General features: G+C 39.4%; 2 protein-coding genes across 6 annotated transcripts; both read left to right on the forward strand.

The window, feature by feature from the left end:
• Positions 1-28,704: 28,704 nt before the first annotated feature.
• Positions 28,705-37,219, forward strand: STRAP (serine/threonine kinase receptor associated protein). Its single transcript, XM_048057276.2, has 10 exons — positions 28,705-28,930; positions 29,956-30,091; positions 30,860-30,941; positions 31,200-31,272; positions 31,834-31,930; positions 33,662-33,799; positions 34,369-34,505; positions 35,224-35,373; positions 35,879-35,944; positions 36,286-37,219. The coding sequence occupies exons 1-10, from the start codon at positions 28,819-28,821 to the stop codon at positions 36,345-36,347; spliced, it is 1,053 nt and encodes a 350-aa protein (XP_047913233.1). The 5' UTR covers positions 28,705-28,818; the 3' UTR covers positions 36,348-37,219.
• A 1,251-nt stretch (positions 37,220-38,470) lies between these two features.
• On the forward strand, positions 38,471-93,469 carry DERA (deoxyribose-phosphate aldolase). 5 transcript variants are annotated; one of them, XM_013172927.3, is made up of 9 exons: positions 38,548-38,707; positions 48,395-48,492; positions 51,585-51,732; positions 53,213-53,308; positions 54,784-54,918; positions 62,494-62,622; positions 85,484-85,596; positions 89,180-89,329; positions 91,060-93,469. In XM_013172927.3, exons 1-9 carry the CDS (start codon positions 38,677-38,679, stop codon positions 91,114-91,116), a joined length of 957 nt encoding a protein of 318 aa, XP_013028381.1. In that variant the 5' UTR covers positions 38,548-38,676; the 3' UTR covers positions 91,117-93,469. The 5 variants fall into 5 exon arrangements, with proteins under 5 accessions (XP_066855264.1, XP_066855277.1, XP_066855268.1 ...); XM_066999167.1 differs by lacking the exon at positions 54,784-54,918 and having other exon boundaries at positions 38,521-38,707; XM_066999174.1 differs by lacking the exons at positions 89,180-89,329; positions 91,060-93,469 and adding an exon at positions 86,609-89,173 and having other exon boundaries at positions 38,528-38,707.
• Positions 93,470-109,344: the final 15,875 nt, after the last annotated feature.

Consider the following 109,344-nt stretch of genomic DNA (forward strand, 5'->3'; position numbering starts at 1 on the left):
TCACAGGCATAGTCCTGGGAGTTAATGATGGAGAAGGCTATGATGTGATGGAAAGGCTGCCTATACAAAGGCAACCAGACTCAACAAGCTTTTTCTTTCCGGAGGACGGTGCCCATGAGAGAGTTTCACTTCTATACAGTTTTCAGATAAACACATGTAATGTTCAAATTCACAATTGCTTAAGTCTGTGAGAGATGTGGCAAATCTGCAGCTGCATTACTTCAAGCTGTAGTTCTGCCTTAAGACACCCCAAACCCTGTGATAATACCAGCATTTGAAGCACACATACTACTGAATCAAAGCAGACCTTCCGTGAGCTTATAACAAGTCAAGTCAGGGAAGGCTAATAATTAAAAAGGAGTCTAAATTGTGTCTTTATTGTGATAATTAGTCAGCCATTAGTGAATTTCATACCGAGGTAGTCACAACTGTTTGCTCAGGTATGCTGGGAAAGGGGAGAAGCTGTCTACCTTAGGAGGCTTTGTGCAACCCCTCTGCAGCATAAGGAGAAATGTGCTTGCAGGGCCTTTGTGCAGTCTGACACTGAGCAAGCAGTTTGATGGCTGCTGTTGGCTATGGAATAAAAATCTGTCTAGAAGAAGCAATCAACCCTGCAAAGCTCGTGAGATGGACTGCAGTGGCATCTTAACAGTTTACTAGCACACTATATGATACTATGAGACAAAGTCACAACATAAATACAACCAAACAGAAACATGCTTTAGAAAGGCAGTGTTCAATTACTCAGGTTAAATCATCCAAGCTCTATGCACACTACAGAAAGCACTGCAAAGCAACAGATGAAACATTGAGAGAAGAGAATATAAATGACATGTCAGTCAACACACATTTTAAATCAATTTTTGAATTCATATTATGGAAGCCAACAATAATTTTCTATTTCGGTTGCCTCATACATTTATCCCAAGGCCCACTCCTAATTTCACTGGCCTTTTTGTTTAGGATTTTGCCTCAAAGACCTTTGAACTCCTTATGAGATGTTTCTTCTTATTGGACACCTTTAAGTAAATTGGAGGAGTTGAGGACAGTGACTCCACAGTCACTAAAATATCCCAAACATTATAGGACATAGTGTGCATATTTCTAATAAGTGGGAAGCATCACATACAATTTACAGTAATATCACTGCTCCTGTATGCTGTTCTCCTCCCTTCTCCATGTCAAGAAATTTTAGGATTCAATTAATGTTAATTGCTTTTTATTATTATTATTATTTATTTATTTTTCACCACTATCTTCTTAAAATCTCTTAGGGTTCCTTACCTTGGAAGTTGACTGCAGATGTATGTATTCAGAAGCAAATATTTTCCCTTTTTACTAAACAAATAAGCAAAGGTATAGTATGTGTCTTTTTTATGTCCTTCCAGAGATTTGAAGGACCTTCTGCACTCCAAAATTGTCCTGCCTAGTAAACAGGGGATGAGAGTTTTCAGAGGACATACACCACATGCATCCTTTTCTGGGCAGAAACAATGCAAAGATGTGTTTATATCCCAAGGGTTTAAGAAAGCTCATATTGTTTGGCACCCTCTCTCTCCTACAGATGCAGCAGTGGGGATTTGGTCCCACTGGCTGTTACACACATCTGAGGAAACATTGAGCAGAAATGGCTAGGGCATGGAAAAAGCACTCAGGAAGTCTCCCGGCTGGAGGTCACTGCCTCTGGCCGGAGCTGGACTCTGGAAGGGTCTTTGAGGGCACCATCCTTCTAACTGCCATCCTGCCAACAACATACTCGTTTTTTTCAGCAGTAACTGCAGAAGTGGTGTCACAACAGAGAAGATACCCCTGCATGCTCCACCCCTGTGTCCCCTTGGGCATCAGGGTGCCTTCAGGCAGTGGATACTTTGCTTTGGAAGGGTGGCTATTTGCCAAATCCCAGTTCTCCCTCCACCCCCAAGAAGTGCCTGTCCCTCCTGCCCAGTCCTGTGCTCCAGCTGTAGTCTCTGAGCCCAGAAACCCAGCACTATCACTGAGACAGTCCACTGGCTTTGCTCAAACATGCCAAGGCCTCAGGACATGTTGGACGTCAGATGTGTTTTAGTCTGCCTGGAACTTTTTTTCAGTTTATGTAGCTGCAAGAGCAATTCTCTAGTGACCAGGTGGCTATTGCCTCATTCACTTAACTTTTTCTTAGCTCTAGAGCTGAGGAAAATCATATGGTATAATCATATAGTAACTCTATTTGGCCCGATCATCATTTCTATACAAATAATAGCAACGACCTGATAGCCTGTGTATTATGACATATTTATAACCCTGTTACAATATATAACCCTGGTACAAGAGAACAGCAGAAGCCTCAAAAGCAGGAACACAGGATGCAGCCCAGAGACAGACAGGCACAGGATGATGCTGGAGATATGAATGGGATAAACCATTCACTTGTGGTGAATGAACCAGGGTCAGAAACTGCCGCAGAATGGCTGAACACCTCCCTGGAGACAAGGACAGGCTGAGACCATGCCAGGACATGGGCAGAGTTGTGGGGAGCTGGATCTGGCCCTGCTGCAGCATCTTTGGGTCAGGGGCTGAGATGGGTCTTGGGCCATGGGCAGAGTGAGGAGCCCTGGGGAATTGGGGCAGGTACAGCAAGGTCTGGTGGTGTTCCCAGGGTCATGGGGACTCTGATGTCTTGCTGCAAGTCTGCTATCCACTTTGTCCAAAAGGAAGACTGGTGCCATCATCCACTGGTCTCAGAGAAGCAGCAGAAAGGAGTGTAACACGTGAAAATGAGGGGTAGGTTTGTGAGACTGTTATTTTGTATAATATTTTAAACTCTGTTCTCAATAGGACTAATTTTATATTGATTAGATAACTTGGATCGTGAATATTTGTGTATTGTAATGGTACAATAACTACTAACTCTGTATTGTATATTAGTGTTAAGAATTATATTAGACTAAAAATTCTTGATTTGTTTTCCCCTTTGTCAATAACAAGATTTTGCATGTAACATGATGTTAAAGCCATCTCTGTCAGTCCTGCCCTCTTTCGCTATTTTTCCTTTCATTTTTATTGAGACTTCCCAGCACTTGCTCACCCCTTTATAAGTAAGTGCACCCATCAACACCCAGCTGCACAGTGGCACACGGGCCAGAAGCATTTTTATCCTTTCCAGTGGCAGTAAGATGCTGGTCATTTGGCCCCTCTAGTGCAAGATGTCCAAAAAGAAAGAGTTTGGCTATTCAAAAACAAGAGACCACATCCTGGATAAACCCATCAATGGCATGTCATGAGCGTGAGGCCTGCAGAGCTGACCCTGTCCCCATGATGAAGCTGGTGTCCCAATCCTCTGCCAGGCAGCAGTGGAGGCTCTCCCTCTTGCCATGACCACATACATAAGGTGCATGGGGGTGCCAAGGGGAAGGGGTAACGGGGAGAATAGCCATACTTCCAGGCTGCAGCTGATAGACATGTCAGCAGAAGGGGTCCCATGTGGCAGCTTAGCATCGTGGTGCATCCCTTCCTCCTCACCCCACCAACATCCAAAGTGTGAGAAACCTGAGACGCCTTCCCTCATGGCCCTTCACAGGGGTGCTTTTCAATGAGCCGAAGAAAGAAATAGAGCTTACCCGCAATTATAATCAGCCTGTTTGTTTACAGAACCTTTTTTTTTTTTTTCCACATCTTTTGTGGTTTCAGTTTTGATACGGGTGAGATTTTCAAGGCAGGGACTTGTCCTCAGTTATGTATATATACAGTGCCTAGCACAACCAGGCCACTGTGCTGAGAAGAGACTCTGTATCCTCCCAAAATAGACAAAATAATAATAAAAATAATGCCAGCTCTTCCTTTCTACATTATCCTGTGTTAAAAGAATAAGCAATCATTTGGCCAAGAGAAGGATTTCTTCTTCCTCCGAGCCAGCAGAATTCACTGCTCCAAAAGGGCAGAGACACCCAGACTGTTGTTGAATTTAAAGAAGGGGGGTTGAATGGTGTTGATCAGGCTGTGCTTGTGCCTGGTGCAGCTGTATGGGAACAAAAGGAGAAACTGAGAATGACTGAAACTGTTAGAATACGATAGAGACAGATTTCTTAACCTCTAAAGCAAACACACCAAGTAGTGGGAACACACTCTTGATAAGAATATTTCTGGACTATAAGAAAAATAGGAAGAGAGGGAACTGAGTTAATCCAACAAACAAACAGTTGCTGAAAATAACTGAATAGATAATTTTGAAGACTCCCTGGGGGAAGCAAAAGAGCTTTTGGATTCACAACCACAGGACAGCAATACATGATAGAGATTTACCCAATGTACTGCTAGCTTACCTGGTCTACCAGAAACATATTTCAAGGATTTGTAATCCACAAAGTATTTTTGGATTTGTGAGATCTGAGGAAAAAAAAAAATGCAGCTTTATGATTTTTTTTCTTTGCACTTAAAACTTGGGGGGTGGTGTGTTTTTCTCGTGTGTGTGTGTTTTTTTGTTTTTCCAATAGAGGTGAAGTAAGTGAACCTTGGATGTCTGGAACATTCCTCCTTTTCAGTCTGAAAACAAAAATGAAGCCAACACAAATGAGATACTCGGTGGGACTTCCACCGTAAGACCCCAAAACTCTTTTGAAAGTAGAAAAGCTAAAAGATTTGTATCTCTAAACTTCTGTCCAAACAACCTCTTTGTCTTTATCATAGAGTGAAAGTTATTCCTAAATTGTTTTGATAACAGTTGTAAAAATTATTTCACTGCCTCCTTTTTTGGTATGCTCTCATGTTGTGTAAGCTGTAGGAAATGGCAACAATTTCATTTTAACAGTTCTCCTAAAGTTCCCTCAAAATAGAGGCCCCATGACAATTTAAAATGGTGTGGTATCTGCATTAAAAAAATAAACTGTCTTTTTAAGATGTATTATATGCATACCACAGTCAAATGGAATAAGGGTAAAAATAAAAATATCATTTCTTTTCTTTTTACATCAATATAGACCTTTATAGTCCTAAAGGAAAGTGCAAGTCCATCACGAGGGAGTGTGAGGGTTTTGTACCTGAAACCACAGGAGAGGCTGGTTTCACGCCTAGAGGATGAATGGCTAGTATTGCATTTCTTTGTTATTCTCTGCCTCCAAACTCTACTCTACCCTCCGGATAAAGTGAATCGTTACAGGGAAGAGAGTGACACCATGAAGACTTATTCAGCAGTAATTACAAGACACTCTGAAATCCCAAGATGAGAATTGTGATAAAACTGAATTTAAAGTCCACTGAAGCCAAAAGGATATTTTCAATTGATGGGACATTAGAGCAGGCAAAATACATTGCAAAATTACTACTGAACTTTACAGAGTAAGTGACTGTTGCAACAGATAAATCAAGATGCAGAAAGTACTATGAAACTAGAATTAATTATGCTTCCATGTGCCTTTGCTCTGCATTATTCCAAAGACAGATTCTCATTATCCTCATCTAAGTTATAGGCTGTTAAATTATCAGCATGAAGACTGAAACAATTCAAAACAAATCAGGAACAATGGATTGAGCTTTCCTGTCTGTGAGAACAGGGCAAATGGCAAAGGCTGTTTTTCAGTAATGGGTCGAACATAAAGTATATAACATCTGACAGCAGCCCCAATCAAATCACTATAGCACAGAGAGACAATACTCCCCAGTGTCGGGCTCTGTACTCTGAGAGCAATTTTCAATTAACTTTCCTCATTTATGAGGTGGATGCTGCCTCAGTTTTGAAGGAATCCAAAAGCTTAGCGATAAATGAAAAATGCTTGTGTGTGTTTCATCCTGCTCAGGAAGAGCAGGTAGAGACAGTTTGACAGGATTTTTTTTTTTCCCTTTGGTAGAGAGGCAGGCAGACATTATATTACCTAATCTTGAAGCCACTCTCCACTCACTTGCAATTGAACACACTTAATTGGTAAGCTTGTTGTAATGAACAGGCAGGGGATTTTATGCAATTCCCTGTTCAGTTCTCTGGAGAAGCTACTGGACAAGAAAGCTGAAGGCTTCAAAGAAAATGTTGTATTTGAGTGAACCTTCTCCATATGGGGGGAACTGCGGTTGGATGTTGGAGTGACCAGCACTGGCATATACTCAGATATGAGCTGAGTGGATTTTCCTCTTTTCAAACAGATGCAAACTTTTGCAGATCAAACTGTGGGTTGTTTCCTCCACACAGCAGTTTGCCTAGTGCAGTGACCCTACATGATGGACTCTCATGGATGAATCTGGGATTTGGTGGTCCTGATTCTTGTTTACCCTGCTTCAGCAACATAGATTAACCATTTCATTTACTTATATGCATATTTTATTTATTTATTTATACTTACTTGAAAGCCCCACAAAACTTCAAGACTTGGTGTAAAATAGGCTTTAATATAAATGAAAATCAGAAAATTACAGATTCAGAGAATAATTCAGTTTGGAAGGGACCTTTAAAGGTCATCCGGTCCAATCTTCTGCTCAAAGCAAAGTGAACATTGAAGTTAGATCAGGCTGCTCGGGGACTTGTACAGCTGAATTAGTGTCTCCAAGAAATGTAAATTCCACACTGTCCATGTCCCATTGTTAACCAACTTTATTGTGATTTTTTTCCCCTTTTATCTACTTTAAATTTTCCAAGTTCCAATCTGTGGTCATTGCTTCACATCCTTCCTTTGTGCACCTCTGAGCAAAGTCTGACCTCGTCTCCTCCATGTGTAGAATCATAGAATCATAGAATGGTTTAGGTTGGAAGAAACCTCAAAGATCATCTTGTTCCAGCCCTCCTACCACCTCCCACCAGACCAGGTTGCCCAAAGCCCCATCCAGCCTGGCCTTGAACACCTCCAGGGATGGGGCATCCACAGCTTCTCTGGGCAGCCTGTGCCAGTGCCTCACCACCCTTTATCCATATAAAAAGCTGGGATCAGGAGCATCTCCTTCTGTGTATCTTAGAGCCTTTCTTCTTCCGAGGAATACAACCAGCATTCCTAGAAGTTTACATTTAAAGAAAATACAAGTTTAAGCTCATTTGACAACTGTACATGGCATTATTTTCCATTTCCCTTCTTCTGTTTTCTTGTTTGTTTGTTTGTTTGTTTTTTCTTTTTTAACTAATTGGATTCTTGGGTAGTTATAGACAGCAAGATCTCCTGTAAGCTTTTTGTTCTTAGGGCTGAAGTTTTCTCAGATCCTGTTTATACATCTTATCACTCAGATAAGTTATCTTCATGACCTTTCACTGGACTCATTTCAGTTTGTCCATATTACTCTTTTACTCAGGGGCCAGACCAGACTCACTGCTCTAGATAATGGTTTCACAAGCACTATTGGAGAAGCACAATCATTTTCCTTGATCTGTAGCTATCTTCTTGTTACTACAGCCTAGTATGTGCTTAGTCTTCATTTCCCCAGTGTACACTGCTGATGCATGCTCAAACCTGGCTGTCTACGAGGATACCCAAGTCCTTTATTGCAGAGCTGTTCCGTGGTCTAGTCAGTCCCCAGCTTTGTCCCCTGCTCTAATGCCCTAGAGCTATCTCATGTTTTCACATTTTTTTCAAGCATTTGTACATTAAATTCAGTTGTTGTTTTTCATTCTGCATTTGATTTTAAGCTCCCCGGAGTGGGGTCAATCCGTGTTCATTGATTTAGTCTAGCCACTGCATAATCCTGCTTCTAGTGCTTTGAAGCATTTCTATTCTACAGAATAACAACAATAATATGGTAATGCCTGCAAAATCTGGGAGAAAGGAAAAGAAAATGAGAAAGTATTTGAAACATCCTTGTTAATAGTATATTATGATTATTATTTAAATGGTCTATTATTATTATAGTTATTCTATAATCTTAATAAAGAACCCAGCAGTGTAAGGAGCAAGTTCTCAAATAGAATGTATCCTAGTCTTTGGGAGCTAAAAGTATTCCTATCAGTGTAAGCTGTTTTGGATTTGGGTTTCACGGACTACTGTGGCCATTTATTTGTAACTCTTCCAGTTCTTCTGTTGCTTTTATTTTATTTCACATACTCATCTATGGCCTAGTTAACATACTGATGTAAAACAGAAATATGGTGAATTCCCTTACATATCCAACCTTTTTCTCCCTCATCCACAAGCTGCTCCTTAAGACTAGCAACATTAACTTGAGAGGCCTTCTTCTTGGCTATTCCCTCATCTCTCATCCTGTCCCAACAGCTTTATGATCTAAACGTTTATGATCCAAGACTTCTTTTGCAGTCCGTAAATAAATGAAATCCCTTTTCTTTTCAAATCACCAGATTTCAGAACTCTGCTGTGTATGAAATACGTCTTACCATACATCCCCATTCAAATGCACACAAGCTTATGTTAACAAGTTCGGGTTCATTGCAGGACTGCATAATTTTAGTGCAGTACTGTTAGTGTCTTTTTATAGAATAACAAAGAATTAATTTCATTTTATAGAAAAATCTTTATTCTCTGAATATGAATTATTATTATTGTTGTTGATGCCAGATATAGGAACAGAGTATTGCTCAAAGCATATTTATCCTACTGAAAAAATATTATTTTTTTTCTGAGTAACTTCAAACAGAATCAAGGTCTCTTCAGTAGTAGACCGATTTGTAAACAGGATTTTTTTTTTCTCCTATCAACATATTTTCATAACATTTTATTTTTATATTAGGAAGATTTCGTTTTTGCTATTAAATAATACTTTATTAGCTAGGAATTGAAGTAAAATGAGACAGAACTTGAACAATTGATGGCAAAATTGATAGATTTGACTGTGGAGCTCACAGTACATTGGAAATAAATAGCTCACTCTTGCCTATCACCATCTGTCAGAAAGTGATTTGCTATGTATTTCATCCTCATTGATATATTTCATTGAGTTTATTATGTTATATTGACCTTATCCTTGTTCCAGTCATCAATTTCTATCCTTATGATATTTAAGGATATTAAATCTTGAGAGATATTACAGCAGAGCTTTCTCTTCAGAGGATTTATTATTTTATACTAGAGGAATATGATTTTTAATGACCTGCATTTTAAATTTTTTCTCACTTGTATGTAGTTTTTACCACGTTGGACAAAAATGAGGTATGGGTCTCCTCCTGGGCCCCAGGAGGAGAGCAATAAACTCTTTATAGGAATCACAGCTAACTACTTATAACATAGTATTACAGTTTGTGTTAAATTGTGGAACTATGCCAAATAAATTGCACTTGATTTCTCATTAAGTTGACTGAATGTTAATATGCTTTATTTCACAATCTTGAGACTCATTCTTGTTTTATTTTTGTAGTTTTGTGTTTTGTTTTGTTTTGTTTTTCTTTTTTGCTTGTTTTGGTAGTTCTCATTTTGTTTTCCTTTGTTTTCCTTTGTTCTGTTTTGTTTTGTTTTGTTTTGTTTGGAGTCCTGTATTGATACTTGGAAATCGAAAATGTTGGCTCCCAGGTATATTTTTATAATTCACAAGGGGTAACTTAAAATTGCCTTTTATACCACTGAGTCATCTCTTGGACTCATATGAAGATCCTCTTTCTGCCAACAGCCAGCACTTCATTTGCCCAAGTGTTGCTCTAGCATCTTGTAGATTCCAGGCCCATGTTGCCACAGCTGCATGCATTACAACAGGAAGTTTATCATTAAGTTAGAGATATAAAACAGAGAAGAATTTATTTATCTTACAGAGTTATAAAGCCAGAAAGTATCAAGCTTTTCCAGTCTGCTCTTCATGGAACTTTATATGCATAGAAACAACATTTGTACTATCTGTCAGTATATATGTCACATTCGTTCTATCTGTCAGTATATAGGTGTTGATCACTAGATCTGTTTCTCAAAGAACACTTAAACCAAAGCTCACTCCGGACCACAGCCCAGACCACAGCACTCATAACACTGAGGATGAAGTAGTTAAAACTGTGAAGATTTAACAGAGTTAAAAACTTTCAAATTTTGCAATCGCATGATACATTTGGCTCCCACTCCATTTTGAAAAACTTACATTCAATACTTGGGTCCTACACCTAAGACAGGGAAAAAAAAAAGAAAAAAGAAAAAGTATCATAGTTACAATAGAACAGACAGTCCATTGTAGGCCCTGAACAAAACAAAACACAGCACTCTCCTATAACAACTGCAGTCATCATCTTCTACCAATTCCATAAGCACATGGCTTTTCTGAGGAACAAATTCATGTGCGTCCTTGACCTTACTCATTGCCACTCTTGGATCCATAATAGTTTCTGCTTATCAGTAGTTTCCTCTTATTACAGCCTAAACCCTGCCTCCCCAGACAGACCTTCAGCTCTCGCTCAGTTCAGCAGTCAAGCAGCTGGAGAGCAGGCAGACTAAGGATGGGCTGGGATGAGGGGATGGGGGCATCTTCCTGGGGCTTTAACAGTTGTATGGGTTAAAGTGGAAGCAGGGAAATAATGAGAAGGCATGATCATTTGACATTGGAGAAGAGCCTGTTTGTTTTTAATACACCAGAGAAATCACTGAAGCACAAAACAGCCATGTGAAAAGTACAAAGTTAGTTTGCAGAGCTGACCTTGGCAGAAAAGTAACAGCTGCCTGAGAAGATACCGTTTTTGCATCCAATGTTTGTGAGAGTGAAAACAAAAACAAAACAATGTTAGAAGAAATCTGACTTATTCCTTGTTATTTGCGATGACTTGAAGTAGACCCCTCTTGAAATAAATGTGTAAAGATATATCCTTATCAATTTTAGATTATTTTTTTCATGTTTTTGCAACAGAATTTATTATCCTCGACCATGTAGAGACTAGAACAGTCTCTAAAATAACACAATGAATCCAAACTAGAGATGCCTTACACCGTATTATTTAAATTGAGTTGTTTGGCCTAAAATGTTTCTGGAAAAAAGAAGAACCCCATCACAAGCATTAGAACTTCATTTAGATACATTCTAAAAACAAGTAAAAATACAGAAAAGATTTTCAAAGTAATAAAACACATCCTATATAGCTAAGATAGAGGTGTGTTCCTTTGGCTAGGCAAAAAAAAATCAAATTGATTTGCAATAAATGTAGATTAAAAATAAAATAAATTATATTTTGTTCTTACATAATACCTAACAGTATATAACCAAAATCATTTAATCACAGTTAAAGCTTAATGAAAGAGGCAATTCTGTCTCATTGTACAGTAGGAAATAGAAAGACAATTATTATATATATTAAATATTTATTATTAAATGTTGATTCCTACTATAAAAATAAATTAAAAGACCACATGCAAAATTCATATCTGGTCTGGTGCCTTTATTTCAGGTACATTCTATGACAAATTTTGGGGTTCTATTCTACTACTGATTCATAACATCCTTTGTGACTACATAGTATGACTATCAGCATGTATCACCACATTTCCTAGTTACTCCTCTTTCAACATAGGACAGCCATTCATCTTTACTTCCATCTTTATCACTTGAGATACAGTAAGAACTTAACCTAGTGCAGCAAAAGCCTGTGCCTCCCACGTACAGTGTGTGATCTGCCTGTCAGGGGCACTTGACACTGAATTCCAGTGAGATAACGTCGAAAGAGAAGCTTATGCACAACAGCGGTATTTTTAGTTTCTGAATAAAAAGCTGGAGGGTCACAGTGACCTTGAGGGGCTCTGTGGGGCTGGGGCACACTCGGCATGCCTTACCAGAGCAGCTTCTTACAGCTGCTGGATGGGGCACACTGAGACTAGGGCATAGGTCAGCAGTGCAAAACACTGAGATAGGAGGGCAGGCACTGCCTTTGCAGTTCCTTCCAGATGTATTTATTTTGCTATCATAATGCAGTATGGGGTGTTCCAAGAAACCCACGTTCTTAATTTAACCACAAAACAGAAACAGAATGGACATAGACTCCACCTGAAGTAAAGAAAACGTGCCAAACGGACAGGGATTTCTCTTTCTATATGTATGGAATTACTGAGAGACTAACAGCAAGTATGCCACATAAAACTGTCCAACAGTTGCCTAGAGTGTGCACACCAGATAAGAAAGGGGTGTAAATGTGCTGCAGTTCCCCTGACATCTAGTTGAGTCCATGAAGCCTTTCACAACTGATGACATCTGGGTTTGTATTGGCAGCAGGTAGTATAAGATGCTACCTTACAAAAAGATGCCCGCTTACAAATTACCAGAGGTAGTGAGTTTCTTTCTTATCATAAATTCTAAGTGGATAAATCATTTGTTATTGTTAATGTTATTTGTGTCATCACGGCTCCAAGAGAATAAAAATCCCATGACACTGAGATCATGGGAAAGATTGAAAATAACTTGCTTCACAAGTGAATCACAAAACTGGAATCTTTGAAATGTTTTTGAGGGTAGATTATTTTATATTTGAATTAAGGAAAGTTATCCCAGAAATAATATCTAGAAAAGAATTTTCAGCAAAGTTGCTAGTTGTAAACATAACAAATAATGCAGACTACCTGTGATATATTATATGAAAATATTTTTAGTTTTCCTTTAACTTCAAGCCCATAAGGTGCACTTGGGTTTATATTTATTTATTTTTCTCTCTGTGAGACCTAGTAACTTTATAAAAGTGGAGTTTGAGCTTCTTCAAGAACTGAAGTATCAAGTCAAAACATGGACTACTGAAAGTTTGAAAATTAATCTGCAACAATCAGTTACTTCACTGTTGCTAGCCAAAAAGGAGGATGAGTATGAAAGCAAGTACCATTGGAAGAAAAAGACGATCTTTGCTTTCTGTCCTGAATTATCATACAAATACCAACAGGAAGAGTTCTCTTATTAGTCTACTAGAAGACAGACCACTAAACACAAAATGATTTGTGGGGTTGGTTGTTGTTTCCTTGCATCTGTGGGTATGTATTTTTCTTAATACTTCCTTGTTTCTTTTCCTTCTTAGTATTAAAATAGAGCTACCTATAGGCTGTTGTATAATCAGGTGATCTTCAAGCTGTTACCTGATTCCTCGTATTGCATCACTACTTAGAACACAGATGATTGCTTATAAATGTAACATAAATTTAGTTTTCTGCAAGAGTCCCTTCACACAACTATAGGCACTCTTATTGCAAATGTAAATCTTGCATGAAATTTTTGCTTGAGCAACCTCACCATGAATCAGCAGCTGCAGGGGATTATCCCCATCTGGATACATGGATGGCAGAAGAGGCTATTTCTGAAGGGAGTTGAATACGTGACATAAATCTTTCTTCGTTGGTAAAGATTGACTTTATAAGTTGAATCTACACAGTTCTAGTGGAAAAATCTTTGTCAAGATAGGTCTGGAAGTGTATCTGAAATTGCTCAAATCTGAGGACTAGACAAACTGCTTTTCAATTAGCAGACTGTGAAGTGGAAGGCCAGGATGTCATTAGGATCCTAAAATGAGCACCATATTTTTTGTGCAAGTCACTTTTCATTGATTGTGGGTTTGTTCATTCTCAACTGAAAATAAATCTCCAGTAATCACATTTTTACAGTTCCACATATCTGATACAAAATATATGATTTTGTACCATAAAGATTCTGCTGAATGCAGGGAAGACAGGTAAAGTTGGAAAGGATATTAGAAGTGGTTTTATGGTTCAGGAGTGCTGAGTGTGTGATCTCCTTGAAGAGATTACTCTGTAGTGAACACCCTCTGTCAAAAATATCTTTCTTTAATCTTACTGTACTCTGTATTGGACTCTCTGACGCAATGTAAATTGCAATGTCCCACCAATATTAAAGATTAAAACTTAGTGATGGCTTTAAAGATTAGGATCTGACCCTCAACTTGGCAGACCAGAAGCTAACAAAGATCCATGCAGAACAATGTAGAATAGCTGCAGCTCTCAATCCCGCTGAAAACCAGACAGCTGCATTCTTCAGCAGCAGAAGCCCTGGTGTTGTCTTTACCTCTGGACAACCTCTGTAGCTAATGAGCTACTGTAGTCAGCATCTCTTCTGATAGGATGCAGGGAATTGGATCAAGTTTAAGGATGAGTTCTTGCCACGCTGCCTATGACCTAATGAATAGGCTGATGCTTCTGATCACATTAACATCTGGGTGGAAGGAAGAAAATATATACTAGCTACTTGGGCCAGCTCTGGGAGGCAGCTACTCTTATTTTGGCATGGCACACCAATGATCTGAAAAACTGGTTCGTCATTGAAACATTAATTCTTCTTGATACACTGTGGAATTTTTGATGATGAATTCTCCTGTGGAAAACTATATATCCAAGCAATTATGCTTGATATATGACTGACACCACTCCATTTTTTTCAGGTAGTATCATATTTATTGAAGCAAGTTTTTGTTCAATTTAGCAGAACAGGACTTGTTGCTACTTACTTACCTCATTACACTGTTGATAGGGAATGACTGACTCCCTATAGTAGTGAATGGCTAAATCGTACATTGTTCCTGTTTTACTTTGTAATGAAAACAGGTTTTCTGCATCTGATGGTCAGATACGCCATCAAAATACTGTCAAAAGACGGAATATTCATGTACAGTTTATATCTAGTACCACAAGAAAGCCTTGCCCTTTCTTTGTTAGCTTCTCTGTATTGTACTGATACCCAGTTAGTCTAGGAATAGGGATGTTCTAGGCCTTACTACTTCTTGACAATTATTTTTTTGTCTAAAAATACGAGTATGAAAAGTGCGTGATAAATGGGGAGGCTTCCAATACCCATTGTCATCCTGAGTATCCTACTACTTCCACAAAATCCGTGGTGATCTTATTTCTCTAAGAAAAACTCATAATTTCCATTGATAAACCAATGCTTCATCAGACATCAGAAGACATGCCTGGCTAGTTTTGCAAGTAGCCAGGTTTTTCAGCTCAAATCTCGTGAGAGGCTAATGTGTGTCTAAAACCAATTCACAGAAGTGGGAATCCCCTGTCACCCAGGACTGACACTCCTACTTGGCTGCTGTTGTCTGTTAAAACAGGTTAGATTGCCATCCCAGATGTCACTGCTGTGGTTGGATTACACAGTTAGCACAACAGGATAAAACACAAGGAGATTTACTTAAAGAAGTGGCACTAAGTAACCTAGATTTCAAAATAAAAATAATAATAATAAATGCAATAGAGACACTGTGTGTCTTCCGTCTCTTCTAACAATTGAAGGAGAAAACCTAGATAGAAATTGAAAATGCATGCCCTGGTTGTATAAACCTGTTATGACATCTTCAGTTGTCTTTTGGTCCTTGCATCAACTATGGATTCAACGACCATACCTCCTCTCCCTGGTGTGTTGCTTTGCAACTATTTCCACACGTATACATTCACAAGATGACTTTCTCAGACTTCTGGAAGAAAAGATCTCTAATTTCTACGCTAAAAGTTCTGTAGATGAGACGGTATATACTCTGATGGTGTCTTACTGCAACAGAAAAAAAAAAGTCTCAGGCATCTTCTTATGTCTTTAAAGCAGAATGATAAACCAGTAGGTTTGTTTTCTGCTTTTTAATGCACCATCTTTTCTTCAATTTACTAAGTCTTACATGGTGTTTAAGTCCACTTAATAATGATTGTGGAAAAAGAATGAAGTGCTCAATTTACTTTCTCTAAAATCACTGCACAAACCCTCACTGGCATGACTGGAAACAAGTCTGGTCTCATGTTAGTTATCACTAGAAATTGAAAGGCTTGATTTTTTTGATCACTCGGTTTAAGTTACATAACCATTCCCATACTTATTGGAAAACACTTGTATTTCTTTTGTAAATTGTTTAAAAATCTGGAATATCATACGTTTTCCAAATTATGTTAGATTATTTTAAGTCATGGGCTAGGAAACATTTAACTGCCAGGACTTGCTGCATGCTTTTTGGGAAGCAGTTAATGCACATGGAGTTTCTGTAGAGGGGATAATAGTGGAGAAATCTTCTTCAATTATGAACTGAATATATAATATAATTAATATAGTATAATATAATATAATATAATATAACATAACATAATATAATATAATATAATATAATATAATATAATATAATATAATATAATATAATATAATAATCTCTTCCTTTTGGTAGATGACTGCGTTTGTGATGAGACAACAAGCATCACTGCCTTCTCTCCACATGGAGTGGGTAGAAGAGCAGCAGAAGCAACAGCTGCAAGACACAACATCCCCTGCGGTCCCCTAGCAATGTCCTTGGTTCTGTTCCTCTGCCTTTACTTCTTCAATTGTCAGCTGAGACTGCCCACAAAGCACCTAGCTAGAATTATTTTTCTTACTTAGCAGACATATTGGAGAAGTGAACAAAAAATCACTAAATAAATGCCACCCAATGGAGTTCCATAGTAACAGTTCGAAGTCACAAGTAATGTCGTGTAATCACTACTAATTGCACGTTCTACTCAGTCCTCCTAGGCTGTGGTTGAATGAGCTTAATAAGCACAATTGTTTATTTCTTGAAGCTGATGGAGGATGTTTCTGATGGATTTTTGGAGGATGCTTTTGAACCCCTAGCTTACACATGCCTTTGTTCATTTCCAGTAGTCTAATTAAGATATACGGCAACACGTGAAATACAAAACAAATAGGAGAAAGCAAAGGACTTGACGTTAGACAAAATTTGCAGCATAACTTTTTATGTTTAACTCCCTTTGGGAGTGTGCATATGTTGATGGCTCAGGCAAAACTGTTTTACAAGCAGTGGAAAAAATGGCTAAGAAACACACTACCGGGAAAGACATTGAATGAACCCATTGAATTAACATTTCTGAATGATAATGCAGAAATGATGAAGTAGGTAAATATGATATTTGTTTTAAACAGTGCTTTGAGACTATTTTGTGTAGGAAAGTACCAACGGAACATCACAAATGGGAATAACAACATACCATTAGATTGCATGATGAGCTAATTTGCAATATAGAAGCTGACCTTACCCTTTAAAGGAGGATACACATCCACACCTGTAGTTTTAGCTATAGAGTTGTTCTTGCAGAGTATTAAATAAGAGGTCTGCAAACTTTTCTTCGGCAGTCTTAACGGTGGCTGCCAATGCTAGCCTCACCTCTCATTTCATTTTGCATTTATGTACCACAAAAGCATGTCCTACACCTGGGGAACTTCCACATTGACTTTCAGCAAAATATGGGTTGAAAATCACTTTCCTTGTCTTGCCTCATAATACTGTTAGAAAAATCTGCTGTTTGACCATAGAAAAAATCCCATTGCTGATTGATTCCTGGGTCTGTTTGGCTGATTATAATTCCCCAACCTACCCTTATGTGATTCACACCCATACATCTGCTCTAGCTTCAACATGTAATTGTTATTCCATACAGACAGGCTAGTATTTATTCGAACAAGGGTGCTCTTGTGTATTTCTCCTTTTTTAGCTTCGCTAAAAAAAAAAAAAAAAAAGTAAATTGGTCATAATAAATAGCATTGTACATGTGTGGGAATAAAAACTTATTTTATTATCCTCTGAAAGGCTGCAGCTGATTACTAAGACAAAATAAATAAAAGAAGTATGTTAAATGAAGTACTGTACATTTACATTAGAGACAGGGCATTATGGGGTTCTCTAGAATACTGTGGCTAAAGAAAAATATGGGGATTTCTGTTATTTTCCAACAGCCTTTTCCAGACTATAAAGCAAACATTTGCTCTCCTGCAGATCTGTTGCTACAGTGAAGAATTATAGGCCATGATACTGTGATGCTGCAAGTCTTTGACTCCTATGTTATCATTTTGTCCTGTGAGAAGCAGAAAAGTTGCTCATGGAATGAGCTAGTTGGTACTGCTTGGATTATCTTCATAAAAGAAACTGAAATGAATTTAAAAGCATTTGTTCTCCACCAGAGTCAGCGGATCTGGTTCTCAGGAGTTTCTGTGAACTGTTGTTCCATGTTTTTTTGGCTCGGGCATATGTTAAGACTTTGTGAGAGTTCAATGAACCCAGATATCTAAGCAAAAATATTTTATCTAAAGTTTCTGAAGATGGTTTAATAAAGCTAAAACTAGTTTCCTGGAAAATATTTTAAAAGTAATTTTAGACTCATATTAGCTTGTTTTATGAAAACAATCCTTATATAGACTTGAAAGTCTAGGGATGGCAGTTCGGGTTTTGGTTTAGGGAATTATACAAGTAGGGACATAGTTGTAAAAACTTTTGTAACTATGAACTTAATGCCAAGTTATGTGGTAACTGAAGGTGGAATTCAAGCTATTTTCAGTAATATCTGTTGAGATAAAAGTACAGCATTGTTTTTTGTTCCAGAAGTATAAAGTTTCTCACCAAAAAGAATTAATACATTAATTAATTTTATTCTTGATACTTACATGTTTTCTCTCACTGTTTTCCATACTACTTGTAGTCAGATCAAGAGCGTATGAAAGTGGTATGTTTGTTTTTATCTCCATATTCACATTACAGATCTGAATAAACATCCAGTAACTATGTTTTCTCTCACACTCATATCCCTTCAAGTACTTCAATTCTGGGTTTCTCAAATAGATTTGAACAAGCAGCTGGCACACCTAAGACCAAGCAACTCGTGATCACTTGCATATGAAGCCACAAAAGCAGTTTCTATGTGGATTCTTCTTCATTGTCTTCAAGTTCGGTGGTCAAAACCAGGTAAAGGGAATAAATAAATTTAGTTAGCAAAATATTTGTAAAACAATAGGGAAAACAATGTTCATCAAATCAGCTGTGGCTTCAGTGGATGAACTTATAAGAGGCAGAAGAGACAGGTAACAGAGAAAGCAGAGGCAGGTGTCAAAACCTGGATATAAGACACAAGGCAGAAGCTTGAAGGCCTTCAGGAGGTTAGGGTTATATCAGTTATCAAAACAAACAAAATATTCTGCTTCCAGACAGCCAATTCACACTCATCTACAGTCAGCAGTGCCTATAAGTGCTGGCGATCTGACAGATAGGATGGTGAACTGACAGTTGTTTAATGGAATATGTGGAAGAAATCTGTTTTTCAGTAGAATGAAATGAATGTATTAATGCATAATTTACTACTTTTCCATGTCTTACTACCCTACCACCAATGTACTTTAATTCTCACAAGGAGAAGAAAAGTTGTTCAGATGATAGGATTAATTGGTCCCTGGCCTCTTGAGTGATGCTGTCACACCACAGAGCATTCTGACACTTTTTTTTTCCTTTTTTTTTTTCCTTTCTTTTTTTAAGATGACAAACTAACTGATAGTAGCTTTTGGTCTTTCAAGTTGTCACAGACTTGATTAATGATCCACAGATGGAAATCTCTGTAGTTCTTGCCAACTGTAGTAACAGCACATTCCCAGGTGCAGGGCAGATTTTTAATGGAAAAATATTTTTGATTGGGTGATACACTGAGATGTTAGGGTAAGATAAGTTAAATTACTCATATTATTCCTGTGGGTTACCAGTTGTTAATCTCTAAATTCTGTTCCCATGTCTTAATTCACATGTGGTTATTTGTTCTGCACCTTGAATAGGCAAGATACTAGATGCATGTTACAGGTTATATTACTATATTCATGTGAACTACTTTTAGTGTTCTTTTATTATTCATGTAAAGATACTAGCTGAAGTCCTCAGATCTGCTGGTGTGATCAGGGGTTTTGTCTGTAATATGTTTGTAGCTATCACCCCTTGGGTGGTCAGAACGTTCAAGGGGGTTGCAGGAACTGTAGAGTGTTGTTACTGGTTCCATTTCATCTACATAAAATGACAAGCTCCTTCTAAGATATTTCTTCTTGGCAAATGACAAATGAGAAGTTTATCAGAAGGAAAATGAGAAGCTTCCCAGAAGCTTGTATTTGATGATATTCCCTCACTGCTGCTCTATACTCTAGTAAACCCCGCTCATCTAGTGCCCCATGTATCCCAGGGAATGGCTCTGTAAGATGCCTGAATATACTTCTCTCCCTTCAAATTTTACTCTCCCTTCAAAGATGGAGCAACCCAAGTCTGTAAACTCAAGTATAGCCTTACCAAAAATAAAAATAATAATAATAATAATAACAAAAAAATTAAAAATTGAAGTCAAGGATTTAGACATAAAAGCAGAGGAAAAATGACAAGTAGAACTAGAGAATATTACTGTAACTGCTGATACATAACTGGATACTTCTGTTTGCTTAGATACTCCTACAATGAACTTCTATGACATGCCTTGTTCAGAACCAAGTACTCAGTTTCCATAGAGTCCACGATCCTATACTTATTGCCTTGGAGTTAGACTTTGAGGTTTCTTCGAATGCCATTGATGGCTCTGAAGGTATCTAAATGTCTTGGTAACTTATGATTTCCTCCTGGTTCACGCTCAGTTAGCTGGTGGGCTTCTGACTGTATAAGCAAAGATGATGGTTTTACCTGGAATCAGTATGCATGGGTTTCTAAAGATTTATTTTTCTCTCAATTTTTATCCAGTGTTACAGCCAGCCACTTCTAGCCTAAATCTAAGTTTCTCTTCCATATAAAACTATTTCATCCAGATTAAATGTTATATGAAACCTGTGTCACATAGGCATCCACATATAATTAAGATTCTTGTTTTTAGCATCCTGGAGTGATTGCAGATGATCCATGCCTAGTACAGACTAGCTTGGACATGTCTGTGAGATAACTAACGCCTCCCTTCAACTCATCAAGCTGTTCCTGTGTCACCATCAAGAAACAAAAAGAAAGAAATAATAATTAGACTCTTTGGAGTCCTAGTCTGTATTTTGCATTGCATGGTTATATGACATGCAACACTAAACCTGAAATTCACACAGAAAGACAACTGGCAAATATCTTCACTGCACTAATGAATTTCCAAATACTTGCCTAAGCCTCAGAGGTAAAGTTCTATTCTAGAACTGTCATGGTACCTCCTTTCCTTTTGACTCACTCCACTGTTACATATTTTCAGTTCCTTGGAGTTATATTTTATACACCTCAAGACAATAATACTTGTTCCCCCAAATCTCAGTAAAACTGAAACCTTTGCAAATCTCCCTGGCATGTCTCACAGTTGTAAAAGCACTGCCATTTTCTTCCACCATCAATGCTATTAATTTCTTTCAAAGTTTGATCCTGGCAAGAAAACAAAACTCCACAACTGTAGTTACTCCAAGCATAATACCATGAGCCAAATGAATCCATGATCTAATACTGATGACACTGGTGGATTCAGTCCAGAGACAAATGTAGCTTTAAACTGTTTTGAAATGGGACATGTTTTTAAATCTCAGAACAGTAACAATAATTGTTTAAAATTTGTTTTTCTTTTATGCCTTTAGGGCAGAGATAAATGTATGAATTTGTTGTGCAAAGAAATTTTATCTAGTAAGTATTCTAAATAACATGAGCATATGTGACATATGAGTACTCTCTCTTATCCTTTTCTTACTATCATCCATCTTCAATTTCACCCATTTTTCTGGTGTATCCTAAAAGGAAAGAGAGACCAATACATAGTACTTTACTCTAAAACAAGCAAACAAACAAAACTGTTCTTTTTTTTTTTCAAAATTAATTTATTGTACAAGGAGTAGCAAAAAACCATCGCTGTGTTCTAGTTCTCTGCTGTGCACAACTTGTTCTGATAAATGAGAAAATGTCATGTTGCCTGGCAAAGAGGCTTACAGTCAAGTTACAAACTAAGCTTTATTTATCAGAGGTTACAGAATTTTGCTTCTTTGTCCTGTACCACTAATATTAATGTTATAACAACCAGACTGTGAGTGCTAACAAATGGGATCTAAAGAAAATCTGATTGTTCAAAAAGTGATTAGCAAAAGGTTATCAGTAAAGCCTGCCTGATGTTTAGCTTCTTTCTTTTCTAACTGTTGGATTCAGCAAAGCTTGTATCTCTGAAAAAAAAAAAAAAAAAAAGAATAAATACATACACTACAAGCGAACATAAATTTAATTCTGTACCTCCTGCCCTGTCAAGGTCTTGACAGCTACCAGGAATTATCAAAATAAATTTCACTGTGTTCTTTATGTTTGCTCTAGTTCTTGACATTGCTGGAAGCATTCATTGCACCAGCTTGGCATTATTGTAATGTAAGGAGGTCACTTAAAGAGTGTCACTGATCTACTCCCTGCCATGTCTGGTTGTGTGACTAAAGGAAGCAAGTGTATGACTCTGTTGAATGATCCAATTTGATAGTGAGTAATAGCCATCCTGCATCAGTCAGCACTGTGTGTCTGATATATAGATTCACTAATGCATAGAAAGCATAAGTTAGATGACATCTTGTGCATGAAGGTGAAGGACTTGTAAAATTTAGCAATGGAGCAGGATGTGCTTCTGAGAAATCAGGTCAATGCTTGAATATGAAGTATGTATAGGTGACACCTGCCAGCCCTTTCAGACACAGTGTTTTGCCTTAAACACGAAGACAATTTTGAAAGCTGCTCTAACTCATCTTCAAAGGCTGAGAGAAAATACATCTAGCGAAGGAATAAAAAATCATCATTCAAAGGAAATAGGAAATGAAATAAAATCACATAGGCTGAAGAGAAACTCCGGGGGTAACCTTGTCCAACCTTCTACTCAAAGCGGGGACAGCGTAGATCAGGTTGCTCAGAGACTTGTTCAGTCAAGTTTTGAGTTTCTCAAAAAATCTCTAGTTTCTCCAAAACTGGAGATTCCACCACCTCTCTGGACACTCCTACTCCCAGGATTGTAGGACTAAGGCTGTCTGCTATTATTGATTTTTACAGGTTGATGATTAAATTGTTTTATTTTCTTATAACAATAACTATAAATATCTTCTACTGTGAAGAATACATTCCAAGTGAAAACATCGAAGCAGCTTACAATTATAAATTAACTAAAGCTCATTCCTGAAAAAAAAATGTATTACTGCTTCTTTTAGCATGGTAAGCTCATAGAGAGGTATTACAGATGTGATGATACTTAGAAAATATGAATTTTGCTAAACTGTTTCCTGAAAAGTAAGTGAACTGCCAGACAATTTTAATTCTCTGTTAGAATAGCCTTTATAATCCAATACACTTTCATTGTGAATTGAAATACATGAGTTTTTTGTTGTTGTTGTTGCTGGTAGGTGTTTTTTTTTTTTTTCCAGAAGTAAATATTTATTTAGGTAGCCTGAATTATCAAGCAGTTCCAATATGAGATTTGGAAAGAGGTAGGAAAAGAATATTATGCTATTCCTAACTATTTTTCCTCCTTTCAAATTCAGTCATGCTTTGAACTGTCCAGAAAGCAAAGCTGGTGGCTGAGAAAGGAAATAGAAATGGCTTACTTCAGCCATAACCTATAACCCTGACACCCCTACCTTAGCTGTTTCACGTTATCTTGGTTACACTAACTCTGAGCATGGGAACAGATGTGTATATTTCTCTTCCTCTCCATTTCTCCTTCCCATCTGCCTTATTAACACTGCAAGATAATCTGTCCCCTTTCTTCGCACCGAGCCTTGTGTGAGCTGCTATAAGGCTGCTCATTGATCCTTATCCTTCTATATATGCACATCATATGCACTGGTTTACTGTAAAATTCTGTACTGTTAAATGAATTGACTGAACACAGTCGATCCCAGTGCAGGACTTTGGAACACATGCACACTATATCTTCTGCTTTAGGTGAGTTTCTTATGTTGATCTTTTCCAGGTTTCTTCAACTACATCTTTACTCCACGTCTTCCAGACTAAACCCCAAATATGTGTATAATTACTTTACATTACTTTCTTCTCTGAGGATTAACTTTAGCAACTCTGTATTTTGGGAACATTTGGCTAGTACTGAATTTGGGGAAGCATTTTTTTTCCTTGGATTTGTTTTTGTATTAATAATTACTTCAACTTTGATTTTGCAGTGGCTCAGCTTTTCAGTGAAAACACTGGCTATTTAAACTTTGTAATTTCTTTTTCTTATTGCTATCCTATCTATCTGCCCAGTACTGTCATCTTTCTCCTTTCAAAAGACAGAAGACCTGAAGACTAAGGATCAGAGAAGCTATTACATGAAAGATAACACCATTTTTAATATTCCTGATTGGCTTCATCACTCTGTTGTTGGTGCATGCTCTGAATGTCCCTGATCCCTGTCAGATGGAAAGGCTCCCTAGGGTTTAACTTGCATGCAGAAAAGGTTAGGAGCAAAATTCTTCTCAGAAGAGTAAATCCTTTTGATTTTCTAATGCTCAGGTGGTGAATAAAGAAATGACCTTACGTTTAACCTCACCTGTAAGAGACAGAAGGAAAAAAGGTACAAATCCCACTATGAGGCAATTGGACACTGAGCTATGTCTCTTATCTCCCCTTTCATCCAACTTCAGTGTGCTACATTTCTCCCACTAAAACACTTACATCTCAAGAGATCTCAAACATCTCTTTCTTGCTGCTCCCTCAAATTCCTCTTCACACTCTTCCAAATTTCTCTACAGCTCATTTCCCTGTCTAATCCCCTTTGCCTCTGTTCACACACACAAACCATACTGCCATGCACATCCAAAAAAGGGTTTGTGTGCTCCAGCCCTCATATTTCCAAGATCTATGTTAAAATATGTTCCACAAAATGACAAATAGTACAGTCACCTGCTGTGAAAGGTTGATCTAGAAAGTACTCTTTGACTTGATGCACACTTTTCTATTATTTGTGAAATATGATTACATTTTTCATCCAGTTACTTAGTGATAATTGACTGCTCAAAGCTGTCTCTTGCTTGTAATTAGTCCCCCAGTGAAAACACAGCCACATGCTCTGCAACTGCTCTCACATATCTGCATATCTCACAGCATCTGCAATGCATCATCCTTCAGCAAACAGCTATTATTATTTTTTTCTTTTTTTTTCCCCCCTAAATTAGCTGTACAAATTAGTAGGGTACATTTCTCCAAAGGAATACTTAACAGAGGTACAGAGCATCAACATGCATACACATTACACTGAACGTTTCAAATCTGCAAGTCATTAGTATAACTCAGATTCAAAGTTTCCTCACAAAGGGGCTGCACTGTTGCCGTCTCTTCTGGCGTCAGTAGATTTCCATTCATCTGTTGAGCCAATTCATTTCAGAGAAGCATCTAGTAAATTCTGTAGCGCTATGTCCACAAAGCTGATGTGCAAGCAAGCTGAAGTAACCATCATTAAGTCACCTCAGAGTAGAAGCTATCAGCTAGAGTTAACGTGCTAATAGATATGCAAGGAGCTCCACTTAGTGGCATGAGGAGGTATTTCCAACAATGTAGTCTAACACAAGAAGAAAGGAATCTTTGGAAATGTAAATACGTGTACTAAACACCCTCTACTTAATTCAATCTCTGCTTGATTTACTTTAATCACAGCACTAGAATCATGACCTTTCACTAGGATAGCTTTATTCATGTTCAGCAACAATTTCTGAGAAAATTCAATCACCGGCTGTGGAAAGATGTTGTTTAATCAAGCAGATACTCTGAATTAGAAATGGTAAGTAAAAGAGTCTCGCCCAGGTGCTTTGTAACTTGTGATTGGCATACTTGTTATTCTGCGCAGTAATGGGGCAAATTTCTCTGTATGATTACAAGGCCCTGATTACTTCCTGACAAGTTGGGGTTGACGAATATTTAACACTATAAGACACTTATTTGGATATGAAATGGATAAATAACAAACTTTGAATAAAAAGTTTTTAATGAAATTTCTTGCTTACTTTACTGGAGTCTGACATATAATCACCTTGGCTAAAACAAAACAAAACAAAAAACCAAAACAAAACTACTTTTATTTCCAACTTGCTAGGCTAAACTTGTAAATAGCTGCTTTTTCCACCTTTCCTGCTGTTTCCCACACTTTCTCTTGAAAAGTTTTACAGTTTCCAGCTTCTCTAACAATCTCTGTGTTAAAAGAAGCCTAGCCTGAGTGCACAGAATTAGTGTGTTTCTAAATCAAAGATTCTCAAAGTGTAGGGAATAAACATATTTAAATGAGGATATTACAAAGGAGCAGGGGTAATGCCAGAGGTGCAGCTAGAGCCAAAGGCTGTCAGGCTCCAGTCAAGGAAGGAAGACAACAGCTCTGAACACAAGCAGAGGAAGCACACCTGACAGAAGATACTGCATTACGACTCTCTCTACTCCTCAGCAAGAGCCCCTGACAGTGCTGTATCAGTTCAGCAGCTCCTTTTGCTCCTGCTCTGCATATATTTGGCCCTTCCCCTTCCCATCATTGCTTGTTTCTGTTTGAAATGCTTCCTCCTGAACACACTTCTCAGTCAATGTGCAGTGGCTCCATGGCAAAGTGTTTCTCCTTCCTCAACCCCAAACACGCTCCATGGTATTATTTCCCCTCCTGATGCTCAGTTTAAGAAATGTTGTGTTAGCAATTTCTCACTGGAGTTGGGCTAGAGATGCAGAATATGGAATATAGGAGGCAAAAAGTCTGAGACTGCTGCTAAACAAATTAGCTTGCTGAATTATGCAAGATACACCCTGAGTTAAGCCTCGGACAAGCTTCCGAGGCTTTCAGTGAGTATATTCTATCTTGGTATTAAAGATTTGACAAGAAAATATGTAGATGATTTTATTTTAAGCTTAACTTCCTTACGTCCTTAATCATGTTTCCCCAAAGTGCCCATGCTTTGCAGAATTACAACGTAAAAAGTGATATGCTTCTATATTACTGTGAAATCTTAACTCTAAAGGATAAGAGAGAATGAAATTTCTACAGTTGATATATGTAGAGTATTGCTCCTGTCCAGCCATGTGGCTGTACATTTACTATACATAGGAATCGATATATCCTCAGAGCATAAGGTAAAAATCAGTTTTAGGCTGCTGTGTTCCGGTTCAGCCCAGGGGAGCTGGTGGGTGGGAAATGAGGCCAGAGGTATGGTGGCTGGGGCCAAGGGGGAAGCGTCCAGCTCTCACTATGAATCATCAGGCACGTACCTGACCCTGGAACCAGACACAGGACCACTACATGCATATACTAAGCCCATTTCCCAGCAGATTTATAACTTTTATAAAACCGGGCACTAGCTGATAACACTCAATCAATACACAGGTTTCCACCCAGTAAAATAAATTTCCTTGGGACGAAATACAGCAGCAAAAAGTCTGCTGTGACCCCACGTTAGATGTCAAAGTCCCCTTTTAGGGTTCTGGCTTAGGGACACCCCTCATATTTATTACTAGATTGTTTATGTTCCTGAAGTGTATGAAGAACTTCCTTCATAACATTAACCAATTTAGTGTTTTCAGGAATGCATGTACAGTTTTGCTAGGGCTAGTAGATTTTACAGGTTTCATATCTCCATGTTTTTCTCCTTTTCTGACTTACATCTACTTTTCAGCAAATTGGAAATATTTTTGCCTTCGTCTGCTTGTTATAAATTTTTACAGCTCCCTAAGAAGGTGTCATATTGTTGCTTTGTGAAGGTGGAAAATTGCACTCCAAGTTACTAGAAGACGAAATCAATCAAAGCTATGAAATCACTAAAACTAAACTTTCCTAAACACAGCTCAACGTCCTCAATACTGAATTTTAAGTAGGTAACTTAAATGTAATGTTAAGCTTGTCTTTTTACCGACCCTTAGCTTTTTTATTTTTCCACTCAAAACCTTTATATCATCAGCTACCAGAACAGTGTTTTAGAACACAAACACAAGCAGCTTTGCTAACTAGGTGGTGGAATTTTACATTTACATTAGCCTTTGAAAAATGTTAAAGTAACAAATCTTTTGTTTAGTTCTGTTTAAAACATAAGCTTAGATAAGGGATCTCCACCTACCGTCTTTTCCCATAGTCTCTGACCTATTCCCATAAATGTACCTTTTGGTGAGAAATGGCCCTACTGAGGAACAGAGCAGTCCAGTTACAAAGAAAAAAGACATGGCAAGGAATAGGACAGATAGAGAACATACATGTGAAGTTTAGCATGCTAATATACCTCGACATTTTGGAAACTTCGCTGTATAATAAAATTGTATGGAAGTTCTGAAGTTTTAGTGACTTTAGTCAAAAATATTTAATCTCCACAGGTATTCCTAAGGATGGGATACAATACAGAAACTTCTTTGGTCACAATGAGTCTTATCAAGAGAAACACATTTTGGGAATTCCATTTAAATATGACTTTAAATGCTACTTTAAAATCTTTCAGAGATGCGCTGGAATGCCCCAGAACTATAAGCTGTAGCTCGAGATTGGCTAGATTCAGCTACAGGCCTGCATCATAGCACAGTGAAATGGTGATACCACTAAGAAGAAAACAACTGCGTATCTCTGAAATCTGGAGAAGGTTGGTGTGGTAGCCTGTTGCTGTAAGCAGTCTGGGTGACAAACGGGAACACCAGGTGGTCAGATACGGGAAAACGGTGCCTGTGCTTCACAAAGCAACAGTGGGTGAGTGCAGTCACCCCAAACTTTGGTTTGCACCTGCTTTTGGCAGGACTGGTTCGCTGTTGGTTTTGGAGCCTACCAGGAGCTGAGCAGCACCCCTGGGGACACCGAGAACCGCCTGGAAAGCGGCTGCGGGCACGTGTGGGGACACGCCACCTCGGGGTACCCCCGGTTTCAGCAGCCCCCATCCACCCCGCAGCATGCCCGCGGACGTCCCGGGCCTCCTCCTCCCACACCGGGGACGAGCCACGACCACCGCCACCAACGGCCCCAGCGGGCGCGGCGCCAGCCCCCAGGTCAACCGCTCCCCCTAGCGGCCCCCGCCGCCATTTCCGGCCCCACCGAGCTTCCGCGGCGTCATTTCCCTCGCCGCCGCCGCCGCCGCCAGCAGCAGCAGTACCGCGGCTGCCGCTCCGTGGCCGGCCCGAGGGGACCCGCGCCCCGCCGCCTCTCCCCCCCCCCCCACCGCGGTTTCTCCGCCGCCTGCACCCTCCCCGCTGCTGCCGCCTCTTCCTCCTCCTCCTCCTCCTCCTCCTCCTCAGCCGCCCGCTGCGGGCCCGCCGCCATGGCCATGAGGCAGACCCCGCTGACGTGCTCCGGGCACACGCGGCCCGTGGTGGACCTGGCCTTCAGCGGCGTCACCCCCTACGGATACTTCCTCATCAGCGCCTGCAAGGGTGAGCGAGGGCGGCGGGGACGGAGCCCCCCGGGGAGGGACGGAGTCCCCCGGGCACGCTGCTCGGCCCTGGGGTGTGAGGGACCGCTGCCCCGCTGCTCGCAGGCCCCGCCCGGCCCCGCCGCCTCTCTGCGAGGGGGAGAAGGGGAGGAGGGGGGCGAGGCGAGCGGCCTGTCGGGGGTTCGGCTGTAAACGTAGCCTGCGGGGTGCCTGAGCCCCCCTTCGTTCGGTTGTGGAGGGTGGGGAGGGAAGGACAGGAAAGACTCGAAAATACCGGTCTGAAACCGCATATTTCTACTACATGTGTGCCTATTCTGCAGCCTTTAAAGTCTGCTCCTTTTCAGCCAAGGCAGCTGCCTTCCTGGAAACAGAGCAGTGATGTCCACCTCCTTTCCCATGAGAACTCTCTTCTGCTCGTTTACGAGAGGCATTTTCACTTCCTATGTGTAGATGTTAATCTTCTGGATGTATTCATGTGTTTAAAAGGACATTCCTCTCCGCCTTGGAATGCTTCATAGTCATCTTTATTGATTCACATGCGAATAATATTTTGATAGCCTCCTGGAAAAAATAATCACAAGAAAGGTTTTACAAGCCTATTTTATTTTTGCAACATTTCTGGATACATTTTAAATGCCTCTGGTTAGAAACAAAATACTACTTTTTGCATACTATTTGTCTGAAAATATTGTTCCAAAATCAAAGGAACCGCTCTGCCTGATGAAAGCTTGGGCAGCCCTACCCATCACCCTTCTACTGTAGAAACAAAACTAAAAGAAAACTGGTATCTCATCTGGAATAGTATTCCAATATCCATACAGTTTTAGGTACATGCAGGAGGTGCAGCTGTATACTTAAGTTCTTCAGCTAAACCATTTCACAAAGAATAGTTTTGTAAGGTAAGTGTGCTGCCAGTAAGGGAGGCCAGTCCATTGGCAATTTCATTCTTTCATGCAAGGGAATCTTTTCTTAAAACAGCTTCATTTTTTATCATGTTACCTGAATAATGGTTTTGTTTTTGTGAAGATGGTAAGCCTATGCTACGTCAGGGTGACACAGGAGACTGGATTGGCACATTTCTAGGCCATAAAGGTGCTGTTTGGGGTGCTACTTTGAACAAGGATGCCACAAAAGCAGCTACAGCAGCAGCAGATTTTACAGCGTAAGTGCTTAACTGCTTTTAAAGTCTGTATTTTGATTTTAGGCAATAGCACATTTTTGTGACGTATAGCTGTAGTAAGTTACTGATTCATTTGTTGTTTTTTATTAAACTATTAGCTTACTTATGGGTAGCTAAATTAAAACCAAGAATTTTAGCTGCTTGCAAGCAGCTATAGCTAATTCTGTCATGCTGAACAACTATGATTGCTTCTTGACAAATATGCTTAATTACTGTACTGTTTTGCTAGACTAACATTTCTGTTCAATTCTAAACTTTATCACTGTAGTTATGCCAGAAAGTGTTGAGTGATTTTTGTGTCTACTAGTTAAGCACTTTTTTTTTTCAAGAACACTTGCAAAAACACTAGTGAATTCTTTCTTTTTTTTTTCTTTGTTTGAACTGTTTGCAGTCTATATCAATATATTTGACAGGTTGAATCTGGTTAATAGAGGCCAATCTATAAAAGTTGCTGAGAACTGCATTTGTTTGTCTTAAAATAAAACGCTAGTTACTCTGCATTCACCTGAAGAAGGTGGTGAAGGAAAATGGTGGTATAGTACAAAAAAAAAAGCTTTAGTAATAACATATGAGGTATACTTACTGACTGTATAGTAATTGATCAGAATGTAGTGTTTATTATTTAAAAAAAAAAAAGTAACAATAGCATCAGGAAAGATTAGGTAGGGTAGGAAAAACAGGGTAATTTGACTGTCCAAGCTGACTTATCCTGGTGCTACTGAAATGTAAATGTTTTCTCTTGTCATTTAGCAAAGTATGGGATGCTGTGTCAGGAGACGAACTAATCACATTGGCTCACAAACACATAGTCAAAAGCGTGGATTTTACACAGGTATGAAAAACTTTTATGGCTTACTCACAAGAGAGGTAAGCTCTTGGGTATGTTTTGGTATTAGTTACATTTCTTCTTTTTACATGTGTATTTTAACAGGCAAATAATCCAGCATGCAGCTTCTAGTTTGTAAGATCAAAGCTTAAATTTAATAAATGTTTTAAACACTGAGAGAAAGAACAGTTATTTTAAGACTCGTGAATGAAGGCTGGTATTTCAATTCAAAATAGAGTTGACACTATATAACTTCTATTTCAGGATAGCAATTATCTGTTAACAGGTGGACAAGATAAATTGTTGCGCATCTATGATTTGAGCAAGCCAGAAGCAGGTAAGTCTTCATTTAGAACCTTTTTTTTAATTAAACACAAGTTCTGAAATTCACAGAAGCACAAAAGACAAAGTCGAGGGTTGTTTTACAAACATGGTGTCTTTTAACACCTTGACTTACTAAAATAACCTGTTATCTTTAAATTTATCCTTTTACAAGTGAAGCAGAGGTTAGTGTTTCATGTTTCAGTGCAACACAGACTTATTGGGAGTAGGTAATTAAATTCAGTCCTCTGAAAGTAAAAAAAAAAAAAGTCTCCATGTGTTTAAAACAGTGTTTAAATTCATATCAACACTGACCTACTGAAGATTGACAAAAAGCTAGATAGCACTGGTGTTAAACTAGGGAAGCTTTTTAAGTTTAGACAATCAGTCTAAACTTAACCAATTTGTGTTTTTTCTGTTCCTGGAATAAGACCTGTAAATAAAGTCAGAGGTGTTTGAAGTAATTTTACAGTTTCCGGTAAACAGAAGCCTGTGTAGATTATTGGAGCTCCTAAAGTGCTGCATGGTGTCATTTTTGGTTCTTACATGTATTAAAATACTTTTATTTTATTTTAAGAACCTGATGTTGTCAGCGGGCATACTTCTGGCATTAAAAAGGCTTTATGGAGCAGTGATGACAAACAGATTCTTTCAGCTGACGATAAAACTGTTCGGTAAGAAAAAATAACTTTGAGTTTTTGAAGAAGCTCATTTATTATCATAAGGTCTGTCAGGATCATTATGCCTTCTGGTAAAGGATATCAGTAACACAGGTTATTTGATCCCAGGTTGCATGCCTAATGAAATGCTTATATGCTGTTGGAGACATAATTATCAAAATAATTCTGATTTACCCCATGAACATGTCCTCACTGATAGTAAGAGGTGGTCTTTGACAACTGAATAGTAGATTGAATTTGTCTTTCATAATCCTAGAAAATACTCGTTTATAGATGGGGTCTTGTGAACACATGCTGAGGTATTGCTGCCTTTTCTTCCATAACCAAGCCTTGAAAGATTCACAAGGTGTGTACTAGCCAGGGTCTGGGATAAAAGACTGGGAAGCCTATTTGGAATCAGTGCTCTGTTGATAGACAGATAGATAGCACAGCAGAGAATGAAAGCTACTGATAAGTTGTGAAGGCTTTTGTGTCTTTAAGATGGCTCCCCGGTCATGGTTAAATGTTTTGTTTCCTTTATGCCAGATTGGTAGATGTATGGAAACCTAGACAAACCTGGCTGCGGTGGTGAGGAAATGATAAAGACCCTTCCTCAAACTTTGCTGTCTAGATGGGAGATATGCCTTGCTGCTTTTTCAGCTTTCTAGTTAATGTGACCAGTGTCATCTCATGCCTAGTTGTCTTATCATTCTTATAGCTATCACATAGAGAAATAGTCTGGCTTTGTGGAAAGAAGGGGGGGGGGGTTGAAGTCACAGATACAGTCTAACTGTAGTCTCCTTATTGGCTCCAGTGCTTTTCAGTTTTCATACCATAGAATAGTTTGGGTTGGAAGGGACCTCAAAGATCATCCAACCCCCCTAGACTACCCACTAGACCAGGTTGCTCATGGCCTCATCCAACCTGGCCTTGAACACCTCCAGGGATGGGGCATCCACGGCTTCTCCAGGCAGTCTGTGCCAGTGCTTCACCACCCTCTGAGTGAAGAATTTTCTCCTAACCTCTAATCTAAATCTCACCCCTTTTGGTTTCAAATCATTCCCTCTCGTCCTGTCATTTTCTGTCTGAGCAAAAAGCTGCTCTCCATCTTTTTTTATAAGCCCCCTGCCTTGCTCGTGTTCAAGATAGGCAAGCATCTGGTCTGGTCTTTTTTTTTTTCTGGATTTCAGAAATAGAAATACGGAGGTCACTCAATTTATGAATTTTCTTATATGTCGCAATTTAATTTGGTTTCTGTTTAGATAGCTCTGGCATGCCTAGGTAAAATTTTAGATTATATTAAATGAGTCTGTTATTTGGGTAAACTGCTATTAGTACCTCTCTGTGTTCTGAGTTAAAAAGGCAGAATGGAATATTCAGTCCTTACTTCTAGAAAGCTGTATTTTTCAGGAGATGTATAATAACGTTTTCAGTCTCTTAAGAGAACCCTTGAGTGGTCGAATGATATGTGGACCATTTACTGTTGCATGAAGTTTCAATAGTAGTAGTATTTTAATGCAACCATGCCTTAATTCCCACCTATGTAAAGCTACGCAAAGCAAAGATAAGAATGCCACTGAAAATCCAAAGTGCCTGTGGAATCAAACCACAGGCTTTCTTTATTAGGTGTGTTTTGTTGTTGTTTTTTTTGTTTTTAAACCACAGCTTGCCACAGATGGGGATAAAAGCTGTTTGATTTGCTGAAGTAATCTGAGAGTCTGCCTTGTGTTTTTGTTTCCTGTTAAGCCTCTGGGACCGGAGTACTATGACTGAAGTGAAGGCACTAAATGTTGCAATGTCAGTGAGCAGCATGGAGTATGTTCCAGAAGGACAGATACTTGTGATAACCTATGGGAAGACTATTGCTTTTCATAGTGCAGAAACGTGAGTCCAAAACACAGAATTTTCACAGGTTGAGTAATGGGTTTGATTGTGGGTCAAACTAGTACAGGGCCAAAATATGAAAGTGGCAGAACTGATATGAGTGGATATCTTTGCTTGCCATCTTGTCAAAAGAAGTGTGAAAGCTATCCTTTTCTAAAATAGCGTTCCCTAACTGCCTGTGAGATGCTAGGATGCAAAGATTCGGTGCCATTTTCATCATTCAAACTAACTGTAGTTGTCATTAGATAAGAGTTTCATCCAGGCTTCAGTTTAGTGTGCTTTTCAGGGAACTAGTTATTTATACAACCTCTGTGATGTCTTAAGAAAGCGTGTTACATTCTTAAGCATATTTCAGTAAGTAGTTCTGAATCTGTGAGCCTTCTGTTCTACTTATTCTAGTTGTTTCTATGAACTAGTTGTTTCTTAACTTGGTGGACTTGACTTGCAGGTACTAAAACTTGTTTGGAAACTGTGTGGGTGTCTTCTGTTTTTCTTAAAAGCAGTTGTGATTTGTAGAATCAGTTTCTTTGCTTTCAGGACCTTTTTTTAAAACAAAAATTCTCCCTCAGTCTAGAGCAGATTAAATCATTTGAAGCACCTGCTACAATCAATTCTGCATCACTTCACCCAGAGAAAGAATGTTTGGTTGCAGGCGGTGAAGATTTTAAGCTCTATAAATACGACTATAACACAGGAGAAGAATTAGGTATGTTTGCCTTCTATAATAGAAAAATGAGTTCTGATGTAAGTATTAGATTAATGACGGTGGCTAATAGATGAGACTGTTATATGAGGTCTTAGCATAGCTTGCTGTGCAAGACAATGAAAAGGTTTGTAGTCAGTTAAGTTTTTTTTTTTCCTCAGTACATCTAACATAACATCTAATGTTATCGTTCTAGATCTAATTAAAACCTTCATTAAACAGCTCTTTGTACCTATTGGAAAAAAAAGTTGAGTCATTCCATACTGCTGTATGTTAACTTAAATGTCTTACTACGGCATTCGTTATGTCAAAAGAGTCACAGGTACTTGGTTGTGTGAAAAATGTAATATGTTTGTGTTCTTCTTAGTGTTGGCCAAATACAGGTTTTTAAGTGTATTTTTAACTTTGTTAATCCTATCCTCATATAAAATCAGATGTATGCACAGTGAGTGGTTGAAGGAACAGGGTTGTGTACTCTATGCTACTGGCTTGCTTTGTACTTTTGTCTTGAATTTGAATTAAGCACCTGTTTTCTTGTGTTTAGTATAACATTAATATTCTCTAAATTAGAAGTCACGGGGATACCAGTTATTCTAAACTTTGTTTTGCATCAGAATAAAATACTGGGAAAGTGCCCCTATCAATACTTCTGTTTTCTTCTGATCAGTCTTTACCAGTTAACTTCTACTGTTGACTGATACTTGAAATTATGGTCTTCCAGAATCTTACAAAGGACACTTCGGTCCAATTCACTGTGTGAGATTTAGTCCTGATGGAGAGTTATATGCCAGTGGTTCAGAGGATGGTACGCTAAGGCTGTGGCAGACAACAGTAGGGAAAACCTATGGTCTTTGGAAGTGTGTAGTTCCTGGTAAGTGTGTGTGTTTTTGTGGTAAAACTTAGCTGTTTCATACTCAGTTCTTAGGTAATACCTAGCAGTAATATCACAAGTGGTATACAACATCTGAATTTTGTACAGTATCTGTACATCTGAGGCGTCTTCGTAGCCCCTCAAGTTGGTTGGATTTAAGGTTTTGCTTTTGTAGCTGTCGTTTAATCAATTAATTTCAAATCTGTAAGCTTGGTGAATATAGACCCTTTGTGTCTAATTAAGCAAATGGTCTCATATTTTGATGTTAAAGAACAAGAGATATGAAGTACTTTTCTAAATACTTAAGGATAAAAGAATCTCTAGAAGGGAGTGTATATAATAGGCTTATTTTATATTGCACTTTGATTCTCTAGAAAACTGCAAGCAATAACAATTCATGGAATTGCTTACCAAGCTCTTTCTCCTCAACACTACAGTGGATATTTTTTTTTTATTTCTGTGGGTCGGGGAAGTGAAGGTATTAACTTTTTTCTCCTCTCTGCAGAAGAGGAGAATGCAGAAGCAGCAAAAGCAAGGACCACTCTTCCAGGAACTGCAGAGGAGGAAATAGGTAATGCACTGAACTGCCAAGTTCCACTCAGCTATGTGTTAAAAGATGAGTCAAGATGGTAGAGTTCTATAGGATGGGAAAGTTAGTTTTTTCCAAGTACCTTCTGTCACTTTTCACTCCTTTCAGAAGGTATTTAAGTGCATTTTTCTGAAAATGACTGTAAGTGTCAGGCTGGTGACTAGAGCTGTGTCAGCCTGCAGACTGAACAGATATGGTAGAATAACTGAATCAGGTTAAATGGGAAAACAAACCCAACTGGTCTTTAAAACAGGTGCTGCAGTATTTCTTTGGTTTATATCAGTAAGGTGAAATTAAATAATACCCTCTTTGTTTCATTGCAGAAGAAGTTGCCTCTGAAAACTCAGATACGGTGTACAGCTCAACTCCTGAAGTTAAGGCGTGATTATCTCAACCGTTTTGCAACATATGGACATACAAGACTAAATCAAGTGAGCAGTGAACAGCAGCCTTCCAGAGTGCGCTCTCTACATAAGGCAAAGATGGGCAGTAATTGATGAGAATGCGGTGGAAGTGGCTAGGTGTTGTCTGTAAGAGAACTGAGTATCCAAAAAAAAGAAGACAAGTAGTAGAGTTTTGCTGTCTTTTTAGCATAACTGCCTACTGTCTTTTGAAAGAAGTGTGCAAACCAAGATCCAGTCTCTCTAATTTCAATTAGACTCATTGTAGTGTGTTTTCTTTATTATGGAGAAGAAATATAATGGCTTTTACCTTTTTTTTCTTGAAATTTGAAAGATTTGGCTTTAGTTGAAAAGAAGGGGGATTAATATACTAAAAGTGTTTGGTTGGGTTTTTGTTTCATTGTACACTGCTTCTGAATGTTTAACTGTTTTCAGTTGTCTGAATAAAATGCCTCTCAAAACTCCTATCTTACTCTTTAGCCTTGGGTTCATGGAACAGAAAAGCAGCCAAGTTAATTGTGTAATCCTTTCTAGCATCTGTTTTTTGTACTATACAGAGGGAAAGTAATAAGAATGTTTTAGTGTTTGGTACAGAGAGTGGCAAGTTCTTGACGTGTAAGCCTTGTGTCATTTTATTCTTTGAAGTTTGAATGTAAAAGTGAGTCTCTAAAATCAAAAGCATTGAAAACTACTAAACTAAACGTGCTGCCTGAAACTACTTGGTTGTACACAGTAATTTCAGAGGTTGACTATGAATCTGTATAAAGCTTGGGTTTAGTCCTCTAAACTGGATTTAAAAAGTTATTCTCTCCAGGTCAAAATCATATTTTCTTCATTAAAGAAAATATTGCCATTCTTCCACTTGTCACTTCCTTTAATGTTACACCGAAAGGTTTACAAAACGTGCTCTGTGTGGAAAGGAGAAATGTTATGTAGGTACATTTGGGTGGGTTCTTGTTTTTACTATTCTTCGGGATTTTTGTCCAAAGGAGTAACAGTAATGCTAGAAGAAATGTTAAAAGAAAATTGAAGCTTAACATTTGAAAACTTGTATATAAATTGGAACAGTGGTAATTCTATATAGAGAAAATACTCTTTCAGAGTGAGGGCAGTCAAACACTGTGAAGGTTGTAGAGGCTCCCTTCTTGAAGACACTGAAAACCCAACTGGTTTTGGCCCTGCTGAAGCTTTGTGTGCTCGTGCAGGGGCCTACAATTCAGTAAGTCTCCAGAGGTCCCTTCCAGCCCCAACTCTGCTGTGGTAGAGGTGGAAACAGTAATACGGAGGATAATAAAGAATGATAAAATGAGTCTTGGTTTCGTAGTAAATTATGGTATAATTAAAGGTGTGTTAGTTCAGTGGCAACTCCAAAGATAATTTTGAAATATTTATTGAAATTTCATCTTAAAAATGAGTACTCCTGTGCTTTACAGCTAATAGTCTGATTTAGTCATCTCTAATTCTTTTAAGGCTTATGATGATTCCAAGTCTCATGATTCAACCCAGAAGCTTACTTTACCAGTTGAAAAGTGCATTTAAAACAAGGAGCTCTTTATCCCTGCTGTAGTGAAACTTCTTATAGAGTGGTCTTTGTGCTGTGTTTCAAGTAGGCTGTTCAGCACTTCAGAGGGAACTCTGGAGTAGCATTCTCAAATCCAAGAGCTGTGACCCTTCGTGGCTTTACAAGATGCTGTTGTAGTTCATGGTTTCTTTGCTAGCAGTGAAATGAGTAGGGCTAAAGTTGCAAGATGTCTCAATATTGACAGTGCTTTATACTTCTTTTTCCTGCCTTTGCATTGTTGCAACTGTAGGGGAAAAACATGAAACAAAGCCACTGACAACGCCACGAGTTTTTAGATTTTCATTTGGCCTGCTGTTAATAGAAAGCTTTACGAAGTTAAGTTTATATAGAGCATGTTCTGTAAGTGTTGGAGGAATATGAACTTCCCTTTGAACTCGGAGGAAAGTGAAGCTGGCCGGACTCGTTGTGGGGGCTGCCGGACCGGTGTGCGGATAACACAAAGCAAAGGGGAGGTGGTCTCGGTGCCACGGCTGGGGGCTTGCCTAGGAAAGGGTGGGCTTCGTGCCGGTGCCCCGGGTACCGGGGGCAGCGTGGCGGCATCTGCCTGCACCTCTTAAAAAATGGGGGGCAGTCACGCTTTTAATCTCTGCTCCCCGGGCTCACCGCCTCGCTAGGGGCAGTGCCAAGCGCGGCCCGGAGGCGCTCGCCCGGTGTCCCCGCCGCTTCCTGCCGGTGCGGGGCGGGACCGGGGAGGCCTCAGGCGGGCTGGAAAGGCGCCGGTAGCGCGGGGGATGGCGGCCAGAAACCCGGGCACCAAGCTGGGTAAGGGGCCGGGCCTGCGGGGAGGGCCAGGGAGAGACAACGCGGAGCGGGGCGGGGGGGGCAGCCTGGCGGCCCGGCCTCGGGCTTCCTCAACGGGAGTCTCCCCTGCAGGCTGCGGGCTCCGTGGGGCTGCCTCCCGTCCCGGCTGCCTCCCTCCGTACGTCGGGGGCTGCGGGGGGCAGTGCCGGGGCTCCCCCTGCTCCCCTCAGCGGGAAGCGCGGCCCCGTGGTGGAGGAGCGTGGAGCAGCTGGGCTGCTCGCCTGGTGCCAGTCAGGCTTTTCGAGCACACTTGTTTCAAATGTACGAGTTTCAAGCGTACGAAAAGGTGGTCGTGGTTACCCTCACGCAGCGCCCTGCCTGCCTGCCTGGAGGGGCTCAGGGCAGAGCAAAGCTCACAGGATGCATGGACATGGCATGCAGTTGAGCTGGGTCCCCTCCTGTGCCCCTTCCAGGCTCTGACTGAGTGAAACCTTTGTTGTTGTGCTTCCTTCTCTCTTCCTCTCCCCCAAGAGTTCCAAAGCACTTTTGATTAATTCAGTTTTGATTTGAAACCTGGGACTTTGCCTTTCCATATTTGTTACTTGCTCTCTGGAGACTGATCAGGTTTTTCCTGATATTTGCAGGTGATCTTCGGTCCAGAAAGGTGGCAGTACCCCCAGATAAGGCAGAGATCCTCCAATAAAGGCTTTCCTTGCCACTCCCCGGCTGGAACTTGTATTCTGCTAACTGCTGAATACATCTCCTTGGGAAAGGAGAATTGGCCATGGCTCTCTGACTTGTCCACACAGCCACACCTAATTGCAGTGGTGGAATGAGTTGAGGTGACTGGCCCCTTTACGGCCCACCTGGAGGGGTATGATAGCTTGGTCAGTGGCAGGAGATGTAAATTAAGTGGAGGAGATACAGGGTTGTTTCATGGAAGTGGAGGAACAGGAGGTCTCAAGTCAGCGTGAGCAGAGTGCAGGAGGCCATGCAGCACAGGGTCATGTGGTTGTACTCCTCTCTCTGGCACAAGGGCAGGCGTTTTTACAGAGTTAATACGCAGTTTGAATGATTAACCTGTGGACAAATTGAAGTTAACTCTGTTTTCATTCTCTGCAATGACTGATGTGCAGCTCCTAAAAGTGAGCTGTCATGTTGCTCTCTGATGTGCTTATCCTTGGGCTGCTTAAGTTTCTTTCAAGCATAACTGTCTGAATGTTATCTTTTTTGCTGACACAAATGTGTTAATAATGCAGTGGCAAACCTTCTGTCTCTGTTACAAAAAAAAAAGTCAGCATGAAATTTTGCACATGCGCTCCAGCTATTGTAAACTAGGCATGTGTTGTACTTCTTACAGTAAATTTAGTCTTACAGTTAATTACCTGCATGTGCAGGAACTGCATAAACTTGAATCTGAAGTCAGTTCAGTTTTATTAAACAGTTGTCATCCAACAGACAGGAGTAGTCATAAGGAAGGCAATGCTGCCAAGTATAAAATTACTGGTAGAGACAGGTGACCTCATTAACTTTTGGCTGGATCTTGCTGTACAACCATAGTGAAAGGAAAAGAAAAACTACTCAGTGTACAACTGACCAACAAAGCATAGTCTTTAGTTTATGCACCCACTAAAATAATCTTTGAATTTTTTAACTCTTTTTTTTTTTTTTAATCTTTCCACCTATTTTCTGTAATTTTCTGTTCCTGTAACTCCACTGCCCAAGAGATAGGGTTAACTTGTGTGCAAGATTATTAAGGGAGAACACAGTGGGATGGATGTCTTTAGGGCTGTACCACATGGCCTATTCTAACTGCAGCTGATTCACCTGGAAAGGCCACTGCCCCCCCCCCGTTTATCCACAGGTACTTGTTGCCATCCCCTCCCAGTGATTTCTTTAAATCAGCTGTGGTCAAAATGACCCAGGTTGGAGGTGCAGGGCGTACCCTGCAGTGGCTGTTTCTAACTGCTTGCTGGCTTATGCTGGCACTTTAAGGGAGAAAATCTCCCTGCCATTCAGTCTCCAAGTAAATACACATCTGAAATACTTTAGTGCTATTATCTTAAGTAAATTGCTGTATCATATTTTAAGTGCTGTACCTTCACTGGTAACAGTAGTCAAAAGGGGTATGTTAAGCCCTTGCCTTTATCTTTCATGGTTGCTAGCTATGCACATTGCTTCTGTGACTTTACATGTTAGCTTTTGAAGGTTTTGCCTGCTTGCAACAGCAGCTTTAACAGTAATTCAAATGATTTGCTCCATATCTCGCAGAGCTTTCTGTAACATTATAGGTGTTTGCTAATAAGGACACCGAGTGGTAAAATATCTTTTACTTAAAAAATACTTTATTTCATTTGAATCCTTTTCTATGCTTCTATTATTTCTTTGTTCAATATGTAATGTCATTATTTATGAAGTGTGTTTCGGATGCCACCATTAGAGAGCATCTTATTTATTCATGAATGGCAAACTAAACTGTTCTTAAATCATTGCATATAATGCTTCCCCGTGTGATTTTTTTCCAGTAAAATAAATACATTTTTGTAAAAACCCTTAATTAATCCTTTCTTTCTTATCGCTGTTCCTCAGTAGAAGAAGTAGGAGTTTACTTGTTAAAAAGAACAGGTACATCTGAAGCAGATAAAGACACAGATTTGAATGAACCAGTCAGAGGGTCACTAGTGTAATGTACTGGCACTTCTGATATATTTTCAGTGAGACAATCATATAAAGAAGGTGGATAAGAAATTTTATAAGTTTGTCATTCCACAGGGACTGTCTGCAGAAGCATTCTTTTATACTCAGGTACATCGTGATGACTATGAGGGCTGAAAGGAATCTGCCTCTCCTGCTCTGCTCTTAAGGGCACTTGAGTATAATGGACCAGGTGCTTTGTACTTTATCACTTTTCAGAAAAGCATCAGATGCAACTTTTAATGCCACTTCAGAACAAAGTAGTGAGAAACGTAAATGAGCATTTGCTTTGTAGTGTAAGCTAAGTAGTATACGCCTTTGGTTTAACTGCAGGGATGCAGGCATTTGCCACATGGTTTTTCTGTTCCCTGCAGATGTAATTTTGATGCAGCAGCTTCAGAAGTCATGGAGAAAGATAGACAGATGTCCTGTAACCTTGGGTAGAGGCAGAAAATGACAACTAGGATGTTTAAAGCTCAGCAGATAATGCATCTTCTGCATCCTGAACTTGCGCCTAGGTACAAATCTTTCTTCAGGCAGCTCAGTAGGGAGGTTGGATGGGGGAATGGCCTGAACAATGACCCAAGGTCATGTGGCAGATCAACAGCAGAATTGATTGCCAGTTGAAAAAACTACAGTTTAACAATTTATTGTATTATAAGGGGTGAGTCATGCTTGACCAACCTAATTGCCTTCTGTAGTAAAATGACTGGTTATGTTGACAAGGGGAGAGCAGTAGATGTCATTTATTTCAACTTTATCAAGGCTTTTGATGCTATCTCTTGCAAAATTATTGTATCCAAGTTGGGGCATTTGGGAAGGTAGATACCTGAATGGGTAAAAACCTGTTTGGATGGTTCAGTTGAGAAGAGTATGACCAATTGACCATTACCTGCTTTGAGGCTGGTACTAGGTAGAGTGATACAGAGGTTTCGCCTGGTGCCCATCTTGTTTAACCTTTTTTTCAGTAACCTAGAGGTGGTGATAGACTTGCTGCTCATAAAGTTTGTAGACATCACTAAATTGACAAACTGGCACAAGTTCAGCAGAGGGCTACCAAGACAGCTGGGGCCTGGAGCACTTGCCCTGTGAGGAGAGACTGAGAGAGCTGGGCTGAGTTAGACTGGTGAGGAGGTGGCTTCAGGGATACTAACAGCAGCCTGCTCATCCCTGCTGCGAGGGCATCAAGAAAGCAGAGCCAGGCTCTTCTTGGCTTGCGTGATGAGATGAAGTAAGACAACAGACTTGTCCTGAGGCAGAGAAGTTCAGACTGAATATGAAGAAAAACTTCACGCGGGACAGTCAGGCAGTGGGGCAGGTTGCCCAGAGGCTGTGCAGTCTCCATCCTCGGGGGCTCTCAAAATGCAGCTGGATAAAGTCCTGAGAAACATGGTCTGAGCTCAGATTTGGCCCTGCTGTGAGCAGGAGGTTGCATGAAAGACTGGATGATAGAGACCATCCAGCCCAAATCATTCTCTGATTATTTTTTGGTGTGTGTGTGTATATATATATATATATCCTTTGAGTAATGAATAATTAATTACACTTGTTTTGCCCAGTCTGTTCTTGGACTATTAAAAAAAAAATCCATCCATGTTGCTCAGTCTCTCTAGATGAAGGGCCAGAAATATATTTGTTACGTTTAAATTGATATTTTTAATTATAGTTGGTATTTCTGAGCCATTTACATATGAGAACTAGCCTGTTGGTAAGTGGCATTTAGATAATGAAGCATTGCATCCCTTTTCAAGACCACGTAATTCTGTTCTAATATATTAATAGCTGGTTTTAGCCTGTACAGTGGTTCTGTTCCTTCAGTGTTTCCTCTCTAACACCTTTTGAATCTGCTAGAGAACTGTAATTTGAAAGAAAGATAGATGTCTCAGAAATAACTAAGTCACTGGGCAGAATGACCAAACTAGTCTCTCTGAGGAAAAGGCAGGCACAGCTCAGCAATTACGTGGCTTCTCATTACAACTTTTTTTTTTTTTTTGGCTTTATCCAAGTAACAATGTCCTGTCTTACTCCATAGTCGTAAGGACCATAACAGGACAGCTGGGCTGCTGGGGTAAGGAGAGGTCTCCATAGGCAGGGTGGAAGCAGACGACTGAGATCTGCAGGAAAGCAAGCTCCTGCTGTTCTGCAGCTCGTGGGGCAGCCAGCCTTCTGAGAAAAGAAAGGCTCATAAGCAGTTTTCAAAGTGTTTTGGAGGATGCTGTGAGCCATTTCATCTGATCCATAGCCAAGATGATGTGACCTTACCAATGTGGTGAGCCAGTAGAGCTTATTTCTAGTTCAGAGCTCATGCCTTGGTGTCCTCCTTTGTGTACCTGAATGCTGATGACTTGCAGGCTGAACTTCTCCCATATAAGAAGGACCCATCTGAGAATAAAATAGGTCTCTGGCAAGAGTTTCTATGGGAAAGTGATTGCAGCTTCTATGTCAAAGAAGCTGAGTAACCCCCAAGCTCTAAACAGCTTACTTGGTAACGAAACTGTTGTATAGCGTAACCTGATCCTGGATTTTTTTCTCTCTCTTCAGTGTTTTTCTTAGACTTTGCATGGCCAGCTGGATTCAGCCCATGTTCAACTGAATACCTCATTTCTCCACTGAAGGTTCAGGACACAGTTTCATATAAGCTTCTCCAGAAATAATAGCTTTCATCACTTCCCTTACCCATTTTATCATGTGTTTATGGTAAGAGCAGGAGCACACATGCTGTTTCTGGCACAGAAAAGGAAATAAACAGTTGGGGGGGCAGCTTCTTTTGGGGACAGCGCTGCTTTGAAATGCTTGTGAAACTACAGCCTCAGGCATTCTTTAGCTTTCTGTTTCGCCATCTGAAGGGTAACAGCTACACATTTTCCAAAGTTTCTGAAAAGCTTAGTCTTTTTTTTCATGAGGAATGTGTTAGGTATCTTAGATATTTATGTAATTATACTAATGAAGTGGTTTTATTTATTGTTTTCTGAGGAAATGCTTGGTATTTTTGGAGTCGTGTTCTTCAAAGGGAGGAGATGAATTTCCTGTTAAGATGTTGAATATGATTTTTTCAAATGTCTTCAGAGGAAAAAGTAAACTTGAAGAGTGATTACAGAATATTGGCTAATTAGCTATAGTGTAACTGCTTTAATTACTTTCATCCCTGAAGCCACATTACTGTGCAGATGACTAACAGATGACTTAAAAAAAAAAAAAAAAAAAAAAAAAAGACGTGTTCACACTGCAAGGTTAATGAGCCTAATTAAATATAGTTTTCCTTAGCCAGATACTAAATCATAAAGCTTGGGGGAGTGGAGGAGGGGCAGAATCCAAAGGCGGTCAGTTCTATTTCAAATACTGGTTTTATTCTGATTTTTTCTTAATTGAAAAAAAAAAAAAAAGCTGGCATTGTAAGTGATTTTTCTGAATAGAGACACCTCTATTTAAAATCTAGTGAGGTCTCACACGGCAAACTTTGAAAGTCTATTTAGAGACAATTACACTGAGACATACTTGTTTTCAGTTGCCCACTGCTTTAATTAATGGAGAAGTGGGCTTGAATAAAAGATCTGTGTCAGATAGGAGTCTCCATCTGCTGCTGGATATTACCAGAACCTTTGTCCTTCTTTGCCGTGCATTCTTTTTATTGCAGCATTTTTATTTCTCTTTGTAAGTTGCCTAATGTTTTGCATGGAGTTCTGATATTCTTTTTTTAAGTGTTTTTTTTTTTTTTAAGCTATGCACAGTTCAATATCCCACATTCAAAAAAGACTTAGAGATCCAGATTCTGTGGTCTTTCAAGGAAACAAAAATCTCAGACACAAAAATTAGATTGGGTTGCCATGCGTCAGCTACCTTCATGACTGGTCTTGAGATATTAAAAACAGAAGGTAAAATGTATTGCATGGTGAGACTGAAGGGTTTAAGCCAGTGCCTTTCATTGTACTGCAAAGAACCAAGAGTGCATATTGCTAATGAGCTGGCATATCATATGGTGACTTTCTCATGTGATTTACCACTCTGAGGAGACCAGGTAAAACTAAATTTTATATATAGGGCCTTTTGGTTCTGAACAGAGTGGTTTTATTTTGTTGTTGTTGTGTTTTTTTGTGTTTTTTTTTTTCTTTTAAATGGACCATAAGAATAAGCATGTCATCTTTCAGGTACCCATTCCTTCAAAAGCAGCAATGGGTGAATATGAGTTAACAAATTACTGGCTTATTTCACTTCCACTATTCCTCCACCTCTTTTCTCACATTGATTGTGAATTACTTAAACATTACTTCTCCCACCACCACCCAAACAGCATTACCCTCGATTATTTCCTTTAACCTGATCTAATGTGCAGGGCTCCATTTCCTACACAGATTGCTCAGACCTTCTGAGAAGCTATGCCCAAAGGTCAGGTAGGGCCAGATATAGTAATGGTATGTCTCTAGAAGTCCAGCACAAGATGTATCAGATTAAATCCTCTCCAAATAATAAGCAACAAAGCGTTAACCTCTTCATGGAGGCAATTGCTGTTCTGTCACTTAAATTCGGGTTTATGCCCCAATAGCCAAGAGGTTGAAAATTTTCCATATCTAACGAAGTGGATGCTGTCTTCATATTCTTCCAAACTCTGTAGAAGGCAGCTTTTATAAGGTCCAATATCTTGGCTGTCTTCTGTAAGGTAGGAACAATGGGTTAGAGTAGATTAACTGAAGCTTCTGGATCTTTATTAGAGAGTTAGAAGCTGAGTTCTTCACCTAAACTGGCTTCTTTGACTTTATCAGATTTTCCAAAGGAGCTGAAAGATCACCGTATACCCAGTAGAGTTCAAAAGTTACCATGACAAATTGGATTATGATTAAATGATTCCACCTGAACACTTGGCACACAGTAGAAGAATCACTACACAGAGTTTGTGTTTCCTTTAATTGTCTATGTATTCATTTATATTTTCCAATGGGCTTTGGCAAGTATCACCTATGGTGGCCCCATGGGAAGAGATTTATGTTCTCTGCTGATCACCTGGGAGACTTGACCTTAAAGCAACTGCAGAAGACGTAGCTTATATTTCAGCTGTCTATGTTTATGTGGTTTACATTTATTGACATTCAAAAAGAAGGAAAGATCTAGCCGTAAGTATTGTAGCTATAGATTTTCTTGGCTGCATTCTACGTGCCAGATGAGCTGCTTGCATTTGAGACAATGAATTAGCCTGTGGCTTTTCAAACAGAGAGAATTAATGAGGGTTTGTTGTTACAGAGGTTTGCAACTTCGCTAGCTCCTCCTTTTTCACCATACAATGACTCTGATACTAGAAATCCTAAAATTCCTTCTTTAGTTTACTTCCTCTGGTCACCATTTTGAACCTGCCTGCAGGTATGGCTTATATTATTACTTGTAGGTGGTAATAGAAAAGCAGTCGTGAGGTGGCTTATAGAACAAGGCTTAGTTCAATTGTTTCATGCCTTTGTCCTGCATTTCCACTGAGTCATCTCTACCGTAAATTGGTTTCTCCAGTGTTTTCTGTAAGTCCCATTAGGAAAACAAGCTTGTATTTACACATATTTTGGCTGGTGTATTAGTCCTGCACTTTTATATGTTACTAAAACTAAAAAATAGGAAGAAAAAACTCAGGACAAGATTTCTGTTTGAAATTAATGATTTTGATTATCTGCTTTTTTTTTTTAAATGCAAGCTTAATACAGCAAGAAAGAATACTCCCAGAGATGAGAAGCACTTAATAAATTAATTGATTGATTAATAATTAATTGATTAACCAGAATTATTATCTCTTAATATCTGTACAGGTGTCCATATACAGTCCTTAACTGATGATGGTAATCGATGATTGCCACTGATGGGGGTGATTTGTTGATGGTTAGTGGTTGATGATCATTAATATTGTCTTCAGAGTATATTCATAGTTTTGTTATATGAATAATATTTAGAAGAATTAATTATGTTTTGGAATACGAGAGATTTTAAAGATGTTCCATTTTCCTTTACCTGTATCCTTCTATGAGCAGGAGGATTTGAGTTTGTTTATTAACATTCAAATTTGCACCTCTAGTTTATCATACTAAGCAGAAATTTCAAGATGCAAGGGCCTGAACTATCAATTCTCCATTATCAGTTACCCTTCATTAAGAGGTAACCATTTTTTAGTGCTTCTGGTTTTGGACAGTTTCATTATTATGTAAATGTTGAGCATCCACTTTTCTGTGACTTGGTTATTGCTTATGGATTCTGAAACTCATTGAAATTGTGAGCCAGACTGTCTGCTGTGGGCATCTGAAGAAATTCACAGACGGAAGATGGGGAAACAAGTCCCCTGGGGTGCTTGGCAAGGTGAGCACTTCTGAGGCAGGCATACATCTCAGCAGCTTCCAGGCAGATAGATGTGCTGCCCAGGAATTCACTGCATTTGGAGACTTGCAGCTAGCCAGCTCCTAGTAGCAAATTCAGTGAAAGTAGCTCTAGACAAAAACAACCTAAATGCATTATTACACAGAGGTCTGTCCAGAGGTTTTGGTGCCAGGTGGGATAGAGATCCTGTAACCAAAGGTACACACGCACACACGCGCGCACACACACACACACACACACACACAATGCCGTTGGATCCTGGTTGCAGGCAAAGGATTGAATAAATGTTACCGTACTCTAGAATCAAGAAGTAAATCAGCAAGCAATGGTAGAAGGCTGTTTGGTGCGTTTTTGTCTACTACATGTGTAATAAACTTCACAGTTCAGGACTGGAAACATAGCATCTCTCACCAGCTTTAAGTTAATTATTTTTTAATGGCAAAGAAAACATGCTGTGTGAAACATCCAGTTCACAGATAATCCCCTGACTGAAGTTAATAGTAGTATGATGTTTTGGACGGTGAGAAGTGTGCAAGCCCTTTAAAGGATATTAAAGCACAACGTGCTCTTCAGAGGACCCAAACAAAGCTACAACTTTCATCCAAATTCCCACACGGTACATTAAATAACACAGAAATAGATGAGAGACTTCTTTTTTTTTTCCTCCTACCCCAGAACTTGGCTGGATCTCAAAAGTGTATGTGAATCAACCTGCAGTTGTAAGGCATGCAGAACAAATTCAGAAATGGAGAACTGTGAAAGGTAATTGGCAAGTAAGTACTCTTTTTATGCATTCTGTTCCTGTATTTTTAAAGCAGTCACTCTCCCTCTCTAGGCTGCAATATTGAATTTTGCTCAAGATGCATGTAAACTTAAAAGATGTGCTTGTCCATGTCTTATTTTAATAATTTGTATTTGATGATGATGGGATGGAATAAGGTGACGCATTTATCCAAACAAGTTAAAAACCTTATAACTCATGAGTGGCAAAACCGCAAATGAATTTCAGTCATCTTTATTCATGAGTGGATTAAATTGTATATTACTATCCCACCACATTTATTCTGTTTCCTAGACAGACTTCTTTGTGCACAGCCTTCTTATTTTTTAATTTTAAAGCTGTAAGATATGGTCGTGGTCCCTGTCAAGTTTGACCTACCTGGATGATTGTTGTTTACTTAAACATGCCCAACATGTGTGATTTCTTTGCTTAACTACTTCTTGCCTAAAACTCAAAAATCCTAGCTAGCTATGGGATGTGGGGGGGGGGGGGGCGGTGGAAGGCAGGGAGAGAGAAGAAAAGATGCCACGTACATTACGGGGGCTGACTTCTCAACTGCTGAGATATGGTAAACAATCAGTTATTGTCCATCTTACTATAAAATACATTCATGCACGTAAGTGACTTGTAAAGCCAGTGGTGCAAATTAACTTTTCTACAAGGCTGTCTTATATTCATTGAACACACGTTTAGAGGGGCTTGGCAGTTACCGTCAACCTCTGCTGCCCTGCTGGCAGAAATGACAGATACTGACCTGGTGCATATTTTGGCTTCTTCAATTCATAGATGCGAATCAAAATGCAAAGCTGTCAGTTCAGCAAGGTAAGCAAATGCTGCCAAGCAGAGCAAGTAAGGCATGGCCACGTGCTGGCTTCTGCCGCCTCAGCGACAGCTCTGGCAGGCAGAGTTGGATGCAGGAATGCCGTAAGCACTTTGGCAGTGTTCAGCCAAAGGCAGGGGCTGAGAAATGCCATGGAGTAGACCCAGAGCTCCCAGCGAGCTCTCAGTTGTGGGGTTGTAACTAGTGTCCAAAGGACAAGCTGATTCCAGGTTCACCAAACAACTGTGCTGCAAGCAGATTCTTCCCCTCTGTACACTGAACACATTGCTTACTTGTGACAGTGACTCATAAACTGGGAGCAGGAGGAAGAAGGCAAACAAGGAGAAATCTTAATAATGCCACTCATCAGAACAAAGCAAGAATCACTTAATTATACCTATTTTTTCAAGAAAAAATCCTCAAAATAGTTGGCATTCTGAGCTTAGTGTGTCAGGCAGCCATTCTGGGTTGGCCGAAACTACCTTCAGGATGATCACAAATCTCGTAGACCATGGTTCAGTGACAATTTGAGGTAGCTGCGTAAGATCCTACTATAAATTGCTAGCAAGTAACTTCCTGCCTGCTAGATGAACCTGGAAGCCTGTGGTTTGAACATTATGAGTAAGTAAAAAGATGGACGTAAGCTGATAAAAATTGGAGATTAGCTCAGCATTTCCTGAGTTTCCTACTTGATACTAAACTTAGCAATTCAGTGTCTCTGGGTTTGGACATTATACTATCAGTGAGAAGATCCTGAAGGTATTCTGTAACCTTGGCTATCTTCAGATACTGCATTTTAAAATACACGTTTTAAAAATCCCTTTAAAAAATGAAGTTCGTACCAGTTCATGGAACTCCCTTGCTACACCTGTCTTGATGACTTTATGATTTATGTCATGATAGATGAGACAAAAAATCCTTTGAATGAAGGATAAAAGCATCCGAGTAAGAGATATATTAAACCATTTAAAGTGAAAAACATTTCTAAAGTATTATAGGGTGAAAGTAGAAATCAATTAGAAACAAGAAGTCAAGCTTAGACTAACACAGGCCAGTAATAGTTCATTACTCAGTCCAGTAACCCCAAAGCAGCTTTTGGCGTAATACTTAGTACAAGTTTAGGAAGGAGACTCCCATTAGCAAAGTGGCACAGGTCTGTAGGCTGGCCTGCCTCTTAAGATTTGCGGAGTAATACCTTCATGCAGAAGCAAGAAGTTTTGCTGCAGATATTGACAAATCATGTCATAGAGCAGAATAGTCAGGGAGGCATTGCCCGTGATATTGCTGTATAGATTTTGCTACTCCAACCTCTCCCCTTGTTGAACAAGTGCCAACCAAAAGATCTCTACTTTTAGTGAAGCCATTACTGTAAATGAGAATTTACTGGAAGACCTTTAACAAATACTTCAAAATAATGTTTCAAGTTCAATTTTTGTTCAACAACAAAGCTTGAAAATTTTTTGGTTGTGCTTTTGTTCAGTGCTCTGATCAATAAGTCTTTTAAAGTTCTGTAGCATTTTCAACTAAATGCTGCTTTAGCCCTGTAATTTAGCTCTTATGCTGTGCGGGTTGGTTTTTTTTTTGTTTGTTTGTTTTTTTTACCAAATAATTACAATTTATTTTTCTTTATCTCAGATTCACATAACAGAAAGTGGAAACATCTGTAGTATAGATCCTGTTTTAAGAAGCATGGGTTCTTACCTCCCATTGCTTCCATGTTTCACTCTTACAGCAGAACAGACATAAAAATGTGCAAGTGTACAAATTGCCGACATGTACACTCATCTGGTTATTTGTGTGTGCAAACCTGTGCTCCTTTTTAAGCATATGTATAATTTACTATGCATACCAGCTTTAAAGATACAGGCATACTGCATAGCGTGGAACATACCGAAACGGTAAGGTTGTTCACGTAGGTGATGGTTTTATCCTTGTTTTGGAGAATTAAATTTGAAACTACATGTTTTTTGTCCAGTTAAAAATGTTGTCTGATTCTTAGAGTCCTGTTAGGTAGTTAGTTTTTGCACCAAAAAAGCAGACTTTTGATTCCAAATCCTTTCTGTACTATTAGATATTGCTTAAGACATGCAAATTTCTGCCATCCCTGTCATAAACCATTCTTTGCACATTCTCCATATTATATGCCATACGTTTCCTGATTCTTAGAGTGAGAGCTAGGCTTTGGATTTCTGGATACTTTAAGTCAGTTTGGCTTTGGAAGCATAAACTGAGATACTGTATTCCTTCCTTCACTTTCTTTGCAGGCTGCTTGGCTGCTGAAAGCTGTCACATGTATAGACCTTACCACTCTTTCAGGTGATGATACTCCTTCAAATGTTCACAGAATGTGTTTTAAAGCTAAGCATCCCATCAGAGAGGATCTGCTGAAAGCCATGGATATGCATGATAAAGGTATGATCATTTTTGTTCTGTTTGAACAAAATTCAAATTGTTTGAACAAAATAGAAAAATTGTCTATTTCCTCAATATTTTTTCAGTTTTCAGTAAAGCATGGAGTCAGGGAAACACGGTAAGTTATGGTACGTAATGAGGAAATTTGATTTTGAAGCTGTAAGTGGTATAACTTCAGTGTATGTGTTTTAATAACAGTGCATTAAGGTGTAACTAATTGAGTATTCCATTAATCTGCTGCTGTCTGTTCTAAACTGGAGAAGGGGGGATGTTCATGTGACTTTGGATTTCACACTTAGATGATGTTGCTCTGTGTTACTACCAAGTCTGCAAGTCTGCTACTCTGCCTGTTGGAAAAGATGCATTCCACACTTGTAAGAATATTATTTCTCCCTCAGAAAGTATTATCTGTTATCCACTTGTTTGAGTAATTATGATAGGAGACATCTTTGCAGCCCAATCTGCTTTAAGGAATCAGTCCTTTAGTGAGTGTCTGTGGTTGTGTGTGTATCATGTATACACACACTTACGAAGTTCCCAGCTAAGTCAACACAGTTGAAAGGAAAGAAGACAGCCCTTACAAACTAGTGGTAAAACTTTCACTGACATTACTCAAGCAGGCTCTATCGGAAGTTCAAATGTTACACCCAAGACTGAACCCAATACAAATTCAGAGCAAATTAAGACTCAATATAAAACCTCTTTAAATCTGAGCAGCGCTTCTCAATTTTTCCACATACAATCACTGGTGTGTCAGTGAATGCCGTTTGACTTTTGTCCTGCTATGGTGGCCTTATGATGATCTAACAAAAACAACAAACTTGGTGACATGTATGGCATGCTGCTACTATTGAAATATTTCAGTTGTTTTATGTGGGCATTTGTCCACCAACTGGAGTCATATGATACAAAACCAAAGGGGGAGATCAGATGTCTGGTTTCAAGCCATACATTTGAAATATCAAAGATAGTCTTTCTTTCTAGATTTATGGACTCTTCAGATGGCTGAAATATTAAATACGAGACCAATTATCTGAGACTTTGAGAGAATAGCTTTTTAACTAGAAATGCAGTAGAACTGCATTAACATGAAGACTGCTCAGTTGCTGCTGGGCTCAGTCTGGCTCTACAGGTAAGAACAGAGCTTGGCAGCAGTTTCTCTCACAGTATCCTACTGACTGAGAGTGTCTTTACTGTATGGCATTAAACAGTGAATCTATCAATAAAAATCTTGTAGCTTGAACTCCTGCTAATGCAAACTTATTCCCAGGGTCAGGTGAAGAAACATGAGTGTGGTAACAATATGCAGAATCACCTGAACTGCTCGAACAATAATACATATATCCCCAGTGTAGATGCTTAAGGTCCTTGTGAAAATACAAAAGTGGGAGGTGTAAACAATGCACATGTGCTTGTTATATGGATTGCACTAGAGAAGGTGGAAATGCACGTATGAAGAAGTGAACTGTGTCTCTTGCAGGTATTACTGTTGCAGCAGTTTGTGTATATCCTGCAAGGGTCGCTGATGCTGTTAATTCCTTAAAGGCTGCTGGTTGCAACATACCAGTAGCTTCAGGTAAGTTTTATTTTAAAATAAAAAATTAAATCTTTCTATGCTATAAAAAATGTAGAAAAATCTGGAAGTTTGGACTTGCTTTTCCTTCAGAGAGTAAGGTAAAAAGGTAGCAGGTGGAAGGAAAGGAACGGAGAGAAGGCTTTGCTTCTGGCAGTTGTTATCTTTTGTTTTGTTTCAACTTCAAGGGTATCAGGAATGCCAAGTCTTTTTTGCTGGAAGTTTGTCAGAGAGGTCCTTAAGATACAGAATCATAGTATCACAGAATGGTTTGGGTTGGAAGGGACCTTAAAGATCATCTGGTTCCAACCTCCCTGTCATGGGCAGGGACACCACCCACTAGACCAGGTTGTTCAGAGCCCCAACCAACCTGGTCTTGAACTTCCAGGGATGTGGCATCCACAGCTTCTCTGGGCAGCCTGTTCCCCTCACCTGAATAAAATAAATTGAGATAGTGTGCTGGACAAAGAATCAGTAGGCAATAATTAACTGTTAATAATAATAGAACTACAGTAATCATTTTGGCAGTTCTAATACAAGTCTTTGGTTGTATGATTTGTTTTGTTTTCCCCATCAGTTTTTTGGTTTTTAAGTGTAATCCTACAAGCTGAATTCAGTGAAGCTGTGTGAAGAGGCAAGGGTTATTGCTTGCTGAGCAGCCTGCAGGTTCAGGACTTGTACTCACAAATCTAATAGCACCAGTTCTTCTTCAGTCACCACATGAGAGACAAGTCCTGAATCTACAATAAGCAAGAAATAAGATCACAGAATTACGCATGTGGGAAGGGAGCTCTGGGTGTCATCTAGTCCAGCCTCCCACTCAAAGCAGGGGTTAACTTTGAAGTTTATCAGGTGCTTATGTCCATGTTTTCTGTGCTTTCTTTTCATTTTTTCATTGTGTAGGGAAAAATAAATACTACATGTATTTATATGTCAGAGAATCTCTGACAGCCATTATTTTTTGCATTCCCAAAGTTACTTTAGCTTTTGTACTTAAACATCATAAAGGAAATCCTAAGTAGGCCACGTTAAAAAGTTTTTAGCATATTGTGATTTAACCGTTAAATGTATTACTGGGAGTTAACCTGAAATGCTTCTTATAAACATTGGAGAGAATTTGAAAAGTATGTATTGCTTCATGTATGAGTTCTCTCCTTGTTTGTTCAATTCTGCTGGAGGCCATAGATACTATGCTTGCGTAGGCCATTTTGGAAGAATTTAAGGCGTGTGAAAGAGACCTTTTTTCAAGAAGTGGTTGTAGTATCTTGCTGGACATTGGTTCTTGAGGGAAGAAATAATGCTTATTGTATATGGAGACAGTAAGATGAGCTGCCTTTAGATTTTTGAATTGTGATAGGGATTTAAAATTAAAAAAAAAAAAAGCTTTCAAATTCTTTGTTGCATTCTTTAGTGCAAATTTTATGTTCAATTTATGAAACAAATTTTCTTCCCCCTGCCTGCATCTCCCTCCTTGCTAGTGGCTGCTGGGTTTCCATCTGGACAAACTCCTCTAGAAACCAAACTGGCTGAAATAAAGCTAGCTGTGCAATATGGTGCCAGAGAGATCGACATCGTCATTAGCAGGAGCCTGGTGCTGAGTGGCCAATGGGAAAGTAAGTCTCCTTAGACAAGGAACCTAAACTTGTACACGTCCACGTGTGTGAGCTCTTTCTTTGTCTCTTCGTCCAGTTTCCATGTCAGTCCTTGAATAATTTGGTCCCTCTCCAAAGAGTAGCTGATAATCCAGGTCACTGAACAAAATAAAAACAGCATAAGTAAGTTATGACAAACGGTCAGATTTTTTGAAAAGAATGCTGTTACAAGTTTTGTCAAGTTGGATATTCAGAATGACTTTGTGTTTTGAAAATTCAGGTCCATTGCTTCTATGCCTTTGAGGATTGTGCATATAGGAATAAAAAATAGCAAGTAAAATGGAAAAAAAGTGAATGCTATAGTTTTTGAACTGTTTTATTAACCCCCCCCCCAAAGGGCTGAGAGTCTAAATATCTTGTTAAATATACATATTTCAATATTTGACCAAAAATATGTATTTTAGTTGTTTTCCCTGGAAGTTGAGGGTACATATTGACTGTTCATGTTATTTTTGATGTTCCTGTTCTGTAGACTACAACTAATAAGTTAGAACAATAATACTGAAGAAGGTTTTTGCTCTAATTGCGTCCTTAATGTACTGTGAATGGTTTGCCTTAAGTGCTGACAATGCTTCTACAACTAATCTCAGTGTGAAGGTAAACACATCATTGTCTTGGAATGAATTTTCCATTTAGTTGTATAATACAGTACTGTAATAGCCTGTGTGATGGGAAGACTCCAAAGGTTTGGTTAAGGAAATGCAGTCATCATGGTAACAGATCTTTTCTGATTTTGGTCTTCTTTCAATTAGCAGTTAGAATTGAACAAAAAAAGCAGATTTCTGCATCTGTGTCTTCAAAATTGGTTTCCACTCTCTCTAACATTTTGACCTCTTTTGTATTTATCATCTCTATCCCTTTGCCCATAAATACATGTAGCTTTACGAATGTTTGGCTTCTTGAGGACAGGCATTGTCACAGTCATTAGTTTCTTTCAGAGTGGCTATTTTAAATTCAGATACAGCCTCAGAAACTGCTGGAAGATGGAGACTAGGTGACTGAGCAGTTTTAAATAAGACAAAATGATGGTTCAAATTCTGTGTCAGCTAGCAGCAAGGTTGTATGCACATCTTCCTGTGCTGTGCTATGCCTTGTAGTGATCCATACTTCCAGTTACAAAGCATGTTGCCCCTCCAGGAGATGCCCTCCAGTGGGGACACTTACAGGGTAGGTACAAAATGATTCCAGTCAATGATCTTTGACCAAGACTGAAAAAAGACCAGCAGACTGGACTTGAACATCAATTTGAATTTGTGTCTGACAAAGTCTGCCAGCAATTGTCTTACAGTAATTCTGACATAACTGTGGTCACCATACTTCAGACTTTGAGGTACTAACTGCTGTTAAGTGCAAGTTACACAGAGCAGAGGTCAGAAAGTTAGTGCATGCAGTCAGTTGCAAATGCAGGCTCTAGACTGTGTAGTCCAGGATTATAAGAACTCAGAGGAGAATTACAGGGCTAGATTCAGAGAGAAAGTTTGTATCACTGATTGAAATGGACTAGATATATGTTGTTAGTTTTTTCTGGATGGTAAACAAATTGGTTTTGGTAATTATAAATTACTAGGGAGGAATACGCAGACATAAGAATGATGGACCCAGTATAAAGCTACCAGTTTACTAAATAAGTAAATTAGAGTTGACTTTTGATTTGGTGTGTATATTCTTTTATCCATAGATGAAGTCATGACAAGCTTGAAAGCCATCCATTTTTTTGGCAATGGTTAGTTTACTTTTCTTTTACTGAGAGCAGAATTGAAATTATTTCCAAATGTTTTCTGAAAGTTTGTTTATGAACATGAATCTGTGTATGGCACTTACTTACATTGTCTTGAAAAAGCTACCTCAGGAACAGAATGTATTTGCCAGATAATGAAGGGGAAAAATTCTAATATTTAATGTGCCTATCCAAAAAATTATTCCAGTTGGAGCTCTGATTTTTTTGGGGGGGGAGAGGGGAGGAATTCATTATTCTTTCTGTCTAGCTTTCATAGAATCACAGAATGGTTTGGGTAGGAAGGGACCTTAAAGATCATCTCATTCCAGCCCTCCTGCCATGGGCAGGGACACCTCCCAGTAGACCAGTTTGCCGAAAGCCCCGTCCAGCCTGGCCTTGAACACTTCTGGGGATGGGCAGCCACAGCCTTTCTGTGCAACCTGTGCCAGTGCCTCACCACCCTCCAAGTGAAGAATTTACTTTCAGCAGGTATATGTTACTTGTGTGAACATGCAGCTTTCCAGCTCTATCTAATGGTTAGGTATGATACGCTATAAAGTACATTTCGTGAAGTTAGAAGAAGGGATGAAGAAATCTCTTTTAGGCTGGATCCATTTAGTATGTAAAATTGAAAAAGAATGTCTAGTGCACTAGCAATGACTGCGTTCAAGGTACTTCATAAACTCTAGCTGCCTTGCAGTTATGGCAAAATGCTTGCTTATACTTAAAACACTAGTTAGTATATTGTTATGGTTATTTTCTCATGTTGTCATTCTTTGAAACTTCAGGTACTATTGACAAAAATATTCACCTGGTAGAGTGCTTTATCTTACTGTTCATATATTTCGAGTTGCTGTTCTAATCTGTGCCATAATTGGGGTAGCCATGATAAAATAGTGTTGCTTTGTGATTTGTTTCAAAAGCTTGTGTGGCTATTAAATATTTTAGTGTACATTCAATTATATCAACTTTTTTTAAAGCAGTTCTTATTATTATTGGGGCTCTTTATGACATTCAGGACACATTTTGTAGGTCTGTTCTTTATGAGGTAGTTGTTAAGAGGTTTTTAATGGTGCTGAACATGTAAACAGCTTTACTGGGCAGCTAATTTAGGTTGGAAAATAACCTTAAATGAGATTTAAGTTTATGACCTTATATGTATATACCTTTTACAAGCTATTAGCTTGTAGAGCAATAATATTTTACAATAGTTTACTCAACCATTGTCTTGTATCACTCGACAAAGTATGAATTCTGATTAAAAATCAGAATTTAGATAGTGTCTTTAAGCACAGGATGTGGAGGCTGTATGTAAAGCGTGATGAAGTTGACCAACAAATTACTGAAAGAAACTGGATATGAGCTCCATACATATGTTGGAATTGCTGTACTTTCTGAAGCTGTCTGAGTTGCCCCAATGTTACTTCTAGTTCCACAGTTTTTAGCAAACAACTGGACATACCACAAGTGTCAGTGGCTTCCAAATTCTTGCTAACCATTGATAACGGTTTATATTTGCTCTGTGTCAATCAAAGTTTCGTACAAAAATGGAACAAAAGAAGTATACTTTAAGAAGTTTTAGCATGGCTGCATCCATGACATAGATAGATATAACCTCTTTCTGAAGGTTGCCTTTCAATCCTTACTAATAACTATTCAATCATGAGTTCAGAGGCTTTGTTCAGGAATTGGGGACACCTTCTGTGCTGTATACTCTATAAACTGCACAGAGAAAATACACTAAAATACACTGCCTGATCCAGAGGCTTGGAAAGGATTGCACATGTTGTTCTGAAATACTATAGTTGGATTTACTGTTTTCTAGATTTGTAAGCTGATTTGGGACCTCAAAGTCTTTGCGTAATTTCTTTCTTACATTGTCAGCAGCAGCTCAGACTCTTGAAGCCAAATCCTGTTTTCAGTTTCATGTGAATCACTGGAGCCTGGAGTTGCACATATGTGGCTGAGAGCAGAACTGATAGAGTCGTGTTGTGCTGATAGCCTTGCGCTTGTCATTTTGTTAACAAACCTGCCATTAATGTGCAAGACAGAAGGGATTCCAGCTCATTTTCCAGTTTCCTAACATGATTACCTTGATCTTTGGTCTAACAGAAATTGAAACATCTTCCCTTCTTATCTCAGTTTCTACCGTTAACATCAGTCAATGTGACTGACTAGTTGAAAACAACAAATAAGATGAATTAAAAAGAAAAAAAAAGTGCTTTTATTACCACATTTTTGGAGAAGAGCTGTTTCATAAAAATTTAAGCTGTTTTTTTCTTCCTTTAACATTTTCATGTTCTGTGTAGAAGATACGGATTATTCCCTTTATTATGTGATTCTAGAACGAATGTATTAGACCAAAGCAAAAGACCATATAGATAATCTGGGGCAGATTATAACCAGCATTAATTGGTAAGGGTACTTGCTTGAAAGACATGAAGAGAGAGGCACATTTTCTCTGGTGTACTTAATAGCTGCTAAATATCAATAGAATGCTTTTACTTAATAGTTGGAAATACAGGAAAACTCACACCAAAAAAAAAAAAAAAGAAAGAAAGCACCTTCCAACTGTTTTCTTCTCTAACAGCAGAATTAAAACCACAGCTATGAAATTATTTTTTCTTTCCTATCAAGTCTGGTTTTTTTTAAATCTAAATTGTATAAATTCATATAATAAAAGCAGATTTAAAGTTCATAAAAACAGTAAGGTATGTTAAATAAATGGGTGCAAAAGAGAAATATTTTTGTCACGTGTTTTAACTGCTAAATCAGTGAAGGTATTACACACTGCATCAGTGATCATCTGACCCTAAATATTACCCATATAAGTTGGCTTCCTTTGTGTGTGGTTTTATTTTGTTTTGGTTTTGGTTTGATTTCTGTGTGTGTGTGTGTGTGTGTGTGTGTTTGGTTTTGGGTTTTTTTTTGGTGGTTTTGTTTTTCCTGGTTAAGACTTGGACTTCATTTAATATGGATGGTGTTAATGCCATATTCAAGATACTACACGGTATTGGCCATTTGGTTTGAGAGCTCTTGATTATTCTTTTCCACTGTTTTTAACAGTCAGAGGAAGAATCACTTGCAACCTTTTGATGATGGTCTTAGCTCACAGTTGAATATATATGCGTGCGTGGTTTTATGTGATAGGGATTTATCCTAAAAGCTTTCTGACACTACTACAGACACTACTGACACTACAGAGCAGCTCCATCTGCTGTGCCAGCTACTACTGGTGTTCTGCACAGGTCAGAGATATTCCAAGAACCAGTGTCCAGTGCTTCTCCTGCTACTGATGAGCTTGAAGGAACTGAGTAGTTACGTGGTTTGTTTTTGGCAGCCTTGACTGTCCTAGAGGCAGCCCAGGACTTCTTGAAACACTGAGTGCGTATTCAAGTGTGGTTAACTCCAACCACACTTCAGATGTTTGACAGGAAATTTCAGGATGATCAAGTTATCAGTCTTTTGATTTAAATCTGACTGAGTACTTAAACTTTTTATTTTTGAAAAGAGTATGAGTTTTTGCACTTGTTCGGTATCAAAGCAGTCACTCTTTGACCTGGGACTAGGGTTCTCAGTCTGCTTAATTTTCTCTGTCCCAGAGGTAGTTGCATTTCTATTTGTGCTTTTACAGTAAGGCTGAGAATGTCCTGTGAGTGCCAGATATTGTTTGCAATAATTGGTCTGTGAATAGAGAACAGTATTTATTACCTATACACCTGCCCCATTAAAACATGCCTGCTGTTCCACCACCTCATCTAACCTGATAGACACAGATGATTGAAGATCCTCAGTTGTTCCCATCTGTGGGTTGATGCATGCTGTCAGATAGTGAGAGTCTTCAAATGATCTTGGCACTAATTGCATATAAAAGTACCTTCCAACAATAGGGAGAGTTTAGTAGCTGCAGTACTAACTTCAGTGAAAAGCAGTTAGGGGGATATAATTCCTTTTCATGGAATCCAACCTAAATGTACATTTTGTTGATTTTGTTTTGACATTTTTTGGCAGTGTATCTTAAAGGTAGAGAAAACTTGAGTCTTTTCTTGTTGTTACCATAACTAGAACATGAAAGCTGCTTTTTCTGGCTTTCCGAAGGCTTTGGGAAAGTCATTCCACAAAAAGAGACTGCATTTGGATCTAACGTGAGCAGTGTAATCAAATGCACAAGAAAATAGCACAGGTTCTTTTTATTTCCTTTTTGAGGCTTGATTTGATGTAGAAGGTTTCTGGAGTATCATCAATTGATCAATAAAACATGTTAGACTGCATGCTAGTACTGATTAATTCACACCTTTGGTACACAGTGAGAAACAAGGTGAAACCTGGTGTCTATAAAGGGACTTGCTAAGTGCATTAGCCAGTTGTCTACTAATGTGTGTAGCGTGTCTCAGCGGACCACCGCAGTGATCCCAGCCCTGGCTGCCTGGTGTGCCAGCAGCATCAATAGCATTTTGCAGCATTGCGGGTGGAGGGGAGGTCCAGCCATGCAGCAGGATGGCGAATCCTCCTGTATGTCTACAGGTCCTGCTTGAGGACTGAGGGGAAAGGAAAGTCAGTATTGCTGAAAAAAATTGGTCCTGGACATTTTTTAGCAAGACGGATTTGTTAAAAGCCATGTTTTTACCTTCTATAAATTAACTTTTCGATTTTGTGTGTTTGAAGATTTAAGTACAGTTTGTTTAAAGCACTCTCTTACGAAGGATCCTGTTTGCTTATTTTATATCTTTTTTTTTTTTTTTCCTAATTCAGATTCTGGAAATGTTGACTGTACACTGTAAGAGCTGCTTCTTCCCACCACTAACACTAATCATCTCCAAGTGGTCAGCTTGTAGCAGTTACATTTCAATTACTTCTAGCTCCTTTAATCTTCCTGTGTTTACAGTTTTGTGGGGAGCACAGCTGAATTTTGGTAATAAGGGTGGTAGGGTTTTCCTGTGCTCCCCACATTGCATTTCCTGACCAGGTGTGCGAGTTCTAGCCTTTTTCAAAAAATGCAGTAAGTCCATGTCCTCGGTCACCCCCGGGCAGTGCAGTGACCTGAGCTGGTTTGTGAGCACCAAGCTGTGCAGAGTCGCTGATCTATGAAGGTGCTGTCTCAGGCCTCGGGCTCTCCTCACCAGGGGTGCTAGCAGCCTGTGTTGATTAGGCTGCATATTTTCAGGAAACTCATATTTTCAAGAAGCTTCTGTGGGATTCGGATACCTAAACACAGGCACCTAGCTCGCTGACAGACTGCCCCATGATACTGGGAGGTACAACAGGACCTAATGCAGATGTGGTGCCTCCAGGAGCAGCTGCTGGAAGCCAGGGGGATAGGTCAGGCACCTCAAGTGGCACCGAGGTCCCTAATGAGACAACTCAGTCACACCTTTGTTGCCTTGTAGGCTGAGCCCTTTGGTATAGATGGCTGAAGGGGACAGGGAGCGTGGTGTCACGATGTGTACAGGAAAGCATAACTGTCCCTGAGTACTGATTCAGTTTAGTACCAAATTTATTGCTGAAAAAGCTGTTTTAAAATCAATCTTGAATATTACAGCATTTTTTTTTCTCTCCTGATGTATTCATGAGTGTTTGGCATACTGTGCACATTCCTAGTTTTGAGAGAAACGACATTAATAGCTATTAAGTTAAGTCTGAAACTGTGTGGCATTGTTAATTACCTCCAGTCATGTAATTTATTGAACTTACAAAACTTAAGTTCTTGAGTGCTATGACTAATTATAAGATTGGAAATTAATCCAGAAGTGGAAATTACAGCCGTACTTGAAAATGTCTCTCAGCCAACTTTGATCATTTTCAAATGCTTTTATCCACAGGTCTCTATGAGGAGATCCGCCAGTGCCGTGAGGCCTGTGGAGAAGCTCACATGAAAACAATCCTAGCGACGGGTGAACTGGGGTCCCTTGCTAATGTCTACAAAGCCAGCATGATAGCTATGATGGCAGGTAAATATATGTGTGTTCTTCTTTTTAAGCTAAGAATGTCTTTGCTATATTATTCATGAAGCCTAAAAAATTCTAGTCGTGAAAGTTTAGTTTTGCCTGTAGTCGGCAAAAACTATTATGCAGCAATTACTGAAGTTGCAGGTGTAGTAATGAAGTATCACTTGTTTTGTATAACCTACAAAAATGGCATGAAGTGATAAATAACACTTAAAACTGCTAAACGACAAGATTTGTAGGAAAATAATGTTGTCAAATGTCTGATCCGTGGGGTGTTTAATAAGGGCACATACATTTGAGGTAGATTTTCCAGGTAGTGTTGGTGAGCATACAGATGTAGGGCGGTAGGCAGGTGGCTTGTGAACCTATTTTAAATGCAGTGGGAATTTCTGTGGGAAGATTGCACTGAAAACTCGCCTTCTGGTTTGTGATCACTTCTAACTACCTCTGTGATAGTGTGATTTGGGTACCCAGCTATGCTGGAAACGCAGCAAGGGGAAGAACGCCACGTGCTACAGCAGGTGTGGGAATGTGCTAGGTTATAACCGGACCACTCAAGATTGGGACACTCACTACTGACAATTAATTGGTGTTCAGTCTTACCTGTCTTTGAAAACTAAATTACATCTGTCTTGATGTTTAGGAGCATGCCAGTCTGTTATCTTGAACCTTTCAGCTAAGAAACACATTCCTATGAGCAAGATGGAGTTTCTAGGGGCTGTATATATGTTGTAGGTATTACTATTTTGCATAGGTGTAGCCATTGCAGACTCTGAATGTAAGAAAGCACCCATTTGAGCCTAGATTTACAGCAGTGTATTCCTCTGCAACTTTGGACCAGTGCTGTTCCAATTTCTCCCTAGTTTAAACAAGATTTCAGGGCTGTGGTTTAATACAGTCTTTAAGATGCAAAATGTTCTTTGGACATCATTCTGGACACCTGCTTCTTCCACCATATTTGAAAGAGGGTACCTCATGAATATTGACAGAGAGAAATGCAAAGAAGTACTAAGAACCACTGAGTTAGTCCATCTTCTAACTAAATTTTCCCTCTTTTTTGCACTGATTTTTTTTTCCTACTGTAAGCTCTTCAGACCTAGGATTTATTCTTATTTTAGAGCAAGAAAAGTCATCTGAGTGTTTTTCCAGTATTTAAATAAATATTCAAGTTGCTGCTGACCTCACTGCCTCCTTCCACAACACTGTGCTTATCTACTTCAAATGGAATGGGAGGCATTTTATACTGCTATGTCAATTAGTATCCTTAGGTACAGTATTATGCTAGCAAATACTGCTTTTAATTAGAAGAGGTATAGGAAATACATTTCCTGTCACTTAAACTGATATACTAATAATTATCATCACATTTTTGTAACATACAGTACTGATGAATTCAGGTTGTAAAGCATTAGAATGTTTTCAGATTTTTTGCTGGTGTAATTTTTCTGAAATACAGCAGATGGCCCTGTTGTTAATGATTTTCCTTGCATAGTTATTCATTTTATAAGATACTTATCTGTATAGCATTTGCAGTAGTTTTCTTGTTTCAGTCTCTTGCTTTTTCTTTGTAAGTGTAAAAATAAAAATGTATTTTTGTTCTACACACATGTATTGAAGGCCAGATTTTCAGATTCTGACTTGTCAGAAATGCTGAGAAACTCAAATTCCAGATGAAGTTTGTTTGATATGCATATGTGTAATATTTTGGGGAGAAAGTAATTTGGCATGGTAGGTTTAGGTTCTAGCTTTAGCGTCCATTTATTTTTATAGCTGCTGTTATGATCTAAAGGAAAGAAAGAAAGAAAGGAAAAATGCAGCTGATCTAGTGGATATGGCAGGTCCTGGGAACTTTCATTTGAATGTAAAAAAGAACACCTCTGATAACCCTGAAGCTAATTATTAATTTTATGTGGAAAAATTAGTTATGTAGTATATTGGATTCAAATGCAAAACTTACTTTAGAAGTTCTTGCTACCTCTGGCCACTTGTTACTGTACTTGCCCCCAAATCTGCTGCTCCTTCAGCTATGGTGTTAGAAGTGCTCGTCATGCTGCGCAGTAAACTGAGTTATCGAAGTAATACTGATGCAAATTACTTCAGAAAGGGGTAACTAGTTTTGTTTTTTTGTTTGTTTGTTTTTCCAATTGCCACCCCCTCAACAATTTGGTTTACTGCCCTGCCTTGCATGCAGTTGTATCTGTGCAGCTGAGGACATGGCTTGTAATCCTTAAGCTGTTTTCACTGTACAGCACATAATGCAAGTCTATCACGTAGGGAGCACAAAATCCTAGCTGTACTGATATTTACATTACTGTTGCTGGGCATGCACACTCTCACCTAGGTTCAGAAGCACTGATCTGTGTTGCAACATGTATTAAAATACATATTTTTTTTTCCCATCTGTCTCATTTGCGAGACTCAGAAGGCTGGGGACAGGAAAGTGTCACAGTGCTGATTTAGCACTAGCTCCATGGTTAAAAAGCTTCCCTGGGATGTCTGACACCTGGGCACTCCGTGGTTGTTCTCACACACAAAGGTGAATTTTACAGTGTATTTGCCATTAAGGTTTTCAGTCCCTCCTGATAAAGTTGCTCTGCTTTGCACAAAGCAATTAACTGAGCAGGGAATGCAATGCAGATGTCTCCTCTCCCGAGTCACTTTTCAAAATTTGTATACAGGCTTCCTTATGCTGGCTTAAGGAATGATGGGTGTGTGCTGGGAAGAACAGCATGTTATATTTAGTATGATTCAGCTAGCAAGTGGGGGTTCAGCCACTGGAGGAGAAGCCAGCTGCACAGATGATTCTGTAACTGACTTGAAAAGGTATGGCAAAAGGTAAAAGGTCAGCCCCTCCACTGGGGTTTTTAAGATAATGCTGGGATTTTAAGATAACACTAAGGGCCATGCTCATGCTGGGGCAGTGTGCCTGCACACATCTGTACTCGGAAGTGCTAGCATAGGCCACATCTGTAGCTGTACTCTGAAGCACAGTCCTTGCAGGACTTGGTGGAAGCCATTCACTGCACCCCAGTGAGAGCCTGAGCCCAGCAAGACATGCAGATCCCAGCAGTGCACTGATGGCAGGGGTCAGCTGTAGAAAACATGCTTTGTACAACATGCCTGTGTACAAGTTGCTAATGCTTGAACCTGCCAGAACTTTGGGGGAAAAAGGTGTGGCTTCACAGCGAATGCAATAATAACCTGCCTCAATTTGAAGCAAATATAATCATTTGCCTCTATTAGGCTCCTCCTGTGTCTGAAACCTTATCTCTGAAGTACCATGTCTACTTTTTCTTCCTTCTCTAGCGCAGTGCATAGGGAGAAGGACATCAGAATGGAAACAGACACCCAGTTCTCTTAAATTCTTTTAACCAACCCTTTACCGACTTGACTGGCATGCTAAAAATTCTTCTGGAATATTTAAGTATCTATTTCTGAGTGCTGTGCTGGAAGAGGCTGACAGCTCTCTAAGGACAGTGAGTCAGCTGGCAAGAATAATTCTTGCAGTGCTAAGGAGGAGAGAATGGAGAAGGTAAGGACTGCGCATCAGTGGCTCTGTGTGACTACCAAAGGAGCACATTTCAGAAAGCTGACTGAGATCAATTCTCAGCAATGAATCAGGGATTTTTTTGGTCATTGTGTGTAATGTCCACTGCCACTTTTTGAGCTTCTTGAGTTGTTGATGGTGAGTCTGAGTTCATGAGCTTCCCAAGGGTAACTCACTGCATCTTCGATTCTGCCAGAAAGTTTCCAGACACTGAGCAGAGCAAACTAATCAGTGGTTTTCAATGTCTTGTGTACACTTGTGTGAGTCAGGTCCATTTCTACAGAAAACAATCAAATCTGCATCTTTGGAGCCTCTTGGAAGAAACTGTTCTGAGCAACACAAATGGGAGTGCCTGGCTCCCCAGTACTAGTGGTATCTACACCATGTTTCTTCACCTTGGTGCCTTTAAAAAAGAAAAAAGAGAGAAAAGAAAAAAAAAAAAAAAAACAGGGCTTGTACGCAGTTTTATTATTGCAGAGAGGCCTTTTTTTTTTATTTTTGGAAACAAACATAGACTGCCAAAGAAGTCAGACAAGGAGGGGGAAGATTATAAGATGGCAGTGGGAAGGGAAAGGTTCAATAAAGATGTGGATGACTTAATTGCATATTTCAGTTATATATAAGGTTTGTATTTTGGAAAATCATGTTTTAACCAAATTACCTAATTACAAAAACTTAATTGTTCTATATAAGAATTTGTATTAATTAAGATACACAAATGGAGGAGAGGTGGAAGAAGTAACTAAGTAAATATACTTCACATTAAAAGTGAAAACTTCCTCTGTTGTTTTTAGCTGTCAAAGCTGGTCTCCACAGTACATCTCCCTTTACCTCATTCTTTGGGAAGCTGAGGGAGATAAAACAGTGACATATGAAAGATATTTGTTTTCATTATAAATCACTAAACAAGTACCTAGGTAAAGATCAGGAGGGAGTGATGTATGCTCTTCTGCAGCTCTCCTAAACATACGGGTGTCAAATAATTTTTTGTAGGTCATTAAGCAGTTAGTCAAATAAGTGGAGATACTAAGTCTTATAAAAATTGAATTTAGAAAGGGAATGAATTAGTGCTAAAACAAAGTAATGTCTAGAGTTGCTAGCACAAAGAAGCCTGTAAAAAGTATCAAAAGATGGTCAAGGCAACCTTCTTTAGAAGAAGAAAATTAAAACACATGGAATCTGCCCACAGAAATTTGTAGATGTTTTGATACTGTTAATTCCAAAGTGAGCAGGAAATAATAGAGCTAAACAGTGAAGAAACAATGTGCTTTGCAGTTCTTAGGAGAACCCGTTATCAGTTCTGCCAGTCTTCAACCTACCTTATTGCAGTGGTTCCAGTTAATACACACTCATTTTCATAAATCATTTTCAGAAATAGGCTGGCCTTGCTTAGATCCAGGGAGAGACTGGCTGAGGGCTGTCAAACTCAATCTTTGTCTCTAAAAGCAGAGAGTAGTGGCAAAAGGGTTCCCCCTAAGAAAAGTCAGGACACGGGAGTACTGCTTGAAGAGGTTTCCTCAAAAATCTTGAAGACCAGAACGTCCCACTGCACAAAAGGCTAGTTCTGATTTAAGAAAAGATATAACACTTTAATGATTAAAGGGAGAGTCCAAGAAATGTGCTGTGGAACATCACAGAATAATGCCTAGCTACACAAAGCTTTTAGCCCAGCTCTAAATAAGGTATTTATACTGTAGTTAATATTGCTGCAGACACATTTTTAGCATGAATAATGTGAACGCAAATTCTGAGGTACCAATAACTGTTGCTATTTTGAACACTATCTTGCAAAGATTTGTTTGGAGACAGGTTAGATGGTATGGCTTTAAACATGCTAGCAGCCTTCTAAGTGTTAGGAATGCATTTCCTGCTGCTGGATGTGGACCGTCATGGTCCAAAGCAAAGGTTCTACCAAGCAAATGTTTCATGAGAAATAAAAAAGAGAGGAGACCAAACTAGCAAAATTTGATTGAAAAGCTAGGCATGCTTCGTGCAGATGCTACTAATGTAGGAAACAAGACTACTGAATAAGTAATAATACTTAGCACTTTACATCTTCAAAGTACATACAGACATTAGCAGAGTAAATCTCACAATAGCTCTGTAAAGTATGAGACAAAGATCATAACAGACAAGTCAAAAGTCAAGCTGTGATCAGTTGTGAGTTCCTGGCTTTAAATCCCATGCTCATACCAAAAGTTGAGGGTCCTTTTCAGTAGCATTTGAGCTGCATTATGCTTAAAGACAAGTTAGATTTAATTATGTGTCCACAGCTTCAGCTGTAATTTGATACTAACAAGGTAGTTATTAGAGCCCAGAGCAAATGAAAGGCAAAGCAGGGCAGGAGGCTGGGCAGCAGATAGGAAACAAGATTCCAGTCTGTCTCATTTTATACATCCGAAACACAACCAACTGTATTGAGTTTGCTGTGTATTTGTAAAAGGCACACTTTGGCCTGTAAAGGGACAGTTGGAAATGAGGAGTAATGAGTGGCTGTCATGTTCTAGAAGCAGACCAGGTTAAAACTGTCAATTCCTTTCTACAGAAGTGAACTGGCTTTGAGTGCTTTCCAGGGTGACTGATGGTGTTTAGATTTACTGGTGTAGGGCCGGGGGCAAACTATAAGTCCTTACTCTTCTGAATATATGGGAAGAGGACTGATTGTCTGACCGGTGCCTAAGGCTTTTTTACTCACAGTCTGGTGGTGATTCCTCTCTCCCTCCAACGAAGCAGGACTCAGAGTGAGTCCAAGGTGCAAAATGGATTACTTGCTGTTCTGGCTTGGCTGGAAGGAAAAGGTAGATGTTGAAATGCAATGTGTTCTTGCATTGACTGCTCGTCTTCAGAGAACAAAGCACAGTGCAGAGAAAGTTTTTCCACCTGCCTTATCAAATGGTAGAGAATAATCCCAATTTGCTTTGTGATCTTCTGGCGGTACAGATTAGATCTAGCATGGACATGAGCACATTTCTGAATTTCTTTCAATTTACTGAGTGTATAATACGATGTTTGCGTTGGCTGTCTTCTGACTGAACACATGCAAACAGTACCTCGTTTGTCCAAAGATCTGCCCATTCCTTCAGAATTTTTAGATAAATTTGAACTTGCAGAATTGGAACTGCTTCAGCACGTTGCGTTGTGAAGATGCAGTGTTGCAGGTACATTTAGGAGTATAGCCTTGGTTTCTGCCTTGGAATATAGAAATGGTCGCAGTATGGCTGCTGTAAGAGACTCATTGGGACAGTAATTAACACTAAGGTTGTTGATAACTTTACCGTCTGCTTGCTGCAGCAGATGTCTCACATTCTGCATAGTCTGCAGTCGTTCTGCATGTTCACAGCTCTGGTTAACATCACCAAAAGTTCAGTGCAAGGAACGAGCATAAAACATGCTGTGGAGAAAACAAGATACAGAGCAGTGCAGAGTAACACAGTCTGCCTCAAAAGTTTGAATGCTGATATGGAATAAAAAAGGTTTTGGATTAGCAGTTAGATCAAAAGATGTTCTTGGCAATAAGGAAAGTCTTTAAATATAACCTGTATAAAAGAGATCTGTACAGGAACAAGTGACTCGATTTATTCTAGTACAGAGTGGGGAGAAAAGAGAAGAAGAAAAAAGCCTGTAGTATAAAAATGCAGATAGCTGCATGTTCAGAAAGGCAGTACAAGGATGCTCCCTTAAACGATGTAATTGCCTACAAGCTTAACAGTGATAGTGCAGCTAATCACTAGAAATAATGTAGGCGTGATAGATAAGCTTGGAGTTGAAAAGTTCTAACAATGCAATCACAATATCCTCAGGTCTGGATTACTGATGAGGATCCACACAAAGAGTAGTAACACAAAAACAGTATTGGTCTTGCATAAAGCAGATCTGGAAGGAATGCAAAATGAGACTTAAAAATCTGTCTGGAACTCAATTATGTATGTATAGGGAATCAGAAATGAAGGAATGTGAAGGAATGGTTAAGAAACACTTGGGTGGGCTCTAATGGAAAATCTTCTCAGTAAAGTCGAAAGAGCAGCAGAATACTGTATGGGTAAGTAGAGGATAGAAGTAATATGCAAGAGGAACAGAAATGTTGAAGTACATAGGATCTTTGAGGGGACAAGAGTTGTGGTGCATCCAGTAAAGCCTCATTTGTTTGTGGTTTAAGGTAGAAACCCAGATATGCATGCAATGCCACGTTTTGTTATGCATTTACTTATGTGCTTACTGAACCATGTGCTTGTCTATACAGCCATACCTGGGGGAGATGGTTGTGTGGGGTTGTTCATATTTGCCATACCAGGATGCCTGGTGACTCGGTTTGCTAATTTTGTGAAAGGCCTATTCTATTAATGGTGTTCTGTAATCAGAAATACCAATATAAAGCCTCTATTCAAGTCAAAGAAGACATACCGATGCAAAAACAGTTGACATCCTGCTCTTTATATACCTGTTTGTTTGATTTTGTGTTATCCACAATGCTACTTTACTTTCCCGCCACCCATTCCCCACTTACAAAGAGAAACTGTGCTATTTCCAATCACCTCTCAACAGAATAATACAGTTAGGTTAGGAAACCAGAAGATGGGTAGGATTGTTTGAAATAGCAGAATGATTCCTAACTTGCCATCACCTTTGACAACTCAGTTAACTTCTCTGTTTTTTCCATGCATAAAATCGACATTGAGCATTTCGTAGGACCTCTGTGACGTCTAGTAAATTATGATAGAAGCAGAAACATATTCCTCTCATTAGAAGGCAGAATTTTTCCTTTGTTTGTGCATGAACATGGAATACCCTTGGTCACAACTGAAATTGGGAAGTTTGAGCAAGAGAAATTTTGGAAATTTTCTGGAGAGAGCTTCTGACTATCAGAGCCAATCCTGGGAGTTACAGTGGAGGCAGGAGCTGGCACAGCTTGCCATGGTACTTGAGGGTGATGGTACCGTGCACTGCACAACTGACTGGCACTGGTATCAGCAGGGAGGTCACCTCCCTTCAGATGTTTTCACAGCACTCCACACAAAACGTTCTTCTAAATGGAGGAGGGTTGCCATGCCTCCTGTATGTCTGTTTTATTAATGCTTTGGTGCTCTCCCTTCACTGAGCAAAGTGGAACGAGCAACATGCCCCTGCAAGAAAGTGTAGGGGAGGAGTCTGGTATCTCCCCAGGACTTGTCACTGGATCTCAGAGAAGACAGAGACAGCGGGATCAGTGAGGATCATATAAAAAGTTGTGCTTTCTTCAACACAGGTCTTCAAAGCATTGACAGGTGCTGTGGGCTTCCACTGCCCTGTGGTGTATTTTAAGGGTTTGAACCCTAGTCTGCACAGATTTCTGCTACTTGACTTGTAAGAAAGTGGCTATTCTTTGTGCTTCAACCTCTGAAACTGGTGTGAAATAGGTTACAGTGAGTAGGCGTGTACTGCCAGTATGACATACTGCTGGGAGGGGTCAGCCTTCTTTTAACAAACTATGCTAAATGCCTCAATAGTGTTTTTCTTTTGCTGATAGTCTTTGCAGAGCATGTTAATTAAGGAATATCTAAATGGTATACTTTCAATTTACAGCAACTGATGCAGAGAGGTGAGAAAGCACCCCTGTTGCATTAATTTTCCCCATGAATGAAACCTTGTTTCTATGTTAAATAATTTGTTAGAATTTGAGATAAAACTTTTGAAGTTTCATATCGCTTCAGACTCAGAAATCATTGCACAGTGAATAGTTCTAGTCAAACATGCCATCAAAATAACACGGCTTCATAGCAAAAAACTTTGCATCTCTGAAGCTCCGGTATTGAAGGTAATGGTTTGAGAGAATGTAATTTTAAAACATGGAAATATTATGTAAAATCAATAGATGTACAGGGTACTATTTATTTCTCTGATATTTCAGCCTGTTTTTTTATTGTGTTAGGAGCAGGTGTTAAATTCTACTAAACAAGTGAAAAATAGAAATAAATATTTAATTTACCGTATCTATCAATTATACAAAATTGTCTTATGAAATATTAAAGTATCTTTTAAGAGATTGCAAGTAGGAACACCAGTTAGAATATTCAGTCCCTTAACAGCAACTTAATATAGATGTGGAAATAAACTCAGCATGCTTTTACAGTTATAGGTCCTGTGATTTTTGTGTTGCTTTTAAGGTGGCATGGCTTTGTGATCAGGCCTGTGTGATCTGAAATTATTTTGAAGCATATGCCCATCATAGCAGAATGTGAAATTAGACTTCTAAACAGAAAGATGTTGAACGGAAAAATACACCGGGAATATGTGATCTTGAACATCAAGAGGCCATTTTGAAACTCTCTAGATACTCATTTGAACAAACCTATTTACTCATAAGGAGCAGGAATGCAGTGAAAAACAAAGCAGCATACCAAGAGGTGGACACAAAACACAAGTGAGTTCCTTACTGAGATATTAAAATGAGACAAAAATTAGTCATATGAAACAAATTAGTCCTAAGGAGATTATGGATATTTTCCTTACCAATAAAGTGGATCTTAAAAATACTGAGATCAGTACAAAGATACGAACTAACTTTTAACAGATCACATTTTAATAGTGCTGACACTGTATTTCCAGGTGTTACTTCATTAAGTTCAGAGGAACAGGCTGAATACCCAAGCTAACTGCTGTGTTGCATGTCACTACAAACGCGTTCCTTACTGAGCTAAACAGGATTGATTATTCAATTGCAAATATTTAAGCTTATATTTAACAGCTTCTATTCCTTATAAGTTTTTAACTGGAATTCAGAAGGTCATCTTAGTAGAGTTTCTTGATCTTTTTTCAAAGGAAAATGTTTCTATCAGAATATGATAATAGTATATAGCAATATTCTTCAGGAATGTGCTTATTTCAGTGGTGTTTGGAAAGATCGCTTCATGGCTTTTCCCAGTTTGCCCCAGTGTTTGCTTGCAGTATTTTTGGTGAGTTGTGAAGGGACCTGGACTTCCTTGGTAGGTACTTTGATTATTTAGTCTGTCTCCCAGGCTTTCTATGCTCCTTTGATTTGTGTTACCAAAGTGCAAACCGTGTACTTTCTTTGACACGATACTTTGGAATTTCAACCTCTGGGAAACACTTCTGGTTTGTTTATTTAGTTTGTATTCCTTTTTTGAAATGTTAGTTTTTAATTTTATCATCTCTCATATAAGTCAGTTTCTAGTTTTTGACCATGCCTATTTTGTTACCCAACCGCAGAAGCTTTCCAGAGCTTCCTGTAAAAGCCCTGCTTTTGAGAGAAATTTTCAAAGACAAAGACGATAGTAAAGTCCATAGCCTTCATGGCAAGTCAACAGGGATCTGACATCTGATTGTCTGTTGCACCTTTGATGTTTCTCCCCCTCTAGCATTTGTGCTATAGAGTGACTTCCCTGCAGTGTACAACTGCAGCTGATTTCTCAAGTTGAGTTCTCAGTAAATCTGAAATGTAGAAAAACTTCCTCCTTGACTATGCCTGGGCGTTTTTATAAACAAAAAGTCTTCCGTCACCTTTGCAGCTACACTGCCAATCCAATTTCCAACTTATCAGTCTATCCCAAACATTGCAGAGGTAAAATTTTGTCGTTTATCAAGATTTGTTAATTCATCTCTAAAGGACCAGAAAGGAAACAAATGACAATGTTCCATATTCCATGCAGCACATTAGACTTAAATTATGCAAAACAAAATTATGAATCATGCATCTTCAAAAGCCTTCTTCCCACTGGTCCTGGAAAATGGACATGTAGAGAGCTCAAAGAAAATGCAAAGCCTTACACATAAATGGAGCTTTGAAATGAACCCAAGCCCCACGATGAGAAAGCAGCTTGGTGGGGTGTGATGGAAGGGGGTGCCACGTTGCTTGTGATCTCTAGTCCCCAGCAAGAGGAGAGGGGCAGCATTTTCGTGTGATGCTCTGGTAACAAGACACCATGCACAGGCTGTTGATAGGTAACTGGTTATATTCCTGTTGTAATCAGGTACTGTTTGCAGCTTCTCTGGCTGTAACCAGATTTAGCTTCAGAGCAGTTTGCTCAGTTACAGTTGTAGCGCAGTTGCAGCCTCAAGGCAGGCTCCCCAGGGACCTTCAGCTGGATGGACTCTGTGCTGTTGTAGCTATGCCATTTCCAGTGATTTCCAGTGCCTGGGATAGAATTACAGCTCACTTAGCTGTAAACTAACTGTCTCCAGAGTGTACTGCAGAAATACTGGTTTGCTGCTTAAAAGTAAAACCAAAAATCTTGGTAAAATAAACATAGCTACTCCATGCTTTTGAACTACTAGATGAGTTCATTTGCAGAGAGTTGCTCCTATTAGGAAGTAAGAACTGAATGCACGAGAGAAACCTAGGAAGGAAGCAAAGTATTTTTCTGCTGAAATGTTCAAGAGAGGCTTTTGTTTGTTTGTTTGTTTGTCGTTTTTTTTTAAGTGTCTGTGTGTGTGTGTTGGGTACAGAGAAATCTTGAGGGATGACGGGGTTCCTGTGCCTTTTGTACACTATTTTTGCAGTGAAACACAGGAACATGCAGAGCACTTAGCAATGTATGTATAGAAATGCTACAGATTTTCATTATAAAGAATTATTAATTACTAACACTGCAGCATTTCCCTACTTGGCAATAATTCAGCAAACAGTTGTGCCAATTGAGGTTATTGTCTAAGGTCTGTTTCATGAAAGACAGAAATAAGAGAGGAGCTGAGACTGCGCGAGAGAAGGTTTTAAATGGTGGAAGGCAAAGGGAAGGTAAGACTAGAATCTGTTCAAGTTGGAAGGAGGCAGCTAATACAGCATTTGAGGCATCAGTGATGCGTTCTGTATTATTCATAGCTGTGACTGATACGGCTTGTAGGTTTTCTACGTTTTCATTTGCTAAATTAGGTGGGACATCACATAAAGACTAAAGTAGTCAGTGAAACGTAGAAAGGTTTAGATCATCATGATTATACAGAGCTTGCAGACGCCTTTCCACAAAATGTGAGTTGCTACAGCACTGATTTTTATGTTAATTTACTTGTGAATAATTTAAAAAGACCTGTTTATTTTTTAATAAAAAGGAAAGATATAAATTGACTGAGCGATCCTAATGTTACTTACAGCTGCCATTGAGCAGATGTTAGGGATTCTGAGTGGTTTGCTAGACCAAAATAAGTTTTATGAATAAACAAACAATTTCTTTTTACTACCAACTCTTTCAGACTGATTCTGTCCCAAATTCACAATAAATGGCTTTTAAAAGTCTCCTCATAAATAATTATCTTTCTTGTGCAACGTTCTTGTAGGCACTTGGATTTTAATTACGATGACGAACTGTTTTAATAAGTTGTTAAATAATTTTATCTTTTTAGGGCTGAATCCATATTCCATTTTTCTTTGACTTCATTGGTTCCTGGGAATTTAATCCTTTTAATTCTTGATAATTTACTTGATATTGCACTTTCCATGTCCCTTTATAAATTCACATTGGAGAAGCAAACAGCATGCAGCAGCAGCATCTTCTTCTGATCTCTACACGCACGGACCCACCTGAGCTTGCTGGTTAAAAACAGCCTCCTGTTACTAGTAGCTGTTTTTTTAACTCAGTCATTTTGATCACAGGAAGCTTGAAAAGATATGTAGTTAAATGGAGACAATCGATCTCTGCTTTGGGCTAATGTCTGGGTGCCTTAAAGCACAAGAAGATGGCTAGCAAAGAGGATATTGTGGTTAGCTGATGGACAAGATACATGCAGCACTGCTGTGCTGAGCTTCAGACCAGTGCTTTTCAATGTAAATATATAAATATACGTATATCTGATTTGATGCAGAGAAATGCTGAGCACACATAATTCCTTGTGACTTCAGTTGTGATTCAGTAACTTGAAAAGTAGCTGATTTATGGAACTATGTACATCTCTACACAGATGATGGGGAGAAGAGCCAAGTGGCAGGTTGTTAAACGTCCTGAATTTTAGTGTCATAGCATGGTCCAGATTTACTTAATTAAAAGCACCTGCTATTAAAAAAAAAGTACAGATCATGTTTAAACTTTTGTAGTTTTCTTTTAGATTAAGTATGGAAACAAAAAACATGGTAGCATGTCTCATGATCCCACTCTTGACAGAATAATTTGAGTCCCTGCAAAAAACATTAATACCAATTTATATATCGTTAGAAGTCATAATTGAAAGCATTGATCCTGCAAGGCTTTGAGTTTACTGGGTTAGAGTCTACCAAGTCAAATATCTTGTTTCTTTGGGGTTCAGCCTTGGGTAGCTTTGTTTGCTGTTATCTTCTGTGTGATCTAAACTGAGCGTGCTTAGGACCAAGTTCATATGGGGAGGGGAGACAGTACATTTTTGTAAGTGTGGATGAAGAAGCCATTGGTATCAAAGTAAGGCTGTAAAATATTTCCATGCAAAGATACGAACTTTAGGCAGATTTTATTTATTTTTTTCTGTAAGAAAGACATTAAATGTCATGTCTCAATGAATAGTGACATTTAATAACTCTCCAATAATACCTGTGAGTATACGTACATCTAGCACAAAGAGAATTTGATACATGATTTCTTTCATTCCCAGTTTTTCAGTAAGAGGGATGAAATGACAATATACAAAATGATAATGTATTTTTAGTGTAGGTTTTGGAAAAATAAGTAAAACATATAGCATGTGGAGTTGAAGATTAAAATATCTTCTTTTTGACAGTGGACTAACCAAATGCACATTTCTGTATCAGTTCCAATTATTTTTAACCAAAAAACAGTCAGTTATTTAACCAGATTTTTGGTACTTTTGGTTTGAGATGCTCACTGTATTTGCAGTCTCTGACCAGATCAGGACACAGACGGTTGAAAAGGGGAGGGAGAAAAACAATGCTCCAGCATGTTAAATACCTTTTTATAAGTTGCTGCCTATTTCTGATGGTTCTTAAGGGTTCTTTGGATTTTCTTCATTTTTTTAAAAGTAGCTCTCAGTAGATCCTTATGCCAAAAAAGTCTGACAGTTTATCACCAACATGCCTTCACAAAGCATCGGTTTGAAATAAAATTGTAATTTTGCAATATAAGCATCATTAATAATACAGCTGAGGGAGGAGGTGGGGTGGGGAGAGACTTGTTAAAAAGAAAAAAAAAAAAAAAAACAAAAAAAAAACAGAAGCTTGTATTTCTTTCCCCCAACAGAGAGGTGCTTCCTGCTCAGAGTGTGGCTGCACAGTCAGTTTTGTTGTTGTTTGTTATGGTGGCAAGCTTTTTGATATTCAGGCCACCCTGAATACCAAAACTGACAGCCCTCCTGACAGTGGTGAAAACATCTGTTAGCAACTGGAAACTCTCCCCCCACGCTGTGGCCTACACATACGGGTTTTTGCAGTTTTGCCAGATAACCAAATTATCAACGTGGGAAAAGAAGAACGAAGCACTCTGAGGGGTAGCAACCTCCTTATATTAAATGTAATATTATAAAAATAATAGTAATTGAGAAAGAAATAATAGCTGGCAACACTTGCCATTTTAACAATTCTGCCTTGAAATACACTACATTATTGGTAACTAAGTCCTTCCAGGGTGTTCCTCTTTTGATATTTGTTGCATCAGAAGAACAACACCTGCTGTGGTGGCAGTCTACATGTTCATAAACTTATGGTATTGAAGACTTTCAAGTGTCATAAAAACTAAGCCAAGTGGATAACATTTTCCTAGTAATCACGATTACTGAAAGGGGAAGCTTGCTATTTAAGCCTGTAAGTAACCTATTCTATATCATTTCTTAAAGCCAGGAGGAAACAAAGACATTACAAACTGGAGACTGGTGAGACCCAGCACTTCGTGTTTTTCACGCAAATCCAAAGGGAGGACATTGGCCCCAAAATGCTCTTGGGAAGTTCCTTTGATACTGGAAATCTCCCCGGTGCAGAAAAAGCTCTACAGAAGCCTCCACCTGTGCTAGCTGCCTCCTTATGTATGGGAGACAGTATGGATGAGCAGCTGATGCTGGCAGTTTGTCCTCTGCATGACAAATAGGTGGCTGAACTGGAGAATTGAATGCTGGACAGATTCTGACTGTGACATTAAGACATGACTTTTAAATCTCAAAAATCAATTGCGCCTTCTGCTAGGTTAGAGTCGGAACAGAATCTTAAACTGCTTTTATCATGAAGTGTTGAAAAACACTCAAAATGACATTGAAGTGTCGTGATTTTGGCTCTATTATGTATTTTTTTTTAAATCTTTAAAATTCATAGCACCTTCTAATCTTGATAAAGTAGACTAATTTTCCAGTTGCTTTGTTCAGTATGGAGTATCTCCAAGTGGAATTTAAGAAGCTCTTTTTCAATTTGAGTAATTTTGTTACAAGCTAATAGACAATATGTAAGCATACCTGACTTTTAATGTTAACATATTTGTTTCAGAGTTGCTATCAACATTAAAAAGCACAAAGCTATATCTGGTTGCTAAAATATGGTATGCGATATGCCATGTAGTGCTGTGATTCCAAACAGTCATGCATATTTATTATTTACTTCCAAGTCGTAGTGCTATTACTGGTAGATATGTCAGGGCTTTAGCCACAATTTTTATTATGTCATGTACTAGACAACATTGTGAGAGACTAAGTTGTATTGATCCAAAGCCAGGAATGCCAGCAGGGAAAAAGCCTGACCTAGAACATTACTGTTTTAATTATATCACAATTTAGGATAGTTTAATGTTGTTTAGATTATTTTAAGTGTGAACAAGTAAATGATGCAATACAATTCAGTGTTTGTATAGGAAGCTTAATGGGTGAGATTTTCAAATCAAATCTAGCTTCTCCCACAACATTTTTTTTTTCGACTCAGCTCAGTACAAGCACATGGCTGGGTGTTGAAAACCTGAGTGCCTGCATCTCATCTGAAAAGAGAGGCCAACCTTTATGCGGCTTTGTCATGGAACAGCAACTTGTTTTAGCAGCAACCAGTGTGTCACGGGTAAAGTGATGAGAATGAATGCATTGGTTCCTTCTCAAACACCCATCGTACCTGTAGCTGCTGAATGTGTGATACTAACACTCTGCCAGAGCAGGGAAAGGTCACCTTCCCCCTCATAGCCCCTGGCTACGTCAATGTCCTCGTACAGAGACAATGTGTTATTTTATAACCTTTAGCTTTTTTATGCAGTTTATGACTTTTGGATGTTAGGGTGAGCTGCAGAATTCAGCCATCGCTATCTTTGCAGCAAAGAATGGGAATGAGGTGTCGAAAGATGTGACTGCCTTTTTTGTAGGTCACCTCTGCGTAACGGTGAAGATGATGGTGGCAATGAGAGGGAGCGAGTCTGCTGCTCTGTGGTCTCCTGCGCTGCAGTGCACTTCCACTAGATTTTATGCAGTGCTGTGCCTACCCTCATCAGTAACACCATCCTTTTGCCAGCTTTGCAGTGTAGTTTGTGAGTGATTTTATTTTGGGGATTTTTTGGGGGGTGGGAGGTTGTTTGTGGTTCTTTGGCTCTTCAGGTATTTTGGTGTTTTGTGTCTTGCTCAAAACCAGAGGCAAGTGGCAAACCACACCGTTGTCTGTAAAGGATAAAAGCATTATGGCCGGATAAGCTGAGAGGAAAGGTATATTTTTTCTCAGTGGTAATTGCAAAGCTACCATTAGGTGTTGGGATGTATTGATTTATTTATTCTTTCTACCTTTAGCTCGTCACGTGTCGTTAGGCAAACTGCTTAACCAATTTCAGTATTGCCATCTGCAAAACAAAATAAGGTTAATATAGGTCATTACTGTAAAGCCCTGGAGTGTAATGCACGGTACACATTTTTGAATAAGTATAAATGAAAATCTCAGTAAAGGAGCATGAAATTTAACAAGCAGAAAACAACATAGGGATTCCTTAAGCTTCCATGTGGTCCCAGTAGTTGCTCTTGGGAAAATGTCCTGCTGCTGCTTCTTTGGAGAGGACAAGGAATGACTGATGCACAACTGACTGTACTAATCCTGCACCCATGCCATATCCCAGCCTGGAAATATGGTAGGAGACTGGGAGCATCTTTTTCATATGTTTTAGTGTGGTTTGAAGCCAAAGCCAAGAGCCACCATTGACAAGAATCCCAGCTGTGGCCTTTGAGATTGGAGCATGTCACATGTCAGTTACTTATTTTTCTCTTTCACTGTGTACAATAGGAATTGGATTGGAAGAAATGTTCTAAAAACAACAAAAGGCAATACTATATAGCACAGTGACAGAAGGTGGTGTGGATCTTTCTTTTGAACCTTCTCAAGAAATGCATTTTAAATGAACACACAAGAAACTGATATTAATTAAGTAATAGTATCCTATGGAGACCTGTGGTAGGCACTGTAATAGTGCATTAGCAAGCTATGCATAATTCAGCAATGCTGAATTCTTTCAGAGATCATCTACAGGGAATTTTGTATAAGTATGGACTTAATAATTTGTCCCTTTGTGTGCGTGCGTAAGTGTTCCTAAGGGCATCATTTGGCCTGCAGATCGCCTATTACCAGAGATGGTGTACAAGAAAGGAAGCATCCATTTCTAGTCTTGAAAACCAAGCTGAGATGATAGGATGGGTCATGAGAAAGGTTGTCGTATTTGTAAACAGACATTAAACATGGAGCCCCATGATGTGATTCTTTTTCTTCCTCATACAGGTACTTTTCAGAAAAGAATTGGAAAAAAGAAAAAGTTCACAAAATACCAAGTTATAAGCCAGCAATTTCAAAAATGGTAGCTTAGACACCAGCATATGAAAACATGCATAAGTACCTAAATAAGTGGTCTGGCAGTGTAGCCATGTGTGATGGAGTTCAAGCTACCCAGTGAGCTCCTGCTCAAGTGAGTTGTCGCAGCTGTGTATTCTCTTCTCCTCAATAGCAAAGTTAAGCTAGCAGGAAATGTCTTTTATCTTGCAACTGGAGTTGTAGGACATGTAGGGGGACTATTATGATGCCTCAGCTAACAAGAATTAGCTACTTCATTAGCCTTTTGTATCTTGCCCTGCCTCTCATTTTCAGTGAGTTGATAACCTGGTAGCCCCTAGTTGGGGTAACCACGTGTGAATCTTAAGACTCTTTTAGGTATTCATAAAAATAAAAAGATGGCTTGCTCATGCAACTTTATGCATATTTGATAATATGTATTATTTTATCGTTGCTACTTTGTCAGTACAAACAGCAGGGGCTTACGCAGGTCCCCTCAACAGCATGACTCTCTGCCACTACTCCTAGAAGTCTTGTGGGCATGTGTTCACCCTGTGCTGCCATATATTGTTATATCTGAGTTGCAGGAACCAAGATACATTTCTGCTCGTTTCAAGTACGTACAAGGTAGTATGGCATAATTGTCCCTCTGCAAGCGCCTGTCTCTGAACTATTGTTTAGAACTGCCAGACGTATCTTTGCTCTTCATTAAGAGTAAGGCAACAACACAGAGTCTGTAGTTATCAGGAGATAATCATTCCCCAAGGGCATTTGAAGCACTTCGCAACCAAAAGGTTGTGATTACTCTACGATTGCTATACTGCTTATTATTGCTTATTGCTTAATTATGGAACCATAATTCATTTCCTGGATGCTCTAATCTAAATAACATTCTCTGGTTCTCGTGCTGTGTTTCATTTTTAGGTGGACTGGGAAGCTTTGTGGTGTTTTGAGATGACAGAGGGAATAGCAATGGGATAGGCCAGTCGTGCCTGCTCTATTCTGGCCTTCAGGAGACCAGGACGTTCAATTCCTGCCCTGCCAAATGCTTGCTGAGAGGCCTTGGGCAAGTCACTCTTTTCTGTATGCCTCAGCACTACAGTCAGGTACAACAGTAAATAGGGCCCTATGAGTATCTAGGATAGATAAATTTAATGGGCTTCATCTTAATCTTTAGGCGTGGATTCACACAACAAGCTATGAAGGCACAGCTTTTAATTTAGCATGTGCAAATTCAGCTGGCTTGTTTTACATGGCCTTTGGTCGAGGGCAGTGGCTGAAGTGTGTGTGTAGGGTGAGAGAGTGAAGGAAGAGGGTTTTAATATCTTAAAAAAATACTCTAGCTGATGTCACAAGGCATGTTACCGCAACCCAAGTGGCCTGGCTCTTGACCGTGCAGAGAACTTGGTTTCTCTGTACAGATTGGCAGTGCTCACATTTCTTCTGGTTTATACAGATTTCTGTCTCCAATTACACGAAAGCAATGTTTGCTGGGCCTTGGTGCTGTAAAGCATCCTACGCAGGTGGGTTACTGGGTTTGCAGCAAGCCAAGCGGAAACAGGCATCTAATGCTGCTGTGTTTCAAAGGGCTTTGATGTCTGAACGCCTTAGTGATTCAATGAGTCGTGCCTGACTCACTGCCTTGAAAGGTAATGCGTTATTGTGGTCGCACACTGGAAAAGAGTAAAAAGTGTGGCCTTTTCCAGGCTTACTGGTCTACAAGTCTACACTGATAAACTCATTTTGTAAGTTTGACTTAATTTTTCGCTGAATGAGGTAACCTACCCTAAGGAAGGGGAAAGTGGCCCAGGACATATTTTAATGTCAGCCTTGATATTTGCATGTACACATTGATAGGAAGATGAGAGGATGCATGATAAATTTTGGTTTCTAAATCATCACCTAAATTTCCAGATGATACTTCTGCTGAACTTCATTCCTTAGACTTGTTTTTGAAAACATGAGTAAAAAATAGAATTGATGAAATGCTTTTTATTATTACAAGGCTGGCATAAATTCTACTTAATGAGCTGCTTTTTATGGCAGTGGTTGATTTGTAAATCCCCCTTTTCATTACTGAAATCTACACACTAATAATATGTTACATTGTGGTGCTCTCTGCTAGAGTGCATCTTCGGAGTTCTGTGAGAGGCTGCCTGGAGTCCTGCAAGGAAGCTCTTGTATCATAAATAGAATTTGTTCATGAAATAAAAATGTATTGTTTTCATTGTTAGAGGATGCTACTAAATTGGCTGTATGTTTGTCTAATAATCACATCTAAAGCTGATTATTCTGGTAATAGCCTTAAGATATTATTTAAAAATAAATATATAAATGCACTACTTTTGTACTAATACTAGTTTTTAATCTCTTCTTGTTTCCATGAAGTCTGAATGAGATTTTCAAAATTGAATAATAATTTGATCCGTTAATCTTTTGAAGCTAGTAATTTTATTTTTCCCTCTTTGCAGTCTCTGAGGCTTGCAAATGAATAGAGCTTCATTACTGGAGTCTGCATTTAATAACCATTATCCATTATCTTGTAATTAAGACTCCCTGTAACGAATCATGAGGACAATGCAAAAATACATAGTACATTTCTTTAATGAACTGGAAAATGTTCATCTTGTTCTATTTAGTAATGAGTTGCTGAATAGTCGTTAAATCCACTGGAGAATAGAGCTAGATGGATTTTGAAGACTATCTTGAGTTTGTGGTTAATCTATTAGAATTAAAATTTCATCTTCTATTTTTATCAACAGCTGATTAGAAGTCATTCTGTTTGACCAAATTGATTAGAAGACCATATACAAGGGCAGCTGTTGTTTAATGAAAGTTTTTAATGAAACTGTACCATAGAGACTTGTAATTATAAGACTTATAAAAGCTTTGACTTACCTTATACTAGAAAAAATGAAAAGTATTGCACTGAAGGACTTTAAGTGCTACATTTTAAAAGGGAAATTAAAAATATAATTTGGCATTGTTAAAGTTTCACTTCCACTATTATTTGTTTTAACATGACTATCAGATGTCCATACTGTCTCTCTGAAAGGGAGTAGCTCTGAAATATATAACTCAACTATCTCTCAAATGTGCTCAGTTCTTTGTAAAGCTCAATCAACTCTTAATTGCCTCTTTTTCAAACTGCAACTTTGCTGGAGTTAGAACTTGTTTCCTGAGTAGTTGCTTCTGTTTAGAATGGGAAATGTCGTGCAACTTAAAGACCAATGCCTAGGCAGGAAGCCTACAGAGAGAGCCGTGGTCTTAGAGGAGACAATGTTAGTGATACAGTTCAATTATGTTTAAACTACAGGACACTGAAGCATGCCTGGCTTTGTCTCAACTTCCCAACAGGCTAAAATCTAGCCGTGTGCAAGCTCTCTGGAGCATGCCGCAGCACACCGTCAAAAACGTAGTCTAGGCAACTCCTTACTTGCATCCAGTAGTGAAAGTTCCCTTTCTTACTCTAGGGGATGTCACAGAGGCATCATCATTCAAATAAGAGACAAAGTGGACCCTAAGCCAAATCTGAAGTGGAAGCAGATGCAGTTCCAATTGACTTAAGTGGATGATGCACTACTACGCTGTGTTTGAATTAGCCCTCTTCTCCTCCCAATTACTTTTGATAATTAATGATCCCACAGTACACCTTTTCTAAGAAGTAGGTTCCCAGGGGTGAAGTATGCCCTAATGCAATTAAAGAAGTTTTGTCATTGTATTGTATCAGTGCAGGATCAGACACTGCAAGGCATTTTTGTTGTTGTTGTTCTTAGTTACTTAGCTTTTCGTAATACTGTGCTCCTGGATTCATTTTAAGCCAAACCGGAACAGCAAGAATGTACAAGAACACTTCACAAGTATTCAGGAAAGACAGTGAGGAATATTGTATAGAAGTGAGAAAACATAAAAATTAAGCCAAGGCTAACTCTCCTTCTTTAAATGAGAATTTTTGACCTTGTTACGGTATTATATCAGACAATGGCTTTAAGTATAGTAATTTGCAATGTTACAATCGTAAAATGCATAAGAAAGGACTTTTCCCCCTATTTACAGTATTACACATCTGGTTTCATAAACACACATGGGATTTCTTTCCTTCCACTTTAAACTGCTGCAGGAGATATGATACTAGACTGTCAAATATGAGACTAAATGGATGCAAACTGAAATTAAAAATCTGATGAAAATTGTTTTTATTCAGAAAGATCTTTGTGTAAGTATTAAAATGTTGATTTATACGCAACATTTGTTTAGAGGAAATCATTTGCTTTATTGTGGTTAATCTGATATCTTTCTTTTTTGTGTGTGTAGCAGATGTAACACATGTATATATTGAATGTGCATACAGGAACATATAATATATTGGATAGTCCTGAAGAGATTGTTAGTGCGATAGCTAGAGCAAAGAATTAAAAGCTGAGGTGTTCATTTAGACCCTGGGAAGTCTGAGTAGCTCAGAAACCGGATGGGTAACTCACCTTCCTGTTCCAGCCTCAGCTGGTGCAAGGTTAATATCAACACCACAGGGACGTGTAAAGGGATGCTTCATAATTACTGTGAAGGATGAGGACATCCTTGGAGGGCATGAACTACATATGTGCACAGTGTCTTATTCTAAAACTATCACAAAGCTTTTTACTTCCTTTAAGGTTCTGATTTTATAAAGACATCTACAGGAAAGGAAGTGGAAAATGCAACCCTTCCAGTCGGAGTAGTCATGATGCGAGCCATTAAAGAATTCTACTGGCAAACCGGCAGCAAGGTAAATTCTTGTGGCCTTTCTAAAGATAGACCAAACAGGTTTACTCAGAAGGAAATAAGACTGGAACATCTTCAAAATGCAGAATATATAAATCTGCATATGTTATCTTCAATGGCTATAGAGCAGTAGGTAATGGGCAGTCGGACTTCTCTGTTGTATTCCTCTTTCCATTTGCTAATAATTAAAAAAAAAAAAAATCCCAAACCAAAAGACACCTTTGCCTTTCCTCCCTTGATTAACTGTCAGTTAATTCCCTAAAAGCTCACGCAGTCTTGATACATCCTGTGTTGCATTTGGTTTTGAGTTTTGTTTCACCATTTAAGATATTTAAATCGTCATCTCAATAAATCTCAAGCTGGCAGTGATTGGCATGCTCCTGTAAACTTCATTGGAGCTATACAAATGTATAGCCTCTGAGAGTCCATCCAATGTACACAGCTCTATTTTCTGACTTTGTTCTGGCAGCCCAAAGAGTAAATTCTGATCTTTTCTTTTCTTGGAAGCCAGAGAGGCTTTCCAAAGCAACAAGAAGGCAGATCCATTTGGATCCTGTTGTCTGAGGTGGAGGGAGAGCAGGACAGCAGCTGAGAGAGCGTTACACCATTTATCCCTCAGGTCACTGTCAAAGGAAGTCAGTGGCAGTGAGGAGCAGGGAGAAAAGGGGAGGTTCTCCAGGAAGACTTAAGCCAGTTCTTGCCTCCCGTATCCTCAGACAAGTGAGGTCCCCAGTTAGAGCTGGTGCAGATGTTCAGCAGTAGGCTTTGTCATCACCTGAGGCCTCGGGGAAGGAGACTGTATCTTTAGCTAAGACCCTCTCCCCACTTCTGGGTCACTTTCTGTCCTCTCTAGCTTACCCTTCTGTCCCTTCTGCAGATGGCGTTTCGAGGTGTGATGTTAGGACATGGGATGACCAGTGGGATAGAGAGATAGCTCTGAGATAGCTTCAGGGGCTGTTGGATCTTGAGGAACCAGGTGACAGCAGGATAGATGTGTGTCCCTCTCCTCTCTGTAGCTGTCTAGATGAGGCCAGCTTGGATCCTTGGGCTGTCTTCACCCCTACCTTCCCCAGTCTGCATCTCTCTCTGCCATGCAACAACTCCAGCATCTCGGATAGTCTTGCTTCTTCAGGAGCATCATTGCTGCCAACCTGAGGCAGATCCCTTGGGCCAGGTGACTCGCCTCGGCACAGGTACTGCTTACAGGAGCTGTGGTTGGCTCTGCCGCATCTGCAGAGCTTTGTACATATAATAATTGGATATAAATATTGAATTCACCTTTTGCTTTTAAAGGATGTATTCGTGGTATAAAATGTGTTATTAAGAATGAGTGCTTATGTCTGCATATGTCAGAGAATTAGATGTAAACCGACTTCATGTGCTTTATTAACTGAAGACAATATTATCAGTGACAAGAGATTTCTAAATGGTATCTTTAACAAACTAATTTTGCTGCTGTAGGGATGCTTTCTAGCAAGGCGTTGACTGGGAAAAACAGGTTAATACAGAAATTAAATTTCTTCGAGGAAAGGAACAAGTTGCAGAGTAACATTTATTGAATGATAAGCTGCGGTGGTGATATGAAAAGTGTGCAATATAATGGGAAATAATCTTTTCCTGTCATTATTGAAGGACATACATAAATTGGTTTTTCTGTAGGGAAAACCCCCAATCCAGAAAAACTTATTACTTTTAATAATATAAGGTGAAGAGAAAATTCTTGAGGAGATGAACTTATTAAGCAAAATAATGAAATACTGTGAAACAGCAGGGAAGTGGTAGCTGGACTTTATACCACTCTTGACTTAAATAACCCCCCTTCCTTTTTGTGTTTTTATGGCAGTCGGTTGCCCCATTTGGAAAGATGGTAAATGGGGGGAGAAGACAGGCTTTTCTTTGTCAGCTTTTTTTTTTTTTTTTTTTTTTTTCAAAAAAAAGAGCTTTCAGAATTTGCTAAAAGGGAAAGGAATTTTGCTTGGTGTTTTTAATTGCCTTATTAACTGTATTTTACTTGTTTTTCCCACAGATTACCTCAAAGAGCTGTAACATTTCTAGGAAGAAGTCTAAATTTGAATTTGATTAGGATTTCTCTTCCTGAGGGAAAACACAGTCCCGCTATTTTAATTTATTGTCTAGAAGATGTTTTTCCAGTTGCTGTGGTTTAAATTCCTTTTGGAAATCTAATGTTAACAGATGTATGCATACATTTATGCATACATGCATCCATCCACAAAAACACAGTCTTTGTGTTTTGGATTTATCAAGCCTTTCCTGTTATAGTTCTTTATAATCATATTGGAAATATGCTGTTATCACAATGCTTCAGTGTTAGAGAAGGATTTATTCTATGTTTGTTTGTTTGTCCTGAAATCGCTATAAAAATTGCCAAACGTATTTAAAATGACAGATACTTTTCGATTCTACTGTCATATCTATAAGGTACAAAGAAGTCGTCAATGCATTGAGGTTTTAGGAATGTATATACAGTAATCAGAACAATAATTCTTACAGAAGGAGGCTAAAGTGAAGGACTACCCAAGGTAAAGATGTGAGGCAGAGGGAAATGTAGAAAGCATCACTATGTGCTACTGTATATATTCAGATTTTCTTCTTTAATGAAGAAACGCTTTTTTCCAATTCTTATTTTTCATGAATGTAAAAGAAACTGCTGCTTGCCAACATTTGAGCTAATGCAAGCAACAAAATTTTTGACCAGGCTTTTGGTAACTGTGCATCACAAGCTCTGTCTTAGAATGAGGTGTGTGTAGATGGCACATAACCAAGATTGGCATTAGGGGTGCACATCTGGTCACCTCAGTGTTGGTTCATGGGATCATGGATTTCAAGGCATGCTTTACCTTAAAGATAGGTTTTTCATACATGGCAGTTCACCTGACCAAATATGACACTTCTCTCATCGAGTGTCTGAAAGCTTAGCCATTGTGTGGTGGGAGAGGAGTTTTGCAGTTCCTGTAAAACAATTTCAGTTTCTGGTAAAGACAGATGTAATTTAATTGAAATTTGGAAAATTTTAGTGAAAAAGCTCCAAATAAGTTTGAATTTACAGCCCAATCACGTGTAGCTGTGGCACACAGGCTTTTTATAAAGTACAGCTCTCTCTCATTGCTCTCCACACAGGTCAGCTGCATCACATGCCTGATTTCAGCATCGTTGGTGTTACATTACTGCATGTATATTTGGTGTTATTTATTTGGAATTAGATTGCAACACAGGCAGTAGGTGATATGCAGATATCCCTGGTTCTGCCTACATTCCTTGTCCTAGTATGTGCTATGGGCAAAGTTGTCTCAAACCCAGCTCCTGAGAAAGTGTAGAGGTGTCAAAAGTATTACTCCCTCCCTTGCTTCCCCTCAGGGCAAAAATTCTGTCTTTCACAGTGAGGACTGAGGCCTGATGGCTCTCAGCACTAGTCCAGACCTAACGCTGTTTGCAGTCAGATACTTACCGAACAGGATGTGCTATATACACCACAGGCACATTTAGACTGCAGGTGTACAAATGCTGATTGCTCTTCTGGGGCTGTGATGAATGAAAATGTATATTACATTTCTTTTTTCTTTATAAAGGTTGGATTTAAACCTGCTGGGGGTATTCGGACGGCAAAAGAAGCTATTACTTGGCTTATGCTGGTGAAGGATGAACTGGGAGTGGAGTGGCTAAAGCCAGAGCTCTTTCGCCTGGGTGCTAGTAGTTTGTTGGAAGATATTGAGAAACAGGTTAGTTGTTAACAATTTTCAGACTGTTGAAGAGAAAGTGTTATCTTTCTAAACATGCTGGCTTACTGTTTTTCCAGAATATGCTTTTTGATGCTGTTTAGAAGATAACAGAACATACATCTAATGCATTATTAATGACAAGTTCACTTCCAGCCCAGTATTGGTTTAAATTTGGCCTGTCATTGCCGGCCCCTGGGAATCTGGTATCCGGGCAGCTGACAAATCTGGGCCAGTCTCACAATGCAGTAGGCGAAGGGGCTCAGTTTGTACACATATAGAGTCTTTTGCGAATACATGGTAGTGCACTCCCCTGCACTCCTGTCTGTTGCCAGTTCAGCTGGCTCTCAGAATACTGTACAGACCCTTTGTGTCACTGTCACAACTGTTCACAGTGTATTTCTGTGCTGTGGAGAAAGTCACGTCTCATTCTGCATATGGTACTGCTGATAGAGAAGTTCTAACATATTGATTATTTCCTGGGGAAGAAAAAGCAATTGTTTCCTACAAAACCTCATTTTTGTAATTGCTTTTATTTTTGTTCAGGCAGATCACTGTGTTTCCTGGCAGACAAATAGTGTAGTTCCCAGCAGTTCAGTGACAATGTGTAGTTCCCAGTAGGCAGAAAGTTTCTGACCTATCTGCCCTGTGACCTGCCTCACTGTAGTAGGGGATCTGCCCCAAAGAATACAATGTAGTTGAAATGACATAGCTTCATAGGAAGGACTAAACCACTAGGGCTGCTGAACTTCACTCTCATGCTATTTAAGCCCAGGAGATGAGGTGACAATAGCTCTAACCAGGAAAATGGTTTGGGAGCCCTTGTGCTGTTGCTGCTGGTGGGAGAACAGAGCTGTGTAAAGAGGTTGAAGGAGAAAAAACATAAGTCCCCTGCCCATCTTTTCTAGCAACTGAAATACTGACATGTCTTAAGAAAAATATAACAGCTGAAGGATGCTGGGTGAATATTTGTGAGACTTTTGAAACCCCCAGGTTCCCTCTTGCAATGAGGATAATACTGGCTTGCTTCACTGCCAGACTGTCTCTGCCTCTCACTTGACCTAAAATCATGTCCCTGGTTATGACAAAGCAGCGTGAGCTTTTGTGTTGCCACTGCCATCGCTGCTGGGTCTTACAAGACAGCCAGTGTATGTGACACAGCTTGTTCTGATTTCTTAAGGGTGGCATCCTTTTGTCTGCCAGGGTTTGCACGAAGACCCCAATCATGACCAAAGCTCTGCTATACTCTGCCATCTAAAAACATGTATCATAAAATGTGCCATTCATTATATCCACTAAAAGAAATACATACAAAAGCAAAACACAGAAAATGGAGAAACCTCCTGCCCTAAGGTAGTATAGTAAAGAGAATGAAATGAACCATATAAAAGCATAAACAATTTTGAATACTTTGAATATTAGAAATAATACTAAAATCATCAAAATCAGATTACAATGAGAGTAAAGCATCATCTTCTACTTGTCTGTTTTTGAAAGCTTATTTAATAACAGGAGTTTTTACTTTTTTTTTCCAAGCAAGGCAGCAAGAACCCTTAGTTCGGATCCTATAAACATGTATATGAAGGTATACTACATCATATTTTATGAACACGCACACACACAAACAAATATCCGTCATCTTCATCTGACATGCCTTTAATTTATTACTTCCATGGCACTTGGAAATTTATACTCATATGTAATTTCATCATGAATTTTCTTTCTTCTTGCAGATTTTCCACCATGTGACTGGCTCTTATGCACTTCAGCATGACCTGGCAATGGCTTAAATGCAAAGTCAACTCCGGATTATTTTTTAAAAGAGGTCTTTAAAAAAAACAGCATTCAGAAGTCTTCTGACAAGCGAGTGCGTTTGATAGAATTAAAGGCCTAATTCTCCCTTCTTCATATTTTATAGTATTTAAAAATATGCTCAAGTCTGCTGGTTGTACTTGATCCAAAAGTAGAAATAATGGTAATTCAGAAACAGTTAAATAGTTAATACTTACAGATTTGCAAAGTTAATCTTGCAAAGTCTTCCTCAGACCAGCCTGAAAAGCTTATTAATGGCAACACTGAAATACTATGAGAAAGATTTAGGTGGCCTGGTAACACTTCGGAGTCTCAGAATATGAAATATCTAACGAATGTTTCAGATGGCTAATTAAGAGCTACAGATCTTGGAACAGCTTTCCATTCACCTCTGACTAAATCTTCTGCACAGATATGTGGCACTATTAATTGTTATGTTGATTCAATTTCAAGCATTGTAACCTGAGAAAATGAAACTTGGTTATTTCTTTCTTTTATAAAATCTTGGTAGCAAAAATCTTTTTCCTTTATTTTTTATTCTTTTCCCCCAAACCTGGGCACAGACATCCATATTTAGACCCTTGAATAAAGGTGGCTTGATTTCTAGAACAGCTGAGTATCCACAGTTGCTCCTGAAGTTAATGGGAGCTCTGGGTGATCAGAACAACTGAAAATCAAGCAGCCTCTATATAGGTGCCTAACTATGCATTCAGGGGCCTATTTTTAGGCATTTCACTCTTAAAATTTTTAGTCTAACTTGCTTAGAAGCTCCCATGCCTGTCTCCTGTCATTTTTAAACACATTCATGCAAATCTTTGCATTTTAATGTAGGGGGGTTTGACTGTCAGTTTGCAGGTGTCACTGGTATGCTGTCTGAACTTCAACTTTGCCATTCTGAAAGCATTTCTTTAATTTAAAAGAATTGTGGCCTATACAGGGTTTACAACTTTAATGAAAGAATACTTTTCTCAGAGCATATTAAGAGTAATGCCTAAATTATCAACACCTTTTGAATATCAGACTGGAGCTAGTAGATTCATTACTTCAGAGCTGCATTCTACTCACTAACCAGAGTTGTACTAAAAACTTAATTATCTTATCATCATGACTAGTCTCACTGACTTAAGTAGGTCTCATCAGGGAAGTAAGAGGAGGAGGATTTTGCTGTAAATCAAGCTACGAGGTACATTTATTACAAAGAGATCTTGACTTCATAAAGATAATAACTCAGTTATTTATCTGGTTAAACCACCTGAGTCGCTACTGCTCTATAAAACACATTGGACAGATAGGAAAACTGAGCAGGAAAAAAGAACAGAGAAGCAACATATACAGAAATCATAATCCTATATGCCGTGCTTAGTACTAAAAATAGGCCTTCATTTCCCAGTAAGTAGTTCACCCAAGGCTCTCAAGCTTTTTCTGGTTTAGGTCTCAACACAGCAAATTAGGGCTCAGTAGACTGAGCTGTGGCTGTTTTCACATTTGTTTTCATGGAAAGTTGCCTTCTTTTGCCACAGGATTTGCCTTCTGATCTCCCCAAAAGTTTCTTGAAGGAAAAAGTCCAGTGCCTGTTGGCATGTTTAGAGTAAAATTCTGCTGCTGAACTTCCAGGAATATGGAGTCTGTTGTACGACGTCACCTCCCATCAGCTGCCTGCCAGACTGGCCCTCTGCCATGCCCTCCCAGCCACGTCACAGGGCTTTTGCTGCTGTTTAGTTCCAGTCATGTCAACGTTTAGACTGTACTTCAATGCCTCTCTCGTAGAAAGAGTCACCTCACTTGCAAAGTTCACTTTTTTTTGTTGGTTGTCTTTTAGACATTGTGATCACACAAGCTATTCTGTAGAGATGATTTAGTTTCTAGAGGAAGGACTCTAATGTTTCTTAAAATTGAGAAAGGTCCAAGCATGCCTCCTAATTAATGTGAGTACTTCTGGAAACATCCTCACTGTTTTCATGGGACCTATGAGTTGATTAACAAAATTGATAGGAGAATTTGTATTTCTGTTGATGCGCCCCTTCGGCTACCTTTCCCTCTCTGTTTTGATGTACACATGGACTGTTGCTGTTGGTTTGCTTTGGTGGGAAGAGGTTCCCTCTGCACATGGAGAGGTTTGGCTTTCTGAAAGTCCGATGTTTGCTTCCTTTTTTGTTACAAACACAACAATTTGAAATACTGTGCAGCTTCAAGCCATCCAGTGTTTTGGAAGAAGCTGGATTCCTAGTAGAGTTGTCTAAGCATCATTTATGTTGAAACCAGTGATTTATTTTTGGGGTGGGGGTAGCAGAATCTGTAAGCATATTCCAATAAAGACAATTCTGGTTTGGGGTGGGGTTTTTTTGCTTGCTTGTTTGTTTGTTTCTTGTTTTTGTTTTGCTGAGGAATAAGCAGATTTCTCAGCATTACAGAGTCCAGCAGCACAGGTCCAAGGTCCACCCAGGAGGCAGAGGCAGGGCTGGAGACCGGCACTCCTGCAACGTACCTGACACCCGTGCTGATCTGAGCATGGCTCCTGAGCCCATGGGTGTGCGGGTGGGGAGAGGCTGGGCAGGGCCATGGGACTGTTGGTGCTCATTCTAGTGCTGGCCCCATGAGAGAGCTAGAGATGCATTTAGAGCTCACGTCAGAGACTGGCAGCAGGACGTATGCCTGCACCCATGGGGATCTGGAAGTGCTCTCCGTGTGGTCTTCTGGGCTCGTGCTTGCAATGCTGCCCTTCGCCCTGACCAGCACTTCCACTGCTGTCTCTTCTGTCTTTCACATTGTGGCTGCCTGTTTGCTGCTATTTATTTCCCTTTGTCAGAGAAGAATTGAGACTTTATCTGGACTACTGCAGCTGGTTGTATCTGCTGCACAAAGCATGTGGAAGGTGATGGGGACCTGAAATCAGTAACCAAGGAGGGGGCAGTGCACCATGGCTGAATAGACTTCGAGAAAAATTCAGATTTAGCACTCTGCTTCAGGCCATTAGAAAAGGAACAGGCAATTATGCACTCACATCTAAATATATTTCAGAGTATAACATATGTTTGATGCGAGTCAGTCTAGTATACTAATTATTTTTATAACATTTATTCATTTAGGTTTTAAATAGCTTCATTTTGTTAACTACTTCACAAAGAAGAGAATAAATTCAAGAAAAAAGTCAAGTAGAAACTGCAAATCTAGAATATTCTGCATAAACTTATTTACGAGAAGAGGGAATTGGGAGAAAGGGTAAGCTTTTTTTCTTGTTTGTAGGAAACAAAGATATTAAATAGTAATTATATGTGAAGCATGCATATCAGCTGGGGCAAGTAATACTTTGATATCTTTATTTCATTGGTAGTATAAGTTCATTCTTTCATTTCCTTTCTGAAGCAGAGAACATACATTATATACTTTAGCACATGCTACTGAGACAGAAAAAGCTGATCTACTTTTAATTTTTTTTTGCTCAGTTGGAACTTTGGCTCCCTGCCTCCTCTGGGGGGAAAAAAAAAATAGAAACAGCAACTTTTATCCAAGTCTTGGTGTGCTTTTGCTGAAATTACCAGTGCTGACATCTGGATGATATATAAAGTGTGCAGTAGGAGTAGAGGGAGGGAATTGCTTTTAATTAGATGCAACCTACCCAGGAGAAAACGACAGGGAAATGTCCATCTGGTCAGTTCTTATTTAATAGGGCAACCAAGGATAAAAGTATTTATAATATGCAAAGACATCATAACTCAAATTACCAGTTGACCATTTTTATTAGAATCCTAGAGAGCTTGAACTGTAAGTTGAGGGGTGGTAAGACTTAGAAAGAAAGAAAAGAAAGAAAAAGAAAGAAAGGAATGAAAGAAAGAAAAGAAAAGAAAGGAAGGAAAGAAAGAAAAAGGAAGCAAAGAAAGAAAGAAGAAAAAGAAAAGAAAGAAAGAAAGAAGCATCAAAAAAGGTTACAGTCCTTGCACATCTTTAAAGGGAAGAGTAAGTAAGGGATGGGTGACCATCAGGCTCCATCCAGCTATATTGTGGAGACACTTCGTATGTTCTGTACAGGTTACAGCTCCTTCACTTTCTGTGAGGACCTACAATAACAACATAGCAACAGAAAGTGTGACACAGTTATTTTAATATCCTTTAATAAAATTTAACATTGATACAAGGAGTGCCCACAAGATGCTCTAACCATTGCTATTGTGTCTAGTAATTTTAAGTGGCTCTGGTTTGAGCACTAGGGACATCTTGTGGATTGCTAATTCTGGGAAATTGCAGAAAATGTGGTCTTCTGGAAGCAGAGCTTTCTTGAAGCATAACAGTTTCAGATCTCCCAGTTCATAGGGAACATTTGAAAACACTGAACTGAAAAACATCAGTTTGGAACTACTTCCTTAGACAAAATGAAAACAAAGGACTTTTAATGGATGTCAACAAACCAAGTAAGTGATACTGAAATTTATTACGCTTGTTTTTGTAAGTCTTGCTTTCTCTGTGGGACGACTAGACAAAGGAACTTTTTAGGCTCTGCTAGTAGAGGTAAGTGTCATTTCTCTACAGTACGGTGTTGTATAAAGCCAAACCCCCAAATGAATGATGATTTTCCCAGAATCTTGGGAAAGCTTGATAAGCTCATTTTTCCATTTCACTTAATAGCATGAGATCTGTTTGTATGCAAAGACTTACATGAGTTATCTCCTATTTACTAGTTGTAACCATCAAACAAACAAGCAAACCAAAAAACTAGGTTACTTCCCATGTCTCCGCGAAGGTCAGGGCCAAGGCTAGGTTGGTGATCCCACAGTTTACGGCTTCCTGTTGCTGTCGCAGCCCAGAGAGCAGATGCGCTGCAGGAGGTGTCTGACAAGGCGCACTGCTGTGCCTGCTGGCTGGACAAGCCAGCCTAAGGTCTTGCTGACCAGCCTAAGGTCTTGCTGACCAAGAAGATGCCCCAAGGGTTACCAGCCTGGCTGCAGGACTGGGAGGTGCTAAATTTGTCTGTAGCAATTACTGGTCCATCGAGAATATTTTTTTGCCCCTAATGCTCAGAGCTAAGCAACCAGCTTCTGAGGAGAAGCCGGAGAATGTATATTCTCCATCATTTAATTTAATCACACTTAAGTTGATTAAGGATGTTACCTTCATTTCCAAGGGAAATGAAACATTTGGTGTCACATCACAGCTCTGGCTAAAGGCTGCCACATCTCAGTATTGGCTGCTTTCTGCAGTGTTCAGCAGTCTTGGGCTTTCTTCAAAGCACAGGCATCATCTGAGGCAGAGTGGGGTTTCTTGCTCTCATGTACTGAAAGGCCTGAGCAAAACTAGAACAAAGAGTGACTATCTGGGCTCTGAACAAGAAAGGCTTTGTGTTCTAGTTAGCACAAATCTGTCCAATTCCAAAAAACATGAATGCCATCGCCCCATCTGGTAGTGACTGTAACAAGGCCTCTGGGAGGGCAGTGACAGCAAGATGTAGACAAAGGGAAAACGGGTGAAAAGAGAAGTCACAAGAAGTATGAGAGATCGTTGCTACCACTGTTACTGCTTCACGGAAGCATAATCTTTTGTGATCTCTTTGGAACAGGAGGTAAATAATAAAACACAAGGGAGGGAAAAAAATAAATGTAGTGTATGAGTGCATGTTAAAACAGATGTCAGATTAAAAATAACTGAAAAGGAAATTCTACTGTAGGGGAAAAACTGCTTTTTCCTTCAACATTTTATATTCCACCTTCATTAGGCGGAAAGTGAAAGAGCTGTAAAGGAAAAGGGGAACTTTTGTTGTTTCCCTCTGAACATAAAGAGAAGCCTAATGCGAGCGCAGGGGGGATGTTTGGTGGTACGCAGTGCTTGAGCAATTCTCAGGGTGAAGCCCAGAAGCAGCAGGGATGTTACACAGATGCACTGCATGTGCTGAGCTCTGGGACTTAGAGCTTTAAATCTGCAGTGCTGCATATCCAGGTAGTTTCTTCCTCTTCATCCTCCTTTGAGTCCCTTCAGGGTTGGCAAGTCCTCTAATGTTTTAAAAAAACAAACCTTACAATCTGGTAGGATCACATTATCCAGTAATGCCCCTCTAACTATAGATCTAGGCACCAGGGACTTTGTTTTAGTTTCTTCAACCCTTTTAAACAAGCTGTTTCAGGGTTTGATGACAGCAGAGCAGGGAACATCTACACAAACGTTTTTCCCCATGTGGCTGCCAGACCACACTGGTCCTTGCAGATGGCAAGTATCCATGAAAATACAAGTGCCACCCTGTAAAACACTGCCATACCAAGTCTCCTCTGCTAATGGTGCTTCGTAAGGGCTCCTTGAAGTTTGTGGTCTGAAAATTGACCTGGCCTACACCTGTATGAAGCTCAAGAAGCTTTAAATAAACACCTTGAAGATGTGCTGAACTTGGACTGGGAGCCACTATATTTTTTGGTGTGCTAGCATGGGTATTTTCTCTTGTTCAGATTTGCTAATGAAACGAGGATAATCTTTAGACGGTTTGCTCCTTTATTCCTTAGCGTGGGATGGAGGTTTAAAACGGGGGGAAAAAAAAAAAAAGAAAGAAAAAAAAAAAAAAAAGCCCTGCAAGCTATGACTAATGCCTCAACTTGCAAGAAGAGTCTCTTGACTATTCAGAAATGACAGATATCTTTGGCTACCATTTCAATATGAGTCTCCAACATACTTGAACAATTCAATGGCATCCAGAGAGGGCATATTCCTACAGTGTTTGAGAAAAATATCATTACTTTTCCCTACCGTTATCTTGTACAAATTCCCACAACTCCTATTTCTTTCAGACACTTAAGCTAATGGGGAGGCAGCTGAGACAGAAGTAGAGGGCATCCTAAAAGGTATCCCCAGCAGACTGAAGGCAGAGCTGTTTTCCCAATTTCCAAAATTTTTATTGGGCTTGTCCTGAAAATGCCAGGGAAGGTCCCAAAACAGATCCCCCGTGATGAGAAACGCTGATGAGCAGGAGCAGCTCGTCCTTACAGAGACCTGACCTGAAACAACTCCCCCCCAGCCTGTTGGGGTTTAACAGGTACGTTAACAATGCATGGGAGTCCTCTGCTAAATGTCTTGTGTTGGACTGCAATCAAATCAGGTTGTATTAGTGAGTTGTAGAAAGCATTCAGAGAGGATTGCCAGGTTTCTCAGGCTGCTCACTGGACACGTGTCACCTCTGCCCACAGCCTCAGTGAGACTGTCTCTGTGAGACACCTGGAGAAACGTCCCCAGTAGCAGTGACTTCCCCCAAGCAGGCCTTGGACGATGGCGCTGGGGCCTCCAGGAGGTTTCACCTGTGCTCTTTCTGCTGATCTCATGCAATTCATTGCCCACCCCTGTGACTCACTGAAAACGCATTACCTTCTGCTCAGAGTAATAAACGAATGAACAAAAGTCATTTCACCTACAAGAAAATATCCCTCCACTCTTAAATGAACATGTGTTTTCCAAGTTGCCTCCTCCAGGGCAGATTTCTTTGTTAAGCGCTAATTCTGTTTCATTTTCCTGAGCGTCTCTGCCATTTTCTCCATTAGAGGGCTGTAGAGCAGTGTGTTACAAGTGCTTTAGAACACAAGCAGATTTAAACCTGTATACGTACTTTGGGCCTAATTTCCTGCTGTACTGCTCTCCTGAACTCTTTGGGGTGTAAAACTGGTGCAACACAGAGAACAAAAATGTATGGCTCCTTAGAATACCTCAGTGCTCTGGGTTTTGCTGACAACATTCAGAAACTCAGAGATGCTAAGGCAGATTTTTAGACATGCATGTGACAGGTGAGGCAGATAAGTAAGTTAATTGCTGCTAGGATGTTTGAACATGCTGCAATTGGTCAATAGGCTATGTTTCCAGAAAAGGGTGGTGAAGTGCATGAGCAAAACACAAGCAGAGCTTTGAATCCTCAGAAACTACATGTATTATAGGCAGAGGCTACGCTAAGAATCATAAACATTATTTTCTCCATTATGCTCCAGTTGTGACATTGGCAAGCTAGTTGTATGGACTGCAATTTTCTAGGTAGATTATCTTCCTCAGCTGAGCTTTCTTCTAAAAAAAAAAAAAAAAAAAGAATGAAAAAACGAAGCTGAATAAAAAAGTGGAGTGGGTTGGGGGTTTGCAGCCCGCACCTAGAAATTTTGATGATTTCACACTGTTAAATTCCCATGCTTCAGAACGTGAACCATGGCAAAGGGGAGAAGGGCTCCTGTCCTCACCACCTGCCTTCTGCTGCATTTGTAGAGTATGTGGTGCTAACAGGAGCAATGCAGTGTGGAAGCAGCAAAACTCAAATGGCAGCCAAAAGCTAAACTAGAGGGAGAGAAAGACATTGGCACAGTAAGTCAGGTGCAGGTTAGAGCTAATGGGAAATAAAGGAAACAGTGAGTGCAAGTGTAAGCAGGGAAAGCAGAAGGAAAGACGTGGGGGGAAGATGCCTTGGAAGATGAGAAATGAGAAGTGGCAGCTGAACGAGAGCGAGGTGATCCGGGCAAGATGAGGGAGTGTGAGCCCATCATGATGCCTTGTCAGGAAAGGAGCAATACTGAGACCAAAAGAAAATGGTTCACAGACCTAATCTCCTGTCTGTGAATTTCGTTTTAGGAATGGCTGGAAAAGCAACAGACAGACCAAAGAACAATGTTGTCACTGAAAACAGCATTTACAGAGGTTGAGATACAGTGGCATGGGCAACCTTTGTGCTAGTGTTTTGTAACGTTGAAATGCTTTGTCTTTGAAAACTTAACATTTCTTCCATGTTGCATGTTGTGTGTTATGTAAATTTAATTCATCTGAGCAATTAACTCATTGAGGCAGGGATTGATTTTTTTGTTCTGTTTTTGCACATCACTTGCTGCAATATTGTGGTTTGTGACTAGTACCCTTACATGTCACACGATTGCAAATAGGAAATAGTACGCCGATGGAGGTAAATGTGAACTCTAACAGTGGAGGAGAACGGTTTGATACAAAACATCGGGATTATATCAGGTGCACCATGCAAAAATAACAAGCAGAAAATTTTGAGTGAGTACCAATGAATCTTTCTGTAAGTAGTTAGGCAAGGCTGTTGGGCAGCCCACCAAGGAAACAGCAGAAGCCCCTCGGCTGGGACCTGGCTGAATAGGAGACAACTACGTTCAGAAGGTGCAAGCCTGTACAGGGATGCAGGCAGAGTGGATGTTCTAATGGGTCCACTCTGTCTCTAACTTCTGAGATTCTGCGCAGCGTTCCCCAAAAGCCAGCATGAAGGAGCATGTCAAAAGATGCAATACATATTCATGGATATTTCTCGAGCTGAGAACTATGAAGAGAAATCAAGTAGTTCTCATCCATGAGCTGAAATTGAGAGTACACTCTAATCCAAAAGGATACCAGCTCACAGAGTGGTGAATGAAAATCTTATAAAGCTCTGCATCACTCCATAAATAATTTTCAAACAAGAAGCTTTTTGTTTCTGTGATGGCAATACTAAAAAGAATGGCATATAGCCATGAAAAAAGGCTGAAACAGTCTGCACCCTGTACTGATGATAGTTTTAATCACTATCAGAGTTACACGCACAATTATCAGTCATTTATTAAAAACGCAAATGATCATTGCAGAGGTTTAGATTAATGCAGGCTGAAGCCTGGTGTTGTGCCAATGGTGCTCCACGTGATGGGCAGACCACAGAATAAACATTCTAGCATGTCAGTGTGCTATAAATCCTACAAATGAAAGAAATTAAAAAGCCAGGAGCAATTTTGAAAATGATTTATGATTGGAGGTGCACTTAGGAATGCTTTTATTGTCATAGGAACATCTCCTTTCACATCCTTAAGGTGACAGAACCACTCTGCTTTGCTCCAAGTTTCTTGGGACAGCCTGTGACTGCGCGAGGTGTGGAGGCGAGCACCGGGGAAATGCACTGAGTGCTGGTGCGTATACGTGCACTTAGTAGTGTGCAGCTGGTTTTGAGGATTAGCTTTGCACAGCCCGAGGGTGACAGAACAGCAAATTGGTTCTGACATTTTAAGTATGCGAAAAGATACCAGTTGTGTTTTTTTTTTTTTCCTTCTTTTACAGCTATACCATAACCATGCTCCGAAGTGCACATATAAACATTTTATAACATAGATTTAGAATAACACTTGAAAAATAACCTGAAAACTAGTTCTTAAGCAAAAGGTATTCTTATCAAAATAGCAGTCTCTTGCAAGTCAACCCTTTGCTCCATATGCAAAAGATGCAGTACTTAGTGTATTTCTAGTATAAACATTACTAAAAATTTTATTAAAATATTATTTTAGTATTAACACAGATACACTATCTTAAACAAAAAGTGACTTCACTATAACTGAGAGGCAAAAGATGGTGGTTTGCAGGCACAGTACTCAGCTGCCTATGCAAAGAATGGCAGTGGTATTGTGAGTGAGAGAGGCAAGCTACGAATCAGCAGCTGAAACCTCGTCGGTCCCACTGCATCCCCACCTCCATCAGGGTCTGTGCTGCCTCCTCCCTGCCAGATGCCACAAGTGGACCAAAAGTGCGGGGCACAACATGTGGGGACATGGGGTGCCTCCTCACCCTCTGGGGACACATCACTGTGGATTTGAGGGGAAGGCGATGGGGTTAAAGCTTTGAGGGATTACTTATAGAAGGCCTTTCTTGAATTTCTCAGTGTTTAATTTTGTAAGAATCTTTCATTGTAGTTTCTCTATTGTGTTGCTGATATGGACCCTGGATATATAGTTCACTGATTGCCAGTTAATTACATGTCATTAATGAATCAATAAACTGCTTTGATCCTGATTTACTTTAAACCATATGAATTGAGCAGCTTTTCCCTGCAACAACACTGATCTTTCTCTGTCCATTTCTAAGAAATAAACCAATGAAGTTGTAAAGCCAGAATGAGGGTATCTGTTTGAATGCATTGTTGCATTTTGATTGATTTGATGCATCTTCCATCACACTGAATAAAAGGGGCAGAATGAGATAAAATGGAGCTAGACACTAAGAGGGAAGTTCCTTATGGCACTGGAAATGAAGTGTAGAGCTCAGTGTTTTCCAGGGTAGCAGTAATCTGGATGGGGAGAAGACCAATGAGCTCTTGCAGCACAGGGAGAGAGCACTGCAAATTGTACAAATTGTGCTAAGGGAACTAGAGTTGTTGCAAATTGACTGAGCACAAAGAAGTCTTTAAGCCATTCAGGCTTCCTCCCTGTGAAGTCTGAGATAAGCCACTGCAGCTTGTAACTCAGTAGCATCCACACCCCTGTGCAGACCAGGTGTTAGTTTGTTCTGTGATTATAGTCTGCTCTTGATCTCTCTTCCAGTTTTACTGACAGGGCTGCCGAGCAGTGGCTGCTCTGACAGCAGTGGGCACCTGCGGATCCCTATTTAATAAGAACTAACCTGAGCAAAATTCTCCATCTGCATAGTAGCCTTATGTTCCTCCTTTTTTTTTTTTTTTAATTTGCATTGATTTAGAAATGCTAAATCATAATTTCAACAAGACAGATGCTGCTAGAAATGGAAGATGCATAAAGAGTGATCTAATCACTGTGTTATATTTAAAACAAGACTGTGTCCCCTGAAGGACATTTGAGCATGCATGAGCTCCACCATAAGTTCTCCACACTAAATGGAGGGGCACATCTGAAATGGTGGCCTTGGAGCCAGCCACGTACCTCAATGAATTTAGGGACTGCAATCCCACTGCACAGCCCTACGTGCCCGTAGTTTGGTATTGCGGATCTGGAATGTGAGCTGCTTGTGTGCAAAGTATCTGTGTGTTTGTAGTGGGTCTGCTGGTGCCCTCGTGAAGTCTGCATCAAATCTCCCAATGGACCAAACTCCGTTCTTGAAGAGAGATCTCACTTTTGCAGTTTGTAAGGATATATGCCTTGTCTCCTGGGGCCTTTTCCTCTCTTTCTCTCACCATCCCCATCAACACTACAGCATGACAAAGGGATGCCATCAGGCACAGTTATTAATACATAATAGAAGTGCCAAGTGTGATCGTCTGTGAATGTTCCAGTGTAATGCAGATTTAGAGATTTCATTGTAAAGTCATTTTAGACTCTGAACTAATGGGTAGTTTGGCAACAGCCTCTAAGTATGAAATCATTATTAATTCCTTTAGTACCATAATAACATTGATTTAGATGAACTCTTATAACATAGAAATTGTATAGTATTTAGCTGTAATTAACGTCCCCTAATTAGGAAGTGTTGCCAAGTAGTTTTCTCTGCTGGCTCTGTTGTACTTAAGTGCAGCTGGATGAAAATTAACCACAAAGGGAACAGCTTGTGTTTTATGTGAAGTTTGCATTTGATTGATTAAAAAAATATTCCTTGGTACTTTATTTTATTATCAAAAAGAGTACACTGGATTATCAGTGTTACAGAGAGCCACAAAGTCCACACACCATAAATTACATATATGTTTGTATAGTATGTAAACCCAACGACTTAGCTACACATTCAGAAATTCACAGATCCATTTTGTCTCTAAACCACATGTAACTACAGTAAAAATGAATTGATTTTAATGTGGTTGTCATTAATAAAGTCTGCAGAAATTTTAGTAGGATTAACATAATTTAATGTCCACTCAGAGGAGAGAGTCATGTACTGCAAGCTGAGAGCATTTGTTGATGTGAAAAATGCTGACATTTTTGGAAATTCAAATTATAAATGAAATACTGCTGTCAGTTTATTGTGCAACTTCGTAGCATATGGTGCTTCTGCTGGTGGGTGTTATTTCAAAGTTTGCAAATCACACTATGAGAGTGTCCCTCTGGTGAGCTTTTGCAACGCTTAGCAACTGTGAATCAAAAGTGACAGTACAGAGGAAGAGGGACTAAAAAAAAAATTGCCTCTAAGTAGGTAGAACAAAGTACATGGTAAGTCAATACATTTTTACGGGGGGGGACGGGGGGGTGTGAAGAGGCCAACATGCTAAAGCTAAAAGAGATCCAGTGCCTTCATCCTTGCAGAATAATGCGCAAAGTCTTCTAAATTGTTAAAATAAAAAGATGGTTTCTCTCTCCTGGTCTTTTTTGACTTTGGTATGACAAGAGAATTAAAACAACTGGCAGTATAGTGGTTCACTTTCAAAATTAGGAAAGTTGCTTCAAGACATAATGCAACCTCCTCCAGATGTCTCTCTCACTGGAAAAAGTTTTTACCACCACAAAATAGCATTAGCCTTTTGAAAAGCATTGTCCACCCAAGCATGTTTACACAGAGGAAAAGATTTTTTGTATTAGCCCAGCAGTGTAGGTTACATGAGAGAATTCCAAGTAGTCTGATATAAAACACACCCCAATAAAGTAAATTAAAAAAACTAAAATGCTACAACACCCTGCACCATTGTTTTCAAGACTCTGGCACCCAATGACCCTTTCAACATGTAAATACACTATCGAGAAGTGAATATAAATTTGGAATTGTGACTTGATCTGACCATAGTTTGTGCTCGTTGTTTTGCTTCAGGTAGTGATTTTTGGTACTAGGATGGAACCGCGGATGTGTGGTACAGACCTCATCTATTTGCCAATCAAGCTGGCTGAGAATAGAAAGTGATGGAGCTGTCAGTAGCAGTTCAACCATAAGCAATTCTAAACTAAGCAATTTGGAAATTTAAATAGTTATAATGACCAAGATTTTCTACGTTGGCCCTTAATTACTGGAATGTCAATTCAGCTCAAAATTGCCTTTCCCAGGTAATGATAATTCTTAGAAAAGTCTTTGCTTATACACCCACCCATGGCACTCATTAAGTCAAGCTTCTTCCTTTTGTCTGAGAAGCTGTCAATTTTATGTGACATCACCAATCATCTGCCATCTAAAAAATCTCTAGGCTGTCTTGCTGAAGGCAGGCTGACTCTTTTTCAGCTGCAGTGTGCTCCATGGCAGCACAGCCTGCTGTTAAAAGCAAAGAGTGTAATGAGTTTTCCGGTCTTGGCCCTGCCAAATGGTGATCCACTCAAACTTGAATGTTGGAAACTTGGTTGAAATCTGGTGTCCATGAAATAGCAGTACAAGTTTTACATGTGAAGGGAAAGTCTACTACCCAGCCCTTCACAGCACTCAACATTAAAGAGAAGGCTGATATCCCCTCCATCACTTCTTCTGGAGAGGAAAAGGAGAGGAAAGTTGCTGGATTCACTATGTCAGGGGGTTCCGTCTGAGATGAGCATAAGGGATAGAGATGGGTGGAATGAACTTGTGTGTGAACATATTCCTATGCTTTTCATGCATTATATTTCTTATATTTTGTTTGCATCTGCTGTTGCCAATTCGGAATGATTGCATTGCAACTCTCCATGTCAACCTATGCTGGTAAGATATCCCTGGTTGTTTTCTTTTTAACAGAAAGAAATGAAAAAGAGGCAAAACCATCTCCATGATCAGAATGTGCATATCAGCCATCCATTGTTCCTGTAACCCATGTTAATATTACTAAGTCACATAGAAGACCAACAGCACTCTGCAGATGTAGGTACAGAACAAGTATGCTTTGGTCCCCTCTTCCAGTCCACCTGGAGCAGGTTTTGCCTTCAGCCCTCATGAGTAATACTGAATTAAAGGAAAATCAAGAAAGAATAAGAATACTACAGTCATATCTGCTGACAAAAGTCTGTCACAGATAGAGGGAACTCGGATGCCGTGCATATACGTTCAGGCTATTTCAATTTGGTTTTATATTACAAAAAAAAAAAAAAAAAAGGAGATGGATGTCACTATTGCTTTGAGAAGTTTTCAATTTATTTTCGTTTATTAAAAACCAAGCATAAGGGAAGACTTTTTCCATGCTGCCTTCTTGACCGTGACTCCCTCCCTCGCTCCCTCGCATCCCAGGCCCTACACAATGAATGTGCCATTCCCCCCATCTGGAACAGCTGGCCGAAATCATGTTCTTGCAGTCAAACTGTTTCTTACTAGTTTAGATGTAACTTGCTCACTCTCTCTCCCCTCTCCTGATTCTTGGCATGCACACAATGAAATAGTAGGGGCCTTAGGCACTTAGAAAGAAAAAAAAAAAAACTCAATAAATCCCCTTAAGGGCCCATTTTAATTCTGCTTATGCTCTTGATGTGCAAGTTCTTACCGTGCTATCCCCCTAGAAGCAGTTTATTTCTGTCTGTCAGCGCTGCCAAAGTGACAAAATCCCCTTTCCCACCCACCATGTAATTGCTCTGTTGTTGCCCTTCCCACACATGCCTGTAGAAAGAAAGCTCTTGCTTTATTTGTACTGCTGAAGTGAATAGCATCTCTTCCCTCCCTCCCTCCATGTGGCTTTCAAGTAGTCACACTATCATTAGTTATTTCTATTCTGGAGGAGCTCCCCATTTGAGAAGTGAGCGTATTTGATATGAAACAGAACAAGGACCCAGTCCTACAGTCCTCATGTGCCCCCTGATCCTGTAACTGGCCTGAGGAATTACGGGCTTGCAAGGAACGCAGAAGCAAGCATTGCAAGTAAAGATCAAAATTAATGGATGTTCGGAGGAGGGTCATAAAACAAGAGAATCGGAAGACCTGGCTGCATTTTTAATTGAATTTTTTTTTCTTGTAAGATTTTTGGGGCAGAGTAACTCTATTTGTTCTGCCCCAGCACAGAGCTGTGTTGTTAATTTTAGTCGATGACAGAAAAATTATCAATTACACTACACTTATTTTTACTTTGCTGGTGGTTCTCTCTTTCTCCTTTAAACTTCCATTGTTGACAGAAGACAAAACCTGTTCTGGAATTATTGTTTTTCCAATACACCTGGGATTATTTATCCATTTATTTTAAAGGCACACAATAGATTGATTTGCACACCTTATTCTAGGTGCTGGGTGTATGATTACAAAAAGACCACATTGCTGCTCCTAAATAAATTGTCAGAAATGATTTGTTCAACTTGCCTAAGGAAACTGACCCCTATTTCTTGTTGAAACTTCAAAATTCACTGAAATTCACTGTTACATGGAAAAAAAAAAAGAAAAAAAAAAGAAAAAAAAATGCAGTTTCAGAACCACTCACCTCTAACATAAACAATACACAATAAATTTATTTCTTAATACAATTTTATTTCTTAATACAAAATGTAGTAACATAGCCTCAGCTAGAATGCTTTTTTGTTGTTGTTGTTGTTATAGACATACTAAGTTTTTCACATTGTTTTGCTCTCCTCCATGATTTGGCAATCTAGGATTGGTAAATAGCCATAGTTACACTGTTAAATAATAGGAGAGTATGACTGTAATATATTTTGCAGCCAGCATCCTATTGTACGCAGCTTCACATTTTTGCAATGTGACAAATCTCTTTGTGAAAAAAAAAAGTCCATAACAATGGTCTAAATCCCACATTTGCTCTTCCTCCGAGCACCGGTGGTTGTCAAAACCTGTTGCCCTTCAGTAGGGGAGCCTTTTAGACATATTCCAGTGCTGGCTCCATGCAGACAAAATGCATTAGAGGCCAGTCAAATACCACATCTAAACAATGGCACAAACTTGCTTATGCCCACTTCATCTGTGAGCAGTCCTGAAAACCACACACGGGTCAGCTGCCCTCCTATGAGCTGCGGAGCACTACCAGGCACATAAAACATCAAGGGCTGATAGAAATTAATCTATATTACTTCCCTAGTGTGTATTTAGGATATCAGAGGGGGTGTTATCAAAGACAGTGCAAAAACCTAAGTTAGGAAAAACCAGGCAGAATCTAATTGTAGCAGGAGCATAATGAGCTAACCTTAAAGCCATCCCTCTCTCTATGTCCAGACCTCTCTGTGCTGCTGTGTCTCCCCAGCTCTCCCCCTCACTCCTAGTTACTTTACCTTAAAGCCTACTTTTATTTAAATTTCTGTTTACTTAGAATTAATAAATTAATTTTTGAAGCAGCCAAAACATACCTTTGAAGGAACTGTACTGCAGTACCCTTCATTTCCTGACTAAGCCAAAGAAACATGTGCCATGAGTGCTACCAACAATGATGTTCTTCTGATGGTGTGTCCATGCTGGATACTGGCTGTGCAGGTCTATGTTTGGTCCCCACTCCTTCACTCTGATTTTTTATCCCTGGCAGGACTTTATCTCTCCAGCTGAGGTATTATCAGGTTTTCATAGCTGTGTCTGACTGGCTTTGAATCCAACCCTCAGAAGGGTGCAATTTCACCTTGCAAAACCCACATGCCTGCGTGAGCTCGGCACTGTGGTGTTAGCAGTGTTACAGCACTTAACTAAGATCCAGTATATCCAGGTGCAAGTTTTTTCTCTACCTTGGGGGGGCTCAGATCAACATGTCCTACCCTAACCACCAGGCTATGGCCCAGTGCTGACACCACATGTGTACAGGTATGCTCATGTGCCCTAGCACAGCCCAGTGTGAGGGTGGGCAGCCTTCCACTAGAGTCCTCTTCTGAAAAGCCAAAGAGCTTTGGTACTAATTGGGATGGAGAGAGAGGAGAAGGAGTGTGCATAAGCAAAAGGACTGTGGCTCTTTGGATTATTTAGAGCGTTCCTTTGAGAGGGAGAACCTTTGGTCGCAGCGCATGCTCCTAGAACTAAATGTATTTACATTGCATGGATTTTACAGGGGCAAAATACAGAAAGAGCTGTGACTGGAACTCAGGATACCCTTTTTCAAGATAAATCCCCTAACTACAAGACTGGCTATGGCACAAATCATTGCTGATTCTCTTCTGCATAGTGGCACAGTTCCTGCAGGAAGGCTGGAAAATGCAACTGGGCAAAGAGGGCACACATATGGAAATGGCAGAAAGGGATTCGGGTGGGGGAGGTAATCAGCTCAGGACTCCCACTTTCTGGCCGAGCGCCGTAACACTGAACCACTATACAAGAGCAGAAAAGCTCCCATTTAAGACAGAACTAAAATGAAAGCAGAGGATTACATCACTTTTTACCCAATCTGGCTGTTATTTGCAAAATTTTCAGACTCCTCTGGGAGAGCAAATGTATGAATATGTTGTTTGAAGATCTTGATTAGGCTTAGGCAGAATCAGGCTTAGGCAACAAGCTGGTCAGCTTGTTTCAAGACTAGGACGCTTCTGTGTGTGCACAAAAATGGAGTGTGAGGTTTTTGGAAAGCCTGCAAGGAGTAAACTGCCTATAAAAGGTTGAGTCAAAAGCTGGGGTCCAAATAAAAGATGCTTTGTAGGACTGCAGTTTAGTTTATACTTGGCTATATTTCATGGAAGTACCACTGAGGTACCCCAGTCCTTCTCTTTTCCCCTTTA

This window comes from Anser cygnoides, chromosome 1 (genome assembly GCF_040182565.1).
Source record: "Anser cygnoides isolate HZ-2024a breed goose chromosome 1, Taihu_goose_T2T_genome, whole genome shotgun sequence".
NCBI lineage: Eukaryota > Metazoa > Chordata > Aves > Anseriformes > Anatidae > Anser > Anser cygnoides.

Bases quoted from the DNA above. Each gene is read 5' to 3' on its own strand.
- STRAP (XM_048057276.2), top strand. From the start codon at position 28,819: ATGGCCATGAGGCAGACCCCGCTGACGTGCTCCGGGCACACGCGGCCC. The intron at 28,931-29,955 runs GTGAGCGAGGGC...GTTTTTGTGAAG, and splicing joins CCTCATCAGCGCCTGCAAGG to ATGGTAAGCCTATGCTACGT. The intron at 35,945-36,285 runs GTAATGCACTGA...GTTTCATTGCAG, and splicing joins AACTGCAGAGGAGGAAATAG to AAGAAGTTGCCTCTGAAAAC.
- DERA (XM_013172927.3), top strand. From the start codon at position 38,677: ATGGCGGCCAGAAACCCGGGCACCAAGCTGG. The intron at 48,493-51,584 runs GTAAGTACTCTT...CTTTCTTTGCAG, and splicing joins CTGTGAAAGGTAATTGGCAA to GCTGCTTGGCTGCTGAAAGC. The intron at 53,309-54,783 runs GTAAGTTTTATT...CCTCCTTGCTAG, and splicing joins CAACATACCAGTAGCTTCAG to TGGCTGCTGGGTTTCCATCT.